Genomic DNA, 140644 nt, shown 5'->3' on the forward strand with positions numbered 1-140644 from the left:
ATATTGTTCACCCGATTAATATAATAACTTTTTTTCTCTTCATCCAAAAAACTTAATACTAGCAGCTTTCAAGGATATTAAAGTCTTTTTACATGGTTTATTTGTCATTTTTAAATAAAGTAGGACAAATAAGTATTTTCTTATATTAATTGCGCAGTCAAACAACCAGAATACCATTAGAAGTAAAAAATTTAAAAATTATATCAAAGAGTATTTTCGTGTTTTCAATATTGTTTTTTGATTATTAAAATTTAAGTTAGGGAACAATTTGATATTTTCCAAATAGAAAAAAATAATAAATAATTAAATTGCAAAGTAAAACAATGAATTAAAGGGGAAAAAAAGTTTGAGATCAAGTGGTATTTTTGTTTTTTCACAATATTTTTTTTGTAATTATAAATTTAATTCAGAGTTAATTTCATATTTGGCTAAATAAAAAAAAACAAAAGGTTGGGAGGTGCCCAAGCCCTTCTAAGCTCTAATGGCCCATGGCCCGTGCAGCGTCTTATGACATTTAAAAATATTCTTCTAGCATATAATTGAAAACACTTCTGTATCTTCTTTCTGTTGGTGCGGCGTGTGTCATTGATGATGGTTTGATTTGGTGATAATGGGCATTTGTTTTTCTTCTTTTTCTCTCTTTCATTCCCAAAAAATTACAATTTGGCCCTTCTAATTGTTGGTATTTCACCTTCAATCCTTTTTCTTTTGATTTTTAATTTTTTTGTATTGGTCATTTTGTAGAAATTTTATTTGTTTTCAATTCCATCCCTCAATCTCAGTTTACTAAATATTATATTCTCCATTGTGGTCCTCATTCTTTGAATTTTTTTTTCCTTTAACATTTTGTAAAATTTTAGTGATTTTCAATTTCATCCTTCAATTCAAATTGATGGTATTCTATTTTTCAATCTAGTTTTGATTTCTATTTTTTTTCTTGACAATTTTGTAAAAGTTATTATTCTTTTCAATTTCACCATTTAATTACAATATTGTTATTATTTTTTTATGTCAATCTTGATCCTTATTTTTTTTATTCAAAAAAAAATTCCTTTTAGTAAATTGATTTGCTTTTTTCAATTTCATCATTCAATTAAATATGAAATTTATTTTGTATTTTAACTTTGATCCTTATTTTTTTAATTTCTATTTTTTAAAATTATTTTGTATAATTAAAAATATTTTTTCCAATTTTATCCTTCAATATTTAATTGATTGAGAATCAAACTTCATGATTTTTTCAGATTTGGTATTTTGGGTTTAATGACTCAGGTCACGAGTTTGAAAAGTTAACATGTTTTTTTTTTTAAATAAAGCTTTATAATCCTATTTTTTTTTATCATTTTATTTCAATCATATGATCTTGACTGCGAGTTTGATAGGATATTCTGAGTTGACTTAGCTCTAATTAGTGCAGTTAAAAATTTATTATGATCGATTTTTTATGTTTCCTCTTTACTATATTTCATGACCATGAACATCATTTACACAAAAAAAAAAAGGAAGAAATGATGGTCATATGGTAAGAAATGATGATTTTTTTTCTATATTTAAAGTTCTGTTTCATGCCTATATAAAAAATTTTAAATTTTCTAGAGAGATAAACATGGCCATATTAATATTCAAAAATAAAAATAAGATTTTAGAGTTTTTTTTTTTTGTATTCTAATCCTATTTAAATCTATTTTCTACTTTTCTATGCTTGCTGTTGTGCTTCCACCTACATTGTTAGGGGTCAATTTTATTTAATTTTGAGAGGAAAATTCAAATAATCGATAAAAGAAAACCGTTAATCATTTCATGGTCTAGCTTTCACGTAGACCAAAAATCTTTAAAGCAGCAGAAACTATGGAATATCCCTCGGGTTCGTGATTATTGGTGGATGCAATGGACATTCTAGGAATTACAAGAAAATCCTCCCAGATACAAGCACGGAAAAATTGGTGGATGCTATTGGTTTTGGATAACGTGGCATCAATCCTCCAATAGCAAGCAGTCCATGCAAGCAACTCCCCCTCTCAAGCCTCATACAAAAGAGAAGACTCCACATTACTCAGGACCCTCGAAATGGCCTGCACTTGCAAGCATCACATGCAAGCTCTTTACTGATTTTGCATTCCAGTTTCCTCCTTGAGTTTCAGAGAAAATGACAGTCTCTGCCGATGTCCGGTTCTCCCTCTCAGCTGCAGCTGCTGGCCAGTTGCATGGCGCCAGAGGATTGGGAGTGAGGAGATATTGCTCGAGACTTGTGAAGTTTGGCAATGGAGAGTTGATGGGAAATAAGTTGAAGTTAAACCAACTTCATCAAGGAACTAGTACTCTTGCTGTTAGAATTCCTAAGCAACAAGTTTGCATGTCTCTTACTACTGATGTAGCAATGGAGTCCAGGGTTAGCTCATTAATTAAGCTACGCCTTTCTTAATTTAGCAAACACACACACACACATATATAAACTTGTTTTCCAATTAATAGTTAATGCATTTGGCTATCGCACTACGCAGTTGAGGGACCTAGAGATGGAAAAAAGGGATCCACGGACAGTCGTGGCTGTTATTCTTGGTGGAGGAGCCGGTACTCGTCTTTTCCCTCTGACAAAGCGCCGAGCCAAACCTGCTGTAAGCCTTTCTCTTTATCACATTTTTCATCGTCATCGACTTCATGTGTATTAAATTTGACATACACTTCGTGGGAGCCATCTCCTATTCGTTAAGTTTTGTGGGGCTATCAAATTTGAAAGAGCAGGCTTATAGTTGAAAATATATGGTTTGATACCATAGTTGGATATATACTGTTGATATCTGTAGGTCCCAATCGGAGGTTCATACAGACTGATAGATGTGCCAATGAGCAACTGCATCAACAGTGGAATCAACAAGGTATACATCCTCACTCAATACAACTCAGCATCACTAAATAGGCATCTTGCTCGTGCCTACAACCTCGGTAATGGAGTCAGTTTTGGAGATGGTTTTGTAGAGGTAACTACTTTGTTTTTTTTTATTTTTCTCCTTTTACTTTATAGCAAGTGATTACTGTCTATAAAGTCAAGCATAGAAATGCTTTGCTTGCCAATGTTCTGATGAAATGGGAATAAAATTTATGTTATAAAAAGTCAGTCAAAGTTTGTTTCTCTGTCATCAGGCCCTGGCAGCTACTCAAACTCCTGGAGAGGCAGGTAAAAAGTGGTTCCAGGGCACCGCTGATGCTGTGCGGCAATTTCATTGGCTTTTTGAGGTAATCATTTATATATTAGATGTAATCTGCACGTGAAATCCTACTAGCTTGAAATCAACTCAAACCACAGGCAATGCAATGCTTCCCTGTTACAATATGAAAACGTACAGAAGAGGACTAGGAAGGTTAAAAAATAGAGGATACCTGGTGCTACAATAAATTTCTAATCTCTACCACGAGCACGTACCGGTTTAGTTGGAAACTTAAACAGCACAGATTGCCAGTAAGGCTTTCCATTCTCAGAATCCTTTAAGGGAATTAGGGTGATTCACTGAGTCGAGGACATATCCACATTTTCTTTTTCTCGCCTTTTTGTTGCATAAACTAGCCTGCATGCTGTTTATAAACGTTTGATTATTACATCAAAAGAAGATGAAGAGTATTTCATAAGGAATGCTGTATATAGAAACAACAGGTTAGTATGTATTGCATCGAAGCAGAGGCAGAACAGAAGTAGCAAGAGATTACACAATAACCAGTTTTTGAGCCAGCGACTATCCTTCGTGCCTCCTTGTTTTTTGAGATTTCTTTTCTCCCTCGGATAATATGAATCCTTTAAGTTCCAATAGTGGAAGAAGCTGTAACTCCATTATATGAAACACTTCAACTGGAAGGTTTATGGCCATATCGTAACTCATGTTGCCTTGGAAGATAAAATTACAACTTGCCTCTTGTTTATCGACCATTGAGACTTTACCTAAATGAAAAATCGCTGCTAAGAAATTTATACTTTTGTCTCTGCTATCTTCCCGTATCCTGAATTTGGTGATTTTAGAACAAATCTAAAACTTTTCAGGATGTTACACATATGTTTTGACTATGTACTTTAACTTCAAAGGGCCCAAGAAGCAAGGAGATTGAGGATGTGCTAATTCTTTCTGGAGATCACTTGTATCGAATGGACTACATGGACTTTGTGCAGGTGAGAAGAAGTACATTTCACTTGACATGGTTTTTATTCACTAAAATTGAGTGTGGAAATCAAGTTCTACTTAATCTATAAGTATCAGACATTAATGTTAGTCTCTGGTTTCCAGAATCATCGGCAGGGTGGTGCAGATATTACTCTCTCTTGTCTACCGATGGATGATAGGTCTGCATAAGTTTAATCCAAGCTAAGCTCTTACAATAGCAATTTCTCATTTCAGGGGACTCAACTCTGATATTTACCCTGTTGTCACTTTGCTTATATCTACTAATGGCAAATTTAATATCTGAGTTCATGTTCAAAGTTGATGGATCGTGTTTTTGAGACTTTCCAATATTTACATGATAGCCGGGCCTCAGATTTTGGTCTCATGAAGATTGACAATAAGGGGAGAGTCCTTTCATTCAGTGAAAAACCGAAGGGGGTTGACCTGAAGGCAATGGTAAGTTTCAGATTTTGCATTGCTGAACAAACCTATAAATCTGAGTGGTTAAGCACTTATGCTTACGCTACATTTACTTACACTTCAGGAAGTCGATACGACAGTATTGGGGCTTTCGAAGGAAGAAGCTTTAAAGAAACCATACATTGCTTCAATGGGAGTGTATGTCTTCAAGAAGGAGATACTTTTGAACCTTTTAAGGTACTTCTAGCCATTTGCATTATCAGTGATCGTCAGATGTCGAGCATTTGTAGTTATTTTTATATTTTCGTGTGACTTTACCAGGATTTAATAACAAGAAAAGGAAAGAAAAGAAAAATCGATGCTCTTTCATGTAAACATGCACACAAACATACGCTATACCTATCATGAGTAAAGGACTACTGAGTGCTACAAATTGTTGTTGAGTCAGGTGGCGTTTTCCAACTGCAAATGACTTTGGATCAGAGATAATTCCAGCTTCGGCAAAAGAATTTTATATGAAGGTATGTACTGAATTCTTCTGGAGTTTGACTTGGATCAGTTTCAAAACCATTGTTAGAGCACCCCAAGGTATTCACCTCCAATGTCTCAAGAGAATATGCCTCTATATTTACATGTAATGAACACTCATGCACATTTAGGGTTTCGTTATTGTCTCAGGATCAAAGAGACGGAAATAGTAGGAATACCAGATAGTAGTGATAGATAGACATGTTTTACTATACTTTCAAAACAGAAAATTCACTTTAAAATTATTTTAAAAATCAATTTATTTTAAGTTTCGTCTCTGTCTCTTTAATAAAATATTTTTCTATCTTTTTTATAACTATCTTTTCTATTCTAGACACTAACCAAACGCAACAAATCACTATTGTTTCTAAAAAAATGTTGACTCTGAGCAGGCGTATCTCTTCAATGATTATTGGGAAGACATAGGAACCATCAGATCCTTCTTTGCAGCAAATCTTGCCCTCACTGAGCATGTAAGTACCTGAACAAATCTCCACACTTTTCCTAATCTTTTTGGGCACAAATAGGCTACATTTGGACTGGGAGAAGTAAATTCAAGAAAATAGTAATCATAACTTGACGATTCTATATATCAAAGCAGCAAAAACAAGAAATTTATCAAGGCTATGAGTGATAGTATCTTACAATACAATCTAGAAATAATGCAAACTGTGCTGCTTTGCTGCTGAATGCCTGTAGCATTACTGGTGATTTACTGATATTCATGACTGAGACATGATGATGCTGTCTTAATAACTTTTCAGCCTCCAAGGTTTAGTTTCTATGATGCAGCAAAGCCAATGTATACATCACGAAGAAACCTACCCCCATCCAAGATTGACAGTAGCAAGGTTAGTAGAAGGGCGTTCATGTTGCCTCTTAAAGCTCCCTAATCGACAAGTTACAGTTCAAGTGTTCTCCTGATGTTACTTGTGCTACGCTGCTATAAGGTAAAGTAAACGGATGCATTGTCATTTTATCCCAATTTTTTTTTTCATGCAGATAGTTGATTCAATCATATCTCATGGAAGTTTCTTAAACAACTGCTTCATCGAACACAGTGTAATTGGTATCCGATCTCGAATAAACTCAAATGCCCACTTACAGGTTTGCACACAATAATATTATTTCAATTATAGCATCTATGAGCTAGTTTCTGAAAACACAGTTATAAGACCAACTTGACTTCTGACCTGGCCCGAGACTTATGGCGTGTATTCGGCAGCTCAACTCATGGGTCGGTAGATTTACTTGAGTTTTAAATATTAAAAAAAAACATCAAAACAACGTTGTTTTGAATATTTTGATTAAAAAAATAAGTTCGGCATGAAACCGACCAAAGCTAGGCTTCGGGTTGGCATGTTATTGGATTGACCCTCCGAGCAAAGCCAAGTTTTAACATACTAGCATCGCAGTTCTGCTATTTCTGTTGTGTGCTAATATTGTTCTGAGCGGACACATGTTCCCATGTAAACTTATTTTCTGTGATGGCCAAATAAATGAAGGATACAGTAATGCTTGGTGCTGACTTTTATGAAACGGAAGCTGAAGTGGCATCAGTGGTTGCTGAAGGAAGTGTACCGGTTGGGATAGGAGAAAACACAAAAATCAAGTGAGAACAAGCTTATATGAAACCTTTCTTGTCTTCTGAACGCGCTAAATGGAACTGTTTCATGTTTCTTGTTGTCTCTTAGAGCATGAACGATTTTGTTTTGCAGAGAATGCATAATCGATAAAAATGCCAGAATTGGGAAGAATGTCGTTATTGCAAATTCAGAGGTATGTTTCAACAAAAAATGATTTTATCTTTCATTTAACTTGTGTTAATTCAATTAGATAGAATAAATAGATTGCTTTATCGTTAAGAATTTGATGAGAATAATCATCTTAATTCAAAAATTTAAATGTCGGAAAAACTTAAATCGTCAGTGATTCAATTGCTTACCCCCTGAGTTTTTTGGCAACTGTATCAAGAAATTGTCATTTATCAAACAGTTTTGGTCGAAAAGCTTGCTTACTAGTTGCCAGTTCTTGTTTGTGAACGGATTTTTCAGGGCATACAAGAGGCCGATAGATCCATGGAAGGCTTCTACATCCGATCTGGTGTTACGGTCATATTAAAGAACTCTGTTATTCAAGATGGAACTGTAATATAATTTTGATTGTTTTTTCTTCCATCCTGTTTTTGTCGATCAGGATAGTAGCGAAGATGGTATAAACGCAACATGACTAATGGCAACCACCACCTTGTTTATGGTGTGAGTATGCAAAGCTGAGCTCTGCCTGCGTAAACTATAAAGAGTTTTAAAGCCCTAAATGTCAAAACCTTTTTGACCAACTTCAATTTTAAGGGATATTTTTTTTTAATTTTTTAGGTATAAACCAACTCCTAAAGAAAAACACCCTCTGTTTTTTTTATTAGAGATATGAAGTACTAGTTGCTTGTCTTAGGCATTCCGGTAGTTTCTGTGATTATATTTAAAAAGATATTTAAAAAAAAACAAAATAAGCTTTTTTGTAATTAAAATTTAAAAGAATTCTCAGTAAAAGTATAACTCATACAAAATGAAAAATTATAATTATAATGTTTGTTGATTAAAAAAACATTTTCAAAACTATAATCAAAACAAAACTCAGTTTCGAGTAGTTTTTTTTATTTCAAATGATTCTAAATGCTTTAAGATTTTGGGGGTTTTGTTTTTATTTTCTTGTTGATTTTTTATTTTTTTTATTTTGGGTTCTTTCAAAAATTTAGCCTTATATATATATATATATATATATATATATATATATATATTATTTTAGGGTTCTTTTCTGGATAGGGAAACAAATAAGCAAGTAAAGTTTGCATCTTGAGTCTCAACAAATAATTAAAGTGACAAATAGCTACACGGCCACGAAATAAATAAAAAGAAGTTAAAGGGAAAGAAAGAAGGCAAACAGGAGAAAATAAAATAAAAAGATAAGAAAACGCTGAGTAAAATATATATACACACAGCATTATAGATGACACTTCCGGTCCTAAATTATAAATGCCACATCTCTTTCTACATCTTGATAGGAGTTAGAATCCACGCCATCATATCAAAACCTTCAAACAAGCAAGCAGCATATCTGCATTTCATTTGCATATCCGTCACCCCCACAAACTTTATTGCACCGCCATCAACAGAGAAAACTCCATCCCACCTGGACATGCATGACAGACCGAAACTTGTTGATGGCCAGGAAAAAGGCTGCTTGCAGGTGGCACTAAAGACCCATCACTGGACATATAGCCCCGATACTAATCTTCAATAAAGAGATGCCTCCGATCAAGCTTCTACAGCATTAAGCAATTGCATTCAGGAAAGCCAATAAGGCTTTTGAAGAGCAGGAGACTAAGTTAAAGAGGTGGAAAAGAAAGAAAGGCAACATGTAAACAACGCCCCCCCCCCCCCCCACACACACACACACGCAGAAGAAAGGGTGTCATTCTTTTAGCAGCCCAGTTAAGGTGACTCTGGTTTAAAGGTCAATCATTTAAAAGTTTTGGCTAGTTCGACAATCCAATTCCAAGAGACCACCTATTACCTAGTAATAAAATATCCATGACATGAACAAAAGGACACATGCCTTTGTTGTTACTTTCAGGATTACATTTCATACTTGTGCAGCGGAGCAGGGTCCTTTTGCAGCTTATACTATGCTCCAATAAAATCATGGTTCTGGAAGGTTCAGATTTTCTTTTGCAATTCAATAAATTATAACAAAATCAGGGTCCAATAAGTGTCAATTTCTAAGAGAGGCAAATTCAAACCTGCTCAATCATGAGTCATCATTCACAAGCTATTTTGGTGTCAAAGCTACTGAGGCACAGTGCAAATGCTTGGAATGCGGAGATTGGATAGCGGTAATCCATGGTAAACAAATCCTTTCCAACTTTGCCAAATTGGAGGATGATATTCTCATGTTCTGGCCCAGCTGGTCCATTTTCTGGGGAAACAACCAACTGAAAGTTTTTCACTGAAGCAACTGTAACCCGTCCATGGAAGTTTAAACACCAACACTGGAGCTGTTCATGCCACCTTGGAGCCTTGTTTTTCAGCACCAAAGCTCGTTCTCTCTGACTGGACAAGGATCCTGATTGAAAGCTCTCAACTCGGCTTGACTTTGACCGGAAAAAGGGCAGTGATGGTAAGAAATCTACATTGTGATGAGAAAACTCGGTCTGTGTGGGAGCTATTCCACCAGGTTCAATGGCAGAAGCGGGGATGGCATCCATAATGCAATGCATTCTCCTAGGACCCCTGCTTGATATGTGAGAGTTTTAAAATAATTAGCTAAGCTTCTAGGAACGCATGCTTAGTGATTCATGGTCCAAAAAATTAATGCAGATCACAATTTTATTTGATGGAAACGGCCAAAACAGGAAGGAGATAGCAATCCATTCACTTATTTCCAAAGACAAGTCTGTAAATTGTCGGATGTGCCTAAATCTTTACCTGGAACCCAATACATTCAATTCATATGAGATGCTAGCCACTGGGTAATTGCCAGTAGGGACTCTTGGAGAAACTTGTTTCAAATTTACTAGCCTTGAGGAGCGACTTTTTGTCATCTTGGCTCCAGCATGAGGGGGCTGTCCATCAAAGACCGTGAACTTGGTTCCGAGAAAATTGGATCTTCACAGAAGGAGAGAAAATGTTAAAGATTCCAGCCAGTAAGAGAGCTAAGAAAACTCATTCTGCAGGCCAATTATATCATACCTAAGTTTCCCAACATAAGCATTGCTTCCCTTTGACATATCATCAGTATCTAGAGAAATGATATAATCCGTGCAGGTGGGGCGTCTACACTTGCGCGCAGCAAGAAGGAACTTCCCGTCTTCAGTTAATGCTGTGTTAAGAAACAAACAAATTCAAAAAGTTAAATTCTCCAAAGCTCAAAAAGCTACCAGTAAAAAGCCAGCCCCTCTTAAAATTCAGTGGTCAGTCAAATTGACTGCCTCAGCAAACAATCTAAAAAAAAAAAAGGACTAACAACGATGCACGGATAATGTGAACCATGAATCTAGTTCGCTACATGGGCAACTTAGGAACATATTGACCACCATTAAGATCCTACTCACCATTATTTAGACCAAGATAAAGACGGTATGTTTGAGCGGATCTGCACCGCTTTATGAAGCACTGAAGGAGAAAATCCCTTGGACCAGGCTGCAAACAATAAGAATCGAATGAGACAATGCACGAAAGGAGTTCCAAGAGGAGAAAAGAACAAACCAATCGTGAAACCCAGACTCATGAGGTGGCCAGGCAAAAAATTCCCAAATTACAAACAATAACGCCAATTCCATATCAGAATCATGCCGCCGTTAAATCAATTGGAGGGTTGTCACCACTACCATCAATCCAATGTATTTACCACAGGGCATAATAGTTACAGACGTTGAACCATGGTGAAGAAATTTAGATATCAAAGAAGAAACAAAATCAGCATCACTACACAAAAGTGGAAGCTATTCATCATTGTGGACCATCGAAGCAAAAGGAGGTCCAACAGGGAATGCCCTACTCTTTTAAGGGTGTTTTCGAGTAAGTTCCTCCCTAAAACTTGCAGAAGGTAGTGGAATTGTCTTATTCTGAAAACACGCGGTCCCAAATCCCTTGTCATTGTAATTAGTATTTGGACGAAATGGTTGAAAACCCAAGCATAGAAATATCCTAAACAAGCGAGATTTCAATAAACACCACTGCTCATCGTTTACCAGACATACCATTTCCCACTCAACCTGCCTAAATCGTAATCAATTAGAAAAAAGGTTTGTGGGAGATGAGCAAATCACAGTTATCTAACAAACCACAAATCTAATATCACCAGTGAAAAAAATAAAAAATAAAATCGTGGTCTACAAATGAATTCTTCTGTTGCATCTTTAGCCCCAAACATTTTCTACTTGATTGTAAGTTTGCAACCTTAACCATCACTCGAAAGTCCAAAGTCTGAACAACATTCTTCACAAAAGCAAGGTAAGAATAACATATAAATCTCAAGACACAAAATTTATCTCATAAATCCATTCAAAATGACAATCATTTAACAATAGCCAAGACCAATTAAAACCCACTATAGATACCCCAGAAATGAATTCAAATCGTCATCAATCCATTATCAAATCACTAAACTAAAAAAAAAAAAAACACTTTCCCAGATAAATTAAAGATCAAAACACAGAAACCAAAACCATGAATCCCGTTTGTAATTAACTTACAAAAACTCAGAATTAAAGCAAACAAAAGTACATAAAGCTACCTGCTTGACAGATATCGGGAAAGTGAGTTTGCCAGAAAGTTCAGGGACTTTAACTAACTCTTTAGTTATATCTCTCCAACTCCTACAAACCCCAGCACAAGCCACCACATTTTTTCTTGGTGGCCAACTGCTCTCCGATTCTTCTATTCTAATAAGCACTTCTCTTAATAATTCTTGTGGCAAATTAGCCCAACATGAAGTAGTTTCTGCACCACATCCACCTCCAAACAGACTCAGGTCTGGTGCTGAGCTGTACTGGACCACCCTGTGTGATCTTGACCTGTTAATTATGCTCTTAATAGCTGACATTTTTTTTTCTGTGGAAATCTGAGAGTTCTAAGGCAAAAGAAGAACCGGGTTTTTCATGTTTGGTATTGTTGGAGAGAGATCTGGGATTAGGGTGTGTAAGAGACAGGGAGGGAGATGGGTTGTGGATGTTGATGGAGGAGAGGAGGAGGTCAGGGAGAGGGAGAGGGCTATCCTATAAATATGTCTTCTTGGTTGGAGGATTAACAAGAACCCCCTTTATTAGTAGAGAGTAACACTCCTCCTCCTAACCTTATCTTTCTCTCTTTCCTTTTCTTTTTCTTTTTTTCCTTTTTTTTTCTAATATGGTACTGACCTTATATGAAATTTGCTTCTTGATACTAATAATTGGGACTTTTTTAGACTTTAATTGAAGGAGGAAGGAGGATATGTATTGGTATCGTAGTTTTAAAACATGGCCGGGCTAATAAAAAATTAAAATAATATTATTTTAATTATAATATATATATATATATATATATATATATATATATATATATATATATTAGGATTAGGTTAGTTGAGTTCGAATCAACCCGCCGGCAGTTAAATTAACCTACCAAATTGATTTGTGTTTTAAAAATTCTTTTGTATTTATTCAATATTCATTAAATTAAAATTGAGTAATTTAATATATAATAAAATGATAACGATTTAATTTATTGTATTTTATTTTTCTTATATAATTTAAATTATTAAATTTAAAAATTAATATTGAGACATTAAAAAATACTTTGTTTTCATAATTATTGAATGACAATAACGGAATTGTTGTACTACAACAATAATAACAACAACAATAATAATAATAATACAGACATGTATGTTAAAGAATATAGTTATCATTTATGATAAATTAATATTAATTTTATTAAAGATCATTTTAGAATTTGTTCTTGCACTAAGAAAATCTCATGAATTTAAAAGAAGTTCTTTTTAAAAAAGTAATTTTTCCCATCATGAATAGATAAGAATCAACAAAGTTATTTGTTTTCGTATTTCAAAAGTGTTTTTGAAAAAATTTGAAACTTTTTTATTTTTTTATTTACTTCAAATTAATATGTTTTTCGTGTTTTCAAATTATTTTGATGTCAAAAATAATTTTTTTAAAATAAAAAAAATATTATTTTAATATATTTTAACACGAAAAATTATTTGAAATGCAATCGCACTCCCAGTTAGTTATGCAAAAACTTTTGGAAGTATTAATAGTACAATATGAACGAATTTTAATTTTTCCTTTAATTGTGAAAATCTTCAAATCTTACACGTAGGGATAGAGATAGAGGTCTGTCTGTGGCACGTGTAATTCTGAATATATGGAAGGTCTCAAAAAAAAAATGAATGGAAGGTGTCTTTCTTTCGTGTGAATTTCTATATAAAATTCTCCTCATAAAATTGGTGCCACATTTAATGATAATTATTTTAGATTTTGGGTTTGGATTTTGTTGTTATATTCTTCCAACTCCATCGTGGACTCTTTTTTCTTTTTTCTTTTTTTTTTCAAAAAAAAAAACTAATATTAATTAACTCTGTGATTCAATCTTGTTCTGAGTTCATTCTTATATTAGATTTAAAAACTATAGTTTTAGATATTAAATTTTGAATCTTATATTTCATCCAAATGTTCACTTATAGAGTGAACTATTTTTTTAAAAAAAAAACATCAAGATAGAACTATTTTTTAAAAAGATTTTTTAATTATATAAATTGTATAGGATATTGATATATATTTTTTCAATGAGTTACGAAAAGAACATTGGTGATAATATATATATATATATATATAGTAGTAATTTGATTTCAGATTTTCATAAGATTATTGTAATAAAACAAATATAGAAATGATTATTCTCTCTGTAGAAATAATGATTTTAAGGAGGAAAGTTGCCACTGGCCATGACTTTTACAAGAGGGAGAGAAAATCCGTGAAAAATGGAAGTGACAATTCTAACCATACTTGTCAATCATTAAAGTAAATCATACGTCATACCCTCCTCTAATTTACAATTATATAAAAAAAAACAAATTAATGTTAAAACTATATTTTCTAAAATACTTATATACCCATAGAGATCTTTCAATAAATAATATTATTAGTAATATTATCAATTTGAATTGAATGATAAAATTAAAAACTACTAAAATTTTATAAAATAACCAAACATAAATATTAAAAATTTAAAGAACGAGAACCACATTTGAGAATATAATATTTGGTAAATTGAGATTGAAGGATAAAATTGTTATTTTCATTAATTTTAATTGAATGATAAAATTGAAAACTACTAAAACTTTTACAAAATAATCATCAGGTATAAAAAATAGAAATTCAAATAACGAGGACCGCATTGGAAAATATAATTGATAAATTAGGATTGAAGGATAAAGTTGAAAATAAATAAAAATATCCACAACCAAGAGAGTCAAGCTATAATTTTTGTGGAAGGAGAGAGAGAAAAGAAAAAAAGAATAAAGGCCTACTGACATTAAACTCGACTACCAACTAGGACACGTGTCGCACCAACAAAACTTTTATTGGTACAACAAAATGATATTTTTGGATACTGGGAGGCGCCGCATACAATGCCCGAAAGGCGTGGGCGCCTCTCACACCACGCTCTCGAGTGTGCCACACGCATGCCCATCTATTTTTTTTTTTGTATTTAGATAAATACAGAATTGCTACTGGGTTGACTTTCTAATTATAAAAAAAAAATTCTGAAAATCCTAAAATACCCCTTGATCTTGGACTTAATTTTATTTATTTATTTTAAGGGTATTTTTGTAGTTTCATTGTTCATTTGAATTATTTTTATTTTCATATTTTAAAAAATACCAAAGTGCCCCTCAACTTTGATTATAATAGCCAAAAAAAAAAACTTTGTGAAAATACAAAAATACCCTTTCATGGCGGGTTTGATTTTTCTTATCCGAGAGGTATTCTGGTCATTTTACTATGCAATAAAAATAAAAAAATATTTAATTATCTTCGGTCAATTTGAAAATACACAAGTGTTGGAAGGACTTTAATGCCTTTGAAATCTAGTGTTAATTTTTTTTTTAGATAGAGGAGTAACTATTTTCAGTAAACAATGTTTTTGAACGTGGAGCTATTGTGTTTTCCTAAAGGGTTTTAGTTTTTTTTTAAAAAAAATTTCTCACCAAACAATCATTCAACATGAATTTTTTTTTGACAAGCTATGCATATTTCTATTTTATTTTTATTGGTTGGGATTTTTTTATTAAATGACAAAAAAAAGTTTATAGCTTTTAGTTAATTTCAATGCATCTTTCTTCATATCAATACTGGGGGATAGAAATAAGTTACTTGTGTTTTGTTTTGTTATTTTGATTTTTAATTAATTGACATGTTTTATTTTTATGAATCCTTGTATAGAAGAATTAGAGATAAAGTGATAACCTAACATTCTCGAGTTTAGTTAAGTACCAAGCCCAAATACATATAGATTCGACGTTCTGCTTGGCCAAGTGTTTAACCCACACATAGTCATAGATATTTTCTATCTAATTAAATCAAAAATATTTTATCTTTTATCATATAAAAGGTTTGAATACAATCGTTAGGGTGACTTTTGGGTCCTCATTTAGAAAATTAAGGTAATAAAAATAGGTTATAAAAACCCATTGGTTATTCAAAAAAAGAAGTTTTTAATTTCCTTTCTTTATAACACATTTATTTTTAGAGTCTTTCTCTAAAATATTATTTTACTTTTTTTAAAAAAATATTTACTTAAACATTATAGAGTCTCTAAATCCATAAAAAGAATCTTTTACTGGTATCAAACACTAATCACCAATCACTTTGACAATGAAAAATAAATCGGATTGCTAGAACTAAGAAATTAATCGATTATCTAGAACATAAATCTTGTTCTAAAACCACTTATATTTTTTAGGATATCATCAATTTTCAACAACATTCTAATATAAGATTAATCAAATATTTAATATTTATTTTAAACTTGGCTACACACAAATATAATTATAACCAAACATTCATCGATTTATTAATATAATTTTTATTTTTAGCATTTGTTGCTGTTGTTGAGACTTTCTGGACTCGACCACGCTTTAACGTGCATTTGGTAATCAAAATCAAATTTCCCTACAACATCACCTGGCAACAAGCAAAAGCGTGTTTTTTATGCTTCTGGGTCTCCGCGGTCAAATATAAGCAGCGTTTTAAAACCCGTATACGCTATGAAGTTGACCATGGACTCTGTTGATCCGGAATCAAAACCAGTATGAGTTTAAAAAAAAATTAAAAAAATAAATGACTTTTGTTAAAAATTCAAGTTGACATGGTGGTCTTGTCGATTTAGGTCTTACCTGGTTATCAATTCTTTAATTTTTTTTTGTATATTTTCTTTTATCAAAATAGTATTATTTTGATTTTTTTAGATTAACAATATCAACTCATAATCATAGTCTTGTCCTGCTGCATCGATTCTTATATCAGGTTTTAAAACTATAAATACGAGTGTTAGTACAGTTACTAGTTATGTGACCTACGCTTCGCCGTGAGTCATTTATTTTTATTTTTTATAAAAAAAATTGTATATGCAAGGTTTTTCAACACATTTTTGTAGTTTAAAAAATCTAACTTCAAATAAAAAAATTATACATACATGTAATCAAATAAATCGAGAATTATATGTGCGAATAAATAAATAAAAAGTCATTAACGATACTTAAGAACAAAACTTGAAAAATCAAGAGATAGATGTAGATAAAGATATTTAATCTCAAACTACGAGACATTTACACGATTGTATTTGTTAAATTAATTTTTTTATATAAGCAATTGATAATACAAATAGAGACCCAAATTAAATTTATCAAATAAAATAAAAGGGGAAAAAACATCATGCAAGATTGCACATATTAGAAATATTATATGAAAATATTTTTTTATTTTCAAAAATAAGGTTCATCCATACAAAAGAAAAAAAAATTATAGATGAATCAGAAAAACTCTTCAAATTTAAATGTATAACTAAAAAAATAATTGTCATTTAAAAGAGACTCTCAAAATAAAATGAAAGAGAGAAGAAATACTAATTTAAATATAAATTAAAAACTTTTTAGAGAAAAAACCATAAAAAAATCATTAATGTTTTTTTTTTTTTTTAAAAAAAAGCAAAGGCCAAGCGCTGTTGGGCTTGACAAGCCATCCCCCTAACCCATTTTGTCAGGGCAAGCCAGCGTGATGGGGCCCTTAAATTTTTTTTGTTTGCAAATGTCGTCTGCCTCAAATGTTTTTTTTAAAAAAATTAGACGACACGTGGTTTGATTTGCCTAGATTTCAACTATTGTGTGGGCTGGAAAATCAGTGTTTAAGTTTTTTTTTTAATCTAAAAACCTATTTTCAACTTATATTTGACCCAAAATACTTATAAAACCCATAGGATGACAAGCCTATTTATAGTTTTAAGAAACCGCTCCAAAAACTGAAATCAACCTGAATTTAAAAATCAATCCAAATTCATATCTATTTTTTCATGAACTTTAAAGGTAAAAAAACACCAAGTATGAACTCTCTTTATCAAATGAAATAATTTGACACAGAAAATATTTTTCTCTCTCTATCACCGGAATCTGACGACCTCTCTTTCTTTCTCAACTAGGAACAAAAAAATAATAAAAATAAATTTTTGTATCAAATTGAATTGGAAAAATATTGAGATACTGAAATCGTATAATTTGCATGATTTTTAAAGTTTAAGGATCAAAGTGCATCTTTTGCAAAACTTATGGCATGCTACTTATTTTTTGTGCCCTTTTCATTTCGGTCCCTCTTTTTTTAATTATATTTTTTTTATAAGAAATCAAAATCAATGTCTTTTATTAGAACTAAACCATCAAAAAAAAAACTAAGAATCAAATTGGAAAAATATAAAATTTTATATAGCCTATCCACAATAATATAGAGAATGAACAATATTAAAAAACTCACTCGTTTAAATATAATTTTTAATAAAAAATTTTTTGAATTTTTTAGAAATATGAATTGCTCAGCGTTTCCAAACGTTTTAGAAAAGGAATAGGAATTCATATTCCCTAAAAGAACGAGTTTTAAATTCCTTTTTTTTTTTTGTTGGAATTTGATTCAATTTTGTGGATGAGTTTGGATATTTACCAGTCGAATACCATGCAAAGATGTCCAAGAAAAATGAAAATAAAGGAAACCATCCTTTATGGGCTAGCTTTGTAGAGTCACATTTGCGAATTTCAGTATTTACTGTTAATCAATTTTGTTTTAAGTTTCTTTTTAAATATTTTTATTTAATTTTTTATATTATAATCAAGGGCATTTTAAATATGAGAAAAGATTTCTGTCAAATCTTCAAACTTAATTATCTTTATAATTTTATGATACTTCATAGAAGTACTGTGATTTACTCTTTCTCTTTCTTTTTATTTTTTTTCAAATATCTAGATTGTTTTCGAATTAATTTTCTCGTAATGAGATTAGTAATCTTTTTTTTTTCTTCTAATTGAGTAATAAACTGGACATACACACTGAATCTTTTTTTTTTTACCTCTAATTGAGTAATGACTGTTGGTATCAAAACTTTCATTAAATCGTTTGTATCAAGTAATTATCTCTGTTTGATTCGTAACCCCGAAGATTCAAGGTTTAAGATAAGCCAAGTTTCAATTATAAAAAAAAAAATGATCCCATCAAAAAATTAAATTGATCTACAATCCCACCGGTTAAAAAAAACAAAAACAAAATTCATTAATTTTTGTATTTTATTTTTTAAAAATAATATAAATTTTTTTATAAAATAAAAAAATTAATTAATGACTTAATTTAATTAACTCTTTTTTACTATTGACCGGGAGAGTTTCCGGTGTCCACCTCTAATGGGTATAAAAACTATGGTAATTATAAATTTTAAGGATATAGTTAAACTACCCAGATCCTGAGTTTGTTTCTCAAATGTTATTAATTTAAGTGTCATAAATCTCATGATCATTAGAAACTTATATAATTATTAACTTTAAAATCTCAAGAAATTAGTCGAAATACCTATAAATTAGCCCAAACATCTATAATTAAAAAAAAAAAACCTCTATGGCAATTATAGCCGGGGAGTTGGAAAATAGCAGGTCCAAGCTCCACATAAAAAAATATCTCATAATATCCAATCCTAAGGATTCTATCACCTTAGGGTCCCACAACAACCGGAGGTTGTCTATTTGCGTCTCTCTCACCCTCAGTAGACTCGGTCGATGGGCGGATAGAACAAAAACAAACCAAGCCTGTCTTGTGTTTTGTTTGGGAACCAACAAGGAAAGGTAGAGGTCCATAGGTCCATGGCTGGCTGTGTGCTCTTGTTTGTTTGTTTGCGTTTTTTAACTGTATCACTGAACTTGTGCTTTGTTCCATCAAAAACATACATTTCTATGTTCCAGTGCATCTTCTTGTTGATACCTGGCGGGTCATCACTTTGTTCTCCTCCGGCAAGAGGTTCAGGTAGCTAGCTAGCCACCGATGCGTCCATGGTTTCTTACACGCTTATAAATAGCAAAACCCTGTAGAAAAATAGAAAATACAGGGACATGGAAAACCAATCCTGTGGAAGAAAAGAGCAACGTTATTTAATTCGGTCCGGGTCATGAGTTAGACGACGGGTTAATTTGAATATATCAAGATCATTCTAAAATAATATAGTTAAATAATATAATTTTAAAGAAAGTTAAAAGAAGTCACAAGCCAACTGAATCACACATCGAATTAATTTCCTTTCAATTTAATTAAAGACATGATTCAGGGAAGTTCATCAAGGACAGACAGACCAAATTATTCATCGAAAAGAAGGATGGGATTACCATTTTACAGTGTATTAACTGAATGCTAATAAAATCTGTCTCGTCAAATCAAAGCTCCAACATGCTAGTTTATAGGATAAAAATCAACCGAGTATCTGGTGATTGATGATGAACCTAGCTTGGTCTTCTCGCCAAGCCCTTTCTCAAATTCAAAGCAGCGCTGATTGATTTAGCTACGAGTGAACAATAAGCCTTGTGATAAGAATGAGTAAAGTACGGGGTGTTTATGCATTGCCTTGAATATGATAATTGTATGTCATGTCAATGTATAAAGTGTCAATTATTGAATCTCAATAAAACTTCTACTCTCATGTATGCTCGGTTCTTCAATAATGAAATAGTTCTAAGCAAGCACAAAAATGTCAAAGTGTGAGAGTTACATTTGCTCATAAATGCTATCGGGCCTAATTTTTACTATATCATCTTAGTTTCTTACTTGTTACTTTATACCCTGCATATTTTATCTTTTTTTGGAAATAGACGTATAAAATGGTGATAAATAGCAACCCACTTTCTTATTAACTCTATGATCCGATTATCTTGAATCCTAACTCGAGCTAGGTTTTAGAAAAAACAAGAGGAAATTAACCTGGTTAACGCGACATTTACTTATAACCTAATTAAAATCATTGATTTTTTCCTAAAAAAATATTAAATTAACCCGCTTTATCCTTAGTCCATGCCTTCTATCAGGTCTACTCAGGTTGTCTTTAATGACTCGTGGCGTCTAGCCTTCTACTGAACATATAGAAAAAGAATGGAACATACTCATGAATTTTTTTTATTAACATGAATGTTTAGATTAACTTATATGTATCTTGATTAATCTTACGGGTCTTAAAGTTAATGACTATATAAATTTCTAGTAATTCTGAAGTTTGTGGAACTCGAATGAATAACTTTTATAAAGCAAATCTATGATCTGAAAATTACAGTTAACATGATTTTATAATTTAGTCCGTAGATGGTAGAAAAAGAAAATTGTTCCCTGTAAGTTGCAACTAAAAAAAAAGGAAAAAAGAAGAGTTTCCTCGTTATATCCCACACTCGAAATAAGAAACAAATAAGGATTCTTATTTATATCCACGCGTGGCTCTCATGTCAGGGAGCTGTCGTCTCATAAATATTTTAATTTTATGGAGACATGACAGTTTTTGGAAGCTGCCCACCAATGGCAAATATATCATCAATATAATCACATAGGTCCATCTAGGAAGATCCATTCATTATATAATTCATTCACGGTCCATAGAACATATGTTTGCTTTTCTTTTTCCTAATAGCACACGACTTCTTTCTTTCTACTGTTAAACTGTCACTTTAGGAGGAGAATAATTGGAGGCTTTTAGAACACATTAACAGTATGAGAATCAAAGAGGCTGAAAGCAACCTCCAGCATGTGCATCTTCCCTTGCCCACCCTTCACTTAATTGCTCAAGTACATGGCAACATGCATCAGACCAGTGCGTGTCAGAGTTGGCAGGATATTAATCTCCTAGGTGCGATATTTTTTATATAGGGCACGACATTATCAAGGTTTATTATTATTATTATTATTATTATTCCACATAAATTACAAGGTTTTCTAGCATATGGGTGGCTGCAGTTCAAAGGGGGCAATTCACCTAGAAAGAAAACTCTTGGTATGCAAAGTAGCTATCTTCGTCATCATCGGATGATAAAGTCTTCCATAAAAGACAATGATTCATCCAGTTGCAGCGATGTGGTAGGCCATGGTGGCCAGCCACACTATCAATATGAGCAGATATTTTATAGTGAACAAGAAAAGACTTGACAATTATGCAAGGCTTAAGACTACTGATTACCCACAGAAAATCCACAAGGCTGTCCAAATCTCTCGCTAATCGCAATTAGTCCATTGCTACTGCATCTCCATAATATGCATATGCTGGAATCAACTTACCGCATCCTGCTCGTTAGAAACTCCTTCATTTCTCTTTGAATTGAGGCAACAAGTGCCCCCTCCCCCTCACCAAGCTTCCAATAGCCATCACGAAAACGACGTCTTTTTGCAGTTCTAGACTTCCTTCACTCACTCCCCTTTCGAGTGTGATGTGGAGTAGTACAGTAACAAAATGTCAATTTTAAAACTATTAACTGTAAATCAACCCCATTCCTCCCCCCAAAAAATCAGATATGATGAATTCCGGGAAGCAAGTTAGAAGATGATTCAAAAGTCAATTTGCCATCACTACCTGTATCACTTACTGACGACACGAGAAGAATTTCCTGGCAGGACAAAATTTGCGGCTCCTCATTTCACACGGCACTGATTGGATAACTATAAGCATCTCTCATCAGGATCTTGGAACCCAGATAAGCACATGTACTTGCAACATTTGATCTCATGAAACCTCAGGAGATTCAGAGAAACGAACAAAATCATCATCACAAGGTGAAAAACATCCAGGAGGACCAAGATGAAGGAAACAACGTGAATTTGCACTATCAAGGCACTTCAAGTCTACAACTGTGACTATGAAGATTTTTTTTTAAAAAAAAATTCTATTCAAGTATAAACAGTAGTCAGATGTCAAGTATGACACAGAAGGCTAGAATGAACAATTGCGGTGATTTGCTTGTGGTTTCAAAAAGGGATCCTAACCTCACATTTGGTATTAAATACATATTTGCCTAGCCAAAATCCCCGCATGGGCTTCTACAAAACAGGGACAGTTCCACTTGGTTGCTGCATGGTTCCAAGTGATTGACCTGCAAAAACAGAGTTGTCACCAGGTAGATAATTTTATCTCCATCTTCTTTGGACTTTACAGGCAGTTAAATGGAAAAGGAAATGAGAAAACAAATATAAACATGCATTGGACAAAGTGAGCATCATTGCAATGGTAATGATAGCACAACAAGACAATCTTAAACACTGAAAATAAAAAATTCGTACAACTTGAAAAACTGTTGCAGCTTTAATGCAGTAATAATTCATGAACACAAACGCCAGGCTACTAATTAATAAGCTCAATTATGATTAGCAATTTTAACGAAATTGTCTATAACTTTCCATTTACTAACTGAGATCATGCCTAGTCAGTAGCTGATTCAAAAACATGGAGCTTGTAACAGTAGAAGAAATTAGTAGACCACCTGGCTTTCCTGCAAAAGAATATGGCTTTGGAAGATATTTGCTTCTGAGCATTCCAATTGAAGCAGTCTGGGGTATTTGAATGTTATCAACAGGACACTGATTTGAGAAGTTAGTCAATGGTGGACATCCTCCAGATTTATCCACACACGTCTCTGAGCTTTGTGAGAGAATTTGATCTGGTTGATGCACAGAAGGATCTCTCTGCCTTACACGGATTAAGTCAGTAGCTTCCAATTATATAATTTATGTTAACTACAGCAGTGTGAAAAGGTATAATTTAAACAAAAATATAATTTGGCAACTAATGCTATGGAAAGTTATTAAAGTCAAGGCATGAAAAACTTCCAGAGTGTGCAACTTGAAGCATCCGGAAGCAAAATGAATTTCTTGAACGCAAGTTCTAGCATGAAACTACAGGTTCCATTGATATAACTTGACCTTCAGTACAACACTAGATGTAAAAATTAAAATGTAGGTTTCAACAATTCAGAAATCAATAACTCTATGATGCGTGCGCACTGGCAAGTAAAAATCTAGCTCAATTCTCTCATTTCTCTTATATTTTGAAGACAAGACCCTTTACAACAGCCAAATAAAAGTTGAGCCATCAAAAGTAAGAAACAATACATACACAAACCTTTTCTTTGGTCAGGCCATCTGTTTGTGCATCGAAAGAACCCCTCTGAGACAAAGCCTGTAGTTGCATTATGCTTTCCTGTGATATTCCTGAACTCATCATGTTATTCTGAAGCCCCTCAGAAGATGCTGCATGGTGCAGATAAGCAACTGCTGACCGTAGATGAGTGTTTCTTTGAGAGTAATAAACCTTGGTAGCAAGGGGAACTGGAATGTCTGATTTAATACCACAGATCATTATCCAATATTGAGAAAGCAGAGAATCCAAAGTGAAGAATAAAAAGAGGTTCAGATAACTTCACAGAAAAGTTACAGAGAAGATGGTCACTAAATGCAACAAAAGAATACTTTTTTTGTACACATGCAATGCTAATGGGCTCTCCCATGGTATTTAGAGACGAGCACAATCATTAGGCATGTCATTTCCTGAATTTGATCGTGCTTGAAAATCTCCCCGAGGACAATAGACGAAAAACACATCTTCTTGAGTACATCATGTATTCAACAGCAGCACAAACATCCAGGCCGATCATCTCAGGTGAGTTATGAACATCTAAGTGAATGCATGGTTATCATTGATGGCATGTTGGAAATAAAAACACTGTTTTGAATGTCAATAAACTAATTTTTCCACCTATCCCACACTCCATTTTCTGGTTGTAAATTGAATGTTGAAAAGATTTAAGATTCTTTGTTTCCATTCTGCTCTACTCCTTTTCCTCTGGTGTAAGGGAAAGAAATAGATATTCAACTTGTCTAAAACATGTATTTGGTACCAAAAAAATTAGACTGAAAAAATCTAAGGTCACATTTATTCACAAGCCTGCCAGATATCTTGGACAGACACAAACTTCACATGGACAGGGAACAGCAAGTGTATGACAAATCAGTAACTAGAGTGCAAAGAAGGTGCAATGGTCAGGCCAAAATTTCTTTGAAAGTACAATTTCAAAAGAAAAGGGTGGTTTTGTTTCGTGATTGGAGAGAGAGAGAGAGAGAGAGAGAGAGAGAGAGGAGAACAAGTTAGTGAAAAATAAATCTAGCCTTACAGGTAAATGGATCCACAGTGCTAGTAACTTTTGCTAAGCCAGAAGCTGTTTCTGGATCATCTGATAGAAGTCGGTGCTCAGTTGATAGGCTACACAAACAAAAAACAATGGATCATGGAATTGAAACCAGCATCAAAGTTCACAAGATTGTCATAGGTAGCTGGCACAGAGGATGGTTTAATATAGATGCTTGAATATTTTTGACAGAATATTGGGTCTGAATTTCACATCACTCTCAACTTGGGCACTCAGTAAAGAAGCACTCTCGATTGAGGGGCAAAATAAAAGTATTGACCTAATAACATGATTAGACACATTATCATTTAGGTACAGAATAAAGGTGCATGGAAAAGGAACCCAGAGATAATTGTACAGCCACTAAAACTCACTACCCTTTTAATTATTCGGCAATACAAATTCTAAGAAAATTAGTAACCACTATTTCCTAAACAAAAGTCTCTAAGCATGACAGCATAATATGAGAACATGATTGCACATAAGTGCAATGGCAACAAAGAGGATGAAAGGAGATTAATAAAAATAATGAGAAAGCCAACACAGAATATGATATTCAAAATTCATACTGTATAATGGACAATATTTAAGATGCATGAAGATATGCAGATAACACTATTTAAAGCAATCACATGCCATAAATAACAAAGAAAGCATACAATTTATAGCGTTTTGTTGGAGGTGGCATTACACATGCTGAGTAGTCTGTATTCCCAGGAATCACTCCTTCACCATCCATCATTGATGCAACATCTACGGAAGCAGAATTTCCTAACGAACAAAGGAAAGCAAGAAATCAAATAAATTCAAACAGGATAGTGTGTATACGTGTCTATTGCAAACACAAACCTCTGTGGAGGAAGCAAGATTAAAACATCACTCTCTTAAGATTTCAAATGTAATAACAACAAAAGGATAATCCAACTTGACTGAAGAACCACCATTGTCTCATCCATATAGGACTTTTGCCACAATATCCATGGTGGAGTGGGTTGAATTCCTTGTAAGGAAAAATAAGTGAATCTAGCTAGCTTAGGTTCATTAATTTTATTACAAAAGTATCATACAAGAGAGCCTCTGTTTGAAGGAAAAGCACTGGGATGCAACTTGGTAGAAAAGGAGTGGTTTCCAGATCATATCTACCAAGTTCTTTCTTCACTAACCCAATCTCAAGTACCAGCACTACAGAATGCAATCAGACTACCCAAGAGAGAAGTTTCACCCAAAGATCTTGCATCTCATGGAGGAGAAAGGGGAGGACTATCAGATTTCTCTCTTAAAAAAAGTAATTACAGGACTTTTATCCTCTCTCACAAAAGAAATTACACAACCTTTTACAGAGACACTGATACCTGAAAATAAGAAAATACACCTATAGTCTTCAAACAAACGAATGCTGATGGACATTATACCAAATAACAATAATTCCATGCTTGAGCACTGTACAAAGTAATCTTATTGGTTAATGCAAATAAAGTACCACGTAAGCACTGAGCAGCAGTTACGTCAAAGGTTAGCCATTAGACCCAGTACAGACAGGAATAGATGGAACACAGAATCTTGTGTCAAAGATGAAGGAGCACATCCAGTTTTTAGCACAATTTCAACAAAGACTGGCCACTAACCAAGGCAGGTGCAACACAACAAGAAAATTTCCTGGAAGAAGAAAAATGTTACAGATTGAAACAAGAATGCAGTCCACAGTAATATGAATTCACATCAAGTTTTGTCACAGAACTCAGCAAAGCCATTTTTCATAGTTTGAATGTAGAGCAATAAAGAAGGAAATATCAAGTCTGACTCAAAAATTAAAATTAAGAGGCCAACAACTGTCCCAACTCTAGAGAATGTGAAATCATTCACATGCCAACCAAGAGATGTGACTAGAAGTAATTTAGAAAGATTTTTCTTTCTTGATGGTGGACACAAGCAAGAAACTTCTTGAATATCTCCTTCTGGGCAAATGACAGGGATTGAAACTGCTTAGCAGGTCCCTCATTTGCTCACGACCAAAGCCTTGGACTTGTTCACCTCAAACAATGGATTGCTGTGGTGGGGCGGCGTTTTTGTTTCACAATAAGACCTGGACAGGGCAACTCAAAAGAAGGAAAGAAGTGGGATGAGCAGCCTCAAATCCCCTGCTATTGAATAAGCTTTTGCCCCGTCGATAGAATCCCCTGTTTCTGCCTTCTGATAAATTCTTTGATTCGTTCAAGCAAGGATTATGTAGCCTGTGCTTACCTTAAACCTAACAAACCTATCTGGTCTTTGGCCAGAGCAAGGTTAACCCAGACCAATGTCTGTGAAAGAATGCAAGAGAAGGTAATTTTTTTCAGCCCAGGGCCTCCAAGCTTGTACAGCCAGATGTCAGTCCTACGCTATTTCAAGTATCAAAGACTTTTGTACAAGCTAACACTTAAAACAGAACTTATCAGCTAACCAAGGACCGTTAACGATACCCAAATTACTTACAGCTGAAAGAACATATACTCAAAAAGATTACCCTTTGATTTTCTATATAAAATATGCAAGGGAAGAGATTAAATAAAGATAGAATTTAGAGCAAAGATAACTTACTTTTTTTATCCAGGGAGAAGCAAGAAGGCACTCTAGGTTGCCCATCCAAATGCGATTCTGATGCAACAGAATCATCTGCAACTATAAATTCAGACCTTTCTCGTTCCCCAACTGATGTAGCTTGGTCTAAACAAAGTTAAGAACTAAACTATTACCCTGTATAAAAAAATGAAATAAGAGTAACACCATCCGCAAAACTCAAAGCACCAAACTTTGTTCATATCTGTAACAATCAATGAGAAAAACCACCATCTCTTTGCATATCAACAACCCCCTCCCCACCCCCACGTTCTCCCAACCCCCAGATTAAAAAAAGTCATCTGAATGAACCCCGGATACGGATTTAAACTGACTGAGGTCTCAAAATAAAAGAAAAATAAAACAAAGGATACTAGAATAGGCAGTTAATAACTTTTTCCTCTCCTTCCTTGGAGGTTTCCTGCATCCTGTGCCGCCATCAAGCTCCAAGGTCATTTCTTCAGCAGAGTTTAAAAGCCTGCAAAGCTCTGCAAAGAATACAAGGAGAAAGAAACCTAAGTCAGTTAAGAACTAGCACCGCCAAACTTGAAGGGTTATACCTAACTATTGAAGGTAGGCAATCAATTACCCCATAACACATATGTACTGGTATGAAGAAACAGTTACTCCTAAAAAGTATAGTTATTAAACTTGGCCCGGGGGTTGACCTGTCCAAGGATCCGGGTCCCGGGTCACACAGATGACTCGAGAAAAGTTTTTTTAAAAAAGTTTGAGATTTAATATTTCACATGGAAAAGTTAAGAAACATTTCATGTGAAAGCAGACCATATATATAGCTATCCCACATGAAAAAGTTAAGAAACATTTCATATGAATATAGGCTATATATAGGTATCCCACGTGAAAAAGTTAAGAAACATTTCATATGAATGTAGGCTATATATAGTGGATGTAGGTTATATATATAGCTATCCCACATCAAAAAGTTAATATATATATTAGTCTCACCCGGGTTATGCCGGATCACCCGGGTTTGACTTGGCCAATTGCAATTCTGGATTTTGCCTATTTGAAACCCGACCATAGCCCTGAGCCACTCGGGTCCCAGGTGAACTCACTAGGCCGGGCCGGGTTCATAACTATGCCTAAAAGTACACATTCATCCCATCAAGATTAAACAACAGCTGGCTAGCACCATCAGTTTGGACCAAAGTACTATTTTCAAGTTGAATAGCACCTATCTGGAAGAGACTCCAAATAAAAACCTATTCAGAGATTGTGATATTTCATCATCTGATGTCAATGACAAACATGTTACACCCTGATTAAGCCACTCAGCCAAGTAAAGAAACATGTTACAAACTCATTGCTATTTGGAGTATTGAGGAAAGTGCCTACATGGACTCCAAAGTAAGTCCTAACTTGCATTTGTGCAAATCAAGCAATGCAGTATATTTTTTTTTCTTTTAAATTGGGATAAACACTGATAATGCTCACATCTAGTGCATTATGGAGGAGATAATGTTGATAACTGAAAGGTGCCAAGATGATCAAGACACTAATACTTGGTCTATGGTGCTCATGACTTCATATTATTATCTGTACCAGCAAATATTGTCAAGCAGCATGATCCAACAACCATATCAATGATCAATACAGTGAAAGAATGAAGCACTTAGTGGTCCTGATTAAACACAAACACTTGCCAACATCATTCCTAAAAACAAAACAAAAATTCCACGTCATTGTTTCTCGTGTTTTTCAACCATTTTAAAATGTTTTTATCCATTCCATGGAGCTCTAATATTTGAAACATAAGATATGTCAACACGCATCTGTTACAACTGCTACAAGAATTAGAAAGAAAGAAAGCGGAAAGGAAAAAACTGAAAAGGGAAAACCTCAAAACCTGCATGGGCTGCATATTGGCTAGCCATCACTGGCTTCTTACAAGCATTGCAACATACCTTCACAATGATATTACAGGGTAGGAAAAATAATTTAGAAATATCATACGCACACCAAAGGATTAACAGTATATTGCATGTGAAAGGAGAATCAATGAGCTAGAATATAGTTAAATAAACATTAAAAAGTTCAAAATGCCAAACCTTACCAGGTCCAAAGGGTCAGTCATAGGCATCAAACCAAAAACATGCATGTCTGCAAAAAGAAATGATCAAATAACAACGAAATTGAGTGCAATGGAAAAACAACGAATTTGACCAGGAAATCAATGAAGAACATCACAACCAAGACTTGACAATGCAAAACGGTCATAAACTGTGCACATCCCTAATTTGGCATGCCATGTACATTCTTAGTACCCCCTGCAGAGAAAAAAAAATTGGCAGGGATTTCCCCACATAAATGCAGTGCTAGGAGTTTACCTTCTTCATCAAGTAAATTTGGTTCATCCGATTCATGTAATTCTCTACAAATATATCGAGTGACAAATTTCTGCTGGCTAACCTCCTCTACAAAACATTTAAGCCGGTATGAATAGAAGAAGCTTTAATGGAAAGTAAAAGGGCAAATGAAATATCACCGAGCATATAAATTTAATTCCATTTACTATTAAAAGTTAATTTCTTCATGGAAGTACATTATAGAACTAACGACTAATGATTACCTGCAATATTTTGTGACAAACTCCCAGTCACCAGAAGCCTAGCCATGACTGCCATTCTCCCATTTCCAATTGAGCATACCATTGATCCTAAAATACAATTTATGTATCTATACACTTCAATTAATAACATATATCAACGAAAACCATTGAAATGATTACACATTTACAAAGGCACTTACTCATCTCTACCTACATTGCAAAAAAAAAAACCACAAAATTGCACAATAACAAACTAAGAAATAATCTAACTTCTTTAAGATAACAAATATAGGCTTCGGCCAGATTAATTGCGAAACAAAGCACATATTAGAGCTTAGAGTGCAAAAAACACACATTGCAAGATCACATAAATTGAAACCATTCGTCCATAACGTACCACAAAACCCCTACATATCTGATTTCCACAACCCTGATTATCGCATTCGTAAATTTAATTTCAAGAAAACGCCTGATGAAATAAAAATCAGAGTTCGAAAAGAAACTCACCTCGAATCTGCAGAGACAATTAACCGATGAGATAACCTTTAATTCGAAGAGAAATCAGCGAATTTTCTATATTAAAAAAAAGAATGTGTGGGTCTCGAAAATGCAAGTACAGGTAATAGAGACTGATTACAGAATAAGAAAAGTGTGAGAGTAGAAACCCTAAACACAGAGGGAGAGGGAGAGGGAATATACACGTCTCTTGTTAAATTAAAAGCGCACGCTCTTTATATTTCCTTTTGTTGTTCCTCTCTCCTCTCTGAGAGGAGGAGGAGATGACAATCTGTGATTTTAGAAGAGCATTCTAGTCTGATATTTTTTGTAACCGATATCCAATGAGAGCCAGAAGACTTCAACAGAGTGACGAAGGATAAAAAACGTTAGCATTCAATTACTGTCTTTGATTAGTTAAACACAAGTAGTCCTGCGCTCTGCTGCGGATTGAGAATTATTTAAGTACTGTTATTTAGTATTCAGCTTGGTTAATTTAAAAACAACATGGGAAACATGTAAAAATATCTGATAATAAAATTAAAAAAAATTGATATAAAAAACTTTTCAAGTTGAATTTTTATACGTAGAAATCACGTTTCGTTATTTTTTAAATATTATTTATTTATTTTTACTTGGAATTTATTTTTTTATATTTTTTTAAATTATTTTAATGTATTGATATAAAAAATAATTTTAAAATTTATTTTCATTAATAGATTTTTAAATTAAAAATATTTTTAAAAATAACTATTATCACACTTTAAATACTATTCTAGACTTATGATCAATTTATCTACTACACACACAAAGTTTGTGTATTGATTTGATATAAAAAAACAAAAATAACAAATAATTTGAATAAAAAAATCAAAATAAAAACATAAAATAAATATATCTCTCAATAATTTTTAAATAAATTTTTATTTTTTTAAAATCTATATTTCAATAATCATTAAAGGTGTTGTAGAATATTATATTGTAATTTACAAACTATTAATATACAAGATATATGTTAAATATTATTCTTTCGTTGAGTTAGTTGGACTTATCTTTTTATTTTTTTAATATTATTCTAGGTTTTTAGTTTTTATTAGCAGGTGAGCTTTGATAAGTATTCATGCTTTCCTTTTAGTTTTTGCTTTTAGTTTTTGATTTGATGTGTTAAATATATATTATTATATTATTTTAATTAAATTTGGATTTTAATAATATAATAAAAATTATGAATTATTTATTTTGCTTTATTTATGATGAGAATTTTTTTAAAGTGTTATTTAATTTTATTGGTTTTAAAGAATATTAAAACACGTTGAAATATTTATATATATTCTGAAACTTAACACTAAATGTAGATGAGATATTCTTATTACACAGATCAAAGATTCGGGTTGTGACGATACTCCTGGTGAAGATACGGTAAAATTACAACTTTTGAAGCAATTCACTTCGAAAAAAGTGATTAGAGTACTTAAAATTGTTCTGTTGCAGGTTCTTAACCAGGATGAGACGCCTTTACGCTCCAGGTTCTTCCATGGAGTCCAGAGCTCTGATCTATCTCTCATCAACTCAAGCATTGCAGTTGAGTTTCTTGGAAATTTTCTATATTTGTTTATCTCAAGCACCATATTGGGAGTTCTAGTAACCCTGTCCCTCTCTATATAGGAAGCTTTCTATATTTGTTTATCTCAAGCACCATATTGGGAGTTCTAGTAACCCTGTCCCTCTCTATATAGGAAGCTTTCTCTATTTGTTTATCTCAAGCATATCATGTGATTCATCGGTGTATTCTGTTTTGTGCATTGCACGCTTTTTTGACTCCTGCAGACTGGACTACTTAGCGCAGAAATTATCAAAAAGCTTTACTTCGGCAGGTTCCAATGACAGACAGAAGTTTAGGGCTGTAAAAAGTATCAACCACAGCAGCTCAATTGCAAGTGGATGAGATCTGAGTTCATCTCCAGATTGTTGCCAATATTGTAGTTTTACTTCTTTTCATGATGTCCTCAAGTTTGTTTCATGTTTACATAATTCCATGATAGCTCATGTGATGCAAGAAATATTGGTTTTTCCGCCATTCTCACTGTATTCTTTTGTGGGATTATTATGCCTCACTGCACATGGTATAATGCTGCTGAAAGTTCAAGGATAACAACAAAGTCTGCTGAGTTACATCTCCTGAAATGTGTTTTGGCAATTCAATCAAAATCTCTTTCATTCTGTTTCTCACTTCCAATTCTGCTGTAGCTATCACATTACTTATATCGCGGTTCTCCTCGACCATTTCAGGCATGCTTTTGCTACTTGGCGTTTGTTGCTGAGGTCTTCTTCTTCCTCTATGTTGGCATGGATGCCTTGAACATTGAGAAATGGAAGGTTGTAAGTGATAGGTGAGGTTAAAAATAAAATGGGATATTAGTTACCACGCAAATACATTCCAAGATCGAAGCATAAAAGCTGAAACAATTTTATCTTCACCATTTGCTGTTTCTATGGCTCTTACTTGAAATCGGGAAAAAAAGATCGAAAGGCTTTCTTTTCCGATTTGATTTGTTTTTTCCTTCTGTTCTGTGATGATAGGGCTTTCCTTCTTGTTGTTAAACACAAATAAGTTAAATATATTTCAGCTATGAGCCTGGGCACCGGTTTCGTTTGTTCATCTCTACCATTGGTGCAGTGCACTGAGCAGTTAACGTTCCTGCTATAGACCAACAGTATACAAAAACTTGTTCAAAGAATAGCCAACAGGACACAATTATCAGGATTTCCCCTAGGAGATTTTTTTGTTACCATACTTGCTCATCTAAATGATAATTTTATTGTGATTCTTTCTTGCAGTTCACCAGGTCAGGCCATACTCGCTTGCATGGAAATGCAGTCAGGATCACCAGCACAATCACGGTTGTCCTTTTCAGCACAGTGGTAGGATAATGCGTCATCTCTGTGGCGAACAGCTGGAGAAGTAACCTGCTGTATTACCAACTTGCCTCTGCTAAATAAGCTAGCCATGGAACCATCCGGCAGTGCCATTAGAGGAATAATGTGCTCAAAGTAGTCCTCTTTTAGAACATTAATGACGGCACGCTTTAGCTCGGGGCAACAAATTTTACAGTCTCCATGTTTAAGCTAGAAGCTATATGTGCAGATTTTCTCTTCGAAGTTGGTCCGTTCCTGCATACATATTGTTGCATATATGATAGTTTCCACCCTCAACTTGGTCCGTCGGTGTTTAGGCCCTAGGAGCTAGAATCTGAATTGGAGATTGGATTTTGGGATCAAACTTCAGTTTTATTTCCTTTCGAGGCTCTGAAAATGGAGCAACATTTGTTGCAATCATGTTAAAAGTCAATGGCTTGAACCGGAAACTGCAGCATAGGACTCGACGAAGTTTCATTTGTCAAACGCAAGACTGATGTAGTTAAACTGTTGGATCCATACAGGTCTTTGGATTGATGCCTAAACAACTTGTGAGGATCTTGCTTCCGTCATAGACAGCACAAATAATAGAAAATACAGGTATCTAGTTAAAGGAGTGAAAAACCTGGTAGTTAGACTGCCTTGCGAACTTCTACCAGTGCACAATTTATTCTTTTGTTCAAAGTCTTCTTAGCTGAGACATGTACTAAGAACCCAGAACACCCATTGCACACTCGGCCTTCGAATTTGATGGGATGATCCACCACAGGTACAAGTTACAGTAGTCTGCAACATGGGGCTTGAAACCAACTTGAGTCCCAAAGCTCATAATATGAACCAAAAATACCTCCGAGTTAGTCTTTTAGTGCAGAAACGAACCATGAAACCAAGCTGTTCCAACGCCAAACCCCTTGAATGGAAACGAGTAGCTCGTGGATGCTGCAAATCGACCAGTCCTCATCCATGAGCTCTCCATCATGTCCTTCACAATTAAAAAGTACCATTTGTTGCAAATCCCAACCAAAGTCTACAAAAACCATCTACTTATCTACATGGATTACCCTGATTTCACGAAAGGCTTGTAACATGTATAGGTAAAAACCATTGCTGTCACCCCAGCTCACGAGTTCCATGTTTCACAAATTGTGTTGTACATGTGTGACCAAAGAAAAACTTGCTATGAAAGAATGCCTAAACTAGTTCCTAATAGTTACGTGAATATATAGAAAATGCAACAAAAAATTCAATGAAATTGGATATTGGCCAGGCACTATAATAGCATCAGCACACTGCATGCATAAATGTCAGGCCATATCCAGAATAGGGAAAATGGCCCAAGCTTCCGTTCTTATCACAGTAGTGTTTCTTGCACATCCCTGCATCAGCAGCATGGAGAGATGAGTATCAAAATAAAAGCTCAAAGTTTTGAGTGAACACAAAACAAGTATGAGAACACCATAACTCTGACGCAGTATAAGAAACATGGATGAATCTTAACACTGGTTACGAACTACTGCACTCAAAAAAACTCCTAGCAACACATTCCAGATGTTAGTCTAGCAATTATAGAAGAGTGACAGAGAGTAAATAGGGGACAAGAGATGGCCTGGATTTGATATTAACAAGAACATCAGATAAACAGGGTCTTGATAAAAAAATAAACCAAATTAGGGGTGACCATTCAAGTAATTCAGGTAAAAAATCATCAATTCAGAATTTGTTTTTGATTTTTTTTTCAAATTCTTCTCCGACATAAATTAAGTTTTTGATTCTCCAAATTATATTTTTTCAGAATTGTATTTCGGATTTACCTGAATTTTTTGAGATAATTTGAGTCTCCTTTCGCCCAATGTATTTTATTTCTTTTCCAACCTAGTAATAAATTACTTAAATATTTTTAATTGATTTTTTTTTTTCATGTAAATCAGGTTTTCCTGAAACTTTTGAACCCTTGCCCAATTTTCTTCAAAATTAATTTGGAGAATTACCTGAATTTTCCTTTCTCCAAAAATTTTAAAAAGAATTTTACAAAAATTAGTTCGGGAAATTCAAGCAAATAAAAAATATTTTGAATAGTGATCATCCCTAAACCGAATTAGAACATCTATAAGGCTGTGGGTTAAATATTGAGGATATTAATCCAAACTAATTCTTACATTAACAGGAGAGGAGGAATCGCTGCCAGGTTACTGAAGCAGAATTTGAATTAAGGATCACATAATCAATATTTCAGATGTGGAGGCCAAACAAGATTTTGAAGATTGGAAGAAAATCTCTGAAAATTAAATTAAGTATACTTGTTTTCTTCATATAATAACCTCACAAAAGTGTTTGAAATCCATCAATTATCTAGTAATCAATAATTTGAATGCTTCAATCTTTACCAGAACAAAAGGTCATTCACACCATGCTAGTGTGCACCGGATAACTCCCCAGAACTCGCAAGAACGTAGCAAACTCCTGCCAGAGAAAGATCAATTCAAGTCACTTATAGGCAAATATTTCTGTAACAGGCTTTAGAAGAAAGCACACCTTAAGATGCCTGAGGGCATTCTGAGCATTCTCGTCAGCCATTGATGCTTCGAAATCCACATAAAATAGATAGTCAAAGTATCTGCAGAGCAATTATATAAAAAAATTGAGCCAAAAATTTTAAAGGTCTGTTATTAATAGAAAACAGCATGAAGAAGAAGCAGAATCTAATTATCAACTAATATATATACGCAGTCTAGGATTAAATGAAGATAAGTTCCTCAGTAAATTTACTTTGGAAGCCCACTGTTGCCATCATCAGATGCTCTCAAGGGCTGCTTCCGCAAGGGACGACTCTCAATCTGGTTGCAAGAACCAAGGAATAAGGAATAACACAGCCTAAAACAATAATTGCAAATTGAGCCTCACAATGATGATATGTCAAAGGGAAAAAAGAAAAATTACTTTAGTAAGGTTGATTTGCCGAAGAGCAAAAACAGCAAGGGCCTTGAAAAGCACCCCAGGACCCTCCTCCAATGAAAAAACTATACTTGTCTGGATCTCAAGAAACAAACTTATTAGAAAAATCTGTTTTTCAGGAGGTAACAGAACACTAGTTTAGCAATTTAACAGCCAGTGGTTTAGCGACATGGAAGGGACTAACCTTGAAAGGCCTATCTGTGCCTGGAATTATTGGTTCTCTTGCCAGTATAAGGAATCGTGTGACATTATCAGAATCATCCTATCAGAAGATAGCTATGAGTGAAGCAGTGTATATGCCACATTCTGACCATACACCACAAAAGAGTATGCAATTACAAACCTGAATATCTTCAGCTAATATATTCAATCCATAGATCGACGCAGCAGCAGAACTAGCAACAGCTCCCGTGTCTTCTAGTTTTTGAAGTGCAACATGCTACATGATCATAGTGAAGTCAACTCAGTCATAACAACAGGCTGCAACATTGTGCTCCATATCGAACATTAAATAGCAAGTAGGTTGCAATTTGAGGAAAATGAGCCAGAGACTCTTTAAATTCCGTTCAAGGTATTGATGAATATCTTAACAATAGGAAAACTACTTGAAGCTTACTAGTCAATGTCACGTTTGGGGATCTTCATACAAGATTCAAAGTGCACGTCTTAAATTTTGAAGAAAAGAACAGAACAAGACAAGAAAAAAGTGGGAGGTTAGAGAGAGAACAGATGTGAGAGAGAAAGACATAAGCATGAGATTTCAGAAAAAACCTTTCTGGGTTTTGTCCCACTTGTCAAGGATGGCAGTCAGTTGGTCACAAAATCTTACTTTGCAACAATATCAAATGACAAGAGTCTAAAATGCAATTGAGCATGATAGGGTTGGTCAATGAGCCTTAGGGGGAGCTAATAACAGTGGTTCACAGCAGTCCCATGGATGGATGAGAGAATTTTTAGAGATGCTAGAAGGACAAAATATTCAAGCAATTTCATATTGATTTAGCTACAACAAGGGGATGTTGAACTCACCTTAAATGAACATACACGAGTCTAAAATGCAATTGAGCATGATAGGGTGGTCAATGAGCCTTAGGACAAGCTAATAACAGTGGTTCACGGCAGTCTCGTGGATGGATGAGAGAATTTTTAGAGATGCTAGAAGGACAAAATATTCAAGCAATTTCATATTGATTTAGCTAAAACAAGGGGATGTTGAACTCACCTTAAATGAACATACATTAGTCTAAAATGCAATTGAGCATGACAGGGTTGGTCAATGAACCTTAAGGTGAGCTAATAACAGCCATTCATAGCAGTCCCATGGATGGATAAGAGAATTTTTAGAGATGCTAGAAGGACAAAATATTCAAGCAATTTCATATTGAATTTAGCTACAACAAGGGGATGTTGAACTCTTAAGACCCATGAGAGAAGAAAATCAACTCCCAAAATCCCAAGCTCATGCCTACCTTTGCTGCACCAGCGGTATCATCCACTGCTTCTCTGACCAATCCCAACTTTGTTAATGTATTTTCACATTGAGCAAGAGCCTGAAACATCACAACTATTGGATTAATCTTCATGAAAGTGGACTAGGGAGCTGAGGTAAGTATGGTATACCTGCGGATGACTTAGAACCCTCTTCAAGTCTTCAACTTTAACACCATGATTGGCTAGTAAGCAATGGCGAACAGCATACTTCACTTCTCCTACTATATGCAGCCTGTGCCGGAGCAACAGGTCATAATTTCTGTGAATGCTCCCACCTAGCGAATTCTCAATCGGTAAAACTGCTCTGTCCACAAGCCATCTTTCAACTGACTGCAAAGAAAACAAAGCAAAGAAGATATGAAAAATCACAGCTCACAGAGGATCCTAGAATACATTAACATGTTCAAAAATAACATTTGTTACGAAAAGGTTAAAGACACAACCTGATATTCTAAAAGGGGAAAAAAAAAGCAGTTCCACCTGGTTATTAAAGTTTGGTTACACGCTTTGACCCATCGAACAGGCCCTACCTATTTCAAAGCCTTGACTTATTGATGAAAACCATTGAATATATTGCCAAACCATAATAGTAATGATGCCAAGCAAAGAGAAATTTATAAATTATTTTAATCTGAATTTTTATTTTGAGATTTCTTGTAAACCTAGTCTACCTGGGAAACTTAGCTTCTTTAGGAACATGAATACCAATTAGGAGTTCATATTATGTATATTTTCCTCTAACTGTTTAACTTTCTATTTCCTTCCTAGGGCTTTTGACGCCTATAAAAGGACCACCTATTCTATGTAGCATTCCGGCACATTAACATCTGTTGCTATTCACTGTACATAAAACTCTAATTTCTTCTAAAAATTCCGAATTCTCCAACATCACAAATCATTTGCGGGGCACTTATCGAAAGTCATCCTACATTACATAGCTCCTTAATCTCAAAATATGACAGTCTGTGAGTGCCTTTGAAAGCATTTTTGTTTTTATTCAGATTTTACTACCACCTTTTTATCAAAAGGGTCTCAAACATGCAATCGTCTCAAGCTGAAAAAACAAATCCTAGGATAAATCTTATCTCCAGAACAAGACACAAGAAACCATAAAAACCTTCATTAATCCCTGAAAACCAACAACCAAAAGCATCATTATCCACTGACTATGAACTAATCAATCTCAAATTCCTAATAAAATGTGAACATCAAAAAATTAAAAGGAGGAAAAAAAAAGAACATTTTACTTGGATACTGAATTTGATAAATGAGTAGATGACTTATCTGCCAACTTAAATATATATATAAAAAAAAGGGTTCAAGAATTCACTTCAAAAGCAGTATCAAATTGCTCGCATGGGACAGCCTCGCAATTCGGATACGCCTTTTGTGCTGCTGACTCACTGTAGGCGCCACGAACTCCCTATAAGAACAGAGTAGTAATTTTACTTATCTCAAGATTTTAATCAATTATATAATAAATATATTCATTGATTATTATTTAAAAAAAAATCAACATTCAAAATAAAAAATAATTTTTTTTTACCTGGTAAGCAACGCGAAGGCGAGACCCATTGGATACTGAATTTGATAAATGAGAAGATGATAATGGCCCTAAATAAAAAAAATTAAATTTTAAATTTTAAAAAAAATCTAAAAGAAATAATTACACTAGAAGCTTTGCCTGTCCGTACTTGGATGGGCGTCTTTCGAGGCGACATCGTATTCAGCATCCTGCAAGAGATTAGATTGAATGTTTTTAGCATTACCGTTCTTCTTCTTCTGCGCCTCGATTGATTGGTCGTTTTCACTGTGAATTGAAGCCGCCAAGACTGGAATTTTGCTACCGCAGCGCCGTTTCACAGAAATCAGTGCTGATTTGATTTCGATTCTTGATGACGTATGATCAGACGGTGAGTGTTTAGCGGTGATTTGGCTTACTAGGGATTTTATCACGAAAGCTGCCATTGATTTTCTTTCTTTCTTTCTTTCTGGCCTAGCTTTGATGCATGGCAAGGGAGAACTTCGGGTCTTTTTTATTTTTTCGTTGCAGTGTGAACGCTAATAAACAATATGTTTTTGGGTTTTGGATCTTTAAAGCTCCGTTTGTTTCACCGTAAATGCTCCCATTGAGTATTTATTTGAACAAACTTTAAAATAAGACAAAACAATTTGGGTGAGAAAAAAAAATTAATTTTTCTTGAATATACATGTTTCATGAATATAATTAACTTTATTAAATTTAATCTAACTTATTAGAAATCTAAATTAATTTTATTTAATTAAAAGTTTATTAATTTTTTAAAAAAATTAATTTGTTAGGACTTGTGACAAATCAATCACCGAGTTAAGATTGACAAGTATGTATTTAACCATATTAATTCTATTAAAATTTAAAAAAAAAACTTTGATATTAAATTCTAATAATTAATTATTGTTTTCCACTAACAAACCTTTCAAAATAAAATTTCACATAACATTTTCAGTCTTTATATTAATGACTTTATTTCATTTTTACAATTTAATTGTAAGATTTCATAAATTTCATTTTCTATGTTTAGTTTTCTTTTTTATTTCTAGTTTTCATTCTCTCTAGAAAAAATAATAGAAGAAGAAGAAGAAGAATAATGTGTTCCTTCAGTGATTTTGCAAAAGCTATTCATTCAACTTTTAGAAATTGAAAACGTGGTCAAGTGAAACCTTATTTACGTATTTTATATGGAAAGATATGCATGTTCGCGAGTCGTAGATTTATAAAATAAATATATTTAATAATATTATAATTATATATTAGTGTTAGATAAGTAATAAAAAATAAAAATATAATAGAATTAATATTTCATGATTGAAAAAAATTATGTTGGTGATCAAAAACTTAGAGACTGAATAAAATGATTTGTAGCAATCCACAATGTTTTGTGAGGAAATATACAGTGTTTTTGCCACATGATTTAGCTTTTCTGTTAATAAAAAACAAAAAAAATTACAAAGTTAAATTCTCTACCAACTTAATATTAAAAAAAAATTAACAAAGATAATTTTGGGATGAAAAAAGCTCATGAGGAAAAATGTTGTAACAATTGACAATGTTTTGTGAGAAAAACTACAGTGTTTTCCCCAATAAAATCGACAAAGATGATTTTAGAAAAAATCATAAAAAAAAAAAACATTTAGAGAAATACTGTTGCAATTCATAGTGTTTTGTGAGGAAAACTACAACGTTTTCCCCTCTCTCTTTATTTTTCACTTTTTTTTGCCATCAACGGGACAAAAGCCATTCTACATATAATTTTTGTTTTTCTTTCTAGTTGTCATAACTTATTTCTAGGTTATTCTCTAAAATTACATATTTTTCTTTTCAAAATAAAAATAAAATTAAAAATAAAATAAAAACTGATGAAGTGGAGGAAATAGGCCGAGGAGGATTTCAAAAAAACATAAAAATCAAGCTGCAATTTTAAGAAAATTTGAGGCCTAATTGTACTATATTATACCTAAGACTAAAAGAAAAATATAGATTCAATGTCAAATTAAATTATTATTGAATGAATCTGCATAAAAATTAAGTTCAAGGATATAATTAGATTTTTAAAATGTCAATTTGATTTAATCATGGGTCAAATTAAAGTTTAATTATGTTTAGGACTTAATTTGGATCTAATTAAAAGATGTAATTAGATACAATGACTTAATTATACATTAAATGAATTAAATTAACTTTATTAGATGCTTAATTAATGAAAAATTAATCCTAAAAATTAATTATTGTTTTGCATAAATCCAAGCCTCTATCACCAACCATGTAGGTCCTTAATTTTGAAGAAGAGAAGATTGACTTTAACATATAATCATCCATTATCCAAGCAATAAAAAACTGAAGTTCTCTAGCATGTTAGATTATGGAGCATCATTAATTAGCAACCAATTAGAAAGCGCAATATTAGCGGTTGGTACCGTTATAGTTTTTTTATTTTTATTATTTGGAGAAATAAAGTTTCGATTTGAATCATCCTGTTTTTGATTACAGCTTCATGTTTGCAAATCCTGTCTGCAATCTTAAGAGCGTAAAATGGGGGCCCTACAAATTGCTTTATGGTCATTGGTCAGGATTCTTCAGGCTTTTTTTGCATCCATTGCTGTTCAGCCAGTAAACATAAGTGGTGCTGTGCTAGATGATCGAATATATATATCATCTTTGCAACAAGAACATGGTTGATTTCTTTATCTTTTCCACAGCAGTGCTCAAGCTGTACCAGTCTGGTGATTTCTTGCTACCTGGCAGATACCCTTGTGATGGGCCAGGATTTGCAATGGGAATGTGGTTGACGACTATCTTAGGATCAATGTGATGATATAACCAAACCAGCAAGTATGATTTGTTGATGCTGATTTCTTTTCCAGTGCAGGCCAAACCAGAGACAGCGGACAAAGGGCGTGAAATTGTGAAGAAGCAGTGGGCACTATCAACTGATTCTCCAGTCACAGGAGCATCAAAGTTTGCTGCGCTTGGAGCTGATTCTCTCGACACGGTACTCCTTGGGATTTTCATTGCAACAAGTGAGTCTGTTTTTTGCTTTGTTCTGTTATTGACATCTTCTTCTGGGCAGGTTGAGGTTGTAATGGGACTCGAGGAAGAATTTGGGATCGGTGTGGGGGAAGAGCATTGCTACCGTTCTACACGCAACTGATCTTATTGAGAAGAGGCTTACGGACTGCTTGTACAGGGATAGATATTGTTTTTTTTAATATTTTTATTTTAAAATATATTAAAATAATATTTTTTTAATTTTTAAAATTTATTTTTAACATTAATACATTAAAATAATTTAAAAATATAATTTAAAACAAAAAAATCCAACATTTTTAAAAACCCCAGTTCATCCATGTGACCAAACACCCATTCAAAATAGCTTGAAGAAGGCATGAATTAAGTTCTATATAAACTTTAGTTTTCAGGGTTTTTTTTTTCAATCAAGCTCATGGAATTAGTTTTTTTTTTATCATCTTTTTTATTTATTTTTTTAAGGTTAGATTGTCTAAATATAATTTTTAAATGGATCCGGCTCAACAGATCTGGCTGGACTGATTAATTTGGTGACTCATAAATCTAGAATCTAACATGAGCCATTTTTTTCTTAAACCGAGTTGGGAAAATATTCAACTGGTCAATTATGTTTTTTTTTTAAATAATATAAAGACGCAACTAATCTTATCCGAGCGTAAATAATGAGGGAAAACATAAAATATTATATATATTTATAAAGACGCAAGTAATCTTACTTTTAAGAGTATAATTGGTATTATAATAGTTTTTATTTTTTTGTTATAGTTTAAAAAAAAGTATTTTATAAAAAGTATTTTTAATTGATGTTGGTTTGGTATTTATATATGTTTGGCTAAAACTGTGGTTGAAATTGAGATTGAATAAAAAGTAGTTTAATGTGTTTGGTTAAAAAAATAGTTTTCAAATTGAGATTATAAAATAATTAAAATATATATATTAATATTGATGGTTTTTAATTTAAATATTGTAGATTTAACTACTACTATTACATCATGAAATAAATAATAGTTATATCAAATATTTTTTATTGTTTCATTAAACTATTTACAATTTCATCACGTACGAAATCCATCCGATAAAGACTACAGTTTTCTTAGTTTCTTAAGCACGCAACAACATCATGTAAAATATCATCAAGAACAAAATTGGAATTGCAATCAAATTCTGCAAATGCTACGTCATCAAGCGATCTCCTTCTAATTTTTTGAATAAAACACAATTAAAAATAAAAATTAAATTTTTTTTAACTGGATCGGACCTGGTTCAATGTATTTAACTTTGAACCGAACCCGGTCCGGCCGGAACAATGAAGAGTGACTCCACTGTTCATATAAATAGTGGAGTTTCACTTTCCACTTTTCACTTAAGTGAATAGTGGAGAGTGAAACTTTCCACTATCCGCAGGTTTGTAGAAAGCAGCTGAGAATTGTTTTCCATAAATCTACAATTTAAAAATAATTTATATGAATTTCATATAAATAGTAAAATGCTTTTTTTTTTAGCATTACCAAACATGTTGCTCCTGTATTTTTGTTTCAAATACAGACACAACCTTCTAAACAAATGTCTTTGAAGTCTTTAATGAGGTGATTATTGGGTTCGTCATCCAACCTTAACACCAACAATTTTCATTTATTTTCTTTTCACGTGCTGATGTGGTATCATTAATGTTCAACCTCAATCAGATTATTAGTTAAGGGTTTTATATATATATAATTTTAAACCTTCAATTCAGTTTTTTATGGAATCAGTTGCACAATGATTCATGCCTTCAAACCGAATCAGTTTAGATTCAGTTCATCGATGAAGGGTTCGTTTATTTACGCGGCTGCGACTGTGTTTTAATTAAAATACAGTCTGCAGCCGTTTAGTAACAAAAAATACATTGTTTATTGTGTATGGACCCCACGTGTTTTTTTGCGTTTTTCACGCAAAAAAGAAAAAGCAGCATTTTGCTGCTTTGTGTTTACTATGCATGCTAATTGCACTGTACTGAACAGTGCAATTAACATGAACAGTATATGTTAATTACACTGTTCACAAACAGTGCAATTCTCTTGCACTGTTCACGTGCACAGGTTTTTTATTATTATTATTTTAAAAAAAAACTAGTTTAGATTAAATTACATTCACTCGCACTATGATATTAACAATATTTTTTTTGAAAAATTAGTGTAAAGTGAATTAAATTTACTCGCACTGTAATATTAATTTTATACCTGATAATATTTTATCTAATTTTATTACACGTATGAAAACTGTAGTTCTTATCGGATGAATTTTATACATAATAAAATTATAAATTGTTTAATAGAATAATAAAAAATATTTTATATATAGTATTATTTATTTTATGATGTAATAGGAGTAATTAATTCTACAGTATTTAAATTTAAAACCATCAATATTAATATATATATTTTAAATTATTTTATAACCTCAATTTCAAAAGCATTCTTAACCAAACACATTAAATTAATTTTTTTCAACCTCAATTTTAACCACAGTTTTAACCAAACACCTATTTTTTCAAACCAACCTCAATTAAAAGTACTTTTTATAAAACATTTTTTTTCAAACCACAACCACAACCGCTATCGCAATACCAAACACACACGAAACCGATCAGTTCGCATCTAATAAACCACATCATTCATATTAGAAGTCCAGAGTCCCAAAATTCAAGATATGAAAATAAAAGTTTATTTAGTATTTGAGAATTGAGATGATGGTTAATTAATATGTTCAAGTGCTTGGATTTTTTGTTTTTATTATAAAAAACTCTAGACCGTTGATAAAAGTTTGAATACTTACAAAAATAGTTTCAATTGAGGGATTTAAAGACCCTCCAATAATAAAGTTGGTATATTTATAGAAAATATATTAAATAATTTAAGACAATAAATTATTTAAAAAAAATTAAATTTAAGGAACAAAAATATTTGTTAATGAGTTTTAAGTTGGTCAATACTCTAAAATCTATATATCTTTATCTTAAGAGATGAAAATTATGAATTTTTACCTAGATAGTTCACGGGATATTTATATCGTATGAACCTTGTTGTTTTCAAAAAAATAAAAGACCGGAAAATCTCCTGCTTTCAGCGATATTAATGAGAAGCAAATATCTCTTACATATATTAATGAGATAATAAGTATGATAAGTCTCTTAAGAGACCTTGTATACACCTATGAGTATAGACATAACGGTTTATCATGTCTTTAATACTTTTATTGTAGAGGATCACTCAGGATCAAGCATATAGCCTTAGAACTTGGTAATGTCCAAGTTCTTTGGGTTCATCATGCAAGTCCAAGTTTCTTGAATGTGTGACATGTTTGTTAAACCTATATTATCTTAGATTTGGCTGTCCGTCAAGTCCAAGTTTCTTGAGTCTGACATGTTCGTCAGACCCACGTTACCTTAGATTTTATTAAATGTCAAGTCCAAATTCTTTGTTCTAACATGTTTATCAAACCTACATTACTTTAAATTTCACATACCACCATGATTGAATTTTATTTGTAAAAACCTTAACAAAAAAGTTAATTCATCACAGGTGATATCATTAGCAGAAGAGCTCGTAGTAGCTCAGTATTGCTATAACCAAATCAAATGTTCAACTCCCTTTCCAAATCTAAACATATGTTTTGATTAATCTGGTTACTAATCAATTTCCAAAAAGCTAATGGATTTGTAGAGTATAACAAATATAAAATTTTAGTGTTTTACTTGATTGACCCCCTCAAATAATGAGAAATGCAATAAAAATAGGTTAAGTTCGTAATTTTGTAGAAAAATTATTGAATGTTTCATATTTCAATTGATAATTTCCTTGTAAGAAAAACCACAGTATATGAGTAAATGTTTATTCTATCAAATGCCTCAAATCTTAATGAATTTTAAGAATTTACTGTGCATAATAGTCCTTATATTTTGTCTTCCATGCAAAACCCTCCCTTATTTAGCTATTTCATCCTCTTATTCTTTTATAATATTGTTTTTCATTTTATTTTTTGACAAACTTAAAATAAATATCAACTCTTTAGCTAATATCATTAAATCTAAACTCATCTATGTAATTGATCTTTTCTTTTTAAATTTTATTTTCACTATTTTAAGAATTTATTCAATTTTGAAGCTCCCCCACCGTTATTGATCCCAGGTTGTCATGTTGAGCTGGTTAGACTTGGGTTTTCACTTGGAACACATAGGACAACCTTTTTTCAAAAAAGGAACAATGATGATAGTGAAAAGCATATAAAAAGCTTTATTATTTTTGAAAAAACATCATTAAATTAATCATGATTAGTTAACACGTGAAAGGTTTTTCAACAAATGATCACCTAATTCAAACTCTTTTCTGTGCTTGTCAGATGCACAGAATAGAAATAACTGGGATGGTTCCCATATTGATCCTCATCAAAACCATGTGCCAGCAGGAATCCAATTGCTACTCCAGCCAGGATCGGAGAAACCTTTCCTGGCAAGAACCGGCACTATATTCATCGAAACACCTGTGACATGACCTAATTGCAGAGGCACTAGCTTCTCGAGAGATGCAGATGTTAAAGACTGCAACCAGTTCATGATTTAAGATGGTTTACCTCACAAAAAATGACAATCTATGGCAGTGCATGAACTCATCAGAAGAATAACAACTACTTACATTATGCTTTTTACTTCAAAGATGAACATGGACTCATCAGAAGAATAACAACTACTTACATTATGCTTTTTACTTCAAAGATGAACATGGAAACAGTAGAACCATAAAATCAATTACTCCTTTCAGAAGGTTCGGATCATTTAGCCACCAAACGACTCACATTTTAAACAGCTGAATTGATCGATATGCTATAAACCCCACAACAATAACCGAGTTTATCAAGTTTCGAGGTGCTGCAGAGGAAGCCAGCAATGCTCCTAGGGGCGAGAACGCAGAATCAGGCCCTGATGCGACCACCTCATCTGGATTAGGCGGGCTTGGGGTGGATGGAATGGTGGGAACGGACGATACGGTTGGGGAAGGCAGCACACCACCAGGGGAAGGCAGTAGTGGAGCAATGTCCGGTGACAGTTCTTGGAAAGGAGGTATTGGAGGAGAATTGGTTAAGAATGCTGGTGAAGTAGAGATAGGATAAGGAGAGGTTTTCGAATTTAGCTGAGTGGAAGAAGAAGAAGAAGAAGGCGAAGGAAAGATCACTAGAGGCACAATAAGTGCTGTAAGAAACCAAAAGGAGGCCATTATAATGATCAAGAAATCAATGTCACACTTAATTGGACAGATAATATGATATGGGGCAATTAAAGTTTTGTTCGAGAAGAAGGGGGTGCCAGTTGACAGTGTGTGAAGTTTTGGTGCCAGTTATGATGGAGGCATTTCAAAGTTGACTTAGGGCATTAGGTGGGGTCCTGTTCAACATGTCATATGATGAATGGGGTGGAGATGAAAATTTGCACGTTGGCATGTACGAGGAAGAGACAAAGATTGGTTGAGTTTTGTTGCGAGTAGATTCCTTGTGTCCCGTAAATTTGGTTGGCCTAATATTAGGATAATGATAATGATTTAACTGGGTCGACTGTCATGGCAATCAGTGACTCAATGAACTTGAACACAACCTAATTTGATTTTTTATAAAAAAAAAATTACAAAACAGTGTTATTTTAGCCTTTTTTTATATATAAAAAAATGAAATAACATTGATTCAAGTTATTTCGAGCTAACTAGTTTAACTAGATGACTCGGTTCGGACAAGTTTAATTACCTATGCATTGAACTTGATGGAAGTTCTGTGTTAAAAAGTACTACCGAGGAGCAGGATAAACTTGGTTGAAGCCAACCACTCAACTTATGAATGATGAAGTTTGTCGAGGAACGCTGCAGCTGCATGCAGTTACTGATCCTATCCATGCGTACAAATCACACACCCATGGCTTCCGGGTCCACCATGCATGATTAGCAGCTAGCACAGACCGCTAGGCACAACCACTGCAAGCAGCCACAGCTGTCCGTGGCAAAGCTTATCAAAGATAACATGGGTGAGTGAAGGTACAACTCATCTTCACTGCTTCAAATGGCCCAGAACCGTATCAAATTGAACATGACAGCATCGGCCATCAGCATCCAGATCCCTGAAACGTGCTACAATCTAACACCATATTTAAGGCTATAAGCTACAGTGATAGGCAACATGTAGATGCTATCTGAACCCTTGCCTGATTTATGTAATGCCTGCTTCCAAAATGCTATTTTACTTTTACCGCTAACTATTTTCTGGACAGCGGGCATATTTCAAACGCGTCATCCTGAGTCTTTGTTCAGTAATCATGGGTGTGTGATTCGATTAGATCAACCCTTCATCTAAAGTATATGCAACTCGGGATCGCGTCAATAACCAGCTAGCCTTAGATCAAAATAATTTGAGCACATGAACGCGTCAAAGAGTGAGTTCAGCTTAATGGGTCTTGTTTAATCACCGAGCCAGTGACTCAGTCAACTGAAAAGCATAAGCTTTCAAATTCCAAGTGAGTTCCCAATTTCGGGATGTCCTTCCAGCGCTTGGTGAACCAACAGTAAGTGAGCGCGTCCAATTTCCAAGTCATTAGAAGATATCTATTTATTTCACACGATGCCTAAGGCAGTCTCAAAGAAAAGGAAAAGGATGCGCAAATCTGATCAAGTCACTTTTAGGTAGATTCCAAGGGGAAAAATTAATTGATTGCATGTTCATGACAATGATATAAAGCTTACAAAGATTATACATAAGCAGGCCTTTAAGAGGGCTCTCTATATGCATTAAAGATTGAGCTCACCTCAAGACGTAGGGGGCAGGACTGTGATGCTTTCTATGGAATTCAGGAAACAGGTCTTCCACATCCTTTTTACGAGCCAAATTGCATCATTCCTGCGAATAATAGGGACACCGATAGATGTCAATCCTGAACTTTAGGAAACAAACCAAGGGCAAAGAAACCAACAAACAACCTCAAGGACTTCAAATGCAACGATGTAGGCGCTGCAACTCTGAGACCACAAGCAAAGCAGCATTAGCTAAATCAGGGTTGCTTGATTTTTTCAGCTCCAAGAGAATGACTTCAATCCTTGAAATCTCATTTACAGGGATGGATAGTATCATCGCATGCGACAAATATTGCCGACAAGAATAAGCAAGAGCATGCAGTATCCGCTGCAAGAGTAAGTGAGGAACACCCTTGCGCCAAGACTCGAGGATTGCACTAACCTTCGGAAGGTTAGTTAGAAAACCAGTAGTGGCTTCCCTTGGAGCTGCCTTCAGCACCAACAACACGCATTCGGAAGCTATATCTGCAACGTTTGCTTCATCGGACCCACTCAACACCAGCAGAACACCTACATTGCTACCAAAGTCCGTTATATCTCTTATGCATTGCAGTTGATCAGCTGCAGTGCTTGCCTCATAGGAAGAATCATTTAGAAGTGCTGGCTCTTTTTTGTACGCAAGTCCTCTTTTACCGCCAACCGAACATAGAAGGAATGCCCTACACAAGCCAAGAGTTGGCTCAAGAAAGTCTTCCATGTCCTTTGCACACACAAACTCTAAAAGGTTTCCAATCCGCCTCACCACTTTTAATTGAGAAAGCAACTTAGATTCCATTTCAGGAGCTGATGCCATAGCCAGACACAGCTGAACATTATTGACATTAGCACTTGATAGGTCACCAAGCAAAAATTCAAAGCACTGTGAAACTGTCTTCAGATGTAGAATGTCTGAAATTTTTATGTAATCGTACTCAATGAGCATCACAAGGAGCTTCTGCGCATACATGGGAATGGGATCTTCATCTTCAATAAAGGTAGGGTAGAGAGGTAGGAAATGAATATTGGATATGGACTTTAAAGCCTCTGATCCTTTCTCATCTTCCAAAGGTTCATTCAAGAAAATGACCATCACATCAAACAAAATTTTTAGGCATAAAAATCTGGCATCACCATCCTTGTTGCCCTTGTACAGAACAGCTAGACCAGGAAGGATTTCACCAATGAAAATGTTGGGGCTTTCAAGAATTACAAGACGCTCCTCAGCAACAGATTCAAGAACTCGAAGAAGGGTTATTTGGAAGTCATCTCTTCCCTGGAAATTAAACAAAAAAAATGTCATTCAATGTTTGAATCATTATTTTGCCCCTTGTGGTGATCCGAAGTTCTCCCTCATCATAAAAAAATTATGTCTTTTACAAAAATAAATAGGAAGATAACTGTGGAAATGTCTGCTTTAGAAAATTCTACTCCATATCCATCTGAGCTATGCACATACATTGTTGATAACTGCATTTGGTGCAATTTTTCATCCTATATCTTGATGTATAATGGATCAATACTCGTCCAAGCATTATATTTCACCAGCTATATATTTCTCTTTCGACATCTAACCATTTTCCACATCAAGTTGCAAAGCAATTGAATTGAGTCTAATTTAATTGAGTCGGTCAAAGAAATAAGCAAAATAAGGAATTGTCATACCCTATATATGTCAGGTTTATTAGGTTTCGTCTTGAATAGGCATTTTGCCAACCATGTAATACCCTAATTTTACTGGTCAAGACGAGTAGCATTTGTACCTCAGTCTTCATAACTGCATTTTTAATGATTTACAGCTAGATAAGGAATTCTAGCCAAATAATGACTGCATAACACTATATCCTAAAGTTCAGTTAAGAGAAGGAATGAAAAATAAAGGTAAAAATAAGAGATAATCAGCTTCCTACCGGAAATGGTGTCTCCAAGACTTTGACCAAATTTGCCAACTGCTGCATAACTTGATGGTTCACCACCTTCAGCTTAAAAGAAGAACTTCCAAGAAGATGAAGAACAACAGGAAACATATGAACATTGGTTTTTGGAGCAATTCGATGCGCAATGGCAGAGATATGACCCTGACGCCTTCCTCCCATCATTTGCTGAATATCTCCGGCTATAATATCCAGTAAACTTGGTATAGTAGATGCCACAACATGCACAAATGCATCTAGACATTGTTGGAGATAGATATCCTTCTCTTTTGCTAGCCTATCCACTGCAGATAGTAACCTAGGGTTGCAAAAAAAGTGTGAAAGCCACCTCCTACCGTTTTTACAAAGAAGAGCAATGAGAAGGAGTGCCTTTCCCCTCAAAATTTCACCACCCTGCTCAGTAAGAGACACGAGACTTGGGACCAAATTCTTATCCTCTGCCAAGTTCGAAAGGTGCCGCCCAATGTTTGTAAACATATGACTTCCAAGCATAGCCATGTTTAAGAGGTTCAAACTTATTTGCTGCTCACGTGGGCTGCCCTTGCCAAGGGCAGACACTGTGTCCTTGAAAGACAGTTTCTCCATGACTGATTGAATGCTAGGAGGGTTGAATCTTGCCAGCCGGACTAAACATGAACCTGCAGTCAGCCTGATGCTCTCCTGTTTCCCTGCAGCTCTATATATATAACAGATGTTACTAATCACATCCTGGCTAGTGAAGCGACCTGCCCAGTGCCCCCCTTGACTGCAGATGTTTTCAATTGTCCTCAATGCATAAAGTTGAGTTATATCATCCTCTCCTTTACGCAAAACAGATGACACCAATGAAATCAACGAGTTTGGAACCTGCTTCAGGTAAAAGAATATTATTAAATGAAGAAAGTAGAAGTAGAAAAGGAGAAGGAAAGGATGCATAAAGAACTCAGGCATCCCATATAAACAGAACTTGCTATCAAGCATGATTTTTGAAATCCATGAATCATAGGAAAAACAAAGGACAGTCTCCACTAAACAGAATCTGCCAGATGTGCGCAGATGAAAAGACAAGATAGAAAAATGAAACTTCATTGAGTGGAAAAATCATGTTTCATGCAATATAGCACACGAAGATATTTGTGAAAGGTAGAAAGCTAACCTGCCAGCCAAATGCAGATCGGCTGTCCTTTGATGAAGATTCTGGTGGATTGTTATCCTTGCTCTGATCGTTCTGGGTAGATATATAAAACAGCAACTCACCTAAAGCAGCCATGGAAAATCTCCTCACTTTTTCCTGTTTGTCTCTGAGGCCATCAGTTAGTGAGCCCAAAATTCCAGAATTTGCCAAATCATCTTCAATAAAAGTTGAATGGCGAATTAACAATCCAATCAATGAAGCAAGCTGAACACGCAAAGCTGAGGTCTTGGACAGCCGAAGCATTTTAACAAGCAGGAGCATTATTGGCCCATTTGTCAGAATATTGGCTGTGTCAGCATTGCTACTCAACATCTCAAGGTATCTAATCACATTCTGCTTCTCCCCGATGCTAGTATTTCCATTTAAAATGCATATGATTCTGTTGGTGAGTGAATCCAGCTGCTCCTTGGACATCTTTACAAAATCAGATGGTTGCAGGGCCTCAAATGGAAGAGAGGGAATAACATCTGACACTTTATCAGCTTTTCTACTGGGCATTACAGGTCTGACAGAAAGATCAGATGAATGCCAAAGGACCTGTGAAAGGTTATTGGATGATTTTGAAGAGTCAAACTCAATGGCTGACCCTAAACCTTCTTTAATTCTCTGATTCCTGAGCTGAGGACTAGCACTGACTGGAGAAGGAACCATATCAACCTGCTCTGAAGATGAATCCTGGTCATTTGTTTGTGATTCATCTGAGGCAGGTGCGTTAATCACAGGGAAGGTTTCCAATTGAGGTATGTTATTGACCACCTCTTCTGTTGTACTGGTTGAGTTATCTGACCCATCAGGTTCATCATGTATCTCATCTTCAGCATTCTCATTAAAATCAAGTTCCATATCAGTGTTTTCTGTTTTGACCTCAGAATCATTCTCAAAGCCATTGGGTGAGGGCCTCCTATAGTTTTCCTTCTCATTCTCCTTCTGTAAGTTTGATTTCGCTATTCTTGACAGCCTTAAGAGATTAACATGCCTAGCAGCACTGGAAGGATCTTTCTGCTTCACTTCAACCACCCTGCCAGAGACTTTTGTTTGAGTTTTCCTGCCAGTCGGCGTACCTTTAACTGGTGTTTCGTGACCTCTTGATCCTAACATTGAATTCTCATCCTGTTTTGGAGTCCCTTTTGCATCCTTTTCACGATGTTTAGGAGGGGTCCTATTTGCTAAAGATCTGTCTCCGTTACATTCTGAGAGACAAGGCTTAGCACAAAGCTCTATCATATTATCAAAAGCTGGTTGAGGAGGTAAATGCACCGGAGCAAATTTAGTCCTCCAGAAAGCATGTCCGCAAAGCTCACTCCACTTGATTCTTTCAGCTGGATCTTTTACGAGGAGAGAATTGACTAGGTTGACAAAGGGACGGCTTGGATTGCCAGGGAGGGGGGGTGTCGGATCTGAGAGTATGGATTTCACTAGCTGTGTGAATTCTCTTCCCACAAAAGGAGGCCTCCCTGCATAGCCCTCATACAGTACACAGCCTAAGGCCCAAAAGTCAGATGCATATGAATGAGCACCCCCGTCCTCAAATAGTTCAGGAGCCATATAACAGGGTGTTCCACGTTTTGCTTGTGGCAACTAAGTAAAAACACATAAGCAAAGTTAAGAGTAGTAAAAAATTATAACCGGATAATAAAAGGACAAGCTCCATATCATGATGCCACTTTCAAATTTTTTGCATATGATGAGTTAAATGTTGTAGCAGTTAGAACAACCTACCATGGATGAAGGAGTTTTGGATATATCGCTCAATTTTCTTGCCAATCCAAAATCACATAGCTGCAATGCACAAGTATGAACACCAGTCATGTGCATAGAAAAAACTTGAAATTTACCCTACCATACAAAGAAAATAAAATGCCAATCCAAAATCACATAGCTACATTGCAGAAGTATGAATACGAGTCATGTGCATAGCAAAAACTTGAAAACTACTCTACCATTCAAAGAAAATAAAATGCATATGTACCTTTGTGTGTCCATTCTCATCTAAGAGGATGTTTGATGGTTTTAAATCACAGTAAATAATTCCTTTTGAGTGTAAGTACCTGACAGCAGTGACCATTGTAAAAAGGAAAGATTTGAAAGCAGACAATTTTACAGACATCATATAGGAACAAAATTAAAAGCCAGTCAGCATTTCTTACTGCAAAGCTCTAACTACGTCATGGGAGAGATCATGAATCGAGTCTTCAGGCAGCTGACTATCCTGCAAGTCAAATATAAACTACCTTGATGAAGTTATAGTACATTGGACACTGCATATAACAAAATTTGAAATCATACTCTCCATTGCTACATGAATTGAAACAAATTCTCATAGTAATATGACATGTTTAAACATACAAGCTAATATCATTTACATTTGTGTAACCTTAACTTCCATATTTATTACCATGGGTTCGGCACATTTGATATCCAAACGCTTCCCAAGGGAAAATCTCTCAAGTTTTTGGTCACCTTGAATATCAATTCCAAATTACAAGAAAATTATAATGATATGCAGTACCTATCCAGAGAGCTCTATGAAATTTTTAACAACTTTTCCCTTTCCATCAGAAGAGAATTGGTAAAGGCGAAACAAGATTCAGCCCTAATTGACCATACAAACCTGTTTGTTGCTTAAAAATGAGACAGCACAGAAGTAATAAACACTAGTATTGACGCGCTAGTGTTCTTTTCCTCGTATCTAAGAATAGCAAAAACAGCATGATCACTCTTCATGGACATCATATTTCTAAACTAAACAAAATTGTTGTGCTGGAAAAGCACGTAATAATACAGCAACCTATGGAAAGGCCTGAATTCTGCCTTACATTTCTAAAAAAATCACCGATCAAATTATCCATGATATTAAGTTTAATGCTGAGCATGAATGATAAATTCCACAGTCCCCCTTGTGTCCAGTAAAAGAATGAGAAATCCATTGAAGGAGAGCAAGGTATAAAAAAATCATTAAGTAGTCGGTACCTGTCGCAATAAGGTCATGAGATCTCCACCAACACAATATTCCAAAACCAACCACAGGTGAGATGACGTTTCATACCTAATAAATACATCAGGAGATGTGAAGAAACCAAAAAGGTAAGATAAAAAAACAAAGACAAGCATGATCTGCATTCCTAAACGAAAAATAAATACATTGAATGGAAATATGAATCTTGAGAGCAATTATCCGATGCTGAAATGCCTTACCATGAGTAAAATTTTAAGACATTTGGATGATCTAAGGAGTGAAGCATCCTGACCTGCATATAATATCAATAAAAGGGTATGAGAAAATAACATCTATAAAAAATAGTATCAAGTGTCACATTAATTTTCTAGAACAGTGATAAGCAGGCATAAAATATTTTACACCCCCTCGTTTCCCATGCATCAAATAAAGGTGGTAAGGATTTAAAATAAATAAAAAGATGACTTCCAGCAAATCTAGCTCTAAAGTGAGTGTTTTGAACAATGAATCATAGCAAAGCCACTCATAATCACAACTTTCACTAAAAATATATACCGGCTGGCTCTTTCCCGCCTAGTTCCCAATAATACAAACATGCTTCACTATTGTCTTCCTTAAACACGCCTGTATCTAACATTTACAGGCATATTTAGCACTGAATTAAAGAAACAGCAATGGCACTTAAAATTGTGTTGAGTCAGTTACCAAACCACGCATTTACCAAATTTAAGCAAATAAATTGTGTTAAATTAATTACTAAAAAAAGCAATCATCAATTTTAATCAAATAAGCTGTCTTAAATTAGTTACTAAAACAGACATTTTATCGAATTAAAAATCACAACCTAAATTTAACTTTAATAAACAGACTACAGTAATCTCAAATTCTGAGTCGATGATAAGTTACTCCAATTTCCACCAAAAACAGAAATCAAGTAAGCAAACAGTAGAAGAACAGCTCTTTGTTATCCTTACTTCATGAAGAACTTTACTCTTCTGCGACTTATCAACACTCTTAATTGCGAAATACTCAATCGTCTTCTTCTTTCTACCTTTATACACACTCTACACAGTTCAAAACGAAAATCAGAGATTCAAAGAAATTCACGTTAACTTAAAAAAAGGAAAAACAAGCTACAGAGATAAAATTCAGGTTACCGAGTATTTGCCACGGCCAATGGCTTCGTAGATGTGGAAATGGTTCATGGTGACTGAGCTGGTCTCTAGGGTTTCGATTTGGATAAAATGACACTGCTTTTTTAGAGGATTATCGGAGATCGGAGAGAGAGTGGATGATTTTGGGGGTTTTGGATGCGAGTTTTTTTTTTTTTTTTTTTTTTGAGATTTGGCCTGGATTATGATTGGAGTGAGTGAGGTCTTCTGCTTTAGTGATTGTTCAAAAAAATGAAGAGAGAGCCGGTGTGGGTAGCCGTGCTACGGGCGGGAATCTGAATGCAATTGAAAGAAAAATACCATAGCCACATGTTTATTTTTGTGATTTAAAAAAAAAGTTAATTTTTTTTATTTTAAATTAATATTTTTAAATTATTTTAATATATTGATGTTAAAAATAATTTTTAAAAAATAAAAAAATATTATTTTGATATATTTTTAAATAAAAAATACTTTGAAAACAATAATACTTTTAAAAACATTCTAAAAAAATATATGTAGATATGATGTTTGAGAATTTAGTAGCGGTTATTTTTTAAAGTATTCTTTTTATTAAAAAATATATTTTAATAATATTTTTTATTTTTAAAAAATTATTTTTAATATTAACACAAAAAAATTTAAACAAAAAAAAATTTTAAAACAAATATTTTTAGAACACCAAAACATTAAAACCTCTTGAATCAAGGGCAGCCACGTTTAAAAATTTTGAACCCGACTGTCACGTGATTAGAATCACGTTTGGTTGCATGGTTGTTATTCCTATATATATTCTTTGTTTGTTAATATGAAAATTTTGTAATTCAAAACCTGATTTGAAATAAATTTTAAATTAAATAAAAAAATATTAATTTAATAAAACCTAACCAATCTCAACAGGTATTTAGCAATTCGGATAACCTGGTTACTTTTTAAGTAAAAAAACAAAACGATATTGGCTTGAATTAACATGATGATCTCCGAGTTATCCCAGTGACCAAAATCCTTTTTTAAGGCGGTCCTTTTCTTACATTACATTGCGCATGATCCCCGGCTTTTCTTTTTGACTGTAATCATTTTAACCTGCTGGCTAATTTTTTTGACCGACCGACCCTTGCATTGTGTTTGGGGAAAAAAAAGAGGGAGGAGTGAAAATATTAGAAGAGAAAACGGCTTTCCTCCTAGTGTTTCGCTTGAGAGTGCTGGGAAATAGGTGTAAATCATGGTTTTTTAGAATTTAATTTTTTTATATTTTTTTTAAAAAGTTAATTTTTTAATATATTTTAAATCGTTTTGATACGCTGATTTTAAAAATAATTTTTAAAAAATAAAAAATATATTATTTTGATACAATTCAGCACGAAAATAATGTTCAACCTTAACACATTAGGTAATAAAAATAATTATAAAAAATAATTTAAATTTTAATAAACAATAACTACCCCACCCAGGAAACACCCCCATAGGAACAGGCAAACTTTTCAAATCTCACTGCTTTGTACGTTTCCATACACGTGGAAAGTTACTCTGAGAGAAACTAGAAAGTATTAAAAAACAAAATAAAAATAATAGCTATCTTAATATGGAAGATAATGCTCACATGCCAGTCCATTTTCAACTACTTCCCAATACGCCATTGTCCAAGTAATTGCAAAATAACTTGTTCCAGCCAGCATGTGGTAAAATATTCATACTTGACTTGTCTGGGTAGTTTTAATATCAAGAATAGTTTTTCATAGCTAAATTATGAAGATTGCTCGGCTTTAACAAGGATGTTTTAATTATTTCATCGTACTTCTAAAATAAAATAAAAAAACCAGCTAACCCTCAAATAATCAAATGTGACTTTGGACAATAACCATCATGTCCTTGATAGCCAATTCAAGGTTTTTTTTATTATTATTTTTTGGAGGAGAGATCCATCATTATACTGTCGTTTCCTTTATCCAAAATTGATGCTACCTACTTTATTGTATTAAAACCGTGTTTGTTTTTTAAAAATTGATTTTTAAATAATTACTTTGCAAACTTTTCTGTATTTATTTATTATTAGAAAAGTTGATCAACAAAAAATATTTTTTAATCAAATAAAAATTTGGTTTTATTTCCAGAAAAATATTTTTCTTTTTATTTTAAGCTATATTTGTTTCCCATAAAATAGTTTCCGGAAAATCACTTTTCAATTTTTCCTGTGTTTGTTTGCCATTAGAAAAGTTGGTAAACAAAAAACACTTTCCAGGCAAAGGAAAATTTAGCTTGGTTTCTAGGAAAGTGTTTTCCTGTAAAATTTAGACGGAAAACACTTTCTGAAAGTTGTGAAAAAATTATAAATGTCATATTATTTGCTGATTATATCAAATTTGATCCTCAAACTTTTGATTGCTATATATATTTTGTTTTGAATATTTATTTTTTAATTTCATCTCTTAAAATTTGATTTTTATATTAACTTTGGTCCTCATTTTTATAATTGTTATTTGTTTTTCCCTTATCATTTTTTTATTGAAATTTTTTATCTATCAAATTTGATACTCATTCTTTTGATTGTTACTTATTTTATTTGAAATAATTTATGAAATGTTAATTATTATTATTTTAATTTCTTCATCTTTCATGTTTTTTTACTTTTTAGATTTTATCTCTATTATTTTGATTATTATTTATTTTATTTGAGATAATTTATGAAATTATATTTTTTTTTAATTTCATTCTCATTCAACTTTTTAATTTGTAAGATTTGTCCTCGTTATTTTAATAAACTTGAGAAAAATAAAACATTAATAAGTTATTTTCTAACTCATTTTTCATGACATAACTAAACACTGAAAAGTGTTTTCCAACTTATTTTCAATTACACTACCAAACATCAGAAAATAATTCACTTTCAAAAAAAAAACTACTTTCCAGCAAACAAACAGGGTCTAGGCGGAAAACACTTTTTTGGAAGTTGTGAAAAATTTAGAAATGTCATATTATTTGTTGATTATATCAAATTTGGTCCTCAAACTTTTAATTGCTATATATATTTTGTTTTAAATATTTGTTTTTCAACTTCATCCCTTAGAATTTAATTTTTATATTAATTTTAGTCCTCATTTTTATAATTGTTATTTGCTTTTCCCTTATCATTTTTTAATTGAAATTTTTTATCTATCAAATTTGATCCTCGTTCTTTTGATTGTTACTTATTTTATTTAAAATAATTTATGAAATCTTAATTATTATTATTTTAATTTCTTCATCTTTCATGTTTTTTTACTTTTTAGATTTCATCTCTATTATTTTGATTATTATTTATTTTATTTGAGATAATTTATGAAATTTTTTTTTTCAATTTCATTCTCATTCAACTTTTAAATTTGTAAAATTTGTCCTCATTATTTTAATAAACTTGAGAAAAATAAAACATTAATAAGTTATTTTCTAACTCATTTTTCATGACATAACTAAACACTTGAAAGTTTTTTTCAACTTATTTTCAATTACACTACCAAACATCAGAAAATAATTCACTTTCCAAAAAAAACTACTTTCCAGCAAACAAACAGGGTCTAGGCGGAAAACACTTTTTTGGAAGTTGTGAAAAATTTAGAAATGTCATATTATTTGCTGATTATATCAAATTTGGTCCTCAAATTTTTAATTGCTATATGTATTTTGTTTTAAATATTTGTTTTTCAACTTCATCCCTTAGAATTTAATTTTTATATTAATTTCAGTCCTCATTTTTATAATTGTTATTTGCTTTTCCCTTATCATTTTTTATCTATCAAATTTGGTCCTCATTCTTTTGATTGTTACTTATTTTATTTGAAATAATTTATGAAATCTTAATTATTATTATTTTAATTTCTTCATCTTTCAACTTGAAAAAAATAAAATATTAATAAGTTATTTTCCAGCTCATTTTCCATAACGTAACCAAACATTGAAAAATATTTTTCAATTTATTTTCTATTATACTACCAAACATCAAAAAATAATTTATTTTTCCGGAATTTATTTTCTAAAAAGAAACAACTTTTCAGCAAACAAACGGGGCCTAAATTTTTTATGTTGTTTTCAAGCATCTCTAACATGGCTCCCTTCAGCTTTTGATTCTTTAAATGAACCTTAAGTGTCTCTGGAGGAGAGGGAGCACGTTCAAGGCTGGATGGATCCAAACCCTTTGAAAACATGTTTCAATCCGTTTCTAGAAATTTAATTTTTTTTTTAAATTAATTTTTTTTTAGTATTTTAAAATTGTTTTGATATGCTATATCAAAAATAATTTTTTTAAAATTAAAAAAATATTATTTTAAAATTAAAAAATATTATTTTAATATATTTATAAATAAAAAATGTTTTTAAAAATAAACACTTTCAACAACGGACGGCCTTCTGCTTTTCCAATAATAATAGAACTAGTAGTCGTACAATTATTCCATGAGCTGTTAAGATCAAAATTGGAAGAACCCCCCCGCCCTGCCTCCTTTCTGTACACAGTTCTTTCTATTCAGTTTTGTGATTTACATGTTGATGATGATTTGAATTTTTTATATATATTTTATAGTATAAAAAATTTATATTTTACAGTATAAATTGTTGTGAGTTTGTTTTGTGAAAAATAATTTGTTGAAGAAAACATTTTCCTGTAGATTTGTTTTTTTTAAAAATGAGTTGTTTTCTTACTGGTAAAGAAAAGAAAACTATTCTCGTATGTTAATAATATAGTTTTGAAATTTGTTTTGATCTAACGGTCGACCCGGAACTTAACGGACCTGGGACTGGAACTAAATCAAGTTTAAAAAAAACTAGAGGAAGTCACAACTTGGGGTGACCTAGCAAAACTCGATTGTAAATCATTGATTATTTTTTTGTTTTTCACCAAAACAATATCGTTTTGATTTATATAAAAAAAATAGAGTTAATTCGAGTGACCCGGATCTTGGGTCGGGTCGACCACCAGACCGGGTTTCAAAACTATAATTTTCAGGGAGAGAAGTTGTGTTGTTAATAGTAAAAATAGGGGTGGTAATAATACTTAATACTTACAGTGACAGTATTTATAATAATAATAATATTATTAACAGAAATGATAGTGGTAATAAATATTATAATATTATGATAATGATGATTACAATAATAATATAAAATAATAATTATTTTAATAACAAGATGTTTTTAAACTCGATCCGGGTCATGAGTTTTGATTGGGTCAACTCTATTTTTTTTATAAATCAAAATGATATAATTTTGGTAAAAAATAAAAAATAATCAACATGTTGGAACTAAGTTTTTAACCGAGTTTTACCAGGTCAATTTGCCAAGTCAGCCAAGTTTTTAACTACTCTAATTTTTTTATAAACCCGGGTTACTCATAGTCCCGGATCAAATGAGTTCTGTATCAACCCGCTTGGCTAAGTTTTAAAAAAACTATAATAATGACAATAACAATTGTCAGAGTTATGGTGATAAAATACCAAGACAATTTGTTCTATCTATAGTTTATTTTTTTTAGTTTAACGTTGGTGTCCAGGCCAGCTTGCGCGCACCTCGACTAATCCCAAGGGCCCTAACGTTAACGACTATGTAAGCCTCCAGTGGCCATCATATGAGCAACCACATGGCTCGAACATGAGACCACAGAGGGAGCAAACCTTTTGATCCTAAGCTCTTACCACTGGTCTACCACTAGATAGTTTCGTATAGTTTTTATTATTTGTTTTTGTCTTCTTGGAAAATAAATAGAGAAGTAATCCTGTCGGATATTTTTTTTTATAAAATAATAAAAATAATCACCACTCGCAAATCGCAATTTCTAAAAATCATTATGTTTGACTTGAAAACAAATTGACAACCTGTTGTCAATTTTTAATATTTACAATTTTTTTCAAACAACAAAAATTCAAAACGATACCAAATGATCCTAAGTTTTTCAAAGCAAAGCAATAGAAAATACACTTCCTTCTCGTAATCCATAAAATTATATTTTTTTTATTATTTCCTTTTAGAAAACACAGCTCTAAAGTTTTGTTTATATATATATATATATATATATATATATATATATTTACAATATAAAGAAAAACTAGGAATTTGGCGCACCTAAAAAAACCGCACGTGCCAGACAAATGACTCTCGTGCGGTGGGCTCCCGGGGCTGAGGGCTCGGTTACTAATTGCAGAAGGAACTCCCCCATTGCCTATTGAGGGTTTTATTTACTTCAACATTTGAGAGAAAGCACCTACCTCTCTATGTGGATCACACTCTGCTGTTATCATTCCCTGCAATTCCCTACTCGTATTCGACTTTCTGGTAATCTTATCCTTTTCCCTGCCCCTCATCGTCTCTATCTTTTATTCCTCTTTGTCGCGAAAAAAGCTTTTCACAAAATTGAATTCTCCAGCAAAATCGTCGCTCATAAAGCTGAATTTGAATCTTATCACTAGTCTTCTTCACAAGAAAATTCAATTAGTAGTTTTTTTGAGATGTTAGGTTATGTTTTCTTGTTTGTGTGCGTGAAGTAGGGTTAGTTTTTTTAGTATTATTTTTAATTTTAATAGATTTTGGGAGTCTTTCGATCTTCATATAAATTCAAATTTTCATACTTCCCTATTGTTCTCGAATTTGATAAATTAGTTTATAATTGTATGTAAAATTGTTTTTTCGAAAAAGCCCAGTGTAATTGTTTAATTAATATTAATTCTTGATTTTTTCTAACTAGATTTTTGAAGCTGAAATGAGATGACGTCTTCACAATCTTCACAAAATGTGGAGTTCGAAGCGGCGAAGTTTCTTCACAAACTCATTCAAGATTCTAAAGATGAGCCGGCAAAACTGGCTACAAAACTCTACGTGGTGTGTGTCTTATATTTGTTTTTACTATGTTTGAACTTTGGGTGGTAATTATGTTTATACTTATTATATTTGCGTGTTTCAGATATTGCAACACATGAAATCAAGCGGGAAGGAACATTCAATGCCGTATCAAGTAATATCAAGGTGGAATATTTTGGCTGCGTATGTTTTTTATTGTTGTTTTTAAAGATGCCATGTTTCTACTGCTTAGTCACTGTAGAAGATTCTGGGATTGCTGAACATTTATTCTTGTCATGTCTAGGCTGATTTATTAAATTAAGCTAGTTGAGGTGATAATTAATAGTAACTGAGTTTACGAGAAGACAGGGATTTTGTATACTTTCTCTTTAGTGAGATTGTAACCCGATTCCTTTTAAAATCTTGATTCAGGAAGTGATGACCATATGCCTGGCCATTGACTTCTAATATGTCGTCTGGTTACTAAGATTGCAGTGGTACAACTATGGTAGAAAAGTTAAAGATATATATTGAGATTTTACAGCTTGTTAAGTCCCAAGTTTCTTGTTTCAGAATGAACTGTAGTTCGAACCCTGCATTCTCAACACAAGTGTGCTCCAATGTTGAAACATTAAACTTAAATAGAATAATGTTTGCAGCCGGGGGCTCTTTCCTTTATGGATATGTTGTTACTAGATAATCTGTACTCAAGTACCATAGCAGTAAGTTGGTTGCGCAATTCACCATTGGATTTCAAGACTATTCTGAGCGGTTTCTTTTCAGACTCTCTCTGGTGCACCTGTTTTTATCTCTCTATCCATGTTTTTTTTTGGTCATCTGGTATACCACCAGTTCTGTCTGATCTGTCATCGTCACAGTTATGGTAAAAGTTTCAACTCTTTAATATTCCACCATTTCTATGTGTTCTGTCATAATCACAGTCGTGGTTAAAATTGCAACCCCTTAGTTGAGATTCTTCTTTTCACAACGTGTTCTCGTGGACTGGTTTCTCTGACACATTTTTCCTTAAACTAAGGGCCATGGAGACTGTCATCAATCAACATGGTCTTGATATTGAAGCTTTGAGGTCATCACGCCTTCCATTGACCAGTGGAACTCAAATGGGGGATTCTTCGACTGCACAATATGGAGGTAACATGATCTTGTTCAAATTGCTTCAGTCCTCTCTGGTGAATCTTTTTATTATAGTTATTGTGTTTGGGTGTAGCATATTGAATTAATCATTACGAAATATACCCTCGTGCAGGATCTTCACAGGCAGTTGGAGTTGGGAAAGACTCTAAAGCAGGATCGGCTGAAAATGAGATATCCAAAATCGACACCTTTGCTTCCAGCAGGCCTCCTGTTGGCCCAGGCACTGCAGGCCATGATTACTACCAAGGATCTGGAACTCAAAGGAGCAGTCAGTCATTTGATCATGAAAGTCCTTCTAGTTTGGACACCAGGTCTGCCAATTCACAATCCCAAGAAAGAGGAGTGAATCAAAAAGATGGTAAAAAGGCTGCTGCTAAGAGGAAGAGGGTTGATTCATCTCTGCACTCAGAAATGCATGGCGACAACCCCCAGCAACTTAATCCACGCAATACCATAGTCAATCCAAGGAGGGGGAAAATGAACAAGGTTGACTCTCCAGGGGGTTATCCAGTTAGAGGTGGTGAAAATACCAGCTTTAACAAGGTTCCCAATAGTGGCCAGCTGGAAGTTTCGTCTTCTTTTGTGTCCGCAGGACAACAGCAAGGGGGCTCTCTTCCATCTGCACATGAAAGTCTCACTTCTAGGGGGATGTGGAATCAAAATAAAGCTGGGTTACCCCTTGAAAGATCCCATATTCCGAGGTTCTCTTCTAATGCTGTTTCTGGCAATACAACGGCAGAAATTCAATTGCAGCAGTCAGCAATTTCATCTCTTGGATCAAGTAAGGATTAAAGTAAACTATCTAATTAAAGGAACATGGCTGGATAGAAAACATATTTTTAGTCTTTTTTGGTGGGAAAAGCAGGATTTGTACCAACCTTAACTAGGTCCGAAATCGGTGAGGAAAAACTTAAAATTGAATCGCTTAGGTTTTTTTATTTTATGGAATGATGTCTTCTGTTCTGCAAGGAACTCAATGGAATGATTAACTTTTGTTGGGGGTTCAAGCATTTCTCATGAAAGACACTAAACATTTTATTTAAGTAATTCTCGGTTAGTGATATGGTACTTGGTATTACTGATGTTTTAGGTGCTTTTAGCAAGGTTCATGGAGGGATGCCTGTCACTTCGAATCCAACAGGGCCCATGGGGGAGCTAGGATTTGCAGGTCCAGTTCAATACAGTAGTTCTGAACATCAGAAACATGGACTGACAAAGGGTGCTGTAGCTAGTTCTGCCGAGAAAACATCAGAAGGCCACTTTTTTGCTGCTAACCGAGTGGATGACTTTCCAACTTCACTTTCAACTGGAAAGATTTTAGAAAATGGAGGCAGTTCGAACATGTTTGCAGAGGCAAGTAAAATTGTCCAGGTATTTATGTTTTTTTTCCCCTCCCCATAATACCATTATGGCTATCCATCTCTAGACAAAATGAAAGCTTGTTGAATAATAGTCTTCGGACTAGTCTGTTTTGGCTTTCATTTGTTTGTGCTGTACAGTCCATGCTATGACAGATTGGCAGGTGTTAATTCATTTTCTCTCCTGCAGTGGTGTATAGCATTTAATGTTGCTCTAATAATTTTAGAATTATGAAATATAATGTCTCATCATGCATCATTTATGATCATGATTCACAATATTCTGTTCTGAGCATGAAACTCTGTTATCTGATTTGTTATGTATTGGCCCTCCTCTTCTTTTTGATGTTCTCTCTCATCACCAGGGTGGCAGGCAAACTAGTAATTCAGAACTGACAATGATTAGATCAACATCCCCTAGAGATGTGGGAAAATCTCCTGTTTTCCAGGGTTCTGCCTTGTCTGGCATGCCTTTCAATGAACAGCAGCTGAGACAACTCAGAGCTCAGTGCCTTGTCTTTTTAGCATTCAGGTGGATAGCACTGCTCCTTGAGCTTGTACTTGTCCTTCTAGTTGTGGATACATGCTGAGAACTCTTTCTTTTGCTCTACTGGTTTTAATTGTTTTTTTTTTCCTCCTGGTTTCTCTGTCACAGAAATGATTTGATGCCAAAGAAACTTCATCTGGACATAGCACTTGGAAATGCCGTTTCTAAAGATGGTAAGAACTCATGATTAAAGGTTATCATGGACGGTACTACTTGGCCATGCTAGTAGTCCTGGCTAAATTTGCTAGGTTTTGGACAAGGAATCTTGCTTGTTAATCCAAGTTTGTGGCTGGCCTTGACTCACAAAATTCTGCGAAGGCTGGCTTAACTTGTGTTTAAGATTGTTCTTGGGCTTTATAAGTAAGCGTTGGTGGGGCAAGGCTTTGGCCAAGGCATCATGCCTCCATGACAGCCTGACCTGGACCAGGGTCTCATGATCAGTTCCACTTGATCTATTTGCTATATATTTTCAATTGTTGTTGCATTTATTATTTTCTTGTTTTTGTTATTCAGCAATTGTTTTTCACTTGGTGATAATCAGGTGGCACTTTGGATGGTCCTCGGAAAGAGCTGATTGATTATAAAGGAAAGGCACAATCTTCTAATGAGTCGACCAGCATTCCTGAGGTTTTAATGTCATGTGGAAGGCTGAATAATGCAAAGGAATCTGATAAAGTGCTTCCAGGTTCTGGGGCAAGATTCGTGGATGGAAACTATGTCCCCAAAGAAGCTGATACACTGAAAATGGTGGAGGACCCGCCTTCTGTCCCCTTGATTCTTGCAGATGAAAGGAAATATCTACTCTCCACAAGAAAACCGGATGCTGAAATGCAAAGCCAAGAAGCAGTGGAATCACAGGGATTTTTCCCTTCTGCAATGCAGCAGCCTGATTCAGCAAGTGGTGGTTTACTCTTGAGTAACCCTGTGGACGGCATGGACAACACCTGTCTGCATGTTGGAAAAACTGACCATGCTTCTTCAACATCATTTGTAAATAAGCAGGCAAACCTTGAGGCAGTTAGCTGGACTGGCATTGGCAATCAATCCCTTCCATTTCGCTCTGTTCAGCTTGGGTTGGTTCCAGACAGAAAAGATAATGCTTCTAGTCAGTTTCACAGTCTTGGCAACAGTATTGCTTCAGGTAACAAATCTGGTTATAACGGTTTCTATTGCATTTCACTAAATGAGCGTTGGGATCCTAGATCAGGTGTTGACAATGATCATCCCACAGTGGCTCTAATGAAGGATGCAGATGGTGTGATGAAACACTTGCCTTAGCAGGGGATTTGACTTTCTAGAACGAACAATATCCTGTGAACTGCTTTTGTGATTCTCATGCCATTTCTGTTAATTTTTGTGTGCAGATGATTCAAGGTTATCCGAATTTCAAACAAGATACGCTCCAGATGGGTACAAGGTTGTTCCAGTTGATGTTTCATTAAGAAATGGCATCTCTTTTACAACAGAACAAGATGATGAAGATAAGTCAGCTTCTACTGATTCACAACCTTCTCCAAAGTACACCATGTCAGAGAAATGGATTATGGATCATCAGAGGAAGAAACTTTTAACTGAGCAAAATTGGGTTCTAAAACAGCAGAGAACAAAACAAAGAATCTCTACTTGTTTTTACAAGTTAAAGGTTTGTTTGAAGATTTCTCCTTAGTTGCTTGGTGCTTTGCCATCTTATTGTCATTACCAATTCTCCCTCTTGCTCCTTTGGGTTGGTTTTTACTCACATGCTTTGTTCCCCTTCCTATATTTACCACACAGGAAACTGTTAGCTTTTCCAAAGACATATCTGCAAAAACGAAAAGTGTAATAGAATTGAAAAAGCTTCAGCTATTGGAGCTTCAACGCCGTCTAAGAAGGTGATTATTTTCCCTAATTTTGCTATATGTTTTTAGCTTGTGTATGTTTTATCTTGATTTGTCATCAGACCATGATGTTTATCACATGTCTAGCTGATTTAGTTGCTTTGTTTTGTTTAAGTTATTGTTTTCTTTGACACCTTGTTTTTGTGTAAATTTGGGCAGTGATTTTCTCAATGATTTTTTTAAGCCTATCACAAATGACATGGATCGATTGAAATCATGCAAGAAACATAAGCACGGCAGGAGGATCAGACAACTTGAAAAGTACGAGCAGAAAATGAAGGAAGAACGACAAAAGAGGATACGTGAAAGGCAGAAGGAGTTCTTTGATGAGATAGAAGTTCACAAGTATGTTTTTCTTGGGGTTGACTTACTTCACTTACCCCCGCTTGCCTCTGCTTTTAATTTTTTAACTCTTTTTTTTTTTTAAATGCTTTGTGTTGGATGTCTTCTTCTGTCCAATGGCTTGCATCAATTAAAATATCCTTCTTTTTTGCACTGTTTACCGAAATATAGGGAAAGACTGGATGATGTGTTTAAGATTAAGAGAGAACGCTGGAAAGGTTTCAATAAATATGTCAAAGAGTTCCATAAAAGGAAGGAGCGTATTCATCGGGAGAAGATTGACAGAATCCAGCGTGAGAAGATTAATTTATTGAAAATCAATGATGTTGAGGGGTATCTGCGAATGGTGCAGGTTAGATTTTGCTTACTAGATTTTCTGATGTGGGGCTGGTATCCTATGCTCACTCCTTTTGCTCATTGCACAGGATGCAAAATCAGACCGTGTTAAGCAACTACTGAAAGAGACGGAGAAGTATCTTCAAAAGCTGGGATCCAAGCTACAGGAAGCAAAGTCTATGGCAAGCAGATTTGAGAATGATATGGACGAGTCACGAACTGCTACTGTTGTTGAGAAGAATGAAACAGCTGCTGAGAATGAAGATGAAAGCGACCAGGCCAAGGCAGGCTGCTTGGCTTTCTCTGGTTTTTTTTGTTTTTTTTGGGGCCCATTCTATGTTATATTTTGCTTCCTTATTTTTTCTCTCATTTCATGTTTGTTGATCTGCTTTGCAGCATTACATGGAAAGCAATGAGAAGTACTATTTGATGGCTCATAGGTAGGAATACCTGTTGTTATCTTTTCATTAATTTTTTTTGTTGATATTATTTGCTGCTTAAGATTGGAGTTTTATATCTGATTGATATTTGACAGTAGTTTCCCTTTTCACCTTCCTTTTATTTCGGTGCTTCTTTGTATGCATTACGCATTAAGGTTCACTGTCTTTTTCTGCACTTGCTTAAACAATTTATCTTTTATGAAAAGAGAGTGTATTAAGTTTACCATTTGATATCATGTCTGTTGGGGGCTTCAGAGCCTTTTCCTATTTCTTGTTTCTATTTTGCTTACCTTCAAATGTTATGATGTTCTCCTCTACTGTTGGAGCTACAAGGTTGTCTTTTGACACTGAATTTCTTGCTAGCTACTCTCCTGTCTCTTTTTTTAATTCAAATTTTATGTTATTTTAAAGTTTATTTTTTATTTATTTTGGACATTGTTTTGTGCAGTGTAAAAGAAAGCATTGCAGAACAGCCAACTTGTCTCCAGGGCGGAAAATTAAGGGAGTGAGTAGAACCTATGTTTCTCAAATACTGCATGTATCATTCGGTGTAATGATAAGGATATTATAGAATGTTAATTGATCAGACGCTAATGATCCTTTTGGAAGACACAGATTAAGCTTTCTGCGGTCATTCTCCAGCTTTAAATTCTCAAGTTGTGGTTTTGATTCAGGTACCAAATGAATGGACTAAGGTGGTTGGTTTCATTATACAACAATCATTTGAATGGCATTCTTGCTGATGAAATGGGTCTTGGGAAAACTGTTCAGGTACAAGTGCTCTTTGAATTGTTGTAGTTAATATATCCTTTTCCTTCTGTCTAATGCTGTACAAACAAACACATCATCCAAAGATTTTCATACAAAGTAATGTGGCAGATACCTTTTCATGTTTGATCAATTTCTATGGCCCTCATATAATCTGTTACGACTTGCCTTGTCAGTTTGTATTAAGTTTTCTTTGTTGTCATACTGTTTCCTTGTTGTATATTCCAGTAATCTAGCAATTCTTTTCTTTTGGTAGGTTATTTCTCTAATATGCTACCTGATGGAAACAAAAAATGATAGAGGGCCTTTCTTGGTGGTTGTACCTTCTTCAGTTTTACCTGGCTGGGAGACTGAAATCAATTTCTGGGCACCTGGAATCCTTCGAATTATCTATTCCGGGCCTCCAGAGGAGAGGCGCAGGCTATTTAAGTAATAATAAACGGATACAAGAGACTCTATTTTTCATAGTCCCTATTGTTGAATTGTAAGTGTAAGTGCAACCATTATTTTGTTTTCAGGGAAAAGATTGTGCATCAGAAATTCAATGTCCTTTTGACGACTTATGAATATCTGATGAACAAGCATGATAGACCGAAACTGAGCAAGATACATTGGCACTATATAATAATTGATGAAGGCCATCGCATAAAGAATGCTTCTTGCAAATTGAATGCTGAATTGAAGCATTATCAGAGCTCCCACAGGTTGTTGTTAACTGGAACACCACTACAGGTAACAAATTTTCCTCCTTTGTTCTGTTCTGTTCTTTCTTGGATTGATTGTTTATATTCTTTCTGCACATTGGTTTAAAATATATAAAGGGTCTTCCCTTGTTACAGAATCATTCCTTGTACATTTGTCCTTTGACATTTTTCTGAAGATTTGATTTCTAATTCGATTTTATTGTTTTCTCTTGTGCAGAACAATCTTGAGGAATTGTGGGCACTGCTCAACTTTTTGCTACCTAACATATTTAATTCATCAGAAGACTTTTCTCAGTGGTTCAACAAACCGTTTGAGAGTAATGGTGATAATTCAGCCGATGAAGTAAGCATTTTGACTTGTTCTATTCTATTTTTGAGGAGTTTCACTTTATTGTGAGCTTTTTTTCTGCTGATATTACGTAACCATCACTTGCTGTGTGCATGTGCAGGCCTTACTTTCTGAGGAAGAAAATTTGTTGATTATAAACCGTCTCCACCAAGTTCTTCGACCATTTGTACTTCGGAGACTGAAACACAAGGTCCTTAAAATTATTGTATATTATGTATACTGAAAAACCTGAATGTATGCATACCAAATATCACAAGGGATTTTTTTTTTGTGTGGTCAGACATGAGAATTTGGTTTTGGGATTTATTCTCATATTTTTGCTTGCATTCTCAAATTCATTTGTTAGGTTGAGAATGAGCTGCCCGAAAAGATTGAGAGACTTGTTAGGTGTGAGGCTTCTGCATATCAGAAGCTTCTAATGAAAAGGGTGGAAGACAATCTTGGCTCAATTGGAAATCCAAAGGTCTCCTACCATACATTTTGTTTCCTTACTTTTAATGGTTTTACTTCATGAACAGTAGGCGCTAAAAAGTAATACCATTATTTAACAGTGGAAGACTTATCTTATGCAGGCTCGATCAGTGCACAACTCAGTCATGGAGCTTCGTAACATATGCAATCACCCATATCTGAGCCAGCTTCATGCAGATGAGGCATGCTCTTCTCTTGTTTGTCTTGGCTCATTTGAATCTTGAAACTCTCAAGGAAGAAAGAAAAGAAATTCTGTTATGATGATTTCTGTTCATCTTTTTGAAAATACTTATGCCTTTTTATTATTCCTTTTGGGAGCTGAACCTGGGTTAAAGATCTTATGTCTCCATTTTGATACCGGTTTGCTTTTTCTCTCATAAACCTCAATATGGAATTGCCTTTTGCAGGTTGATACTTTGATACCTAAGCATTTTCTGCCACCAATTATTAGACTTTGTGGAAAGCTTGAGATGCTAGACCGATTGCTACCCAAACTGAAAGCAACAGACCATCGGGTATGGATATCCTTGTATTAATTCTGCCACTTAATGTTTGCTTGAAGTTCGTTTTGTTTCTTGAGTAAATTGTACTAGTTCCTGGCAGGATTGTTACCATTTTGCTGTAATTATTTAGAGCTGGATTTTCATAAAGTATGATACTCAAGGAGGCTTTGTTGTTATTTAGCATGTGATGTTATTCAGGTGGATTGCTTTTTATCTTCTTTTTTGTTTGGGGTGGGGGGTGGTTTGATTGTTGAGATTTTTCTCTAAAATGGTTAATTTTGGTTAAATATTCAGGTGCTTCTAGATTTTCTCCTGTTACCTCTTCTTAATTTTGTTAAAATGCATGCTAAACATCTCAATCTTGTTTTCTTCATAATAGAAAGTACTGTTGATTTGTGCACTTCTATTACCATGCACTTTAGTTTTGAATCTGGTAATATTCCAGTATTGAGTATTTGCCATTTGCTGGGTCCATACAGGTTCTTTTCTTTTCCACAATGACTAGGCTGCTTGATGTCATGGAGGAGTATCTTACCTGGAAACAGTATCGATACCTTCGCTTGGATGGTCATACTTCTGGAGGTGACCGTGGTTCACTCATTGACAGTTTTAACCAACAAGATTCTCCATATTTTATTTTCTTGCTGAGGTGATCATCTTGTCATATGTACTTGATGTTTAGATCTTTCATTCTAACCAACCAGATTTTCCCTAGTTTATGCTTTTGTCCTGGTGATTCATTATCATGTATGCTTGGTGTTTTAGATGCTCTTTTTGGTGTTTACCAGGGCGTGGTAGTAAGGTAGTTATGTTAGGGGTAGAACATTGGAAGAGATTGAGATAGGAGAGGGAATTTTTTATTTTTATTTTTGATGTTAAAATTATTTTCTATTGGGGAGGCTGGTAATTGGAGATTAGCATATTGCAGGTGGGAGGGAATTTTGGTTTCTAGATGTTTAATAATTTGCATTATGTACCTTTTCTCGCCTCTTCTTAAAATAGAGAGTACACATGGAGATGGGATATTGGAGGAGGGAATCCATGTATATTGTGACCGTATGGTACTCCAACAAGACATAATAAGTTGAATGTGTACAGCTTATTGTTTCACTTTTATTACTGTGATTGCGTGTTAATAGTAAAGGACATTAAATCTCAAAAAGCTTTGATGTGCCCGGCATATTGAATACAAGTGTGTTTTTGTGCTTATGTTTTATTAATTTCCACAAGCCTGACATTTTAAATATGTTGACTTAGCATTCGGGCTGGTGGTGTTGGAGTGAACCTTCAAGCTGCTGATACTGTGATCATATTTGACACTGATTGGAATCCTCAGGTCATAAATGAAGTTACGATGCCTTGATTTGTTCTTTATCTGGGTTACTGATTCTAAAGCTGGTCTAGTTTTTATGTTGGTACTTTATCAGGTTGATCTCCAAGCACAAGCAAGGGCTCATAGGATTGGCCAGAAGAGGGAGGTGCTGGTTCTTCGATTTGAAACAGTAATTTCTCCCTTTTCCCTTGTTTTCTATTCAAACTATTGCATATAGGTGCAATGATTTTGGAAATATGAATGTTTGAGATTTTTATGATTACTTATTTATTCTGGTTTCCAAAGCATTATGTTAAACCTGGGAGGCTGGGTGCATGGCCCCATGAGACTTGAAAATGATCGGTATTGGCATAGTTTCCTTCACAATGGCAGCTGAGGGTTTGAACTGATCTCATAAATGCCATCTCTTTCTTTTTTTTGTTGGATGGCTTTGAATGTCAGATATTACCTTTTCCTGTCCCTAGGAAAACCTAAAGAACACAAAAAGAAACATTGTGCTGATAAACTACTTAATTTATGAATCTCCTCTTCCTTCACTATTTCTGTTTGCTATGTGATTTCAAGGAAGATTCTCCCACCTGCAACCTTTGGCCTTGTTGGCAATTAGTTTAGCTTGCTCAGGGAGGCAGGTCGTGCTTTATTTTTCTTATAGAATATCTTTGGTGGTACCCTTCGTTTTCCTCCTTTCTATTTTTGTTTTGTTTTGAAGTTTGGGATGCTACCATTACTCCAGAGCAGTGTCTGAAGGCATAGGCTCTGGAGCAGAATGAGCATCTGTATATGGAGTTTTGCATCTCTTACAAAAGTTTTTGTAGTGCTTTCTATTATGTCATGTTGACATCTAAATTTCTTATTATCAAAATCCCTGATTTGGACTCCCAGACAATCATAGGTTGTAAATATTGGTGAATACACAGTATTCTCATCTTTCTTTTTTGGGTTTTCTAAAGAGGAAAAACAGGGATAATTTCTTAATGATTTTTCATTAATTGGAAAACTAAGCTCAATAGGTTTAGAGGGATATGAAATGGTGATTCCTAGCGTAGTTTATCATTTAAGTGTAATTAATTCAGCTGTGATTTGAAAGTTTGAGATCCAAAGCAAAAGGATTGAGGGGCAAATAAAATAGAGAAAGCTAGGATAGTCTTCATGTATTTGCTCCTAATTTCTGCTGATGTGAACTGTGGATTTTAAAGTTTCCAAAGGCTGTGAATGGTGATGTACGTTTCTTTATTTGTATTTTTTAACTTATTCCCAACCATTTCAATTGCCATAAGGTCCAAACTGTTGAAGAACAAGTCAGAGCTTCAGCTGAGCATAAACTGGGAGTTGCTAATCAGAGTATTACTGCTGGTTTCTTTGACAACAATACAAGGTTAATGAATATTTGTTTAAGTGCTTGCTCCTTAAAATTATTCTAAAGGGTTTTTAACTAATGCACTGGAGAAAGTTTCTGTCTAATTTTTACAGTGCAGAAGATAGAAGGGAATACTTGGAGTCCCTCCTGCGAGAATGCAAGAAAGAGGAGGCTGCCCCTGTATTAGATGATGATGCTCTAAATGATCTCTTAGCTCGCAGGTAAATCTTTTTCGAAGTTTGCTGTATTTATCAGTCAGCAGTCCATTTTGCTGTGACAGGTAACCCACATAATATAAAGTATGGTTTACAAGATGCTGCACGTTTGTATTTTTTTAATTTATATAGAACTTTGTTCGCATGGTTGAAAACTATGATTCAGTTGGCGTGGCAGGAAATCTTTCACAAATGATATATAGGCTTTAATGAAAACAAACTATTTCTGAACCTATCTATTTTGTCCATTATTGAATAAATTAAGATTTTTTAATAAGAAGTAAATGTTCTATGATAGACTCAAATTTGTTTTCTTTTAACTGTATCTCGTTGTCGCTGATCAAATGGAGAGACCTCTGACATTAGTTCCTTTTGCTTCTTCATGTTGCTTTGCTTCTGGGGCTTCTGAATTGGTTTTTGTAGCTGATCCCCAGTGGGATTGTATAGGCTTTTCATTTTTTATCATCACCAAATAAAATGTATCCTCTGGTTTCCTAATCAGTACAGTAGATTGGCTAAAAAGAAAGTTGAATCATTGTAAAGTGAGGATAAGGATAATCCACTGTCTTAAAAAGTGTGGGGGCTCTCATGCAGGTAAGTGCAGCTTTCTGAATAACATTCCAACTTAAATAAGAGGAGGAATTTTGCCTTAGTGATTATTCCTGACCATTCTACTTTCTTTAAAGGCCGTGTTTAATCACCAGTCACTATCTTAGCGGTGCTTATTTTGGAAGGCTAATAATTTATTTTGGAAATGAAATTTGAATTTACATCCCTGCTGATGTACCTTTCTGTTGAATTATATTGTGAGATTTTCATATTTGTTAAAACTTATGTTGGCAGTGAATCAGAGATTGATGTATTTGAATCAGTTGACAAACAAAGGCAGGCAAAAGAGATGGTATGGCTAAATATGCCTGCACTTGTGGCTTAACTGCTCTGGTTCATCGACTAACTAAAACTTCTAATTGTGCAGGCAACATGGAAGAATTTGTTATTGGGACAAGGGATGGATGCTTTGGAACATCAACCTCCTTTGCCTTCACGCCTTGTAACAGATGATGACCTGAAAGCATTCTATAAAGCAATGAATTTGTATGATGTGCCTAAGGCTGGGGTAGAATCCAATGCAGGAGTGAAGCGGAAGGGGCAGTCTCTCGGGGGCCTTGATACTCAGCATTATGGAAGGGGAAAGCGAGCTAGAGAGGTTTGCTGCTTATATCTGACTCTTGTAATCAGAGCATGTGCCATCTAATGTGTTAGTATATTATGCCTTCTCTATCCATTTCTCTTGATTTTGGTTCACTCTGTTAGGTACGCTCTTATGAAGAGCAATGGACAGAAGAGGAATTTGAGAAGATGTGTGAGGCTGAATCTCCCGATTCTCCCATGAGGAAAGAAGAAACAGGAGAGAGGAACTTGCTGAAAGATGCTAGTGGATCTTTATTGGCTATTGGTAGCTCAGAACCTCAAGCTCCACCACAACTGCCCCGGCCACCACCATCTGTGGAGCCTCCCCCCCCGCCGCCATCTGTGGAGCCTCTCCCTCCGCCGCCATCTGTGGAGCCTCTCCCTCCGCCGCCATCTGCGGAGCCTCTCCCTCCGCCGCCATCTGCGGAGCCTCTCCCTCCGCCGCCATCTGCGGAGCCTCTCCCTCCGCCGCCATCTGTGGGGCCTCTCTCTCTGCAGCAGAGCAAAGAGGTAACGCCATCAAAACGGGGGCGTGGAAGGCCAAGAAGAGTAACTTTAGATAAAGCTCCAGTTGCAATGGCACTCTCAGTACCTCTTGGAACTGGCAAAGTCGATACAGAGTTACAGAAAGGAATGGAGTCTTGCTCCTCAAAAACCTCTGCTCCTGATTCTTCTCCTGTTCCTAATTTAGGAAGTAATAGTAGAGGCACACCTCATTCAGGATCAGGGATTTCGCCCTGTACACAACCAATTACTCCAGTTTCTGTTACACTTGGCACACAAACTACACCTGCTTCCCTTTCCATGCCATTGCAATCAAGAGGTCGAGGTCGGAAGGTTCAAGGTGGAGTTCAAACACCCCGGCGCAGAGGAAAGAATCAGGTGGCAATTTCATCCACTCCTGCAAGTTCAGCTGTTCCTGATCCAAATATAAATGATCAATCAGTGAATGTATCTGTCAATCCATCAATTATTGCCATGGGTGGAACTGTTTCTAGTGCTCCCATGTCACAGCATCCTAGTAATTTACCTGGTTCTGCTGCTGCGGAGGGTACTAATGCAACCACTCATCATTCTGGGCCTGGGACTACTTTGGATTCTGAACCAAAACCTCCCAACCCTTCCATCTCCCCTATCATTCAATCCATTGCTCCTAGTCCTTCAGTTCCTATGCAAGTTAAAGGGCAAAACCAGAAGACTCAAAGTGGCACTGGAACACCTCGACGCAGAGGAAGGAAAGAGGTGCCAGTATCACCTTCTGTTCCAGATGTTTCAGATGGTCAGCTTTCAAAATCCAATCCAACACTTTCACAGGATAAATCTGGGGAATCATCAGGAAGCAAAGCTATTTTCACGATGAGTAACCAACAAAATGATGCTCTGGAAAGGGATGTTAACCAGGAGCAACTGTCCAGAGAAGCTGGCCAGGACCAAAAAGCAACTGAGCATTCAGATGATGTAGCCCAGCATAGGCAACCTGCCAGCTCTCCCACAACACATGATGGTATTACCAGATCTATGGGTAAGACTTCTCAAAATCTAAACGGAATTGAAACTGATGCAATGGAAAATAATTGATAATATCTTGCATACTGAAATTGAGGTACTCAAAGCTTGTGCAGGCTCTTCTGGACAAATACGTGGTGCTGATATGCAAGATGTAGTTTCTGTGACAAAGGAGGTTTCAGCAGAGAATAGCTCTTTGAAAGCTAAAGTAGGTGAAGTTTCCAGGAATGAAGGTGGAGCTATCCTGTCTACACCTCTGCTAAGTAACCTCTTTCTAGAGGTGGTCCATAATCAAAGCTCAGAGGATAAACCTTCCCCAGTAGTTTGTCCTCCAACAGAGTCATTACTGGGTTCTGCCACTGTAGAAAGTGTTGGCAAAACTGTGCATCAGCTTACTCCAAAGATTGCTTCTTGCTCTCAGGAAATTTCATCTTATCCTTCTGTTACTCCAATCTTTCAATCTAATACTCCTGAAGCAATGCAAGTTAAAAGGCAAGGTCGTAAAGCTCCTACCAGAGTGGAAACACCAAGGCGAAGAGGAAAGAAACAGGGTTCAGTTTCACTTGCTGTGGATGCTTCAGTTGATCAGGATCCCATTATAAATGCTCAAACGCAAAATAAGTCTAGAGATTCATTAGGGGGGATGGCCATGTCCTTGAGGAGCGGGCAAGGGAATGATTTCAAGGAGTTGAAGAATGTGGTTCAGGTATTTTGTAACTTGGTGATTTGGTACAATACGATATAATTAGTTGCTATCTTAGTAATACAATTGGATATAATTATTTGCTATATTAATGCCAAACCTCTTATTTTTGTTGTAGTCTTATTATATCCACTCTTTAACACTAAACCAGCGCTTATATTTTTTTTACTTGCTGTTATCATATTCAACAACTTTGTTTTGTTTTTGTTTTTGCTTTGCTTTTCCTTTTTACTTTTAGGAAGCATGTGTTCCCAGTGGTTTAGTTGGTCAAGATCCAAAAAGGAAAGAAGCTAGTGGGATTCCAGCTTTTGGCCAAATTCAGACCTCTGATGTAACTGATGTTGCTCGTGTGATGAAGGAGATATTTTCCGAGACTTGCTCTTCGAAAACTAAAAGTGGTGACTATTCTGGAGTTGAAGTTAGAAGTGCCCCTGTATCAAGTAAGATGTCTGTGGAGGTGGCAAAAGACCGAAGCTCGGATTGTAAAGCACTTTCAGCTGTGTCAGTTTTAGAAGCAGAAGCTCCAGTTATGAGGAGTTCAATTGATGATTCTAAACAGTCTGGGTCTGGAGATGGTGTCAAAATGGAAGGGGATAATGCTTCAGAAGCAGAAGCTCCAGTTATGGGGAGTTCAATTGATGATTCTAAACAGTCTGGGTCTGGAGATGGTGTCAAAATGGAAGGGGATAATGCTTCTGATTTGGCCAAGGCTCATATTTCAGAAATTGATGTCTCTACTATAGAAAACAATACCAGCCATGGCCCCATTGAAAAAATGACAGACACAATACAGGCTTCAACCAAAAACCCAATCACAGGGAGTTATATTAAGGTCAATCATTCAGTTTTTGATGCTTGTGAAATGGACAATATTCCTTCTCTGGGATCTGCTCATGAAGGTCTTCTCGGTGATGGTGGCGATCCTCCTATGGTCACCCAATCTGTTTCAGATGTAATGGAACATCCTGGGAGTGACTCTGGAAACAGAACAGAGGCTTCAAAAGCATCTCCTAGGTCTTCTCCAGATGTTGTTAGGCTAGGCAACACTACACTTTCTGTGAAACCTGATGGTATTGATTATCATTCCAAAGGGACAGTTACTCTTATTGCAGATCATTCAGATGCAAGAAATATCCATAGTGTAGCTGATGGTGTATCTATAAGTAGTAATAAGCCTTCTCCAAAAGAGTCCCTAGAATCTTCTCTTGAAACCAGAAACGTTGAAGCTCAAACTCAAACTCAATCGGGGATTGACAAAACCAAGGTCAAGGGTGAGGAGGTCTGCAATATGCAAATTGACCCCCCTGTATCAGAGGTGTGTTTTTTATTCTGTTTTTCTTATCTTGGTTTTTTCTTTTAGACAGAGACTTCATCTGCTATCTTTCTTATTATAGGATAAGTTTATTTTTTAAGGTCAATTTGTCTTCCATGTAGTTTGGGGATGTTCACTAGACTTGACAACATTGCATGGGACCCCTGAACATTTGGGGTTTTCTTTGTTCTCTCCTCAGGTGTTGGATTTTTCCAACACCATTGAGTTTTGTCTTTGTTTTCTTCTTAGGTGCTGGTTACCACATGGAGGTTTCACTTTGATTTTGTTTTTTAAAAAAAGATATTTGGTTGTTGGAAAAACTATGCAGAAAAAGCTATATTTGCCAAAACATTTGTCTGCTCAAGGGCTTAGAGTTTTGTATCATTTAGTTATATTTTTATACTCTTTGTTCTACTTTCTTAACTTAAAATTGTGTAGCACTTAACATCAAGTGAGAATCTCACCATTCTTTTATTGAATTAGATATCTGACTGCCTTGACCTTTTCTGCTGACTAGTTACCCATTATCGTGCCATGTGTAGTTTCCTTGTCTGTACGATGGTTTGTGACTAACTGGACTTGCAGATTTTTTAAGGGGCAGTTTGGTATTATATTCGTGTTTGTGTTGGATTGAAGTGTAGGGATAGTTTTAGCCTTTCCGTGAATTTACTGTTAGTCAATTGATTCAGTTGATGACTATTAAAATGCTATTACCAGGCCTCTTCACTTAAGTATCTATCTTCTTCCAATGAGCAAGAGCTAAACAGTTCTGCAGCTGGAGCCAGTCATGAAAAGGATGTTTCTCAGTGTGGAGGGGTTATGCCACAAGATATTTCAGAAAATTCTCTTCCAGTGAGAGAAGAAGAAAATGCTGATGGCTCATGTGAGAATGGTCTCATTGGAAGATCAGCAGTAATGGAGGAGCCACTCAAATCTGAAGCAGGTAATGAAGCAGAAGCCTCTCAGGTTGGTGCGGTTGTGCTAAAAGATTTTTCAGAAAATACTGATGGCTCATGTGAGAATGGTCTCGTTGGAAGCTCAGCAGTAATGGAGGAGCCACACAAAACTGAAGCAGGTAATGAAGCAGAAGCCTCTCAGGTTGGTGCGGTTGTGCTAAAAGATTTTTCAGAAAATACCGATGGCTCATGTGAGAATGGTCTCGTTGGAAGCTCAGCAGTAATGGAGGAGCCACACAAAACTGAAGCAGGTAATGAAGCAGAACAGGTTGGTGCGGTTGTGCTAAAAGATTTTTCAGAAAATACCGATGGCTCATGTGAGAATGGTCTCGTTGGAAGCTCAGCAGTAATGGAGGAGCCACACAAAACTGAAGCAGGTAATGAAGCAGAAGCCTCTCAGGTTGGTGCGGTTGTGCTAAAAGATTTTTCAGAAAATACTGATGGCTCATGTGAGAATGGTCTCGTTGGAAGCTCAGCAGTAATGGAGGAGCCACACAAAACTGAAGCAGGTAATGAAGCAGAAGCCTCTCAGGTTGGTGTGGTTGTGCCAAAAGATTTTTCAGAAAACACGGTTCTACCCTCATCTCCACTGGTAGGAGAGGAAGAGAAGGACAGTAGATCATTTGATCAAGGTTTAGCTGGCAGCTCAATAGAACCAGAAATGTCATCTGTGGCCCAACTGACCAGTAAAAAGGATGTATCCAATGCTGATGTCATTGTTTCAGAAATTACACCGGAACACACAGTTCTACCCCAATCTTCCTTGGAAGCAGAAGAAAACTTCAAAGGCAGTTTGGAGAATGATTTAGCTTGCCATCCAGTGGTGCCAGGGGAAGAAAAAGGATCCGAAGCTGAAATTGATGATCAGATGGGCATACTGAAGGTGTTTGAAAGTGCACCAGAAATTTTGGATCCCCAACCATCTTCTCTGGTACTAGAGGAAGAAGAGCAGGTTAAGGGCTCATCCGAGAATGGTGCACCTTGTCACTCAGTAATACTACAAAAATCAGGAGGGTTAGAAGCTGAAGCAGGTGAGCAACTAGATGCATCTCATGCCGATACTTTAGTACCAGAAAATGCATCAGAGAACATGGTTTCACCAAGATCATCCTTAGCTTCAGAGGCACCAATGGTTGAGGGCTCGTTGGAGAAGGATACATTTGTCTCCTCAGTAGTATTGGAGGCATCTAAAGGCTCCGCAACTAACGAGGATCAAGCAATTCCGTCCCAAGTAGATGGAATTATGCCTGAAACTAATGTGGGCCTGCCCTCATCTTTTATAGGGATGCAGGAATCTGAGATTAAGAGCTCATCTGAGAACCACCCAGTTGACAGCTCAGTAGCTGAGAAATTGAAAACATCTGTGATTGAAGAGGGAAGTCAAGGGATATTATCTGAGGTGGGTGGAATTGTGCCTGAAACTTCTTTGGTGAATAGTGTTGTGCCATCTTCCTCTGAAACAGCTGTAGAAAATGTTAATTGCTTGTCTGAGAAAAGCTCTCATAGCATCTTGCTTGCTCTAGAGGAACCAAAACAGTTTGAAACTGAAAATAGCAACCAAATTGTTGTATGTGAGCCTATGACTGGGCCTGAAGATTCTTTGGATAACATGTGCCAGCCTTCATGTTCTCTCTCAATGGATGCGGACAAGGTTGAGGGCTATTCTGAGAAGAGTCCTTGTGGCATTGCAGTACAAGTGAAGGGATCAAAAGGGGCTGAAATAGAAAATGTTGAATCCCATGTTGCTAGCATGGTATATGAAAGTCAAGTGGTTGGTACCGAGTCTGAACATACCCAGGTTGGTAGCATTGGACCAGAAGATACATTTGGAAACACAGACAAATCCTCATCTTCCTTAGGGATGCAGGAAGATACAATTGGGGGCTCATCTCAGAATATTCGAGGGGAATCAAATAGGTCGGAAGCTGAAACAGATGATCAAACTCAGTGTGGTGAGATGGCTATAACGAACATGTCAGAAAACTCAGCGCAGCCTTCATCTCCCCTCGTGGAGGAAAAGGCAGATGTCTTATCAGCAAAAGATCCAAAAGTATCCGATGTTGGTGAGTAAGCCTGTCGTTGGGTTGAACTGTGCCATGAAAGCACAGTGGGAAGATTTGAGGGCTAATTTGGCAAGGACCCAGCTGGGAGGTCAGTGGCACTGGAGGAACCACAAGGATCTGTAGCTTTCCAGGTATTTATGAAGCAATATTGTTTTGTTGTACAGCTATACCGTAATATCCTGATATATAATATTTAAGCTTACTGTATGAGGGCTGACAGTCTGAACTGACACACCTGAGATAATCAAGTATTGTATTGCCCTGTACAAGTAATCTGATTTATGGTTGTCTCTAACCTCACCAGTTAAGAAACACAACTATCCAGTTAGCCTGTGATCTGACGCCTAGATGATGCTTGTTTGAAATTGGTTTTGGTAGTAGAGGCACTGAAAACGTAGGAGTAGTGACTTCCTCCTGCTTATAGCTATGGTCTTTCCTCGCGCGCGAAGTTTCAAACTCATGCTCTTATGACCAGTTTGGACCTGTGTTTTAAGTCTTTGCCATTATGTGTTATATTGTAATTAGGTCGGTGGCCCGTGGGTTGCCGTGGGTCCGCTCAAATATTTTGGATCGAGGGGAAAATGTTTTTTTTTTTTTTTCCATTTGATTCACTGATTTTTCATCAAAATTTTGCGTTGAGTAAACTTTTTCCTTACTTTTTCTACGAAGTCATCTTATAAAAAACATGATTTATTTGTTTTGTTTTGTATTTTTGAATGAGAATTTAACATGATTTTAAGAGAGTTTCAATAAAAACATAATATGCTTTAATAATTTTATAAAATACTGTGATAAAAATGAAGTAACGAGTAATTTAAAGCTGTATAAGAATTTTTTTAAAATAAAATTAAAATAACTTATTATTATTATTGAATATTTATTACACGATTTTTAATAATCTATGTACATTAGGTTCGTATATTATAATTCATAAAATAATTAACCATATTAGTCTAAAAACTTCTTATATTATTTGGTAATAGGTGGTTTTAAAACACTATTTTAATCATTTGATTTCAAGAGAAATGAATCTTGTAACTTTTCCAAAAATTATAAATCACTAGCGTTATTAGATTGTTATTGGAGACCTAAATTTAGACTCTCAACCTTGAAATTTCTCGTACTTCTTATGAAGTAGGTTCCTTGACATTTCTCGTACTTCTTAGTTGGGTCCTTTTTGTCAATTTCTGAACAATATTTTCTGTTTTATACTTAATGCAATAAAAGAACGTCTTTTTGTAACAAAAAAAATCTAATGAAATTAATTGAAAGACCTAATTGATAATTGCTTGAAACATCTGGAATTAAATTGATACAATAAATAATTCTGGGCCCGATTGAGAATGGTGCTTCCTTCCATTTTACTTCTTTTTTTTTCCCATCATAAAATTATTCAGAGTTCTCTCGGTACATCTTCAAATCCATGGTTAGAACATGGGGCACGCATGCTGGCTAACTACATAGATATCCAACATTTCAAATGTGCCATCATTTGTGATCTTCAATTAAAAAAAATAATAATTTAAACAAGCTTAATAAATTTAAAATAATAAAGGGGTTATTTTCTTGAACTTATTTATACGTAGAAAATGATTCGATATTTCTAATAAAAATTGAGGGAAATCAACCACCGTCAGTTCTTTGACATAATCTTCTTAAAGAGTTCTTCGGGGGCTGCAAAGAGAAACGGCGGATTTAAATAGATCTGAATGAACCAAAAAAGTACAGAGGATGTTATGAGGGCATGCCATAAATATATATATATATATATATATATATATATATATATATATATATATATATAAGGTATAATAACTACTAAGCTCACCACTTAATCCAGTAAACCTCTCAAACTGTTCGTATGCCTGTCCAATAAACATCTCTAACCCTGAGACAATCGTGGCTCCAGATTCTTCTGCTTCTCTCAAGAGTCTGGTTATTTTGGGGGTGTAAACAGCATAAAAAACCAGGGAGTAAGATCTCAAAGCGTGCTGCAAACACATCAAGCCTCTTAATACTCTTTACCTCTGAAGGTGCTAACTGAGCAACAACGTGTAATAAAAGAATCTTCTGTTTAAACAGAAAATTTTACATCCCAAGAAACTCAAATGGATTAATAGTGTCAAGTGAGGGTTAGATTTTGGGTGTTTTTTATATATATAAATTTTGTATTGGGGTTTTATAGATCCAAATATATTTTGAAGGTTTCTTAGATATTCAAATTTTTTATTAGAGGATTTTGGTAATTAGCCCTTTTTTCATTCAAGGAGATGCATAATAATTCACAACGAAAAAAACAGCATCATGGTGGTGGGGAAACCTTTGAAATAGGACTTTCTTTGGTTGCATTCCAATTGATGTTGTGTTTGCAAGAATCATGCCGTACTCAGGATGGAAATTGTCCAGATCTGCAAGAGATACAGCATCTGCTCCAATTGTCTCTGCAAGTTCCTTCGCTCGCTCTTGAAGGCAAACAAATAAAATTAAAAATTCAGCACAGTAAGACCTTAGTCAACATAAACCTGAAAAACACAGCTTGGGTTGGTAACACATTATCCCAAGCAGACAAAAAGAATAATAATCCAATCCACCACAAATGTATTGTGGACCTAAATCTTGCCCCCTTTTCATATCCAGCTTGGGTTGGCAATGACAACCCTTGCCCCCTTTTCTTTTGCACCATAAGCAAGATTCTTGGCTTCTTAAGCACTAAATACCTCGTAGTCCATCCTCAATAGCAGAAATAGCACCAACATAATACCTCGTAGTCCATCCTCAATAGCAGAAATAGCACCAACATAATACCTCGTAGTCCATCCTCAATAGCAGAAATAGCACCAACATAATCTGTATTGTAGCCAAATAGCTTCCCCTTCCCATCTTTTTGTCTTCTTGTAATGCAATTAACAGCTCCTATTGACTGTAAGGGTTGATTGAAAGTGGGTAAATTATTCATTTACTAAAGAAAGTGTTCACTACCCCAAGATCATAAGCTTTAAAGTTAGTCAAATAGAGATACACATTACCTTCGCAACTGGATCAACTTCATCACAGCACTTCACAGCAGCTTCCTTACGAGGAATTGTACAGCTGTGTTTTAAACAAAGTTACATCACACCATCAACAACTACCACAGCAGAATCTATATTGTAGAATTAGATTCACTTAGCAACACCTATGGTTTTCGAAACCAGTGACAGCATAACTTCCTTTTTCCTTTAGCCAAGGATCCATTAGATGACTGTACTCATCAAACAAGATGAAAACAGAAAATGGTTATTGATAAAACTAAAGAAGGCAGGATGGTATTAAATGAAAGCATTATATTTGACAACTAGTGATGCAAATAGAAATAGAACCTGAATCCTGCAAAATCTGTGGATGAGCAAGTCTGGAGAAAATTTGCAATGTCATCCACTAATAAATGCACATAGACCCCATTGAAACCAACTGACTTGAATGCTTCATTGTATAGAAAAGGTGATTTGCTGTGGCCAACAGGCTTCCCAATAATTCCGAATACTTTAGTATCAGGTCCAATCTGTCTGAAATTGTATAGATCTAACAAATCCTTGATCGTTGGTTGACCAGGAGCTGAAACGAATCCTGACTCAAGGGTGCCGAAGGTGAGATAACCACTAAATTTAGCACAAAGCATCCGTGAAATCAAACCCCTCTCGCCCATGACAAGTCCAATTGTTGGAACCTGACAATTCCAGCTCATGTTGTTACTAAAGGAAATTTTAGAGTTACTATTCGCAAATATAATAAAAGGAAAATTACAGAAATGGGGGAACAGATAATAAATGGCAACATTCCTTCAAACTTCTATTTGATATTAAACATAACAGATCCCATTAAGTGGTAAGATATAATCTTTTAATTAAGTTTTTGCTTCACCATCTAGGCATTCTGTTCCGAATGATTCCATATCCAAGCAGCACCAATGCCTTGTTGGGGGGAAATGAACAAATTTGAAAGTGGAAGCATGCAGTTGAGTTGGAAATTCAAAGTTCCAACTAAAATGCTTTCCTTGTTATGTTCATCTAATAAACATATTATTAAACTGAATACACAGCCTCCAGCTTGCTCTCTAGCCAAGGAAACTTAAATTCTTACTTGGTAGGGATATTATCATAATTGTCAAATTACTTCTACGTGGAACTTTGTTTCTGCGTTTAAAAAATATTTTTAAAAAAATTTAATTTTTTTTTATTAACTTCAAATTAATATGTTTTTAGTGTTTTTAAATTATTTTAATATGCTTATGTTAAAAATAATTTTTAAAAAATAAAAAAACATCATTGACATGTATTTTAATATGAAAAATTATTTGAAAAGCAACCACAACCATAACCACGTGCTGATACCATAAAACTCGATGTTTTAAGGCAGTTCAAGTTTTTAATTAAATTCATATCATTAGATGTCTATCAAGGTCAATAACGTAAAAACAAAAAAAAAAATTTATTTGATTTTTTTGCTATGAGAAAATAGAAAAAAACTTCAACCTTCAAGTTGACCTAATTATTTGATCCATCGGTCAAGTTATATATATCATGAGATTAGTTTGACAACAATGATTATGATTGCCAATAAATTTTTAACCAGAGACAGAGAGACCCTAATTTGCAAATTATGAAAATCACAAGGGCATAGTAGCAAAAAAAGTGCGCAGAGAAACAACAAAAGAGCCCTTCAACTTCTAAATTTTGCAATAAGAATTTCTATCTACCTCAAGCATGGAGGACTACCAATCGAGAAATCGGGTCAACGTTGCAACAATTATCATTCCAAATAAATCAACTCTTCTTCTTCACAAGATCTGTTGGCCCTAATGCTTTGCTCTGCTTCACTCCCAGGTTTCCCTGTGGTTTTCTTTCTTTGAAACAAACGGGTAATTTCCTTTCTTCTCTTGTAGTTTTTGTACCCAAAAGTTTTATTTTTTTTAATCAACTATCTACCTTAATTATCTTTCTTGTAAGGGATTTTAAGGCTGCATTGTTTCTGGTTCTGCTTCATTTGCACGTTCAAGTTGTTTATTAATTTATAGGGTAAGGGTCCCATTTTTTCTGAAATATGGGAAGAGGGTTTTGGGCTATGACTGTATGAAGCTTGCTTAGTTTCACTGGAGTGCAATTATAGGTGGTTTATGTTTTCACTATCAAAATGGTGGTAGGTTAGAAGTAGAGCACTTGAATTGGTCTATGTCTTGTCCTGTTATTGTAATTTAGTGATCAGTTATCGAATGTTGGTTTGTTGAATTTCCTGTTTGTGTAGTTTAACATTGGAAAGCATGTCACTTTTTTGGATCGCCTGTTCATGTCATGTATTTTTATGTCATCTACTAATGTTTGCTTGTTAGAAACTATTTTGATTTTTTAAAATTTGAAACTTGAGCTTATGGATGCAAAGTATGTTACATTGGACTTGGAATCGGTTGAAATCAGATAGGGTTGGTGTTTCGGTGTTTCATCCACAGACGCGTGTGTTATTTTTTTTTTTCAGGTTTAGATTTGCAGGGTGAATATTTGTGAAAATTGCTCATAGATCCTTTAGATGTGTATATGCGATGCTCATTCTCTATTGTTGTCTGTGATTCATATATGTTTTGTTACTTATGGTGGCTGGAAGCCTACAGACAATGTCAATTACTCTGACAGCACCTCTCCTGTTTTCTAAGTTAATGATAGTTCTTATTTATGTTCCATCCGTACAAATCTGCAGGGCTTATGTGGATGAGAGAGTTGAAAGTGGATTTTTCTTGGGTTTTTGGAAGCTCTGTTTTTCAACCTGGTCAATCTGAATTTAGTGATGGAGTGCAACAAAGAAGAGGCCTTCAGGGTGAAGGGCATCGCTGAGAGTTTGATGGTAAAGAAGGATTTTCCAACAGCTCGTAGAACTGCACTTAAAGCCCAACAACTTTATAATGATTTAGAGAACGTTTCTCAGATGCTAACTGTTTGTGATGTACATTGTGCCGCTGATAAAAAACCGTTTGGGACTGAGATGGACTGGTACGGCATCCTTCAGATTGAAGAGACAGCTGATGAGGCAACTATCAAGAAGCAGTACAGGAAGTTTGCTCTCCAACTTCATCCCGACAAAAATCAGTTCCCCGGAGCAGAATCTGCTTTTAAGTTAATTATGGATGCTCAAAAAGTGCTTTTAGACAAAGGAAAACGGTCCTTGCATGATATTAAACGCAAAGCTTTTATGAGTAAACCTGCACAACGATACTGGCCCCCACAGAAGGCAACCCACAGTTCGAACTTTACTGGCTTAAATCCTCATCACAGGCAATCGCAACAGCCAGCCTCTCAACGTGATTCCTCTAATGGACGGCCGACTTTCTGGACTGCCTGTCCATTTTGTACTGTAAGATACCAGTATTACACAGAAATTATTAACAAACCTCTTGTGTGTCAGAGTTGCAAAAAATCCTTTATTGCGTATGAAAGGAGTGGACAGGGGCCTCCAACATCAAGTAACATGAATCAATCATCATTTTTGCAAAGGAAGAATATCCCAAATCAGACTGCTAGCAAAGTTGAATTAGGACGGCGAGAAAATTTTAGTTCTGAGCCATCTAAAACAGAGTTCCGTTCAGAAAAGGTAAATGGTAAAAGGAAGAGGAAGCAAGAAGAGGAGTCTAGTGAAAGTTGCGACACTGGAACTGATTCTGAAGAAGACATAGTTAGCGAGGAAGATGGTGATTTTAAGCCTGAGGTGAATTTTGAATATAAAGGAGAGTGCCCAAGACGATCTGGACGTAACAGGCGGCATGTTTCTTATAAGGAAAATCTGAGTGACGATGAAGACTTTGTGAGAGATCCAAAAAAGACCTAGGGGAGAGAATCATTCTGTGCCACTGAAGAGGAGAATGGAAATGGAATGGAGGAGGATGTGTATCAATCCAGTGTGGCTGCTGATGTGAAAGATGACAATGTCCTGAAACAGGAAGAAAGTAATGGAATCAAGGAGACCGATAATGTGAAGGGAAAAGAAAAGGTAGAGACAAATGGCTGTCAGAAAAATTCTGAGACTCATCCATTTCTTATCAGATTCACCCTCAAAATCAACATCAAATCCGGATTCATCCGACTGCCCTGATCCTGATTTCCATGACTTTGACAAAGACCGGGATGGAGTGCTTTTTTGGGGGGCAGGTATGGGCTGTTTATGACACCCTGGATGCCATGCCTAGATTTTATGCTCAAATCAAGAAAGTGATGTCTCCTGGGTTCAATTTGCAGATAACCTGGCTAGAAGCACACCCAGATGATCATGATGATTTTGAATGGGTCAAGGAGGGCTTGCCTGTGGCTTGTGGTAAGTTCAGATATGGAAAATCTCAGTACAGTGACAAGAGGCTAATGTTCTCTCACCCGATTGATTTGGAAGAAGGTGGCCAAAGAGATACTTACAAGATATTTCCTAGAAAGGGTGAGACTTGGGCCCTCTTCAAGAATTGGGATATCAAATGGAAATCTGATGCAGATAGTCATCAGGAGTATGATTGTGAGTTTGTTGAGATATTGTCTGAATATGCTGAGGGTGTTGGTGCATATGTTACCTTTCTTGGGTAAAGTGAAGGGCTTTGTGAGCCTTTTTTGTCGAATTTGAAAGGAAGGGATGGACGTGTTTGAAATTCCTCCACGTGAATTATTCCGGTTATCTCACATGATTCCATCATTCAAACTGACAGGCGAGGAAAGAGAAGGTGTGCAAAAGGGATCTTTTGATCTTGATCCAGCTTCTTTGCCTAATAAAGTTTTAGAGACTGCCAATACTGAAGATTTCAGAGATTAGATTGGCAATGCTCGTTGTAATGGTTATGTTCGAGATCTTCAGTCAAAGTGAAACCTGAAATGGTGTGCGAAGCAGGTACTTTGATGCATTAGCCTGACACGAAGGGGACCATTCTTCTATCTGAGGATGATTGTGACAGCATCACAGGAGATGGCAGTATTAATTGAGCTTCTGCTCAAGTTGCTTTTGAAATTCCAGAACCAGAATTTTTCAACTTTGTGCCGAGAAATCAATTGAAAAGTTCCAGGTTAGTCATATCTGGTCACCGTTCAGTGATGAGGATGGCTTGCCAAAGTACTATGGTCAAATTATGAAATTCACTCTGACCAAGGTTTGTCAGAGTGAATTTGGGAAATGCCTATATATTGTGGATTATTAAGGCAAAAAATGGAAAAGCAGTCCTATTCATCTACTGATTTATTTTCCAATTGCATGACTGGAGAATCTGCTGGTAAGAAAAATGAAAACACCATTTTGCCAGGGAAAGGTGAAGTTTGGTCTTTGTACAAGAACTGGTCCCCTGAAATTTAAAAATTCTGACTTGGAAAATTGTGAATATGATGTGGTGGAAGTCCTTGATCGAAATGATTTTCAGATCAGTGCTTTGTCATGGGAGTTTCTCTGTACTGAGCTGCTTAGATTCTCCCATCAAATTCCTGCTTTTCGACTGACGGAAGAGAGGGGTGGCAGTCTCGGAGGCTTCTGGGAACTTGATCATCCAGCATTGCCTGTTCATTATTTTTCCCTGAATTGAAATCACAGGTTGACAAGAGTAATGCTGTATATTTTTGCTAGATTTTTTTTTATCATGCTTCAATAGTGATCGTATTTCTTTTGTAAGGTTGAACCAATGCATTGAACATGCTCTAGATTTTAATCTTGAAAATACTCATGATGAGGCCGAACTCAATTTTGTTTGCAGCGTATTTTCTACTAATTCCTCTCATGCTTAATACCCATGCCAGGAACAAAATTCCAGTTTTCTCCTGGGAACATTAACTTGGTTGCTCGTAAATTTAGTGGACTTGTTTTTTTTTTATTATTATGTTTTTGAATTAAAAAAAAAAAAAGGTGCCTGTCTTCAGTGAGAAAAAAGAAACAGCAAAAAAAAGGCTGCTGCAAGCCTTGGCCTCTTCTCTACTACCCCTCCAAAATCAACAACTTCGTCTTGCGTGGAGTGAATCCGTAGAAAAGAAAAAGAAGGGGGCATTCCGAGAATTGAACTCGGGACCTCTCGCACCCTAAGCGAGAATCATACCACTAGACCAAATGCCCTTTGTTGATCTTATGAACACAACCTATCTTTAATTATATATAGATAAAATGAAGAATAACAACTTTTAGATTCATTCCATATTCTCCACTTGGACACAAATTAACAATTATAAATACAAATTCACACTATAAAGGAACACTCACCACCATTTAATTTTTATTTATTTATTTATTTATCTAGTCAAATAAATCATTGAAAGTTAAGATACTTAAATAAAAAAAATTAAATTATAAACATTGAAATAACATAAAAAAAATACTTAATTAGTAATAAATTAAAAAAATTCACTTTTAATCTATGGATATATTAGTGTGCCATGTGTCAATTTAACGACAACATTAATTGATTATATTTTTTTGAAAGTTAGCAAACATTAATGAAATAAATAAAAATAGAGACTCAAATACAAAAATCTGAAAAGTTTATGCTCTCAAAATATTATTAGCAATTGTATTACTTCTAAATTTGATTGATCCATGATTAGGGTAAGATATATTAAAAACACTTCTGTAATCCCTCAGTAAATGTCCAGTTTAATGACATTAGGAGCTTGAACGGAATTAATTTTGTTACAAATACAGTTTTGTGGTCTTAGGTTCCAATTATTTAAGAACCCAGCGAGTCAACTTGAATCCCAGTTGACCCACCCCTAACCCGAGAAAAAAAGTCAAGAATGATTAATTTAATAAATTAACCCGTAACCCAATCAAAATCCAATTTAATATTTATTGTAAAAAGATATTATTTTTTTATTAAAAAAATAAAATTATATTGTTTTAATTGACTCAAATTAACATGTCCAACCTATACACCGAGTCTTGAACTGAATCATTAACTAAGCCGAGTTTAATTACTATGCCACCCAAATTTGTTATGTTTATTAAATATTAATGAAAAACGTTAAATATAATTGAATAATACATGTGCGAAGAGAACTAGTTTACCTTCAGAGCACAAGCTAAAAAGGCATTGATATTTTTCTTTTGAGAAGAAAACAAAAGGCATTGAAATTTATATTTATTCTCAAAGAAGAAAAAAAAACTGAAATTCAAAGTTCCCTTGCATCATTACCTCCTCCTGATCACTGGAGGTTGACTCAAACTGAAATACTAGCCTCATTTGTTTGTGGAAAATAATTTCTTTTAAAAAGTAATTTATGAGAAAATAAATTATTTTTTAATATTTAATAGTATAATAAAAAATAAATTGAAAAATATTTTCCAGTGTTTGATTATGTCATAAAAAATAAACTGAAAAATAACTTATTAATGTTTTATTTTTTTCAAGTTTATTAAAATAACGAGGAACAAATCTTACAAATTAAAAAATTGAATGAGCATGAAATTGAAAAAAAAATATAATTTCATAAATTATCTCAAATAAAATAAATAATAATCAAAATAATAGAGATCAAATCTAACAAATTAAAAAATTAAAATAATAATAATTACCATTTCATAAATTATTTCAAATAAAATAAATAACAATCAAAAGAATGAGGACTATATTTGATAGATAAAAAATTTCAATTAAAAATTAATAGAAAAAAAACAAACAACAATTATAAAAATAAGGACCTAAGTTAATATAAAAATTAAATTCTAAGGAATAAAATTGAAAAAAATATTCAAAACAAAATATATATAGCAATTAAAAGTTTGAGGATCAAATTTGATATAATCAGCAAATAATAACATTTCTAAATTTTTCACAACTTCCAGAAAGTGTTTTCTGCCCAAAATAAAAAGAAAACACTTTCCTGGAAACCAAGCTAAATTTTTCTTTAACTGAAAAGTATTTTTCGTTGATCAACTTTTCAAATGACAAACAAACACAAAAAAATTTGAAAAGTAATTTTCATATCTTCCCATCAAACAAAAGCAACTAAATAACTAACTCTAGTCTTAACCTATAATCAAAACCTAGGAAAGGAAAATGAAGCAAGGACTGCACTAACGAAGGTCACTATCATACTTATCCAAAATGATTCCTAACATGAAAAGTTTTTAATGCTTTAAACTAAATTAAACTGAATACAGGAGAACATATTATGAAAATAAATGAAGCAAAACTTGCTAACACAATTATTAAACCTGGCCCGGTCTGGTGAACAGGTGAGCTTTGCGCCGAGTCATAAACCAAGCCAGTTTTAATTCCTACGCTACCTTACATTGTATTTTCTGGTTTTGGTACATAGAGAAATTTGTATCCTAGGGCATCCATTAGCGGCAATCGTCAAGCCAGTGATGTTAAATAATTTTTCCAGCTTCATGAACAGAAGCCCTTTCATCCTCCATGATATTTACAAAAACAAAGCCCGTTGCACAAGAAAGAAAAGAGCTGGACAAAGCTAGGGATCATGCATGTGAATTTCCTTCATTTGGCAACATACCTTGAAATTGTCTAAGAACAAGAACTTACTGTCTGGTATTTCTTAGTATGTTTCCAAGTTAACTGGGTGGTGATAAACAACAGATATGCACACCATAAATCTATCACAAGCATAATATGCTAGACCTCATTTCACTCTGATACCAACTCATACTGGATTTGAGTTCTGGTTCTGGTTCTGGTTCTGGTTCTGACCAACCTGAACTCGCCAAGCATAATATTGAAAGTACAATGAGTTGAGGCTCATAGCTATCCCAAAGCCCAAAACAGATGAAAGGAGTATCGCATAAATGATCTTCAGATGAAACTGCAACAATAGTTTTCAGATGATTCAATCAGTATAATCCAGGCTTCAAATCAACATGAATCAATATCAATAATGCCAGAAAATTTGGGGTTGGGAGTCATCATGAACTTTTAAACTTGACATGGTAATGTAAACAAAAAAAAAAAACATGGTGCAGAAATTTACCAAAATTTCTTTTCTTTTTCCACCACTGCCATGCAGGTTGATTTAGAGCTTTCTGTATCTCAGAGGCTCAACAACTTAAATAATCAATGCCTTTTATTCGCTTTATGGTATTTTTTCCTCCCTTAATTATTTACTTACAGAAACCTGAAAGAAAAGTTTTGCCTTCTTTTCTAGCCAGGGCAATTTGCAACACTTAGGAGACCAAAATATTCAACAGAGATGGGAATTAAGTTTGGCTGAAACAAACTATCATATTCCTCACTAACCTAATGAGTAGGAACCAGCAAAGCAATGCCAGGGAAGAGAACATGAGAGAGACACATTGTTATAGGGCAGCAACTAACTAATGGGTTCACACGGGAGAAATTCAAATTAAGGGAACAGTTGATAAAACGGTGTGTTTTAGAGTAAGTCATTAAGTCCAAAACGATGCGTTTTATAGAGTTTATAATTTTGTTATGAGTCACGTGGAAAGGAAAGAAATCACGAGCTGGTTGTTAGGCTCCTCTGTATATATAATAGCATCTGTTGCAACAGATGGAGGCATGCAATAATAGTGAACCAATTCCTTTTCTTTCGGTAATTCTTCCCTCACACCTTCTCTGTGTTTTCACCGCTCCTTCTCCTTCTTCCTTCTTCTTCTCTTCGTCTACTTCTTCTGCTCTATCTCTTGACAACCAAGTTAGTTGCTCCAAGTGGTATCAGAGCTGCATCTTCAAACTCAAAATGCCTCCTGAAACGAGATCCCAAGATGCAAGAAGGGTGGATGAAACCACCAATCTGGAGCAACCCCAAGCATATGATCACATCCAACAACAACTTAATGATACCAGGGCCGATGCTAATACACGCTTCAGAGAACTTAAAGAAGTTATGGATGCCCTTGTTTCTCGGGTAGACACAGCATTGCAAAAGACCCAACTTTCTTCAGGGGAGTGCAGTTTACCTAAAGCTCCTTAGTTCCCCCCCCCCCCAAGAGATTCCCCTGCTCGTTTCAACTGGATTAATGAAGGTACTCCTCCTCAATATCAATTACGTAGACCAGACCAAAACGAGAGTTTCCTATTTTTGAGGGAGAGGATGTCCTTAAATGGATTTATAAGTGTAACCAGTACTTTGATGTGGAAGAAATTGCTGAGCAAGACAAGCTCAAATTAGCTTCCTATTATCTAGATGGCATGGCCCTATGCTGGCATCAAAATTACATAAGAAGCTTGGGAGGACGGGTAGTATCTTGGTTAGAATATGTAGAGGCTTTATGCTGCAGGTTTGGGGGAGAGAAAAACCCTTTAGAGGAACTCATTGAACTTAAACAGAAAAATGACTTAGAAACCTATATCAAGGATTTCGATATCCTCTGGAATCGATCTGAAATTTCTGAGAAAAATGCTTTGGTATTCTTCATAGGAGGACTGGATGTAGAAGTTAAGAATATGATCAAGATGTTTGAGCCAAAGTCCTTGAAGCAAGCATATACTTTAGCTAGATTACAGGACAACACCCTCACCCATAGACGTTATGGCTCTAATCCTAACAAACAGACTTATCACCCAACCACCTTTGCTTACCCAAACAAACCTGCTACCCCTTCCAGCTACAACAAAAATTTCCCCACCAGATTCCCAAGTACCAGCCTTAAACCACCATAAGCAGGTCTCTTACCAAACCCCCCACCTTACAACCCCAACATTACCCAAAGAACCACTAGACCCATAAGAAATAGGGACTTGGATGAGAGGAGGGCTAAGGGCCTTTGTTTTTGGTGTGATGAGAAGTTTATACCGGGGCATAGATGCCAGAACAAGAAACTGTATTCCCTATGTGTTATGGAAGAGAGCGGGGAGTGTAGTGAAGACGAGGGAGCCACTGACCTGGACCCTGACACCTATCAGCCTCATATATCCCTCAATGCCTTAGAAGGAGTAACTGGCCTTAACACATTGCGGGTCACAGGCAGGGTCGAAAAACAGCCTCTAGTTATCTTGGTAGATTCTGGCAGTACACACAATTTCATCAGCAATCACGTAGCAGACAGCTTGCATTGTAATCTTACAAACATTAAGGCTCTAACAGTGCAGGTAGCTGATGGTGGGATCATGGCTTGCACTTCTGTGTGTAGCAACTTCCAATGGTCCATCCAGGGAGTTGATTTTGTGACTGATGTATTTACCTTAGATCTTAAAAATTGTGATATGATATTGGGCATTCAATGGCTGGCTACATTAAAAACCATTGTATGCAACTATGAAGAAATGTGGATGGCGTTTATATGGCAAGGTCAAGAGGTTTTTATCAAGGAAAATGATCCAGTAACCATGGAAACTGTCAGACTAAAGCAACTTAATGGTTTGTTATGTAGTGCTAGTCTGGTTTCTGAAATTAATCTGTGCAGCCTAGGCTCTATTAACAGTCAGGAACAGGAGAAAAATCCAACATCCCCTGGGTTACAACCTGGCCTTGCTGAAAATACAGCTTTCACCAATCTGCAAGCGGAATACCAGGAGCTGTTTGAAGAACCAAAGGGCTTGCCTCCTCCTCGCAGCCATGATCACAGTATACCTTTTAAGGAAGGCTCTAATCCAGTCAATCTCAGACCCTATCGACATTCTAGTCTACAAAAGGATGTGGTAGAACATATGGTTAAAGAAATGCTGGGCTTAGGAACCATTCAACATAGCCATAGCCCTTTTTCTTCCCCAGTTGTCCTAGTCAAGAAGAAGGACAAATCATGGAGATTATGCATTGACTATAGGGCATTAAACCAGCTCACAATCAAAGATAAGTTCCCTATTCCTTTAATAGATGAACTCCTAGAAGAATTGGTGGGTGCCTCAGTTTTTTCTAAGATTGATCTCCGCTCTGGTTACCACCAGATCCAAATGGCTCCTGAGAGCATCTACAAGACTGCATTTAAGACACACAATGGGCACTATGAATTCTTGGTCATGCCTTTTGGCTTGACTAACGCCCCTGCCACCTTTCAAAGTCTAATGAATGACTTATTTAGGGACCAATTGAGGAAGTTTATTCTTGTTTTTTTTATGACATTCTTATTTACAGTAACTCCATGACAGAGCACCTAGGCCATCTCAGGACTGTCTTCACAATTCTACAGACTAACCTGCTGTATGCCAAGGCCAGCAAATGTGTTTTTTGCAGCCCCCAAGTTGAGTATCTAGGCCATGTCATTTCGGCAGCAGGGGTGTCGACTGATCCCCATAAGATCAAGGCCATCTTGAATTGGCCTCTCCCATGCAACATTAAACAACTAAGGGGTTTTTTGGGTCTCACTGGATACTACAGGAGATTTGTTAAGGGTTATGGTATCATTTGCAAACCCTGAACCCAGCTGCTGAAGAAGGATGCTTACAGATGGAATGAGGAAGCCACTTCAGCCTTCAATCAATTGAAACATGTGATGACTCAACCTCCAGTCCTGGCGTTGCCAAACTTGACTCAATAGTTCATCATCGAGACAGATGCTAGCAACAGAGGAATGGGGGCAGTCCTCATGCAAGCAGGCCACCCAATCGCATTCATTAGTAAATCATTTGGGGTTTAACAACAAGCACTTTCCACCTATGAAAGGGAACTACTTGCTATTCTACTGGCAGTTACTAAATGGCGACATTACTTATGGGGCAAACATTTTATTATACGTACTGATCATCTTAGTCTCAAATATCTGTTGGAACAGAAGGTGACTTGCCCATCACAACATGTGTGGCTCGCCAAACTCCTTGGGTTTGACTATGAGATTGAGTTCAAAAAAGGGAAGGACAATGTGGTTGTTGATGCCCTCTCAAGGGTGTCCTGTGGAACTCTCAGTACCATGACAGTCTCTTCTCATTCTACTACACTCTTAGAAGCCATCAAACAATCCTGGCAGAATGTACAGCTTCTCATTCAGGAATTAACCCTGCAGGCTAACTCTCATCCTCACTACTCTTGGGTCAACCAGCTCCTATGTAGGAAAGGTAAGCTTGTGGTAGGCCAACATGGACCTCTTCAAACTCAAATCATTTCTCTATATCATGATTCAGCTACAGGGGGACATTCAGGCACTACTGTTACAGCAAAAAGGATGGCCAATAGGTTTCATTGGAAGGGCCAGCAAAAGCATGTTAGACAATACATCAGGGAATGCCCCATTTGCCAACAAAACAAGTCTGAAAACACACGCACTCCTGGGTTACTACAACCCCTCCCTATACCTACAGCTCCTTTCATTGATATTAGTATGGATTTCGTGGAGGGGCTCCCTAAATCTGAAGGGCGGGAGGTTATCTTTGTGGTTGTGGACAGATTTAGCAAATATGCGCACTTCATGGCTATTCCACACCCCTATACTGCCTGTTCTGTAGCCCGAGTGTTTCTAGACAATGTCTACAAATTGCATGGGTTCCCAGCCACCATTGTTAGTGACAGGGTCACTGTCTTTCTTAGTCTCTTCTGGAAGGAGCTATTTGCTAGACAAGGCGTCAAGTTATGCTATTCAACAGCCTACCACCCCCAATCAGATGGCCAGACAGAGGTGGTCAATAAGTGTCTTGAAAACTACCTGCGTTGCATGAAAGGTACTTCACCAACACGGTGGGTTCAATGGCTTCCCCCAGCCGAATGGTGGTACAACACCAACTACCATACGGCCACCAAATCCACCCCATATGAAATCATTTACGGTTACCCTCCCTTTTTACACATTCCCTACTTCCCAAAAGACTCACCTGTCGACGCAGTGGATAATTTCTTATGCAAAAGGGAACAAATTCTACATGCAGTCAAGAAAAACCTACAGAATGCAAGGCATAGAATGATTCAACTTGCAAACAAACACAGAAGTGAAAGACAGCTTGCTATTGGTGATCTAGTCTACCTCAAACTGCAACCATACAGACAGAAAACTCTAGGCCACAGACATTCTAAAAAACTAGCTTAAAATACTACGGTCCATACGAAGTTTTAGCAAGAATTGGTACCGTGGCTTATAAATTGAAGTTACCCATCTCTACATCCATCCACCCTGTGTTTCATGTGTCACTGTTGAAGAAAAAGGTGGGCAATCGGGAGGTGCACCCTACATTGCCTGATCTGCCCTCTGAACCTCTTCTCCTTCCACATGCTATTTTGGATCGCCGGATGGTCAAGAAGAATCTACAAGCAGCCACCCAACTCCTCGTTCATTGGGCAGGTCTTACACTTGCAGAAGCTACCTGGGAGTTTGCTGACGAGCTAGCCCTCCGATTTCCACAATTCGACCTTGAGGACAAGGTCTATTTGAAGGAGGGGCAATTGTTACAGGGCAGCAACTAACTAATGGGTTCACACGGGGGAAATTCAAATTAAGGGAACAGTTGATAGAACGGTGCATTTTAGAGTAAGTCATTAAGTCCAAAACGATGCGTTTTATAGAGTTTATAATTCTGTTATGAGTCACATAGAAAGGAAAGAAATCACGAGCTGGTTGTTAGGCTCCTCTGTATATATAATAGCGTCTGTTGCAACAGATGCAGGCATGCAATAATATTGAACCAATTCCTTTTCTTTCGGTAATTCTTCCCTCACACCTCTGTGTTTTCACCGCTCCTTCTCCTTCTTCCTTCTTCTCTTCGTCTACTTCTTCTGCTCTATCTCTTGACAACCAAGTTAGTTGCTCCACACATTCAGACCACAAGCTCAGGGTATTAGAAATTACAATGCGATAAAAGAAAATAAAATCTCAGGTCACATGGTACTTGATCATCACGTGCAGAAGTTAGTCAGTAAAGCTTCTAACCAGAATACCAAACAAAATCATTAACCTAAATTATGATAGCTTTTAGTGAAATTTGTTCCAAGAATGGACTCAACTTGTAGTTTTCTTAAATTCTTAATTGAAGTTAGTCTTATTTGATTCATCCAGCATTGCCTATGCCTTTAACCATGATTATCTTTAATTCATCCAGCATATCCCGTGCCTTTAACCATGATTGTCTTTGCATCTTCACGGTTATGAAATGAACTAACAGATATGACTCACCATACTGTAGAATATGTGGACAGTGATGGCCACAGATGCAAACTCAAGTGCAGCAAATGTCCATATATACTCTCTGATTGCTGCAAGTCATGAAAGCATTTAGCATGAAAACTCCAATTAAAATCAAAGTTTTGTAAATTCAAGGCTCAGAATATACCTAGAATGACCGCAAAGATAGATGACAAAAGGCCCAATGTAAATGCAAATGGTGCAGCAACTATAATTGCTTGAGTCTTCATGTCACGAATCTGCAGAGTTTTAATACACATGATCAGCATTTCTGCTCTTAAAGATAAACTACAAAAAGTTCTAGTCATGCGCCTTCTCAACATTTTCCATACAATATCACTATTATGCTCTCCTATTTGTACTTCTGAGCCTAGGCAAGCTTTCTTCAGATCATAATTGAAGGGACCTAGTCAACAGTCTTATTTGTTTTGATCAGCACAGTATCACAACCTAAACCAACTAGATGAACCTAAACAGGCATGTATACAGTAGAACTCATCAGAACAAGATATAATCGAACCTTCTAGTTTTCACAATAATATAAATTTGTTAATTCTACATTTTTCTACAGCAGGAAAACAACATACCAACACTTGCTCCAAGAAGAAGAAATAGCATATGGTGCTAATTAAGACAAGCACAACAAAGTCCTGCCAGGCACTGCATCAAACACCATAATAACTAAAAAATAAAATTAGCAGAAAGTGGTAAGTGAAAATCCATGACTAACTGGCTGTGACTGAAACTTGAAGCAGATTTCTCTCACCCAAGATGTAATGCATAAGGACATCATGGAATCATGATATTAAAGAAAAGGCAAATAGATCTATGACTATGATGCCAGCTTGTATTACCTTATTTGCTGCAACCTCTGGCGACTCTGTTCCTGTCTGTTATTTCTTTGGGCTAAGCTTGTTGCCCGCAGCAAAGTTACAGGCAAGTTCTTAACTTCTTGCCCGCATACATCACAATACTTGTTTCCTTTGGTGCTAAACCACTTAATTGCACAGTCTTCATGTACAAGTCTGAGGTCACCTTTGCAACTGCATTCCATTTTGAGTGTATTTCCTTCTTCACATACATCAAAACAGATCCTACATACAGCTTCCTCTTCAGCAATTTCTTCATCATCGGCTTGCATTGGAACAGGTGTTATTTGATCTGCTAAATAGCAAAGTTACTCAAGGATATGGTGGAAGGATAGCAATGCAAGGATCACGGGTATAAAGAGTTCATTGACATTACAATCTGATATGATGAGCTAACACCAGAGAAACCATGTGATGACAACACTTGAGAGCATGGGGTCCATGATTCCCAACTCCCAAGTAATAGACTGGAAGACACCGAGTTTGAATAGCATCCAATGGGAACCCAGAATCAAGACCTATAGAAGGCACTAAAATACTTGAATTATGTATCTTCATTGGACTACCCAACAATACCACCCTGCCCCCCTTCTCTTAGGCAGAATGCAAATCACATGAATTTTGACATAATTATTTTTTATTGTATTCCTTTTTTTAATTTTAAGAATTTTTAGTATTTGTCAACTTTATTTAATTAAACAAGTGGTTTATTAGAAAATTGGTAGTTATTTTAAGATTTTATTTCATTTTATTCCATTTCCAATGTTTAGTATTAATAAGTTTCCTAGTTGTACTAGTCTTTTGGCAATCAAAACATTGATGAATAATTAAGATTTTTGTGAGTTCTCCTAAACTTTGTTGTGTTTGTTTTTTTAGGATTTTTGAGTGCAACTGTATGTTCCATCAAGTGGTATCGGAGCAAGTTCAGCTTGATTGATGGATGAGTGATAGCAACCAACCCAGTGACACACGTCAAGGGATGCAAGCCATCTAGGACACTGTGTGAGTCCAAAGGACAGTGTCAATACACCATAGGTATGGCAGTTACTTAGAGTCACTCATTGAGAGTTTTGCAATGACCGAAGAAAGTCCCAATGTCTTGATGTTAGATGCCAACAGGTATCATGGATACAATAGATGCTGCACTAGCAAAGGAGCTCATAGTCAGCCTATTTGTGGTCATGTTCCTGCTTTTAAATAAATTTCGATTGAAGATCATAATAGGGACAAGTATGATAATTTAACTTTGGTCCCAACAAATTTCGATTGAAGATTGATGTTGGCAACTTTCAACAAAGATCCGAGTATTGAAGAACTTATAGACTAGCTTGCTAATTGTGATAGAATAATCGAATATGCAAGACTATCAAATGGGAAGATTGCACAATTGGCTGAGAACAAATTGAAAGGAAGAGCTTCTTCGTGATGGAAACAAGTCCAAGATACTTTGATAGCAAAAGGTGTCATATAAGATGAGAGGTAAGAGATGGTTTTATTCCCATGGATTACAATGTGATTTATGAAGCCTAAAGCTACAATTGGAGCTTACATAATAGTAAACGAAGTAGCTGCTTCATGTGATGACTTTATTAACAACAAACCATGTAAGGAAAGCAAATGTACAAGTGAGATGGTCTTTTTAGCAGGTAAAGATTTCAAAAGGTTGTCATAGACACTTCCAAATTTAATGATGCAAATAAATTTGATAAAGCCACTACCTGTGACCACAAGAAATGGAGGATTTTTCTCTTATGGAAATAAGCTTAAAGGAAAATTTTAGTGGAACCTATTCAACAATATGTAGAGGGCATGTCTTTAAATAACTAGATTTCATAGATTTTGCAACCATTAAGAAGTCATATGTGGACTTCCAAGGGATAGAAAAATACCTCAGCAGATTGAGGTTTTTCTTTGCCCAACCAAAACACTAATAGTATGTTTAAAAGGGTGGGGTCAAGGACGAGTTGCTTTATGAAAGGGTTAGTTCTATGAGTATATTCCTAGTGTCTATTCATTTGACATGGGAGAGCTCAATTTCTGCAATAAACTTGATGGCAAGTTTTTTCTCAAATCTCATGACATTTGGTAAAATTATTTTTATTGTATTCCTCCTTCGATTTTTTAAATTTTCGAGGATTTATTAGATTTATAAAATTTCAAACACGAAAATATAAAAATAAAAACATAAAAGGTGAGGAACTTAAATAGACATGATCAAAGGCAAAAAGATCTCATCAATTAACCCATCTACAGCATTAAATTTAGTCACATTATGCAATTCCTAATTATATGAGTTGAGGAGCAAGTTAGGGAGCTTGATAAAGCAATGGTTTTAAGGAGCAATAGAAATAAGGAAATAAAGCAACATATGTGCTAGTACATACCATTGCTAGGATCTGTTGCAACATGCTCATCATGAGTAGCAAAAGATGCAGATTGGACAATAACAACATTTCGCCCAGGAACAGAAAGGGACCTTGGAATCACATGACCAGCCACTTTCTGAACAAAAAAATTATTCAGTTATTCTTTTCAACAATTTCCCTAGGCTACTAAACCATGCATCTCTGTTTCTTGTTATGGGAAAAAAGAGAGATCATAATGAACATTTTTCGAAGCATTATATTTATATATATGGAGTCAACAATTACTTGCTTGAATAATTGCTTCTTGGATCATCTCTCAAAAAATCTAAAGGATTTGAATTAAGATTTGAGTTCATAAACAAGGTAGCAGCGAAAATCAAACATAGCTTACTTTTATTTTATGAGATTCAACAGGCATTCTTGCTGAATCAGGCATGGAAACGGAAGGGGAAGGGGACAAGTTTGATGCAGGTGTGACAGGAAGAGAAGTGCATCTTTCCCAAGAAAAAGCCGACTTGAAGCTGGCCATAATAGGACTATCTAGAGCTGTCATGTGGTCTGAATTAAGGAGAGAACTCTTCTCACCATCAGGGGCAGCAGATTTTCGCTTCAAGCTGAAAGTCTGCAACAAGCTTCCTGGTGAATTGCTTTTATATGAATTTTGAGAGTGGAGTAAGCCTTTCCCACTACAGCTACTGCCAAAACCTACAGGTCTAGGTGGGATTTGAAGTGAAAGATCAGAGCGTCTTTCACTTGGTTCTGGATTTAATACTTCATTTGAGGGTTCCGCATTTTTGGGATCAGCCTGCAAGTGGGACATAATAGATCCCAGTCATTTGCTTTACTAGCTTCCAGAAAAAAATGTCACACCAGAACAGAATAAATGACAAGTCTATTACAATCACATGTGAATCTTGCAAACACCAGATGAACCAGATGCATACATATAATTTGTTCCTTGAGGAAATTCTTAGCTTCTTAGATATCAGGCTTTCTTGGAATGAATTTTAGGTTTTTTTTAGTCTTGAAACAAATGAAGGAGGAATAGAATACATTTAGACAGCTATCAAAATTAGGTTAAATTTTAAGCATTTCCATTATGATTTTCCTTTCCCACCTTCCTTTGAAGTTGGGTCAAGTGGTGAAGGGAGTTAATTACTTGAATCATGTGGTTTTACTGATCTACATAATTCACATTTCTTATGGGAACAAAATCTAATTGAATACCGTGGTTAGGAAGTGATTTCCACCAGTCTCCTTCCAAAACTATGCTGTTCATACAAACAAAGGGGCCAAAACTGAAAAAAAGAACGGAAATGTATTGAGTTGTGAGCTGCAAAGTAATTGCACAGAATCAGTTTCAATTCAATTTTTAGAAGTGTTTCAACAAAAACAGATTGTTCCTAAACAGCTCTACTATTCTACTACACCAGCAAAGAAGAAAGGCCATGCAGTGCTGTAAAAGTAAAAATGCAAACTAGGGACCATCAGATATAAGCAGGAAATACCTCTAACGCATTTTCAGGAGGTTTCCTTTACCTATTCCAAGGGCAGCAGTCATCTTAAAACCTCACTGCTAGAAGCACTATAACTTAAATGCCAACAAGCAAAAAGAAAATGCATTCTTCATAATTCTGTTGTCCAAAAAAATTGCAAGTACTAAAATTTTCAGAATAACAGACGACATAATAGTTAATACTCTCATGTATCCCAGCATCTGTCTCATTGGCATTTCATCACCAGCAAGGATCTATTCAAGTTCTTATAGCCTGAAATACACAAAAGCTTTATACATATATAGACGTATCAAACCTTAATGACAACGTGAAATAGCTTTTCCCACTTCCCAGAAACATGAATTCCACTCCATGGCTCGCGCAACTACAGTTAAGTGAGGGGGCTAAACCCAGAATTAACTAAATTTGCAGTAATCACACCACATTTTGTTCAAAATATTCTTATACCCTAAAGGAAATGTTCTATAAATAAAATAAAGCTGAAAATCTATGTATCTATCTAATAAATCTCAGGCAAACCAACCAATAATTATACAAACAATCAAATTAATTTCAGCAGAAAAACCTTGCCAACCCCATTAAAAGAGAGAGATTGATATAAAGATTTGACGACATAAAGTTGAAGACCTACGCTTTATTTGTTTTTAAGTAAAACAAGCAAAGAAAATCTCTTTAAAGATTTTAAAAAGATGGAGGACTCAATAGGACCAACCAACCTCTGCTGGAGAACCATCAGCAACTCCATTGTTGACTCCTGGCTGAATTGCTTGCATTACTTCTTTTTCTTTCTTTCTTTTCGTTTTGACAAATTTCTCAAGATTGAGGAATAATCTCAAAAGGGGTATCAATATATAATAATATTAGTAAATTGAAACCATAAATAGGGCGAGAGGGTCAAAAACACCTAAACAACAAAGATTGAGAAAGAGAGAATCAAGGAATAGGAAAAAAAATGGAGAGAGGTATAGAGTTAACGTTGCTGTAATGTTACTGTGTTTCCACGTGTGTTCAAAAAGAATTTATGGAGTAGAAACATAACACTGTTATGGTGGCTTCGAAAAAGACGAGAGAAGTCATCTTTCTCTATCCCGCAGTTCAGCATAGGGTGATTATTTCCGATTCAATTCAATTTTTATTAAAATAATAATTAAATTAAAATTTTTTAAATAAAAAAACTGAAATCAATTACCACTTTCAGTTCGGTTTTTAGAAAAAAAACCGATTCAAACTGGTTTTACTTGATTTTTTCCGGTTTGACTCGGTTTTTTTTTCGAGTTTTTTTTTTGTTTGGATTCGGTTTAATTTTTTCAGTTCCAGACTTATAAAACCGAAACCAAACTAATCAATTTTTTTAAAATTTTAATCAGTTTTTTTACCGTTCAATTTCTTCAATTATTTTTTTTCTTTAATCAATTTTTTAATTTTTTTACCTACCCCTAATTAAGTCATCTTCGCGCTGCTCTCTCCCTTTCCCCCTACTCTCATTTTTTTCATTCAGTTGCTACTCGCTCTCACATTTCTTTTGTTTTTTCCCCTCGTAGTGAATTTATTTTAGGGAATGGAATTGTGAAAATGAAAATGAGATTTTATTCTTATTTTTGAGAAATATAATGAAAATAAGAATAAGAAATTAAACATAATTTTATTCTCATGAGAAAATGGAGGTGGTAATAAAACTAGTAAATGAATGAATTTAAAAAAAAACATGTTATTTTTTATTTGTTGTACACCAACTTTTACTATTATCATCGCAGATAAAAAATAAATAAAAAATGTATATTATTATTGCATCATTTTTATTATAGAACAAAAATTTTAATGTTTTTAAATATTTTAATGGAAAAAATAAAGGGAAAAGGAAAGGAAAAGGGTAAAAAAATCAAGTCAATGATATTTTAATGTTTTTATCAAAATTTAAATTTGATGTTAATAAGTATAATTTTTAAAAAACAGAAGATAAATTGTTAAATCCAATAAAATTAATTTTTCTTATAATTCATTTGCCACCTTATTATATATATTAAAAAAAAACAAAGAAAAAAAAATTATACTTGGGCCAGGCGATGCTAGAAAAAGGTAGCCTTTGCTCACTCAAAATTTACTTGTCAATCCTGGGCCTACAAACTCTGTTTCAGTTAAGCTTTATATATTTTGTATTTCAGCCCATCAAACTCTGTGGTTGACAATTTTCAAGTTATAACATCCTGTTGATACTCTAAGATGCCGACTGCTAATAAAATTGCTGCGATAACCTTATGATTGTGCATGGCCATTTTTGGTGATCTTTGGGAAGTTTATTTATTTTTAATCTCGGTCTCATATCTCTAGTGGTGGGTTGGTCGAGTTAGTCTAAGTAGACTCGATTTTTTTTTTTTAATGATTTTTGTTTTCAATTTCATCATTTTGCATTAAATTATTTGACATTAAACTTTGTCATTTTTTTTTTTTGCATCTCTTATTGTTTTGTTATTTCGAGAGCGGGTTGGTCAAGCTAACCCGAGTCAATTTTCATTTTCTTTCTCAATTTTTTTTTTTATCTAACTTTGATATTTTTTGTTAGGTCCTTTTTTTGTAAGTCTATTTTTTTATCTCAATCTCATGTCACGAGTGATAAATTAGTTGAGTTAACTTGAGTTGACTCAGATTTTTTCTCCTCGATTTTTATGTGTTTTTTTTTTTTTCAATTTCATCGTTTTGCTTTTAATTATTTGCCCTTGAGCTTTATCATTTTGTCACTTTTTTCTGTTTGGTTATTTCAAAAGCAAGTTAGTAAAGCTAACCCGGGTTAGTTTAATTTTTTTTATGTTTTTTTATTGAACTTTGGTTTTTTTACCAAGTCTTTCTTTTGAAATTCTTTATTTATCCTTGTCTCATCTTGCGGGTTGTGGGTTCGTTAAGTTAGCCCGAGTCACTCAGTTTTTCTTCATCTTTAACATTAGGTTAATAGGTCTTAAACTTTATGATTTCTTTTCGCTTTCTGTTCTGTGTGGTGTTTCGGTCTTATATCCTAGGTCACATTTTAGTAAATTTAACTTGATTTGTCTCAAATTATCATCGCCTGAATATCATTTTTTAGCATTGAGAAATCTTGGCCCGGCTCGGAGCATAGCGCGGGCCATCTATCTAGTTAACATATTCTAAAGGGCTTGGTTTTTTCACTATAGCAATAAGTAATGAAAAGCCAAGCTCTTTTTTATTTTAGTCCTCGAATATTTTAGGATTTTTTTTTTCAAACTTTATTTTTTTTACAATTTTATCCTTCAATATTAGGTTAACTGGGTATAAGGTTTTATAATTTGTTTCGATTTGCTTTCTATAGAGTTATTCTAATCTCATAACCTATATTGTGAATTTTATGGGTTAGCCATGATGACTCGAGTTATTTTTTTATCCATTTTTTATTTTATTTTTTCAACTTCATCCTTCAACATCGAGTTAATTAGGAACTAGACTTTATAATTGTTTTCGAATCGTTTTATATGAATTTATCTTAGTCTTCTTATCCGGGTTTGACAAATTAACCAAAGTTGACTCAAGTTATTTTTTTTTGTTTTTGTAATCCTTTAAAATTGGGTTGGTTGAGAATTAAGATTTATAATTTTTTATTTGCTTTCTACATGGTTATTACAATCTTATAACCTGATTGCAGGTCAGACTAGTTTACTCAAGTTTTTTTTTTTAATCTTTTTCTAGTTGAATTATTTTGAATTTCATCCTTTAATATTGGGTTGATTGGGAATTAGAATTCATAATTTGTTTCAGTTTGCATTCTATAAGGTTATCGCGGTTTTATAACTCAGGTTTAGTCGGTTAACACAGGTTGTTTATTGAGGTGTTTTAGGCCAATATGAGTTGAAAATGAGTTTTTAAGCCAAAGATTCAAAGCCCTATTTTTCCAACGACCTTTAGTAGTTGGATTCCGCAAAAGCAGATGATGTTTCATTTGTAGTTGTTGATGACATGTTGTCTGCTCTTTATTTAAAAAACAACAGGGCAGATGACATTTTAAAAAAAATTATAAAATAAAGATAGATCTAACGCACGAGCTGGAAGGCCCACGCCAGGGCTGGATTTTTAAATGCCCAGGCCCACGCGTGTGGGATATATATATTTTTTTGCTATTTTATATAAGGGTTAAAAAAATTGATAAAAAATCATTGAATCCAATTGAGTTCATAAGACGAGTTGCAGGTTTAACGAGTAAGTTTGCAACATCCAAACTATTTTTTTTTTTTAGTTGAATGCTTTTACTGCCCTTAATTAAAAAAAATTATTTTTTGTTATTAATGATGTACTTTTATCATCTGGGCACCGCCTTCCTATCATAAATTTTTTACTTCTAAAATAAGTATTTAATATAAAAATTATCATGTAATTTATTTTTATATAATTAAATGATAAATAATTTTTGAGGTAAAACATTTATTAAACTTGTCAATGTTTACTAAGTAGCGAGAATTGAAAAGCATTATCAAAACACCATAGTCCTGAAAATTCCAGGTCCATCAAGTGCATAGAGGCAAGGCTCCATTTTCCTTAGAATAACAAGGGCTGTCACTTTTCCTGGACTCGCTCTCTCACCTGGAATGTGTATTATTAGAGTTCCAGGTTTCTTTGTCATGCTATATATAATTTCACTATAGCTTGATATTGTTTAAAGTTATTTATAACTTTTAGAGAAAGGTAAGAAAAAAAAATATGAGTCAATATTTGATTTATTACCATTCTACACGTGAGAGATACCGTATAAATTCAGAGGACGTTGAGAGTTTGAGACCCTTGAACCAAAAATAAAAAATAAAAAATAAAAAATAAAAAAGCAATTTCCCTACCAAGGATGGAAAATTGGATGCTGTAGATTTTTAACTTGAGACCATCAGAATTGGTCATGGAGAAAGCAAAAACAATAAAGAGAATGAAGCCTCAGGGGCAGTTCCACAGCCAATTAATCATAGTGTTATTAAATCGGTTACGGCTTAGTGGATTGATTTGCAGCCTGACTTAAATTAGGTTTTATTTTCAATCAATTTAAAAATTGATCTATAAATTTGAAGAACGTTTCTTTTTAAAATTCTTATCTAAAATAACGTTGTTTTATTTTAAAAAATAAAATAATATTATTTTAAATTGACCTGACAAATCCACATCCCTAGCGAGTCTAATAACTATGCAATTGATAACTAATGCCCTCCAATACTCTATGATTGTTGTGAAAATAATGGTTTTTTTTTTTATGGTTTTTAATGAAGAGAATCCAAATACATGTTCAATCTAGAAAGTACTTAGATCACTAACACGAGCTACACTGTGAGTCAAATCAATTTTTTTTTTATAACATAAAAAGATTTAAATGTTGCTAATGTGTTTTCTAATAAAAAAAATTATTCATAAACTGAAAATATGATGTATATTGGAAAATATCCTTTTCAATTATTGATATGATGACATATTGAATCGACCCAGTTTAACTTCTCAAATCTACAATTCGACCTAGTTTAATTTCTCAAATTTACAACTCTGGTCATGAGAAAACAAATCAAAATAAATTATGAAAGCCGATTCCGAACAACCCAGTATTGAAGAATAAAATTAAAAAAAACATTAAATAAAAAATAGAATAAAAAACTACTCAAGTCAATCCGGATTATGAGATTGATATAACCTCAAAGAAAACAAATAAAAAAAATTATGAAATTCAACTTTTAACGAACCTTATATTCAATGATGAAATAAAAAAAGTCAATTAAACAAAGGATAAAAAAATAACTCATGTCAACTCGGGCTAACTTGTTAAACTTGTAGCATGAGTCATGAGACTGAAATAACTTCATAAAAAGCAAATAAAAAAATTACAAAGATGCATTTCCAACAAATATAGGATTGAATGTTGAAATCAAGAAAAAAAAATCCATGAGATCCATATAAATCCACGGAAAGTTAATAAAAAAATTACAAAACTTAATTATCAAACAATTTAATATGGATTGATAAAATTAAAAAAAAAATAAGATTGAGTTGTTCTAGGGTGGAATTGATTAAAATATATATGTTTAATTAAAAAAATCCAAAAAAATAAACATAGTTAACCTGGATCAAACTGATAAATTCGTGACCTGAATCATGAAATCAAGATAATTATATAAAAATTAAATTTTTTAAAAAAATATCTAATTTCAACCCATTTAATATTAAAAAATTAAATAAAAAATGAATGAGATAAAACTGTTTAAAACTCTAGGTAACATAAATTAACCTATTAAATAAATCGAGTAACGAGATAAAAAATAAATTTTAAAAAACATATGAAACTCCATTCAGCTAATGGTACTATTGTATGCAATTAAGGTTTCTATGAATTAATGTTTTTTTAAAAAACACACATCAATCAGTGATTTGTTGACTTCACCAATCAATCCAAAAGCTGATCTTAGAAAACCTTTAAATTATCATTATAATTTTTTTTTTATGAGGATAAGATTTATTTATTTATTTTTCTATTTTGAACCAACGAAATATTGTGGTGCAGAAATTTTGCCATGTAACTTGATTGGACTGAAGGGTTAATTGAATGGTAACGCATGCCCGCGTCTCTTAGTGCTTTGCGCTGTCAACGTGGAAGGCAAAGCAAAGGCTTGTATTGACTTTAATTATTGTTGCCTTTTTCCACAGTTGACATTTATTTATTCTTTCCCGTGACTTCTTCTTCGAAAATGCATGAACCCATCTTGCGCATAAAGAAAATTTTAATTTATTTTTTTATATTTTCATATTAAAAATAAAATTTAAAAAATAAAGTAAATATTATTTTAATATATTTTTAAATAAAAAATACTTTAAAAAATAATAATTAACACAACATCAAACAACAATTTCTAAATCCAATTACCAAGCCTATATTATTGGCTTTCAAATGATAGTTATTCACGGCACAAATTCAAGTTTAGGAAGAAGGGTAAACAAGTTTAATTATTGTAATTTAAGTAAGTTTTTTATAATATAAACTCATTATAACTAATTATAACTAATTGAGATTGTTTTTATACTCGAATTAGATCTAAAATATGTTGTTTTAGAATTTTAATTATTTTTATATTATTTTTCTTTATTTTCATAATTGTTTTGAGTTTTTTTTTTTTTGAATTAGGCTAGCTATACCAACCTATATAATTAAAGCATGAAAAATTCTTGTTTCTTATCTTTTCTTCATCAATATATATATATATTACTAAATATTTTTTATATTTATATTATTTTTAATGGATGTCCGGACCTGTACATATTTTAACTAATTTTATAAATTTTAAAATTAACAATTATATAAATTAAAAAAAAAACCTTAACATCTTTCATATCTTACTTTTATTGGTTATTTCATGTAATTGTCACTTAGGCAATTGCCCACTCAATGTTGCGAGGATCAATTGAGGCACCGCCCCACCATCATTTGTTGTGGATAATAAAATTGACAGACAATCGCCTAGATGGTTCAGTTGAAGCCCTAGCCACTCGCCACTCGCCACTCGCCACTCGCCACTCGCCACTCGCCACTCGCCACTCGCCACTCGCCACTCGACATGGGCATTCCACCATATGTCACCAAGAATAATATTTTTACACTATAGTCTGTGTTGGCCATAAACAATATTCTCTTAGGAGTTTGTGCGCATTTACAAAGTGAAGCCAAAACTTCCAATAGCATCATAGCACTGTGCTGGACCCAAATAAGCACTAAAGTATATTTCTCAAAAAATTACAGGGACCAAAATGAAGATTTATAATGAGCCTGTCCACTTTTCATTTCATAACATATTTTGTTACTTTTACACGACACCATATCATTACATCACACATTTTATTACATTCCATGGCTCCATGCCAAACATGCCGTAAGAGCTATCAGGTTTCAATTTTATCAGTGCCAAAAGCTTCAACGGCTTTGCATTCATCTGAAATAGCTCAGGCTGGAATGTTTATGACTCGTAAGCAAAGATGGTGCTGTTTATACATGCTGTTGTTGTCCTAAAACTGACACTGCATTGTCTACAGTGATTTGAAGGTTACACATAAATCTTACAGTCCTTCTATTTGTACGTTGTTGTAAGAATGCAAAACTGGTGTCTCCTTCTTCTTTATGATGACATAATCTCCAGAGAGTTTCTTCTTTGTCCGAGTATATTGAATACTGTTGCTGCAATGTGAGATGGTGTGAGACCAGCTTCTACCAGCTGATCAGCTGGCGATCCATGGTCAATGTACCTATCAGGAAGAACAACCGGTCGCCACTGCAAATGATTTTCAAAGTTATGAGTGAGTATTCCAATTCCAGTCACGACAAGAACCAATGGCATAATTCACTGGGAAAAATTACAGAGATGAGTACCTTTAGTTTGCCATCAAGAAGACCATCCAGGGCCAGAAAATGAGCAACATGAGACCCGAAGCCCCCGATTGATCCTTCTTCCACTGTAATCAAAACCTCGTGTGATTTTGCAAGGCTACGAATAAGGGCATTGTCCAATGGCTTGCAGAACCTGGCATCTGCAACTGTCAGATGAATACCGTGGCGTTCCACTAAAGAGGCAGCAGCTAAACAGCTCTGGACTGCGGTACCATAGCCTAAGAGTGCCACCCTCTCCCCTTCAATCAATATCCTGCCTTTTCCAACCTGCAAGGTAAGTTAGAAGATATATTCAGAATAAAATATCGATTCATCTGAAATTTTCCTCCATGGGAACAGATGCAAATAGATTATCAGCTACACCTACCTCAAGAGGAATGCCCTTGTTTTCTGGTGGCAACTGAACACCAACACCATTACCTCTCGGGTAGCGGAAACAGCTAGGACGATCATCTATAGCAGCAGCAGTAGCAACCATGTGGAAAAGCTCTGCCTCATCAGAAGGAGCCATAACAACCATGTTAGGGAGGCATGCCATATAAGTGACATCAAAAGCTCCACAATGTGTGGGACCATCTGCTCCCACCAACCCAGCTCTGTCCATTGCGAATCTTACTGGAAGTTTCTGCAAATCAACATCATGTACCACCTGTGGTATACACCATTTTTACATTAATAATAGTATCTACATGGGGGCTTGAGTCAGTGTCTGGTAACAATATAATGCCAACCAGGTATTGCTGTGTATTGTCATATAACAGGATAAGAAGGAAGAAGCTATTTGACTTGCCTGGTCATAAGCCCTCTGCAAGAAAGACGAGTAGATTGCGCAAAAAGGTTTAAGACCTTCACAGGCAAGTCCCGCAGCAAAAGTAACAGCATGCTGTTCTGCGATCCCCACATCAAAACATCTTGTCGGAAAACGGCGAAGGAAGAGATTTAAGCCTGTCCCTCCTCCCATTGCAGCATGAATTGCAACAACATCTTTATCCGCCTCAGCTTCTGCAATCAAAGCCTCTGCAAAATATGTTGTGTAAGACTGTGTGCTAGCACTTGCCTTGGACTGCTTTCCAGTTGCGGGATCAAACTTGTTCACTCCTGAAAATAAAAAAAATAAATTGCAGTTACTCTTTTCTGATGATAAGCTCTTAGATGCAGAATGCAGTGTCACGTGAATGAATTTTTCACAGGGTTAGAAGTTGAATTGAAAGTACTAGTTTTTCCTTGTGTTCTACAAAGAGAACTGCAAAGTAGCTACTTGAGCTTTTTTAGCAGCACTGTTTTTCTTGTGGACTTTGTCCCTTGTATTTACCGTGGTACTTGTCCGCAGCTCTCTCAGCATATGGATACCCCCGACCTTTCTCGGTGACAACATGGATTAGGACAGGACCTGTTGTTTTGGTACTCTTCACCTCTTTGAGAATGGCAATAAGATCATCAATATTGTGCCCGTCCACCGGACCAATATAATAGAGACCAAGCTCTTCAAAGAGGGTTGATCCAGAACCACTGATCATTCCACGAGCATATTCGTCAACCTTTGCTGCCAATTCATGCATCGGTCCACCAATTTGTTTTGTAACTCCCTGCAATAGTTTCAGTAGCCAGAAAACCAGTTTTCAGTTCCAACAAGTTAATCAAAGCATACCCTCCGCCCCATGCCAGCCCCTATCTCCCATGTGTATTTACCTTAGCAACCTCTCTTAGTTCTCTGAGAGGCCTGTTTGATTGCAGCCTACTGAGAGCACTGCTCAAGGCTCCGACAGGTGGTATTGGCCCATCTAAATTGGCAGTTGGTAAAGAAACCTGTTTGTTGTCATTAAGAATAACGATCATATCAGAGTCTAGGTACCCTGCATTGTTCATAGCTTCATAAGCTTGTCCTGCTGTCATGGCACCATCACCTATAACAGCAACCACATTGTTCGCTCTTCCTTTTAGATCTCTCCCCACAGCCATTCCTGTCCACCAAAACCACCCAAAGTTCATATATCATGTGAAGGCAGGCCCTACTCGTTCAATTTGTTTCGAAGTAAATTTTGCCAATAACAGTTAAAATAGTTTGAACTGAGATCCAATCAAAACATTATGTGATTAAATGATGCTAGGTGTGATGATTTTATATTCACGAAACACTAGCGTAATAGAAAATGAATAAATAAGTCTGTAGAATTCAACAAATTTAAGAGATAAATATATAAATGTGGAATCCATGCTGCAGGATTGCAGTGATCTATATTTTTTTTCTTTATAGATAATTGCGGCGGTCTGCCAGATAAATCAATCTTAAGAAGAACGTTAGACATCTAGCATTCGCTACTTTGGGAATAGCACTCAGCTGAGTGAACATAGGAAACACTCTAGAACTGCAACAAGAGGTTTGACAAGGAACCGGAAAAAAACAATGAACATAGATAATAAATAGTCCAAGGTAATTGTAATAATTCATTATGTTTAGAAGGGAGACAGATCAGTACCCAAGCCAGCAGAAATGGTGGTAGAGCTGTGACCTGTGCCAAAACAATCATATTCACTCTCCGATCGCTTTGTAAAACCAGCCAATCCATTGGTCTGTCTTATTGTATGCATCTTGTCTCTTCTCCCAGTTAGAATCTTGTGAGGGTAAGCCTGCAAACCAGTAGTGGTACAGTTATATTTAGATCCATCATCACAAAAAAGCGTGCTATCTTAGAAAAATCTCTGTTTTAATCAGCTGCAACAAGAAAGAATAAACTAATTAAACTAAACAAGAATTAGAGCAAAAAAAAAACCTGATGGCCAACATCCCACAGTATCTTGTCTTGAGGGCTATTGAAAACATAGTGAAGAGCCACGGTGAGCTCCACAACACCGAGGCTAGAGCCTAAGTGACCCCCAGTTTTCGAAACATTGAAGATAACGTCGGACCGCAGCTCCTCTGCTAGTTGTTTTAGCTCCTATATTGATAGGATGATCACCAGTAAGTAAAGTGCATGTACAAATACTCTATGATGGTAAAGTTTTTTACTTTTTCCATGAATACAAAAGTAGACATGTTGTTTTAGTTATTGACCTTGATAGATAGATTTTTCATATGAATTGGATAGTTTACGGTGTCCAAGAGAGGTGTTGGTGGCCTCTGTGAAGGAAACTCTCCGCTCTCTGATAGTGATGCACAAACCCCATTTGGCCTTTTCTTGACATGTACCTAAACAGCACAAAAACACCCTTTTCTTTAAATAGTCTACTTCTCCTATGTTAAACTGAGAATTGGAAAGAATTAAAATTACAGAGAAACTTGGTGGGCTCTTTCTCAATGTTAAGATTGAAGCTTTGCAAAAACTTTATAAAAAAGGTCAAATGAAAAGAATTGAATTTTGACACGAAGAACAAGAGCTAGCTGGTCATCTTTTATCATCGATATTATTCCATATATGTAAAGAGTAAGTCAAACCTGATTGATCTTTTTAAAAGATTGGCACAGCAGATCTGTTCTCCATAAGAAATGAGAAGATAAAAAACTATAATTTTGAAGGTGGTCTAAACTTGTGACACTATTGACATGAGCAGGCAAAGAAAATGCAGAGAGAGCCATAGGAGATGCGAGAAAAACAAAGAAGAGTGCTTAAACACAGAGAACCAAGAAACAGAAACAGTGTAGAAGAAGAAGAAGAACTTGTCACCGAGAGAAATTCCCCACTAATGAATGTTCGGTGGTAGTGGCGAATTAGTTAAATAATGGAGGGAGGAGGGTCTGTGGCTGTCTGTTAATAACGGAAGTTGGAAGAGACACAGAGAGAGAGAGAGAGAGAGACAGAGACAGAGAGGTCTGCAAGTGAAGAGGTGGTAATTTTGGCTGATGTATATATAGTCTTTACCAGTTACCAGCAGCATTACAGTGTCTGTGTCGAGCCTTCTCCATGGAGCCACATAATTGGAAATCACGAAAGGATAGAATGCATGGATATTGATGGAAAAGAATAAAAAAGTAGAGGACATTGATTCTTTCAAAATGCATCGAAATCTTAATATTTCTTACACATTGCAATAATATTATAATAACAAAAGCTAAACGGTAGAAAACTGTAGCTTTTCTTGTAAAATACCGTGAATGGTTACATTCTTTTCTCGTATTGTTTTTTTATACATGTTTTTTTTAAAATTATTTTTGTTAATTTTATTTTTTAATATTAAATTAATTAAGAATTTAGTTTTATAATTTTTTTATTTTATTTTATCTCTCTATAAAATTAGCGTGGTTTATAGATTTATTAAGGTAACCCAAGTTGTCTCAGTTTATGAATTTTGTAAGTTTTTTAATTGAACTTGATTTTTTTATAGTCTATTTTCTTTTCATGTTGTTGAAAAAATAGTTTTAAGGAAAAACCATGTTATTAAACTTTATGAAGTAACAAAAATTAAAGAATGTGGAGGAAATCACTGTTCACTCAACAGTCATTGCATTGCGGATTACGATAGTAATAAATAATATTTTGCTCTTCTTTTTTTTTTTTTGCTTTTTTTTATGATTTTTTTTCAAATTTGTTTTTATCGATTTCATTTTTTAAAATTAAGATGGTTTAGAATTTAGTTTCGTAATTTGCTTCTTTTTTTTTCTTTATATGAGGTTTACGTGGTTTATGGGTTTACCAAGGTAACCCAAGTTGTCCCGGTTTACGAGTTTAGTGGGTTCTTTTTTTTTTAATTGAATTTAACTTTTTTTATAATCTATTTTTTTCATATAGTTAAAAAAAATGATTTTAGAGAAAATTCATGTTATTAAACTTTATAAAGTAACAAAAATTAAAAGATGTGAGGAAATCATTCTTCACCCACACACGTTGCACTGTGAATGACAATAATAACCCACAATATTTTGCTTTCTTTCTTTTTTTCTTTATGTTTTTGAATTTTTGTCATGATTTTTTTCAATTTTATTTTTGTTGATCTTATCTTTTTAATATTGAGATAGTTTAGAATTTGAATTCATAATTTGTTTCTTTTTATTTTAACTTACTATAAGATTAACATGGTTTGTGGGTTTGTTAGGGTAACCCGGGTTGCCTTGGTTTACGAGTTTGGTGGGTGTTTTTTTTTAGTTGAACTTGACTTTTTTATCGTCTATTTTTTTTTCATATAGTAAAAAAAAAATTTCAGAAAAAAGTTATGTTATTGAACTTTATGAAGTTCATGAACCTATTCACAAGTTTGTCTAGTTGACTTGGTTTGCGGGTCTGGCAAGTTTAACTTTTTTAAATTTTTTTTTTTTCATTCTTAGATACTGAGTTAATTGAGAATTCAGTTTCAAAATTGGTTTTGTTTAGTCTTTTATAAGGTTATCATGATCCAAAAAACATCTTGATATTAGATTGATATTTGATTTTGCAATCATTTAATTTTGTTATCATGTAGTTAAATGAAAAATAGATTTTAATTTTTTTTTAATCCTAGTAGAGTTCATAACTCAGTTCACAGGTTTGGTGTACTAGCTCGACTTACCCGATTCACAGGTTTAACAAGTTTACCAACCGATATGACATTGTTTTTTTATTTTTGATCTTTTAATTGTTTTTAATTTATTCCTTTTCGATTCCATCATTTAGTATTAGATTGGTTGGGGAATGGACTACTTTATTGATTTTTGTTTGCTTTCTAGGGATAATTGTCTCAAATAAAGGTTTATATTTAGATTAATGTTCAATTTTGTGAGCATATGTTTTTATCATATAATTAAATAAAAAATATAAAAAATTATTAAACTCAATAAAGTCCATGAACCGGGTCGCCCAGGGGGGGGAGGTCGATCCAATATGTCATCGTCTCAATTTTTTTTTAAAAAAATTATCATCTTGAAGTTTTCTTAAAAGCTAAATCATGTTTTTATCGATCGTCAAAGTTGTATTTGGACCTATAAAATTGATCGATTTAAGTCGAGTTAGCTCTCATACAGTTTAATTAGAAACTTGAGATATACAAAAGAGTTGAGTTGGGAGGTTTCAAAATTAACCCTCCTGGTTAAGTTTAATAACACTATTAAAAATTCCTCCTTATTCTTAATATTTTTTTTATATTTTAAAAAAATTGATATTGACCCCTGGCGGAGCGCAGGCCAATATACTAGTTTATTCCAAATACCTATGGCCTAGGTTAAGTGTAGGAGATTTTATCTTTTAGTATGTTTGAGTTGTGGTAGATGTTTTTTATAGTATTTTTTGCTTGTAAATGTATTAAAATAATATATATTTTTTAAAATATATATTTTTAACATTAAAAAATCAAAATAATCCAAAACCACTAAAAATAATTAATTTAAAGCAAAAAAGAAATCAAATTTTGACAACCTCAATACCAAACACCCTTATATGGTTTAGTTTTCAATTTTCTATATATATATATATATATATATATATATATATATATATGAATAAGAATTAAATATTTTAAGTATTTTTTATGGTTATAATATTATTAGTCTTAAAGATTTTTACTTATAACAAATTTTATTATCTTTTATGTATGTATATGTTTTTTTTTTTCTATTTGAATATTAGAATTGCATTATCCAGGGGTTTTTTTTATTAGTTTTAGGTGATAACTTAAAAGGTTGTTTAAAATCAATTATCTACTGTAATTAAATTCAACTATAATATTCAATATAAATTTATTCGATAAATAAGTTAACTCACATGTTTTAGAAGAAATAAAATTCAATTTTTTTTTATATTATTCTCATCACCTTCATCTTATTTCTTCAAATGTTTCTAAAAAAAATAGATGGATAGATAAATATTTTTTCAAAATTAGTTTTAACATTAATTTTTTTTTCTTTTTGAAATTGTAAATAAGATGGATTGACTTTTAATTTACTTTTGTGTCATTTTTAGAGATTGAATTCCATTTTAAATTCAATTCTTGATACTCAAAATGATTTTAAATATAGAATTTCATTAAAAACATTGAATTCAAAGGGATATATAAACATAATTCAATTTCTATAATTCATACATCTTTAGTGGTATAATGTTATATGCATGTATTTTGCCTTTGCGAGGTTAACAAAGGAAAAATGAACAATACGCTCATAAAATGGCAAATAGCCTCGATCATGAAAACCAATTGATGATGAACAAAAGGTAACAATCTAGATGACGAGTGAACCAAATAGAAATTATTGAGAAAAGGACTTTAGCCACCGCAAAGGGGTAATATATATATATATATATTAAAAGGCAATATTTATGCTTTCAAAAAAAGAAAATTGCAGACTGGTACATGTAGGGGTGATCATTTTCGGTTCGGTTCGGTTTTTATCAAAAAAATTAACCAAACCGAAATTTTTTTTTTTTTGAAAAAAAAAACCGAAACCGAACCGAAACCGGGTCAAACCGACCGGTTTCGGTTCGGTTCGGTTCGTTTTTTAGGGAAAAAACCGGTTCAAACCGGTTTGGCTCGGTTTTTTCCGGTTTTGGCTCGGTTTTTCCGGTTTGGCTCGGTTTTTTTTCGGTTTCGGTTCGGTTCGGTTCGGTTTTTTTGGTTTTTTGCTTATAAAACCGAAACCGAACCGAACCGGCCGGTTTTTTCAAAATTTTAATCGGTTTTTTTTTCGGTTTGGTTTTTTTGATTATTTTTTTTCCGGTTTTCTCGGTTTAATCAGTTTTTCAGTTTTTTGCTCACCTCTAGGTACATGGGCTTTGAACCATGTTATGAAATTTTAATTGGAACTTTTTAAAAACAATTGATCAAAGGTTGAGTTGGTCATTATAAATCAAAGTGAAGGAGGAATAATAAATTGTGGAATGAGAATAATATTTTTATCAATGAAAATTGTTCAAAAATTAATTAAATCCAATCGTTTTTGTTTTATACATATAGTAATTAACTATTATTTAAATACATGTTTTAAAATTAATTAATTTCAATTATTTTATTTCAAATATATTAGATTATATTTTAGATGGTCTCGTCATAATTCTAAAAATATATAGATATATAAAATTATTAAGTGTGTTTATTACGGTGGTATAAAGTGTTTTTTAAAAATATTTTATTTTAAAAAATTTATTAAAATTTTTTTTATTTTTTATTTCAGAACATTAAAACCATTAAAAATAATTAAAAAAACATTAATTTCTAGTTTTTTGAAGTAAAACACACCGAAAGCAGAAATCACCCGTAATCTCAGACACTTCCTGAACAGTTGGACTAAAAAATAACAGAGTCATTCCATGATTGCAGGTGGAGTATTGAAGATCATAATCTTGATGAAAGGAGAAAAGCGATGGAAGATGCAATCACATAGCAAAAGATGGATTTTGGAAAAACACAAGCCCATGATTGCAATAAATTAGGACCTAGAAAATACAGTTAGTATTAGCCTATGCGCAGAAAACTGGATTGTAAATAACCAGATGATCACCCCCGGAGAGCAGAATAGAGTCCCCGCTTCAATTTTGACAAATCAAGTAGAGCAAGGCTATGGCTCTGTACTTCTGTTGGGTACTGCTCTGATTCTGAGTAATTTTTACCCAGTTTTGAAAAGTAGAAGAGCTTGGTGGGTGACCAAACAGACCCGATATCCAACGGCAATGCCACTGTCATTGGGCCTGTTTCTTGCACGCTCAAGCTCATAAAGTCGAGGAAATGTGCTGAGCTAGAGCTGAGTTTGTGCATGGCTTTGGTTGCAAATCAAGAATCTCTTTAGGGAGTACGGAACACCCCTCCTCTTGGACTGACTGAAGCTAATTTTGCAGGCTGATGGTACGGAGATTTGTGTGCTTGTGAGCTTATTCCGTTCTCTCACAAACGCCGATTATAGGACTCTCATTCCAGGGGTCACTCTCACAGCTGCAGCGTTGTGTGATCAAGGAGGGGTTTCTACATTCCGAGCTTTAGTGCGTTATGGAAGCAAGAAACGAGACCAAAATGGATTCTTGGACAGACAGTTGAATATGCAACGTTTACATGGATCTTGATCTAGAAAGATTGAATTAGTGGATGCCTTAGTTGATTTAGTTGCAAAAGAGTCGAGTAATGTCGAGCTAGCAACATGGACAGAGCATAGATAGAACTGTCAAGTAATGTCGAGCTAGCAACATGGACAGAGCATAGATAGAACTGTCGAGTAATGTCGAGCTACTGGCAACATGATAGAACTGTCGAGTAATGTCGAGCTACTGGCAACACGAACAGAGCATAGATAGAACTGTCGAGTAATGTCGAGCTAGCAACATGGATGGATATATGGAAATCATTCAACATGCATATTGACATTCCCATTCCATGTAGATAGAATCAACTTGGTACTAAAGAAATGGCTTTCAAAGACTCGAAGCCTGATTACACAAAGTCCCAACCCCATGACGGAAATATGGCTTTGTAAAAATTGAAGTCCATAATTGCGAAAAATGATGGCTCGATGTGCCTATCACAACCCAAGGCAGAGATAACCACACGATCACGGTGGATCGTGAACTCCAGTTTAGTAAAACATAAATATGATGCAAGCAATAATACTTTTATATCAAATGCTTTTATATCAAATGATTATTTTTGGTTTGGTTTGATTTTTATTAAAAAAATAAGTAAACTGGTTTTTTTTAAAAAAACTGAAACTGGTTTAAACCGACTGGTTTTGGTTCGGTTCAGTTTGGCTTGATTTTCCTGTTTGGCTCGGTTTTTTTGGCTTGACTAGGTTTTTTTTATTTTGCTCGGTTTTTTCCGGTTTGGCTAGGGATTTTTTCAGTTTTTTTCGGTTTGAGTTCGGTTTTTTTGGTTTCAAGTTTATAAAACCGAACCGGTCAATTTTTTTAAAATTTTAATCGGTTTTTTTCACGGTTCAGGTTTTTTGGTTATTTTTTTTTGTTTTCTTGGTTTAATCAGTTTTTCAGTTTTTTTGCTCACACCTATCCATTATATATAAATAATAAGTTGTTTAGTGTTAATAATATATTTAGATAATTAGTTTTTTAAAAAAATTAAGGAATTCTAGGCTGATAAAGCAGAATTATTAATTAAATAAATATTAAATAGTAAAATTAAAAAAATATGAGTTATAAAAAAAATCAAGTAAACCTGAATGAAATTTTTAAATATGAGTTAATTTTTTAAATTTGTAATTTATGAAATTTTATATGGGAACTTAATCAAGAAACTCAATTCTTAATTAATTTAATATTGAAAGATAAATTTTAAAAAAATATTAATTTTAAAAATTTATTAAAATTAAAAATATAATTAAAAAAATAAAGATAAATAATAAAAAAAAAAACACAAGATTACAAATAAAAGGATGACATGACACGTTAAACTGCAACTCGGTTAAAACCCGGTCTCTATTTTTCCAAAACCTTTGTGGACATGAAGCTAAATTACATAAGTGCCCTCCATGGTTAATGTGTATTTCCCAAACTGGCCTTACCTGTCCTGTTAGCAATAATCTGTCAGTATTGCTCCTTCTCCTTGATGTTTTCTCATTTTCGCACCCTCTCCCTCTGTCCTATCTCTCAGTAGCAACCAAGTGGTAAAAAGGAAATTGAAGTACAAGTTTCTTGTCAATTCCATGATGTTCTGTTTGGTTCCTGAGAAAATGTGTGAGCTCATTGAAATTTGTTACTTTTGTAGATTATTGTTGAAGATGGCGACGAGTGCGGTGGACGCGACTGGGAATCCGATCCCGACATCAGCGGTGCTAACGACTGCATCGAAGCATATAGCGACAAGATGCTTTTCAGAAAATGTGGAGTTTCTCAAGTGCAAGAAGAAGGATCCAAACCCGGAGAAATGCCTCGATAAAGGCCAGCAAGTCACTCGCTGTGTCCTTGGATTGTAAGTGCAAATCCTTGCAATTTTCTCTTATATTATTTTCCTCCTGATACTGTTGCTGATGGTTGTTAATTCGTTATTGATTGAGTTAATTAATGATGTTTGATTGTAATTTAACTACTGGTATTAAGGGGTTTGGGGATTTTGTTTGGAATATGAAGGTGGATGAAATACTGGGCTTTGCTTATTTTATTTTGGGTCTGTTTAGATGTTGAAATGTTGTGGAATTGAGCTAAAAAACAAGGTTGGATTCTCTGATTTTCTGTGTTTTTTGCTTTCGAGTAGCAATGTCTACTCTTGTGAGCTGTTAATTAATGGGAATTGAGGAATTTGCATCGTCTCTGTGTTTTCCCCCCCTCAGCTTGATGAAGGTTCCAATTGGTGGTTCATGTTGAGGAATGAATTTATGTAAACCTTGTGAAGATGATTGATTTTGCTAGATATGAAGTTTTAGGGTTGCTTTTATTGTTTAGGCGTCAGACTAGAATGATTGGTTTGTGTACCATTTATTGTTTTTGAATTCTTTGTGGAGCTAAGATCGAATTATGTTGAATGTGTGTTTTTATCTTTGGCATTGCAAGTTTGGAAAAGGCAGCTGATTGATGCTTATTGTTAGCTTTTTGTGCTTTGAGTGGCTGCAACTAAATGCATGATATTGCTACTGCCCTACTTTGAGAAACAGAAAGGTTGGTGTCTGGCAAGAGCTTTGAAATTACAAATTACCTGTCCACCTTAAGAATGTAGATAGTAAAGAACCTGAACCTTATTGATGTTGATTAGGTTCCTGGGTCATAATCCAAGCAATTAGTCATAAGAGTATAAAGCTTCGATTAAAACAAACAAAAAACAAGAGTATAAAGTCCATGCTTTAAATGGCAGCAGATCTCTAATTGCCTTTAACAATCCTTTAATGAAATTGGGGACTGAGCGAGTCCAATTGAATTTTTTTTCCATCCTTCAACTTCTAATTTGTGTCTGTAGTTTATAACTTGAATGTTAATTTCTCACGCTCTGTTGTCTTAGCAATTTGAACGTCGAAGACTATTAAAGATTCAGACAGATTGATCATAATGTACAGAGATTCGACTATTAAAGATTCAGACAGATTGATCATAATGTACAGAGAAATGAATTACAAGCATTGACACTTCCACAATTAATTTATAGCATGCATGAACAAAATTAGGCTGGTTCTGCTTGTTGAATAAATTATCATACTGGAATGTCTCATCGACCATTATAATTGATCCATTTGTAGCCTGGTAGATAGTCTGAAGGTTATTTTCTTCCTGCGTGTGATACTGTGAACAAGTTGTGCCACAAACTTGATTTTAAGTTTTTATTTTTTTGATAGTTTGCATGTCTTATTTATATCCCACAGGTAAGGTTGCGTGATTTATTATAGAATAATATTTAATGAGCTGCATACAAAATATTTAAAAGGGACTCTATTGAATGAAGGCTGTTAGAACCTTCAATAACTTGTTGCATCAAACAACAACCCGCGAGCACATGCTCGCTGTTCACAGTTCAGTACCAAATTTTGAGATGTTTGCCACTGCAGGTTGAAAGATCTTCACCAGAAGTGCACAAAAGAGATGGATGCTTACGTTGGTTGCATGTATTACTATACAAATGAATTTGATTTGTGTCGCAAAGAGCAACAGGCATTCGAGAAAGCTTGCCCTTTGGAGTGATTGGCAAATGGAACTAGTAATCAAGCTCACAATAATTTAGGTCACAAAACATTTTGTGATGAGCAGACATTTTCTGTTGCGTGAATTTTTCTTCTCTCTTTTTGTGAATTGTCTCCTTTTTTGTACGCTCTGATTCTACTTTCAAATTGCTTTCAAAAGAAAGTACAGTATGTTTCCTCCTCCTGAGCATGTTTTCTGATTACTATATTTGCTTTTGAGGTGATTGAACGGTTTCCATTTTGGTTTCGGAGATCTGCAGTGTACATGAAAATACTGGTGTTTGATGAACATTCTTTTTTAAAAAAATGAGAGGTTTGGCGCGGTACAATAATGGAGACACCAAATGTGAATGGAGATAGGATTTCGCAAATCTCTCCCGCAGCATATTGTGGCTAGCTTTGCTGGCCTCTTAAGTTAACGCAGGCTTTGGTGCGCATTATAGCCATTACAAAAATTTCAATAAATACAGAGTTTTGTAATCTACACCACAAACTCCACTTGTGGGGAAGTGTGCACAAAGGGTTACCATATAGTTGTCGACTTGATTCAAGGTCTGATACGGTAAAGGGGGTTATTCGGATGTAGGGTCAATTTGTTGATCTCATTTTTTTTTTATTGAAATGGTATTATTTAGAATATAAAATTATAAAAAAAAAAACTCCTGCGCGATCGGTTCAAAAAAAATAATCAACCTCACCAAGTTAATCCACCGGCCAGACTTTCCAGTCTAGTCAGTATAACAATAACAGACATGTCTGGCCTCTATAGCCTTGTTCACAGGATCCACAATTTTATTTTGTAAACTCCGAAGCTCTTTTTGTCCAGGTAATGAAGGAGCCACTTGAGAAAATCCGAAGAGCTCGATAAATGGCAAGGATGATGCACTAAAAGCCAGCTGATAAAATAGAAGACTGAGCTCTGGAAATTACAAGCACCAATTTCATGGAATACTAGTAAAGGATGGAACTAAATTCACTTCGCATGAACAGAGGTAGCCGAAAAGGGCCATCAGCCGAAGCCTTGCTAAACCAAAAACAAGATGCATGCGTCATAGTAAGATACACATTCTTCTTCTAGCTTTGCCAATGCCCACAGTATCATTTCCAACAGGAACCTCATGATCAGCACAAAATATTGACGTGCAATAGAATGCGTACTATTCACAGAGATAACAAGTCCTTCAACCCAAAAGAAATCCACAGATCATAGCCAAATACACATCCTTCATCTAGCTTATAGTTACTCCCCACAGTATGATCTCCATGGAATCTCGTCCAGCATAGAATGGCAACATACATAAGAACGTCCAGCATAGAATGGCAACATACATAAGAACGGCCATTAGCGAGAACTGCACAGAAAAAACTATCATACTGTCAGTGCTCCAATATTTCTGAGCAATACAAGCAGACTTAAGGCATCCTAGCAGACTTTACATCTAGGAATCTAAAAATAATCAAAGCAGAAACCATAATAAATCATTTAAGCACTTGATATTGACTTCATGGGAGCCGTTCTCATCATAATAAAGACCTCTTTTGGTAAAAAGAAATCATTTTAATCAAAGGAGAATTTGCAAACAGGCGCGTGTTCCCTTCTCATCATAATAAAAACAAAACTGGTACAATGCTAGGCGACCCCTTCGAGTTTCCGGCTGTTTCCCCACCCCTCTTCCAATCCATTCATTTCTGAAAGCAGGGGATCCAAAACCCCTTACCTCAGGTTTGGAATCTCCATCCTGAAGTTCTTAGAATCCAGTGGCATGGAAGAGCAATGTCTCTGTTATGTTCACTAAAGACACCCCAAAACATCACCAACAAAAAGGCTAATGTCCTAAATCAAAACTAAGAAAGGCTATTTGTCCTGAAAAAATTCTCTTTTATACCAAATGGCCCAAATCAAAGCAAATATACTGCGTTTCTACATTCTGAAAAGGAAAAACTGTCTCTATCACTGCATTACGCTTTGGACTTCGACACTCAGGTAGCTTATTAGATCAAGTGGTGTGCCTCAAGTCAGAGGCAAAACCCTCGATACTTGCAGAAAAGTACATTGGGGAAATCCTATTAAATGGGCCTGTTTGAGAGTGTGGTTGCGGCTGCCTTTCAAAGTACTTTTCACTTACAAATATATCAAAATAATATTTTTTTTATTTTTTTAAAATTATTTTTGAAATCAGCGCATCAAAATGATCTAAAAACACTAAAAAAATATTAATTTGAAGCAAAGCAAAAAATAAAAAATTTTCAAATTTTTTCAAAAGCTTTGAAACGCAAAAACAAACAGGGATCCTAGTAGGACCTGAGACATATAATCACCTCACACTGAGGGGAGTGATTCTCAGAACTGAAGAATAGATATCAAATGACTTTATTTGATCAAAAAAAGAAAAAAGGAAGCAGAAAGTACTTACCCATAGGATCACGAACGAGACCTCAATGGACTATTATTGTAGGCCCTTGGAGTCCTTGATCTGCCAGATGCATGGTCCCTCTCCCTGGGGCTTTGACCATTCTCCCTTGGACTCAGTGACTGCTGGTCTGCCCGATAGTCTCTCCCATCTCGTGGAGAACGAGAGTGTGAAATGGATCTTGATCTCCGTCGGGAGCGATAATCATCCTTCACACCACGATCCCTATCTCAATGAAAATAAAGATATATAAAAGGACTTCCCGGAAGATATTACTAAATCAATCGTGAACCTAGACATAAACACAGAAATCTGAAGCATGTCCACTCCAGCACACAATAGACCTGTCTGAATTTGTGGTCTCCATAAATAAAGTAATTCCCACATGTTCATCCATTTAAATAAAAGATGGGACTTGTTTCTTGAGAAATGAATTTTCTGCGTACAGCTTCGTTGAAAATCTAATTGATCAAAATATGACAGTTACCTGCACCTTTTCAGGGTTTCTGAACAAAATTATGATAGTTGCACCAAACAATTGACAGTTGGGCTCCCTATTGATCAGCATCCGATAACTTCATAGCTTTCTTTGCCCCAACATTCTAAAATCTCATTTATCTTTTTCTTGGGCATTGCCATCATTTCTCTACCAGTAAAACTTTGAAAAGCTTTCCTTCTTTGAAGATGATTTCTTTCTTTGGCCAAATATAAGCTTTATATTCTTTCTTAACTGGATAGTATATGCAAAACAAGATGTCAAACTTAACAAATTTCCTTATTAAAAAGTTGCTCTAAAGTTTTATATGGAAAAAAAAAAAATACCCTGTGATTCTAGACACTGTAGTTAACCTTACCAACCCAAAAGTCAAAGAACGGGATAGCCAAATGCAGTTTGTGGAGAATAGCTAGTGAAGGTGATTATGGACAAAACTTATTGATAGGCTTTCATTGAAAGGTAAGTGTGTGTTGTCCATCACTTTATGAATTTTTTTTGGCATTAATCTTTTATTTACCATCTCCTTTTTCATTTTAACATCTGCAGAAACAAGGCCACAAGCAGATAGCATTCAAATTTATTGAAGCACATCCAATGTGAAGTGTAGGAAACAAAGATTCTCTCTGCATCAATGCTAAAATAACTATAAAATGGTAGGCCATTGAGGCAATATAATGGGGCATTAATAAAAGAAAAGAAAACATCTTGACCTTTTTTCTATGACCATAAACTGAACCTCTGTATTTCACCATCTTAACCACAAAGCAAAAGAAAAGACAACCATTAGCAAAAGGTCCCTCCCTATAAGAAATTGAATAACAATAACCCAAGATGTGACTTCAGTAAATAGGATCTGAATATCGCTAAAAATTGTAGAATATTACAGCTCCAGACAAAGGAAATCATAGATTTTCATGGGAAAGTAGTTGTTCTAAGATATCAAGAATAGAAAAGGAAGGAGAAATAAAGAAAACAATGAACAAGTGATGCATTGCTGTATCATTGACACTTGACAGCAATAACCATGTTATTTGTTAGGTGAGTGGGAGTTCATCCCACATAAACTCACCAGTCACATGGGTTATGTGATGTTAAGCTCAGCTGACTACTGCTATTTTATAACAACATAATGTTATAAGCCCAGACTATTCACAGGAAACTCTAATGCTCCATTTACTTCATGGTAAATGGAAAGAAATACAGCAATCCTCTATGATTTCAGATCGCTATTCCATTTACTTCATGGTAATGTTACAAGGTTGCAACTCTAATATCTCCTAAAAGTAAATGAAAAGCATAGAAGTGACAAAAGAAATCAGCAGCTTAATCTCATGAAAATACAGCTGATATGCAAATGCTTATGGTTCTAAGATACAGTTCACCATAATTCATATAAAAACAAATCTTAATTTATGTAAACAACCATTGCTAAGAGATAACAGATAAGGATAGGAAATCCATAATAAGAACTTGTAAGAGCATCACAAAGAATGCAAAACAGACTCTTGACAAGTAAAATCAAACCTTGAATCATGCCTAGCCGGTGAAGGTGAGCGCGAGTATGCTGCCAAAGAAAAAAATCAACAGGTCATCACAATTATTCAAGGATAAATTCATTAATTTCAAAAACAGTTCATTTTCATGATAAGCTTTAGATAAAACCACAAAAATTCGAAGATCTTTCTAAGAAGATTCAGATATATTAACAAGGGAAAGTATGAACTAACAACGATGGCGGTGTCTTGGGGACCTTGATGATGTTCTCCCTCTGGAGCTGCCTCCATGTCGATCACTAGAAACAAAATTTAAAAAGATCCAATAAGCTAATGAAGTAAAAGTTGTGTTCTGTTGAACAGGAAAAAACACTGATGCAATAAGAACTGAATACCGATGAAGCACTGGAGTCAAGAAAGTTTTGCCATACCTTACGTGAGTGGTCCTACGCATTTCTTGAGGTGTTTTTCTGTTCTCTTCAGCAAAAACAATTCTTATCTCACGCCCACCAATAGTTTTGTGGTCCATCCGTTGCTTTGCCTCAGCTGCATCTTCAGAATGGCGATACTTAACAAATCCAAACCCTCTTGGTTCCCTAAAAATTCAGATCACATAAACACAAAAATCATAAAAGTTAACCAATAAAACCAAAAATAATAAATATTAAGATTAAGAAATAAAGCATTTTTATAATAGAAGCAAGCGAACAATCATACCCAGTGTAGTAATTCTTGGGCAGATAAATATCTTTCAAGGGACCAAATTTCTCAAATGACCTCCTAAGATCTTCAGGCCTGCAGAACAGAACATAACCATTAAGTTTTTCACTTCAATAGATAAATAAACAGGAATTAGACATTCAAAATCCAACAATTCGCTAATTAAATTAAATAACAGCATAAAACTCTCTCCCCTCTAAATTAACATTTAAAAGGGTAATGATACGAGTAAAATCGCCTAATTAAAAACCACTACAATAATTTTACAAGACTTAATTAAATAAATATTCAAGATTCCATCATTAGTTAATAAGCGCAAATAATAGCAGAAAAACTCTGCTCAAGCCAAATTAACTAACAAAAATAAACTGATAGAGAAAGAGAAAGCGAAGGACCTGGCATCGAGAGGGAGATTGCGAATGAGCAAGCCGGAGGGAGCGGGAGAGCGACGGTCACGGTAAGAACGGCTTTCACGGAGGCGATCTTCGTCGTCGTGTCGCTTTCGGCCACGTGGAGGGGTTCGGCTACGGCGACGAGGACTGTAGCTTCTGCTCCGGCTTCTGTTCCTTGGCATTGTTGTTTAAATTGGTGAGATTATTATTACTGGAAGGAAGAGGAGGGATTTTTTTTGTGTAGAAAGGCAAAACCCTAAAACTAACCCTGGAGAAGGGTTTGTGAGGGGTTTCGAAAGTTTCGGGGGGGTAAGGGAGGTGAGTAGTTAGTTACGCTTATTTGTTTAATTTTTAACAAGTGGCAAGGCCGGGGATACTGGCGGTTGATAGATTCGATATTATTAAAAAAAAAGTATTTTGATAGGAAAAAAAAAGAAACCTCTTTTCTTTTTATTGATATCATGATATAAGTCCCAAGTCGGCCGTTTTTTTATTCATTTTCTTTTTAAATTGAATTTTTTTTCAATTATATAAATTGAATTGATTTAGGAACTAAGTTTGTACATTTTTTAGTTGTTTTTTATATGATTATCTTTATCTCATAAATTAAATTGCTTGAGTTTTTTTATTATTATTATTATTTTATATTGGATTGAATAAAAATTGAATTTCAAGTTTTTTTTTATGAAATTATTCAATTCTCATGATCTATATTGCATGTTTGATGGTTTAAATACGTGACTTGAATACAACATGGATCAATCTGGTATATCATTGTTTAAATATTTTAAAAACATATTATTTAGTATTTAAAAGTATATCATTTAATATACTTTGTACTTTTTTATTCATTATTAAATTTTTTTATTAGAAAATATATTTTTATAATTTTTTATGTTTAAAAAAATTAAAGGCAATCCATTGCATAGCACATGACAAGTATATTAAAACGAAAGCTAAATGACGTGGTGAATTCATTGTAGCAATAGACTTAGTTTACTATGGATTACTACAGTGAATTTACCTTTGTGTCTCTCGGTGGAAAAGTTTGAATGTTATGAGATGGGGGTATTTTGGTTTTTTCTCGTTAACTCATTGGTCATTAAAATATTGAACATTGGTATTATTGTCTTTACATATTATTTTGTACAGTAAAAATACACTTTTGTCCCCAGGATCAACAAATTTAAAACTCGCTGACCAATGATGTTTTTGACCTTGCACAAACTTGAAAATCATTAAAATACATCTTTGCTCGTGTATAAGACAAAATAGCTTATATGCATGCAAGGGTGTTTTGGTACTTTCACATTAGTTTTTTTTGTTATTTGCAAGGTCATGACGGAGCTTTTTAGTAATTTAACATTATTTTTTAATATTAAATTCTTAAAAGCTGCTCGTACGTGGAAAACACGCACCAGCGCGTTGGTGGCGTTCGCACTATTGCGACAGTGCGCGAGATGTCATTGTTTGCCCAAAAATGGCCTTCCGCCAAGTCACTGGAAGCGCCATCATACGATCTTCCTCTTGGTGTAGAGTGTGTCGGTGGTGGTCCAGCGATTTATCACCGGTGATCGTTTCTTCTTTCTTCTGCCTATTTTTCTTTCTCTTCTGGTTAAAGTGCATGTTTGTCCCTTTTATTTTTAGTTTTTCAATTTCAATCCTTATGTTTTTTATTGTTTATTTTCGTCCTTGACCTATTTAGAAAAGTTTTTTTATATTTTCAATTCAATCCTTAAATTACAATTGGTCATATATTGGTTTCATCAATCTTTCGATTGTTACCCTTGGATCTTTTGTTAAAGTTTTATTAGTATTCAATTTCATCCTTAAACCAAAGTTTATGTTGGTATTTTTTCAATTTAGCCTTCATTCTTTTGATTTTTTTTCCTTTTGTTAATTTTTTTTTCTTTTCAATTTAACCCTGCGATTTAATTTTTAAATGCCCTCAAATTTATTTTTTATTTTGGTTTCCACTCTTATTTTTTAATTAAATTTTTTTATATGGTTGATTTTTTTTCTATTGCATCCTTCGATATTTGATTTTTTTGGGATTGAGCTTCACGGTTTTTCCATTTGTAATGCTTCCAATTTAAAGACACGAGTCACAAGTTTTAAGTGTTAATACAGTTAGAAATTCTTTTTTTTTTCTCATTATATTTTGCAATTTTATCATTCGATGTTACTTTTAAAAAAATTATTTTGTGATTACTTTCATACTTTTTTCAATCAGTTTGTCTTTGTCTCATTACTTAAAACATGAGTTTTGCCATAAAAAAAAATTGGATAAAGATTTTTAAACAAAAGCTATTTTGTTTTGTGTTTAATTTTTGCTTATTTTTTATTTTACTTTATACAAGTAGGTTTTGTTTTGTACAAAAAATAGTTATTTTGAAATAATATTTATTTTATGTTAGGTCATGCATATTTTTTATCTTTTTATTTTATTCACTCTATTTCATATGTTTTTGTTTTTATTATCTTTTATTGATTGTAATGAATAAATTTAGTAAACACAAACATGTAATTATTTTATTTTGCGAAATCAAGTATTTTGATCTATATACATCTCTCTCTTTTTTTCAATTTCTTTTTTAGTTATTATTAATAATTTTATTTATTTATTTACAAAGATGATTATTAAATGCTTGGATAAACTTTTTGATTTACACTTATAATTTATATCATGTAAGAAAAATATATCAAAATAGTATGTATAATTAAGTTTTTTTTAGAAAGAAAAATTACGACCTGCTACGGAGTGCATATCAAATCAAATTTTTAATTGCCTTCTTATTAATGTTTTTTTTCACTATTATTTTTTAGATCATTTTATGTAATTGCTTTTTTTGCTGATTTCATCTTTCGATATTTGATTTGTTAGAGATTCGGCTTCATACGATCTTATCGCTTTGCATTTGTTTTTTTTAATATTGTTTTTTTTTTAATTCAAGGTGTTTAGCTAATTCATTTAGAATTTTTTTTTTGTTTTATACAAATGAAGTTAATTTTTAAAAATAAAAAATATTTATTTTTAAATAATACTGCTGATGTGTTTGGCCTTACATAATTGTTTTTTTTTTTTTTGTATGAGTTTATTTGTTAGTTTCATTTGTGTTTATCTTTTAAGTCATGAATTTTTAGGATGTGGATTTATCTTTTTTTTTTATTTTAATAAACAAATTTAGTAAATACAATCAGATGAATATCTTATTTTGTATGGTTAAATATCTTGATTTATATCTCTTAATTTTATTAATTTCTTTGGTTATTGTTAACATTTTTTTCCCATTTATGTACATAAAAGAAATAAAAATAATTGACATAAAAATATGTTTGGTTAAAAAGACAAAAATATAAAATAAACATGTGATAATTCTTCATCTTTTATGTTTGAAGACCATAATCATATATTATTTTAATATAAAAAACTAAGAGTCATCACTGTAGAGTAAGACTTATTGCACTATGAATCACTAAGGTATAATGATGTTTTTTATCTCCACGGTACAAGACAATGAAGCACAAATTAGGGGGTAAATCATCTTTTCATGAGGTTCATTGGCCTCATCAAATTAATTGGGGTTAAAGCAGGCATCTCATTTTTTTAGCATGGTGAGAAGATTAAGTCACCGTTGAAAAAAAAATAATTGCAAACCCCTAGTTCAAAATTAGCAAATTGGTATTGGAAATCCTTTAATTAATTAAATACATTTTAATTGAATAGAATACTAACAAAAGAAAAATCCAGAAAATCCCTATAAAATTTAAAGAAATATAGATAATATTGATGGACAATGCAAGTCCCGCATTAACTGCGTAAATTAAAATGGAAATAATGAATAAAATATGATAAAATTATTATATTCAAAGAAAAAAAGTCCTAGAAATGTATATTTAGTCCCGAACTAAATGAGAATAAGATTTGTGCATGAAAAATCCTTCCTCCCTTTTTAAGCAGATGGCCAACGACTATCTAAGAATAGAAAGCTTGATTTTTCTCTTCTCTTCAAATTTTGTGTGTTTTCTCTTTATGTTTAAGGTTTAGGTTTGTTTGGGGTATTTTGGTAGATTTAAGAGAGAAAACACAAACTTAACCAAGAATTAAGGGAAGTTTAAGAGAGGGAAAGTTAAGGTTTGAGAGAGAAACAAAGAATTTTAAAGAAAACACAAATCTACTATTATTTCTTTCTTGATTAGAGTTTTGGGCATTTTATCCTAACTTTTTCATATTAGGGTTCTTTAACAAAATTGGAGGGAATGTGTTTAGTTGTGGAATTATTATTTTGATAGGAGTAAATGCAAATAGAATAAAAGTTCGTTAAAAATAAAGAAAAATCAAAAGATGGCTACATGGCTACAAGCCCTAGGGCCAGCCATGAGAGGCATTTAGAGGAAAGGATGAATTGAATTAAACTGTAAGAAATTATATGTTATTTTGATGTTATGTGTGATATATATGATGTAGGATAAGTATTTGGTTTGAAAATGTAAGTTGTGCTATAATGTTATGCAGGGAAGATGAGCTTGTATTGTGGAAATGGTGGGAAAAGCTTTAAGAAATTTCATATACAATTATAAAATTGTTGTGTGATGTTTTCGGCATGGAAAGGAAGAGGCATCGAAAATAAATTGTTAGTACTTTGCTAAAATTTATCAAATGTGTTAAATTGATTAATAATTTGATGGTAAAATTTATTGAATTATGTGTTATCGAGTCTGTTAGGTTGAATGTAAGGTTTTGAATTAGACGTGGGATGATGAGAATTAAAAATTAAAAGGTGTGTGTATGTGTGTGTAAAATATGTATTTATTATTGTAAATGTTTAAAAAACAATGGATGAGAATGAGATTGTGACTTGATATATGTTAGTAGGAAGGATATGTTGGAAGGTGTTAGAATGAGGATGAAAACCATGGCATTAAAATATAAAAAGGAACAAGTAGGAAAATAAAAGGTTTAAAGAGTGTAATTAATAAGAAAATAAATAAAATAAAGCATAAAGGCTAGACATTAATGATTGGCTTTGCGATTGGAAAATTTGACAAACATATATTAATATTGAAAGGATATTATAATTTTATGTAAACATTATATGGAATTGCATGTATGTGTGTTGTTATTTGCTATGATATTATATTTGTATGTGCTAATGAAGTTAGTTTTGAATATATATAAAAAAGGGGGTGGGGTGAAAATGAGTCAATATATTAGATGATGAAGTGGCCTGAATATATTATATGGTAATAAAATTAGTGAAATAGAAACAAGAAATAGATTAGGCCCTGTTGTTTTTTTTCTTCAAATTAATATTTTTTGTGTTTTCAGATCATTTTGATGTGCTGATGTCAAAAATGATTTTTAAAAAATAAAAAAATATTATTTTGATACTTTTACGAGTGAAAAACACTTTGAAAAACAACCGCAACCACACTCTCAAACACCTCCAAATAGAAAACGTGGAGGTCGAGATATTATGTAATGTGATGGAACATTGTGTCGTGTATGTATTAAGAGAGTGTGAAAGAGGAATGTTAAACATCTTGAATATGTAAATATGTATTAAATTAAAGAGGAATTATAGGTTAAATGTATGACGAGTATGTATGTGAAATTAAGGATGTGATGGATTATAAAAATGGGCAAAATTATTCTATATAGAGGTGAAAATGTTATTTTTTAATAAAAAAATTATGTTAAATAGGATGGTGCATTGTATTGTTACGATATTCATATATGGATGATAAATAATGGGTTGATTTATAAAGGGTATATGAGTTGTTGTAGTAGCCATAAATATATATGTGTAAGGGTTGTTTTGACAGCCTAAAAGTGTATGAATGTGTGTTGTTGTAGTAATCGTAGATGTATATGTGTAAGGGTTGTTTTGACAACTCATAAGTATGCAAACATGAGCTACTGCGATAGCCATAAATGCGTGGGATTAGAGATTGTTTTAATAGCCTAAAAGGGTTTAAACATGGGTTGATATGAAAAATATAAATGCATAAAATTGTTGACCACCATGACAATTATGAATGTATGTTACGATTGAAAAAAATATGAGTATGTTAAGGTTATCAAGCCAAAAGTGTGAATTTGTATTGAAGTATGAACGATTAAAATTGTGTTTCATTTTATTGTTAAAGAATGACTTGTTTATGTGTATGATTTAATAACTGACATGGGTTAAACTTATATAAAAGTAAACTCTATTAAGAAAATAACTAAATGATAATAGTAAAAATGGAAATGACTTGTAATTATATTATGTGTGAGTATTGACAAAATTTTATTGATATGAATATATATTTATGAGATGAAGTTGATGAGATATTGGTGATGGCCTCCCCTTTTGAATTAGGAGAGACACCGGGAGTTGGACCTTAAGTGGAGGGAGCTCATTTAACCGAAAAAGCAAATAGGTACCTGGCACCTTGACCTTTTAAATTTAATAAATTCATATTAATATTCTCATACTTGTTGTATTAGTTATCAAGTGTGCACGAAATAAAAAGAATTTAATTATATAATTGAAATGAAAAGATGCATGTAATGGTTGATATGAAAATAAATGGATTAAATATTGAAAAAGAAATGAATTTTCTACGTGTGAAAATGTGATGATTATGTTACCTAATCAGTTGTGTAAATGGAAATAAGGTTATAGAACTAATTATTTAGTTGGTTGTGTAAACGAGACTAATGTTATGGATTGTTATTTGGTTGGTAGCGTGAATGGTGACTAAGGTGATTGATTCATTCGAATGAGATTATGTTAAAATCAGTTGTAACAATAGTGATGTATTTTAATAAATATAAAAAAGATAAACATTGATATTGATATGTGAAATTCAAAATATTGTTATTGAGTTAATTTAATTATGTTAAATGATTAATGTCAAATTTATGATAAACATGAAGATATCTTCTCTATTCGAGGAATATATACATATATTATGATTAATTAATATCTCTTATAATATTATATTCGTGTAGGTCCATCACATACATTAGGACAATGTTGATCTAGTGGTTATTATTATATAGTTTTGTTAGGTATATAAATTGTGTAGCCTATAATTGTTTTAATAACTTCATTTTAATATGTATTAAATCATGTGATTTTACTTTCAGTATTACATACATTAAACTCTTTAGTCATATATATATCACGTGTATATATTTTAAGTTGATGAAAAATGAAAATAATACGAAATAATTACAAGATGTAATGTGAAAGGATCTAATGGATGAATAAATGAATTGGTGATATGCCCGAGGCTACCTTGTAGCAATTTATTTATGATGTGATTTTATACATGAAATAACAAGATAAAATTTTAGGTTGAGTTTTGTATATAAGAGACTCTGCCAAAATTTTGTTAAATTAGATAAAATTTCATAAATAGCTTGCTTTCAAAGGATATGGAATGTGTATTGGATATCGCTTATGAAAGAAAAATTGTTTGAATGAAATTTGATGATATTTATGGATGCAATTTAGTATTGTAATGTGTCGAAACATCCACACCAACAAATATATATATATATATATATATATACATTAATGTGTTTTCCACCTCGCACAAAGTACAATTAAAATGTTGAAAGATAAATAATTGAAATATGATAATGAATGACTTGTAATATATATGGCCTAAATAGTGCGCCTTCGAGCCCTACCTATTTTCCCTTTAAGTGCTCATTTGAGCTCTCATCTCCTATATAGTATGATTTCGAGCCCTATCTTGTCGTTCCTTCAATACATCTCTGGCCAAATTCTTTCATCACGTAGGTCACATTTATCCACCTAGGGCAGGTCGCTCATTACAATAAAATCACTTTGAAAAATCTTTGTATTTTTCACCACTTTAATTTTTTTTTTGCATTTTTAACCACTTTGAAAAATCTTTGTATTTTTCACCCTGGGTAGGTCGTCCATTACAATAAGACCACTTTGAAAAATCATTCGTATTTTTCACAATTTTGAAAAATCTTTGCATTTTTCATCTAGGCAAGTCGCCTATTATAATGAGAACACTTTAAAAAATTATTCGCATTTTTCATCACTTTGAATTTTTTTATTTTTTTTGCATTTTTCACTTGGCTAGGTCGCTCATTACAATAAGAGCAATTTGAAAAATCATTTATATTTTTCAACACCCAAAAAAATCTTTGCATTTTCCACCTGGGTGAATCGTCTATTACAGTAAGATCACTTTGAAAAATCATTTGCATTTTTCACTACATTGAAAAGTTTTTGCATTTTTCATCACCTGAAAAGTTTTTGCATTTTTCATCACTTGAAAAATCTTTGCATATTCCCACCCGAGCAGGTCGCCCATTAAAATAAGATCACTTTGAAAAATCATTCGTATTTTTCACCACTTCTAAAAAAAATCATTGTAATTTTACATGGGTAGGTCGCTCATTACAATAAGACTACTTTGAAAAATCATTCCTATTTTTCACTACTTTGAAAAATCTTCGTATTTTTCATCTAGGCAGGTTAACCATGATAATTTAACTATTTCAAAATCTTTGAATTATACCATTAGGTAGGTTGTCTGGTACAACCACTTCAAAAGGCCTTTCACAAAAATCATCTTTTTCTTTATAAACTCTATCTCATTTTCTTTCGAGTGCACTTTTTAGCACTTGTCCTTAAGATAATGCACTTTCTATCCTTATCTCTCTCTTTTTTTAGCGTATTTTTGAGCCCTCACTTTAAACATGTTAACAAGGGTTGACCATTTATTGATCTGATGAGTGGTCATATCTCATTTCTTTTTCTTCTTTACAAAGCTTACTATCTAAAGTCTCTTACGAAACTTTCTATCGTAAGCATTATAAAGAAGAGCGCAACCGTCATAACTCATTCCTGTTAAGGTAGAGATTTCCTCACAAAAAAAGATTTGTCATAGACCTTAGACGAGACCAACGAATAAAAACTTGACTTAGAAAAACAATCAAACAACAATACAACTTACCTTAGGTAGGGTGTACTGGGGGTGATGCGTCTTCTCCTTGCACAACCGGTCCCTTACCCAGACTCTTGCACGCCACAGGTTTCTGGTAACCATAATACTAGGTGGCGACTCTTTAACCTTAATCATAATTAAACCCGAAACATTTTCCTTCCCAACAACACACTTCTCATGGAGGCACCATTTTTTCAGCGAACTAGCCATGTCGATGTC

General features: G+C 34.3%; 11 protein-coding genes, 2 long non-coding RNA genes, 1 other non-coding gene and 2 pseudogenes across 43 annotated transcripts; 6 read left to right on the plus strand and 10 right to left on the minus strand.

Annotated features, from left to right (window-relative positions):
- The first annotated feature begins 1966 nt into the window (after positions 1-1966).
- On the plus strand, positions 1967-7367 carry LOC7469083 (glucose-1-phosphate adenylyltransferase large subunit 3, chloroplastic/amyloplastic). The gene is made up of 15 exons (XM_002311766.4): positions 1967-2389; positions 2502-2615; positions 2805-2978; positions 3142-3234; positions 4073-4156; positions 4272-4327; positions 4511-4604; positions 4693-4805; positions 5017-5089; positions 5489-5569; positions 5861-5947; positions 6099-6203; positions 6602-6708; positions 6815-6875; positions 7151-7367. Exons 1-15 carry the CDS (start codon positions 2147-2149, stop codon positions 7250-7252), a joined length of 1587 nt encoding a protein of 528 aa, XP_002311802.1. The 5' UTR covers positions 1967-2146; the 3' UTR covers positions 7253-7367.
- A 560-nt stretch (positions 7368-7927) lies between these two features.
- LOC18101703 (tubby-like F-box protein 3) lies at positions 7928-11962 on the minus strand. 5 transcript variants are annotated; one of them, XM_024607255.2, is made up of 6 exons: positions 11391-11962; positions 10207-10294; positions 9845-9974; positions 9581-9760; positions 8896-9385; positions 7928-8285 (listed from the first exon to the last, which is right to left on the minus strand). In XM_024607255.2, exons 1-5 carry the CDS (start codon positions 11697-11699, stop codon positions 8914-8916), a joined length of 1179 nt encoding a protein of 392 aa, XP_024463023.2. In that variant the 5' UTR covers positions 11700-11962; the 3' UTR covers positions 7928-8285; positions 8896-8913. The 5 variants fall into 5 exon arrangements, with proteins under 5 accessions (XP_024463023.2, XP_024463022.2, XP_024463021.2 ...); XM_024607254.2 differs by having other exon boundaries at positions 7928-8382; XM_024607253.2 differs by having other exon boundaries at positions 7928-8387.
- Positions 11963-22001: 10039 nt separating this feature from the next.
- LOC7469084 (uncharacterized) lies at positions 22002-30484 on the minus strand. 9 transcript variants are annotated; one of them, XM_024607752.2, is made up of 12 exons: positions 30247-30484; positions 30055-30120; positions 29569-29675; positions 29327-29413; positions 29053-29099; positions 28846-28903; positions 27350-27463; positions 26958-27083; positions 25040-25151; positions 24366-24454; positions 23318-23532; positions 22002-22881 (listed from the first exon to the last, which is right to left on the minus strand). In XM_024607752.2, the coding sequence occupies exons 3-12, from the start codon at positions 29648-29650 to the stop codon at positions 22603-22605; spliced, it is 1209 nt and encodes a 402-aa protein (XP_024463520.2). In that variant the 5' UTR covers positions 29651-29675; positions 30055-30120; positions 30247-30484; the 3' UTR covers positions 22002-22602. The 9 variants fall into 9 exon arrangements, with proteins under 9 accessions (XP_024463520.2, XP_024463519.2, XP_024463518.2 ...); XM_024607751.2 differs by having other exon boundaries at positions 29569-29655; positions 30247-30483; XM_024607750.2 differs by having other exon boundaries at positions 30055-30484.
- Positions 30485-31403: 919 nt separating this feature from the next.
- Positions 31404-32784, plus strand: LOC112328307 (uncharacterized). The gene is made up of 3 exons (XR_002983046.2): positions 31404-31461; positions 31534-31623; positions 31870-32784. It is a non-coding gene; the product is annotated as an uncharacterized LOC112328307 (long non-coding RNA).
- Positions 32785-34024: 1240 nt separating this feature from the next.
- LOC7469086 (arogenate dehydratase 2) lies at positions 34025-39499 on the minus strand. 2 transcript variants are annotated; one of them, XM_024605944.2, is made up of 12 exons: positions 39171-39499; positions 38948-39015; positions 38732-38824; positions 37531-37731; positions 37380-37460; positions 36254-36349; positions 36095-36172; positions 35896-35985; positions 35725-35792; positions 35491-35572; positions 35343-35418; positions 34025-34334 (listed from the first exon to the last, which is right to left on the minus strand). In XM_024605944.2, the coding sequence occupies exons 1-11, from the start codon at positions 39367-39369 to the stop codon at positions 35359-35361; spliced, it is 1116 nt and encodes a 371-aa protein (XP_024461712.1). In that variant the 5' UTR covers positions 39370-39499; the 3' UTR covers positions 34025-34334; positions 35343-35358. The 2 variants fall into 2 exon arrangements, with proteins under 2 accessions (XP_024461712.1, XP_024461711.1); XM_024605943.2 differs by having other exon boundaries at positions 39096-39497.
- A 2235-nt stretch (positions 39500-41734) lies between these two features.
- On the plus strand, positions 41735-46494 carry LOC7469087 (acyl carrier protein 1, chloroplastic-like; annotated as a pseudogene).
- On the minus strand, positions 46400-47348 carry LOC7473257 (classical arabinogalactan protein 25). Its single transcript, XM_024606812.2, has one exon. It carries the CDS (start codon positions 47212-47214, stop codon positions 46792-46794), a length of 423 nt encoding a protein of 140 aa, XP_024462580.1. The 5' UTR covers positions 47215-47348; the 3' UTR covers positions 46400-46791.
- Positions 47349-48642: 1294 nt separating this feature from the next.
- Positions 48643-56284, minus strand: LOC7469088 (serine/threonine-protein kinase RUNKEL). The gene is made up of 11 exons (XM_002312679.4): positions 56026-56284; positions 55843-55932; positions 55108-55160; positions 54883-54958; positions 54060-54121; positions 53882-53960; positions 53632-53691; positions 51874-53490; positions 50715-51584; positions 48955-50080; positions 48643-48874 (listed from the first exon to the last, which is right to left on the minus strand). The coding sequence occupies exons 1-10, from the start codon at positions 56071-56073 to the stop codon at positions 48965-48967; spliced, it is 4071 nt and encodes a 1356-aa protein (XP_002312715.4). The 5' UTR covers positions 56074-56284; the 3' UTR covers positions 48643-48874; positions 48955-48964.
- Positions 56285-62163: 5879 nt separating this feature from the next.
- LOC18101704 (chromatin structure-remodeling complex protein SYD) lies at positions 62164-82598 on the plus strand. Of its 12 annotated transcripts, none has more exons than XM_052455273.1 (37): positions 62164-62316; positions 62726-62859; positions 62942-63003; positions 63854-63969; positions 64085-64753; positions 65063-65343; positions 65696-65862; positions 65986-66050; positions 66419-67018; positions 67242-67519; positions 67651-67748; positions 67914-68099; positions 68268-68448; positions 68522-68716; positions 68829-68872; positions 69321-69377; positions 69547-69643; positions 69897-70069; positions 70159-70372; positions 70562-70687; positions 70794-70883; positions 71040-71156; positions 71266-71346; positions 71572-71679; positions 72147-72316; positions 72925-73003; positions 73095-73169; positions 74278-74375; positions 74471-74578; positions 75416-75473; positions 75549-75779; positions 75887-77285; positions 77377-77975; positions 78211-79287; positions 80002-80382; positions 80509-80617; positions 80750-82598. In XM_052455273.1, exons 2-37 carry the CDS (start codon positions 62746-62748, stop codon positions 82309-82311), a joined length of 10065 nt encoding a protein of 3354 aa, XP_052311233.1. In that variant the 5' UTR covers positions 62164-62316; positions 62726-62745; the 3' UTR covers positions 82312-82598. The 12 variants fall into 12 exon arrangements, with proteins under 12 accessions (XP_052311233.1, XP_052311235.1, XP_052311234.1 ...); XM_052455275.1 differs by having other exon boundaries at positions 80002-80250; XM_052455274.1 differs by lacking the exon at positions 80509-80617 and having other exon boundaries at positions 80002-80508; positions 80773-82598.
- A 1241-nt stretch (positions 82599-83839) lies between these two features.
- On the minus strand, positions 83840-86254 carry LOC18101705 (uncharacterized). The gene is made up of 4 exons (XR_008059987.1): positions 85663-86254; positions 85330-85544; positions 84132-85223; positions 83840-83977 (listed from the first exon to the last, which is right to left on the minus strand). It is a non-coding gene; the product is annotated as an uncharacterized LOC18101705 (long non-coding RNA).
- A 660-nt stretch (positions 86255-86914) lies between these two features.
- On the plus strand, positions 86915-91020 carry LOC18101706 (uncharacterized; annotated as a pseudogene).
- Positions 91021-91318: 298 nt separating this feature from the next.
- TRNAP-AGG (transfer RNA proline (anticodon AGG)) lies at positions 91319-91390 on the minus strand. Its single transcript has one exon. It is a non-coding gene; the product is annotated as a tRNA-Pro (tRNA).
- Positions 91391-93748: 2358 nt separating this feature from the next.
- LOC18101707 (uncharacterized) lies at positions 93749-106128 on the minus strand. Of its 3 annotated transcripts, none has more exons than XM_024606031.2 (8): positions 105751-106128; positions 103909-104322; positions 103536-103653; positions 101137-101443; positions 100870-100942; positions 100431-100521; positions 100274-100353; positions 93749-94089 (listed from the first exon to the last, which is right to left on the minus strand). In XM_024606031.2, the coding sequence occupies exons 1-8, from the start codon at positions 105805-105807 to the stop codon at positions 93931-93933; spliced, it is 1299 nt and encodes a 432-aa protein (XP_024461799.2). In that variant the 5' UTR covers positions 105808-106128; the 3' UTR covers positions 93749-93930. The 3 variants fall into 3 exon arrangements, with proteins under 3 accessions (XP_024461799.2, XP_024461798.2, XP_024461800.2); XM_024606030.2 differs by having other exon boundaries at positions 101137-101446; XM_024606032.2 differs by lacking the exon at positions 103909-104322.
- Positions 106129-112799: 6671 nt separating this feature from the next.
- On the minus strand, positions 112800-117336 carry LOC7469091 (probable 1-deoxy-D-xylulose-5-phosphate synthase, chloroplastic). The gene is made up of 10 exons (XM_024607716.2): positions 116866-117336; positions 116485-116619; positions 116204-116368; positions 115910-116060; positions 115122-115393; positions 114745-115018; positions 114223-114530; positions 113800-114081; positions 113415-113699; positions 112800-113316 (listed from the first exon to the last, which is right to left on the minus strand). Exons 1-10 carry the CDS (start codon positions 117004-117006, stop codon positions 113164-113166), a joined length of 2166 nt encoding a protein of 721 aa, XP_024463484.1. The 5' UTR covers positions 117007-117336; the 3' UTR covers positions 112800-113163.
- A 6443-nt stretch (positions 117337-123779) lies between these two features.
- On the plus strand, positions 123780-126109 carry LOC7469092 (NADH dehydrogenase [ubiquinone] 1 alpha subcomplex subunit 8-B). Of its 3 annotated transcripts, none has more exons than XM_006379972.3 (3): positions 123780-123927; positions 124032-124235; positions 125797-126109. In XM_006379972.3, exons 1-3 carry the CDS (start codon positions 123803-123805, stop codon positions 125927-125929), a joined length of 462 nt encoding a protein of 153 aa, XP_006380034.2. In that variant the 5' UTR covers positions 123780-123802; the 3' UTR covers positions 125930-126109. The 3 variants fall into 3 exon arrangements, with proteins under 3 accessions (XP_006380034.2, XP_006380035.1, XP_002311809.1); XM_006379973.3 differs by having other exon boundaries at positions 123798-123930; XM_002311773.4 differs by having other exon boundaries at positions 123822-123947.
- Positions 126110-126809: 700 nt separating this feature from the next.
- Positions 126810-131790, minus strand: LOC18101709 (serine/arginine-rich SC35-like splicing factor SCL28). 2 transcript variants are annotated; one of them, XR_008059889.1, is made up of 8 exons: positions 131444-131790; positions 131046-131123; positions 130760-130924; positions 130563-130627; positions 130360-130399; positions 128343-128564; positions 127233-127280; positions 126810-127200 (listed from the first exon to the last, which is right to left on the minus strand). XR_008059889.1 is itself a non-coding variant. In XM_052455178.1 (7 exons), the coding sequence occupies exons 1-6, from the start codon at positions 131620-131622 to the stop codon at positions 128351-128353; spliced, it is 741 nt and encodes a 246-aa protein (XP_052311138.1). In that variant the 5' UTR covers positions 131623-131789; the 3' UTR covers positions 126810-127280; positions 128343-128350. The 2 variants fall into 2 exon arrangements, 1 of the variants encoding a protein (XP_052311138.1); XM_052455178.1 differs by having other exon boundaries at positions 126810-127280; positions 131444-131789.
- Between the last annotated feature and the right edge of the window lie 8854 nt (positions 131791-140644).

Source organism: Populus trichocarpa, chromosome 8, assembly GCF_000002775.5.
Source record: "Populus trichocarpa isolate Nisqually-1 chromosome 8, P.trichocarpa_v4.1, whole genome shotgun sequence".
Taxonomy (NCBI): domain Eukaryota; kingdom Viridiplantae; phylum Streptophyta; class Magnoliopsida; order Malpighiales; family Salicaceae; genus Populus; species Populus trichocarpa.

Excerpts from the sequence above, each read along its gene's own strand:
- LOC7469084 (XM_024607748.2), bottom strand. The coding sequence starts at position 29,698 with ATGTTATTAATTGAAGTGTATAGATACATAAATTGTATTTTAGGATCA. Across the intron at positions 25,152-26,957 it reads CTTCTCCCTGGATAAAAAAA|GAAATTCTGCTTCCGTAGAT; the intron begins GTAAGTTATCTT and ends TTTGTTCGTTAG. Across the intron at positions 24,455-25,039 it reads CCAACAAAACGCTATAAATT|CCTATCAACTGAGCACCGAC; the intron begins GTATGCTTTCTT and ends TTGTTTGTGTAG.
- LOC18101707 (XM_024606030.2), bottom strand. The coding sequence starts at position 105,807 with ATGCAAGCAATTCAGCCAGGAGTCAACAATGGAGTTGCTGATGGTTCT. Across the intron at positions 104,323-105,750 it reads CTGATGGTTCTCCAGCAGAG|GCTGATCCCAAAAATGCGGA; the intron begins GTTGGTTGGTCC and ends TCCCACTTGCAG. Across the intron at positions 100,943-101,136 it reads CAGAGGTTGCAGCAAATAAG|TGCCTGGCAGGACTTTGTTG; the intron begins GTAATACAAGCT and ends TGTTTGATGCAG.
- LOC7469092 (XM_006379972.3), top strand. The coding sequence starts at position 123,803 with ATGTGTATTTCCCAAACTGGCCTTACCTGTCCTGTTAGCAATAATCTG. Across the intron at positions 123,928-124,031 it reads TATCTCTCAGTAGCAACCAA|ATTATTGTTGAAGATGGCGA; the intron begins GTGGTAAAAAGG and ends TTACTTTTGTAG. Across the intron at positions 124,236-125,796 it reads ACTCGCTGTGTCCTTGGATT|GTTGAAAGATCTTCACCAGA; the intron begins GTAAGTGCAAAT and ends TTGCCACTGCAG.
- LOC18101709 (XM_052455178.1), bottom strand. The coding sequence starts at position 131,622 with ATGCCAAGGAACAGAAGCCGGAGCAGAAGCTACAGTCCTCGTCGCCGT. Across the intron at positions 130,925-131,045 it reads CCCAAGAATTACTACACTGG|GGAACCAAGAGGGTTTGGAT; the intron begins GTATGATTGTTC and ends CTGAATTTTTAG. Across the intron at positions 128,565-130,359 it reads CCGGCTAGGCATGATTCAAG|GGATCGTGGTGTGAAGGATG; the intron begins GTTTGATTTTAC and ends TCATTGAGATAG.
- LOC7473257 (XM_024606812.2), bottom strand. The coding sequence starts at position 47,214 with ATGGCCTCCTTTTGGTTTCTTACAGCACTTATTGTGCCTCTAGTGATC.
- LOC18101703 (XM_024607255.2), bottom strand. The coding sequence starts at position 11,699 with ATGTCAGCTATTAAGAGCATAATTAACAGGTCAAGATCACACAGGGTG. Across the intron at positions 10,295-11,390 it reads TCCCGATATCTGTCAAGCAG|CCTGGTCCAAGGGATTTTCT; the intron begins GTAGCTTTATGT and ends TATTGTTTGCAG. Across the intron at positions 9,386-9,580 it reads TTGAATGTATTGGGTTCCAG|GGGTCCTAGGAGAATGCATT; the intron begins GTAAAGATTTAG and ends CATATCAAGCAG.
- LOC7469088 (XM_002312679.4), bottom strand. The coding sequence starts at position 56,073 with ATGAACCATTTCCACATCTACGAAGCCATTGGCCGTGGCAAATACTCG. Across the intron at positions 55,933-56,025 it reads TTGGCCGTGGCAAATACTCG|AGTGTGTATAAAGGTAGAAA; the intron begins GTAACCTGAATT and ends TGAACTGTGTAG. Across the intron at positions 51,585-51,873 it reads GATCTGCATTTGGCTGGCAG|GTTCCAAACTCGTTGATTTC; the intron begins GTTAGCTTTCTA and ends TACCTGAAGCAG.
- LOC7469086 (XM_024605943.2), bottom strand. The coding sequence starts at position 39,369 with ATGGCAGCTTTCGTGATAAAATCCCTAGTAAGCCAAATCACCGCTAAA. Across the intron at positions 37,732-38,731 it reads AATTTGATACTGCTTTTGAA|TCAGTTGAAAGATGGCTTGT; the intron begins GTGAATTCTTGA and ends TTTTCTTTGCAG. Across the intron at positions 35,793-35,895 it reads GGCAAATCAACCTTACTAAA|ATTGAGAGTCGTCCCTTGCG; the intron begins GTAATTTTTCTT and ends TCTTGCAACCAG.
- LOC7469091 (XM_024607716.2), bottom strand. The coding sequence starts at position 117,006 with ATGGCTCTCTCTGCATTTTCTTTGCCTGCTCATGTCAATAGTGTCACA. Across the intron at positions 116,061-116,203 it reads TGTGGGATGTTGGCCATCAG|GCTTACCCTCACAAGATTCT; the intron begins GTTTTTTTTTTG and ends ACTGGTTTGCAG. Across the intron at positions 113,317-113,414 it reads TTCTTGATGGCAAACTAAAG|TGGCGACCGGTTGTTCTTCC; the intron begins GTACTCATCTCT and ends AATCATTTGCAG.
- LOC18101704 (XM_024607846.2), top strand. The coding sequence starts at position 62,746 with ATGACGTCTTCACAATCTTCACAAAATGTGGAGTTCGAAGCGGCGAAG. Across the intron at positions 68,449-68,521 it reads GGTATCTGCGAATGGTGCAG|GATGCAAAATCAGACCGTGT; the intron begins GTTAGATTTTGC and ends CTCATTGCACAG. Across the intron at positions 79,288-80,001 it reads TTGACCCCCCTGTATCAGAG|GCCTCTTCACTTAAGTATCT; the intron begins GTGTGTTTTTTA and ends TGCTATTACCAG.
- LOC7469083 (XM_002311766.4), top strand. The coding sequence starts at position 2,147 with ATGACAGTCTCTGCCGATGTCCGGTTCTCCCTCTCAGCTGCAGCTGCT. Across the intron at positions 3,235-4,072 it reads AATTTCATTGGCTTTTTGAG|GGCCCAAGAAGCAAGGAGAT; the intron begins GTAATCATTTAT and ends TTAACTTCAAAG. Across the intron at positions 5,948-6,098 it reads CCAAGATTGACAGTAGCAAG|ATAGTTGATTCAATCATATC; the intron begins GTTAGTAGAAGG and ends TTTTTCATGCAG.